The sequence below is a fragment of the Tursiops truncatus genome, chromosome 1 (assembly GCF_011762595.2).
Source record: "Tursiops truncatus isolate mTurTru1 chromosome 1, mTurTru1.mat.Y, whole genome shotgun sequence".
Lineage (NCBI taxonomy): Eukaryota > Metazoa > Chordata > Mammalia > Artiodactyla > Delphinidae > Tursiops > Tursiops truncatus.
The window spans coordinates 82,095,637-82,217,532 of record NC_047034.1 but is presented as its reverse complement, the minus strand read 5'-3'; the positions used below and the strand labels follow the sequence as shown (position 1 = coordinate 82,217,532).

General features: G+C 44.9%; 1 protein-coding gene across 1 annotated transcript; it reads right to left on the bottom strand.

The window, feature by feature from the left end:
• Nucleotides 1-3,215: 3,215 nt before the first annotated feature.
• CASQ2 (calsequestrin 2) lies at nt 3,216-65,073 on the bottom strand. The gene is made up of 11 exons (XM_019919223.3): nt 64,825-65,073; nt 43,887-43,971; nt 40,358-40,458; nt 38,783-38,894; nt 31,740-31,813; nt 25,487-25,617; nt 24,057-24,102; nt 17,282-17,336; nt 6,726-6,826; nt 4,499-4,573; nt 3,216-3,498 (listed from the first exon to the last, which is right to left on the bottom strand). Exons 1-11 carry the CDS (start codon nt 65,056-65,058, stop codon nt 3,289-3,291), a joined length of 1,224 nt encoding a protein of 407 aa, XP_019774782.1. The 5' UTR covers nt 65,059-65,073; the 3' UTR covers nt 3,216-3,288.
• Nucleotides 65,074-121,896: the final 56,823 nt, after the last annotated feature.

The following is a 121,896-nucleotide window of genomic DNA, read 5'->3' as shown; positions in this document are numbered from 1 at the left end:
AAAAATGGAGAGGGTCAGGCCCCAACTCTGGAGACGGTATATCAGTAAGTCTGGGCTGGTGACAGGAGTCTGTGTTTTCTAAAATAAGCTCAGACATGATTCTGACGCTCACTGAGCAGGGTTGAGGAGCCCTGGTGAGAGTGGGAAGTTTGAAGACAGGCCATAGGACCCACTCAAGGGATGTGTGTGTCTGGGTGTAGCAGGGATTATTGATCAAAAGCTATTCGATAATGACCTGTGACTGGTGACATCATTAACAGAAAGGGCTTCCTGGGCAATACAAACTAGGGCCTGGACAGTACACAACCTTGTTACAGAAGAGACAAGCTCATTTCAACTATGAGATGATGTTCTAAAGAAATATATTTAAATGATTGTGCATTCTTGATAACACAATGAGTTTTTGTTTTATTTTGTTTTCTAGCAGGATGGCCAGATCTCACAGTTCTAATTAGCCTACATTTCTAGTACTGTATAATTGATTACTTGCCTCCAGAATGAAAGGGGAAAGGGCATCTTGGCTTAAGCAGTGAAAAGGATTACGAGAAAGTCCCTTGAGTCCATTTTGGGACACCATCTGAAGAAAAGAAATGGAATCCTTTGATTGCTTAATTTAAGGAATTAAATATAGTTTAAATCCTTGGTTTAGCTATAAAAATGGGGTTATATTTACACTCCTTTAAAGTATTTGTGTGACCCTGGGAAAATTACTCGAGGCCTCTGTGCCTCCTTCAGTTACCTCATCTGTAAAATGGGGAAAATAACAAAACTCATCTCATAAGATCTTTGGAAGGATTAAACGAGACAATACATGCGAAGCATCTAGCATAGTGCACTGGGCACATACCAAACATTCAATAAATATCAGCTGAAAAAGTTTTAGACCAATAACTAAACAGCACTACTACTTACAGATAGTACTAGTTTAACACTCAGTGCTTCCAGCACAGGAGCAGCATAGCATGATTTAAACTTAATGCATATTACTCAGGCCTGTAAGAACCAGGGAATTTTCCTGGGCTGGGACATAGACCACGTTCATGACAGAGCACATTCCTTGGCTATTTGAAAGTTTAGCTTCAAAGATCACTTTGAAAACTCACCTCGCCAGGAACTTATTTGGGCCTGTCTGGATGGCAACATAGCCCCGCTTGGGAAGTGTCTGCCTTGTTTTGTGAGGCGAAGGGATAAAACTAAGGAGGCCTTGGAAGCACTGTGATCCAACAGTGCTGATCAAACAATTATTCACCCATCAGTTCAATAAATGAGTATCTACTTCATGCTGAGCAAAGTGCTAGGTGTTGGGGATACAACAGTAAATAAATTCCTTGTCTCCAAGGAGCCTGTGTTTTAGTGAAAGGACAGACATACAAATATGTGCTACCATTTAAATGACGAGTGCCAGGATTTGGGGTATACACAAAATGACAGGGGAGCAGAGGGGAAGGGGACCCCTTCGGACCACCCAGGCAATTGGACAGATGGTGATATTAATCATTTGAACTGGGGCTCCAAGAAGAGGAGGAGGAGACGTTTAGGGGAGAAGGTAATGAGTTTGGCTTTTGTGGTGTTGTCTGAAGCACTTGTGCAACGTCCAAACCAAGATGTCCAGAAGCAGTTGAATGAGTGAGTCTAAAGCTAAGGAGAGAGGTCAAGGTTAGAGACCCAGACTTGGAAGTTATTAGCTGATGGGCATGGATGATAAACTGTCTTGGAAGAATGTTAGAGCTGAGTGATCCTGTGGAAGACTAACATTTCAAGGGCAGGCAGAGGAAGAGGGGCCAGAAAGGAAAACGAAGAAAGAATAGAGAGGAAGAAGAGGCGCCCAGAGATAATGAGCAGAAACAAAACCTCAGGAGAGGATGTTCAAGATAGTCTCAGTATTTTCAAAATATAACTTTAATGACAGAGTTAGTTAGCTACTATTCCATAAAGGATTGCCCTATTTTCAAAGAATTTGCAGTGTCTTACACGTGTGTTAAAAGATTGAGAAAATAAATTAGAACATTATAATGCACACTTAACACTAAAACTACCGAGCACAATATAACTTTTAGATACTTCGGAAGGCACTGAGGGATTTTTTTCAGTGCCTCAGGGTATCATTATGAACTCTAATTATTATTGTTCTGTTCAACTGTGGGAGCACTGATAGATGGAGAGTTAATTGCCCTCTGGTTAAACCAACTTTGACTCTGAATGGGAAGGCTGACTAGGAGCAAAAGAGGGGATATGGGGGCTTCCCTGGTGGCGCAGTGGTTGAGAGTCCACCTGCCGATGCGGGGGACGCGGGTTCGTGCCCCGGTCCGGGAAGATCCCACATGCCGCGGAGCGGCTGGGCCCATGAGCCATGGCCGCTGAGCCTGCGCGTCCGGAGCCTGTGCTCCGCAACGGGAGAGGCCACAACAGTGAGAGGCCCGCGTACCACAAAAAAAAAAAAAAAAGAGGGGGTTTATCAGGATCCCAGCTCAGGCTAGGATGCCAGCTGACCCAATCAGAGACCTAAAGCCATCAGAAAGAATTAAAACAAACCCCTGTGTGTCTATGCAAGACGGTCACCTAGAGGGAAGTTCAGAGAGCAAATCAACCTCCCATCCCAGTATCCTAATATACTAGAAATGATGGTGACATCAGTACACATGTTTTTCAAGACCTGCCTCTCAATAGCCATCCAAAGGTTTGGATGTGAGTTCATAATGGTCTGACCTACACTTAAAATAAGTTTAACAGAAGCAAGAGAAGCTGATTTATAAACTTGTTTCCAAGCCTGAGGCTTCCCTAAGAGGGATCCTCTTGGCTTTAGGAGGGATCCTAACTGACGTTGTAGGCATGGGGGCTACGTGGATTGTGTGTCTTCCTCGGGCTCTGGGTATAAGGTCACACCACGCTTGTGAGTTAGCAAGCTGTGAATTCTGTTACCGCCATAGTCAAAGACAACAGGTAAATTTGAGTCAAGGTGTTTGGGGATTGCTCTCCCCAGACTGCCAGATTCGGGCACTGCCATGGCCACTGGTGATCTGGCAAAGAACGAGAGTTTTTTCATGACAATCAAGACCGTCGACATGGGAAAAATTCCCCACTGTTCTTGCTGAGTGGGATTGCTGGATTTAGAAAGGCATTTGCTGAGTTGCACATCTCCTGGTGAGAAGGAGGTGGGAAAAGAGATGTTGGAAAAGGGAAAGGAGCTGGCTGGACGTGGGCCAGGGCTGCTCGCGGCTACCTTGTGCTGTCTGCATGGGGGTGGGTAGCTGTGCTTCTGTTTTCATGAAAATCAGCTGGAGTTGGGGGCTAGTCCTCATCGTCATCACTGTCATCATCCTCTTCGTCAGAATTGTCATTGTCATCATCGTCGTCGTCATCCTCTTCATCCTCTTCATCTTCGCCGTCATCATCCTCAGTGTTTATCTTCCCAGAAAGCACATCCTCAATCCAGTCTTCCAGCTCCTCAGCTGTGGGCAGGTCATCACCATCTGGAATCTCCATCCAGACACTGTCAGCCTGCAGCCAGAGACAGAATGACTGAGTGAGTGAGTGCACAAAGGGTCAGCAAGGCCAGGGGGCTCCAAGCAGCTGTGCTGAGTGGGCTCCAGGTCACTTACACTTGTCAGGAGTATGTGCACACTGTTAAATGGAAACGCTTAGCTGCAGAATGGCGTGTGTAGTATCCTGTTTGTGCAACCTAAAAGGAAAGGTATATTCCATTGCATATATATATATTTTTTTCTATTGTATGTATGTATGGCCAGTTAGCAATGTCCTTTTATCCTGTTGGTAGATGTTCAGTCACCTGGGAAATTCTACATTTCTTTATCTTGTAAACTACTTTTAAGATTAATAATAATAATAAATAATAATAATTTAAAATTCTGCTTAAGTTAAAACATTTTAAAACAGAACAGTAGGATACAAGGTGAAAAGCAAAAGTATTTCTGGCTGCCCTGACCCCATCCCTAGTCTCATTGGTGGTAGTTTCATGGCTGTCCTACCAGAAGTTTCATATAGATCCTATATATCATATATATCCATATATTCATGAACATACACACACACACACACACACACACACACACACACACACACACACACACAATGGTGATTGTCTCCATGGGCTTCTGGGCCACAGCTTCCCCATCACCCATTGAGCAATAACAACTCCCGGTGTGGGTTCCCTTGTGCAAAGAGACCTTGTTGGGCTTTGGAAGAAAATATAGGAGAGTTTACTTGTGTGGAAAGTTCTAAATAGTCAGTGAACCAGGTTAGGCTGGCTCCCAAAGCAAGGAAATGTGCCCATGGAAGAGAACCATGGAACAATAGGCTGGGACTGGCTCAGACTAGGATTGGGCCACACTGGCAAGTCTCCTGAGCTTTGGCAAGGCCAAGGGTCCTGCTCATTTCACATGGGGCTAGGCTCCTATACGTGATCTCATAGTCTGGGCTGCATGGCAGAAACCAGGGCAGGCTGAGGGCATCCGAGCAAACTTTCACGAGGTATACTCACATCTGTAACATTCACCACTCCAATCTGGGGCTTGAATAGGTCAATCTTGAAAGTCTTTTCCCAATAGGCAACAAGCTGTATCCACAAAAAATAAAATTAGACAGCAGGCAGAAGGCATTCCCTGTTAAAGCCACTTTTTGTGGCTGGACCCACCTGCCATCCCATCACAGTAATTAGGTCACCATTGGTTACAGGTCTCCAAAACAGCTGTGGGCACTGAGGAAATTGAAGACTTGGCCCCAGCGTTCAGCACTTTAAATAAACACGAAAAAAAAAAAAGTCATAACACAAACTGTGAAAGCATGTAATACAAAAGCTTCTACAGCTGTAAGGAAGAATATTACAGAGATAGTCCAAAGCTGATTCCCACGTCACTTGTGGCTTTTTACAGTTTATGTGTGGTTGAATGAGCCATTTCCCTCCACCTCTCTTTCAATGTCTCACTTAAAAATCCCTTACCTTGCACCACTCTGCTCACGAGATGCCCGGGAAAGCAGTGGTGTGCTGTAAGTGGGCACACGAGTAAGAAGAGGGCTTCTTCATTCAGCCAGACTTGGGTTCCATGAGGACTAATCTCTGACTAGGGCAGGACTAAAAAAGTAAGGGGCCATGGGGCTAAGAAAATGGAGATATTCAGTGGTAGAAAGTCTCCCAAACATGGGACTTCCCTGGGGGTCCAGTGGTGAAGAATCCGCCTTCCAATGCAGAGGGCGCAGGTTCAATCCCTGGTCGGGGAACTAAGATCCCACATGCTGCAGGGCAACTGGGCCCTCGTGCCACAACTACTGAGCTCTCACGCCTCAACGAGAGAGCCCGCGTGCCGCAAAACTGCAGAGCCCTCGCGCTCTGGAGCCCGTGCGCCACAACTAGAGAGAGAAAAACCTGCACACCACAACTAGAGAGAAGCGCACTAGAGAAGAAGCCCGTGTGCCGCAACTGTAGAGAAGCCCACACACTGCAAGGAAAAGATCCCGCATGCCTCAGTGTAGATCCTGCATGCTGCAACTAAGACCCAACACAGCCAAAAAAAAAAAAAGAAAGAAAGAAAGAAAAAAAAGTCTCCCAAACAAATATATGGTCTCATGGGGACTGGAAGAGTATATCTACCACTTACAGCTTTAACCTCTCCAGCTGTCATTCTTTTCACCTGTAAGATAGGGATTATAGGGCTTCCCTGGTGGCACAGTGGTTGAGAGTCCACCTGCCGATGCAGGGGACACGGGTTCGTGCCCCGGTCCGGGAAGATCCCACATACCGCGGAGCGGGTGAGTCCGTGAGCCATGGCCGCTGAGCCTGGGCGTCCGGAGCCTGTGCTCCGCAACGGGAGAGGCCACAACAGTGAGAGGCCCGCGTACCGCAAAAAAAAAAAAAAAAAAAAGATAGGGATTATAATAGTCTGTACTTCACAGGGTTGTTTGGAGGATTGGATGAGATGATGCATGGAAAGAATTTACCATAGTTCTAGGCAGATAGTCTATTAGCCACCCTCACTATCATTACCACTGGGCTCATGTATTGTACAAATTCTGTTTATTCTCTTTAAAACAAAGCATAAGCAAGGCTTTCTGGCCATTGATCACTGACCCAGCAAGAGTTTGGGCTTTAAGGACCTGGGAGAACATGCTGAACGAGACAGGCAGGGTCTCTGCCCTCCCTGAGGGTTTTTTTTTTTTTTTCCTGGCTGCGAGGCTTGCGGGGTCTTAGTTCCCCCACCAGGGATTGAACCCGTGCACCCTGCAGAGGAAGTGCAGAGTCCTAACCGCTGGACTGCCAGGGAATTTCCAGCAGAGGTTGTTCTTAACTCTATGCAAAATGTTCATCTCTGCACATTTATTACTTAGTAACTCAGGTTGCCTCACAGCGATGGTCTCCACCCAGAAAATGAAAGAGGTTATAGTAAGGGGTGGTGTGGTGGTGGGGTGAAGGGCAGCTATGGAGCTGCTGGCAGAAGAATTTCACCCAACACCCTTGAGTGGGCCCTGCAGAAGGACTTCTGGCCTCTAGGGGGCGAGAACAATAAGTCTAACCATGTCGGGTAGGCACCAGGCCCTAAGTTCAATGTTGCCCCAGGGGCTAAGATCTCCCACAGCGGGTGGGGACAGCCACTGAGCTTCTGCAAGTGCCCCTCCTATTTCCCATCCTCCTTCGTGCATCCAGGTCTCACACTAAACACAAACATGAGGCTGTGAAGGTGGCCAAGGACAGGGCCCCAGTCTGAGCCACTCACCAGAGGAAAGTCATCTGGGTCGATCCACACGATGCTCAGGTCAGGGTTGTCCGTGTTGTCCCGAGCAACCTGCTTCAGGATCTCCAGGAACTCATAGCCATCTGAAGCGGGATTCAAGGAGGGTGAGTAAGCCCTGTGCATACATGGCTTCTAATGTGGAGAGCAGAGTGCCGTTATTCCACAAGTGTTTCTTAGGCCATTTGGTGCATACCCTCAATTATAGGATTATCCTATAAAATGAGTCAGATGAGAACTCCAGCCACAAAGCAGCTTCTTCAAAGGAAACAATAAACATTTTGAATAAAGAAATTGAAAGTTTCCCAGGGAAGTGTCTGGTTGTAACGGAAAGCGAAATTGCATATGAAAATTGACAGCCCTGTGTCAGAAAGTGCAACCCCAGAACAGAGAAACTTCTGTCTGGTCCTCAGTGCTCTGTGCCGTCTCTTAAAACTGATAATTTATTGATACTACCCCTGAGAGTTCCCCATAGCATTTGCTCTATGGAGCAAGAATGTTTAGCCTGGATCCTTAGTTTTCTACAACCTGGAGTTCCCACAACCTTCAGACTAAGTGGGCTTCTGACTGACAGGTGGTTTCAAAGCTTTGAGATAGTAAATAGGGTTCCCTCCCCTCGTCAGCATTTCCCTGCATGCTCTGCCTTCCCTTTATTCAATTCGAAGCATTCATTGCCCCCCAGGGGAGGGATGATTCATAAGAGAAGCAGAGACAAGACTCAAAGGACAAACTCATAGCTTCAAGAGCACAGAAAGCCTAAATCTTGAAGAAATGAGAAAGATGAACTTTATACCATAGACAAAAATTTTGGAAGAATGTCTAGTAAGAGAAAGGATAGCCTAAACCCTCGGCGTCTCTGCCCCACTCCCAGGGAGAAACAAAGAGTTTAGCTTCTGGCAAGTCCCTGAGAACAAGCTCTGTGCCTGTGTGTATGTGTTTGTGTGTACATGTGCACGTGCGCGAAAGCAAGCCCACGTAGAGAAACTCCACAGTTTCAGGGAGTCCCAGAGTATAGGGGATTCGTGCTTTGTTCTAAAACTCATGAAAATGGAAAGACCTCAGATTCTCTTGGCGAATCCTCTGGTGCAGGAAGACTAGGGCAGAGAAGAGTGTGAGGAGGCCCCACCGAGTTCTCTGTGGTTTTGAGGAACACGGACAAGGCTAGTGGAGGGGGCAGATCTGAAGAAGTCCAGCAGTTGGGATGAAGGGGACCAGTGGTGACCCTGGCATAAAGCTAGAGTCCAGACAGAATGACGGACTTCTCTGCAAATGCCAGCATGGATAGGTGATGATGATAACTCTGACCAGATGCACACTTCACACATCATACCTGAGAACCAGCAAGACGCCGGATCCCGAGGGACGGTGGGTGGGGGAGGGGAGACCATTCATTGTCAGACCCAGTTTCCACCATCCAGTGGTAAAATCTAGGTTCAGTTCTAGAAAATAAAGTTGTAGCTCTTGCATAGATGAATTTGTGGCCTGAAATTCACCTTCTGTATAAGCAACTAACTCACCCACTACTTAGAAATTCAGTACGGCCACTGCTCTTTCTTTGTGAAAGCTTCCTTCTTTTGCTGGGGGCCCCAGCCATTCTAAGCCCCTCTCTGTGGCCTCTGTTGAACACACCTCTCCTCTCTCCGGCACCCTAGCCTTTGTTTGGCTACCTGGGGCCTCTTGGGAAAGGTTTTTCTCTGCACTTCCTCATAGTTAACATATTCTAGGCAAAATGCACACTCTTCTTAGGAGCTCTGCTTTGAGTGGGTGTAGTCTCTTTAACTGTAGCTAGATCACACTAAAGATTCCGACTCGGCCCCCTCAGGCCTTGTTACCTGGAAGGCAGAGCTACCCTGCTAGTAGAGAAGAGGGTCGTTATGGCCCACAGCCCTCTCCAGCAGAGATCCGGGTGGCCGAGGTGATTTTTCCATCTATGCTCTGAACTATATGACAAATTAGATCGTATGACAGACACTTGGGATGGATGGGGCCTTGTGTTTCAGCGCTCATTATCTATTACTGTACGGGTTGGGGTGGAGATGGGGGTGGAGGTGGGGATACTCTTCTTGCTGCCTGATGTGTGGCCGAGAAAGTCAAATCCCTCCAGAGTGCCACTGGCTGCTGCTACTTGGACACTACAGATCTTCCTTCTCTGGGTGTGTCGCCGTGTCACAGGACGGGGACTATGGTGCCACCTGGGTTATCTGTGGATGTATAAGTATCATTATACACAGATTGCAACAGGGCATTTCTCCTCAACAGCTTCAGTGACTGCTTTCAGCAGCCGAGAAGAGATGAATGGCAATAAATAAGGTGATGCTGCCAGTACTCTGGAAGAGGAGAACCACAGGTGACAAATCAGAAATTCACAAAGAGGATGAAACTCAACCACACAGACCCGAACTCAGGTAGAAAGTAAACTTGAAGGGCAAAAGACTAACTCACATAAAGGGCAGGCAGAAACTGTCTAGGCACAGCGTTGTAGACGGAGAAGATCTGAACGGAAGCCGAACACACGAGATGGCACTGTGGTTTCCTGATGGAAAAACCCACACAATGGGATTTATGAATAAGAATGTACATACAGGGATCGTTTCTATGTTTTAGAGCAGGTTTGGAGATAAAAAGAGAAAGATTGAAGGAACGAAAACTGGGTCCTGCAAGAAAAATCAAATGGATTGGAGTTTTTACATAAACAAGAGAAGTCAAAATTGTGGCTTAATGCCTATGTTCAAGAATACAAAAAGTTTTTGTGAGGATGTTCTTTGTGTCTATGGAGGAGCAAAGTTCAAAAGACATGCCCAGAATAAATTAATAATTGTGAGTTGACAAAAGCTGGGGAAGTTTCTTCCGGAGTCAAGGGCAGCTTTTTGGGGTTCAGGATGATGGATTTTATAAAGGGCATCATCCTTCTGCATCCCTGAATATTTCCAAGAACAGAACAGGACCTGTTCTTTAGGGAGGGAGCCCAGCATGATGTTTCAACACAAAGGACACTTGGGGCAAACAGTCCAAATCCTGGGTCTGCCATTTAGAGTGTGACTTGGGGCAAGTTATTTAATGTCTTGGTTTCTCAACTGTAAAACGGGGATGATAATAAGAGTACCTATTTCATAGAATGACTGTTAGTTAAATGTGTTAGTGTCTCTATGGTACTTAGATGGTGCCTGGCACATAGTAAGGTTTAGCCATTATTCTTCTGAAATGCTCTGACAATCTTCTGCTTGAATACAAGGAACCTGGCCACTCATCTGTTCGTTCAATGCATATGTCTTAAGTGCAATGATCTGGGCACAAGGGGGCGGTTAGACACAGTCTCGGCCCCGTGTGTCAGAGAAGACATACTCCCAAGCAGTTACACCAGGAGGTGGTGTATCATGGAGCTATTCCTTCCGGGCCCTGTTGCTGACTCAGTGACTGAAGTCTGCAGGGGTGGCTGTACCAGGCGGTATGACTATGAGTACCTCGCCTCAGTACGTGGTTAAAGCACGGTTTAATTACTTTGTTTTAAAGTCATTAAGCTAATTTGGATATTCCTGATCCAAGGCTCACAAGCCCCATACCTTTCCCCCCATTATTCCCCCTTGAATATAGACCTGTTGGAATGGATTCTCATTCATCTGGGAAAGCGGAATTAAGGCAGTCACACTGGCCTCGCAGGGATTCAGTCGCTAACATTTTAAGTTAGAAGTTCAGTTTCCTCTTAGGGACAGTAACTATTTCTTTGTAAAACAGGTGAGCTGGAAAAGGGACGCGTCCACTGTGGACCCTCCCTTTTTGACCAGGAAGGCAGGTGTAGGAAGCCACATTTCGCTTTTGAAATTCAATGTGAAGCAGAAGACAGCTCACAGTTGCAATTATATGAATGAATGAATGAATGAGTTTGAAATTAATGACTGTTTCCTTTATCAGTGATATACCCAGCTAAGAGGCCTTTTAAGATTGTGGCCATGTAGCTCTCAAAAGGAGTAGCCCATAATTTTTTTCAGAGGTAGGTTAAGAAAAAAGAGGAAATATTATTTTGAAATTTGTAGGCTAGCGGTTATTTCACCATTGAAACCAGAGGACAATTCTCTGCGGTCATTAGTTAGAGAAGCAGCCATTTTCAAAGCCAGAAAGGACTCCCAAACATCCCGCAGATTCAGGCAGGTGTATAGCCCCACCCAGAACATTTGTCTGTCTTCTCTCTTGAATGTTTCCAGGGCTGAGCCCCTCGGACCTCCCTAGAGGTCCACTATAGAGTCAATAACCCAGACAGACAAGAGTCGTTTTCTTGCATCCAGCTGAAATCTCCTTTTTTCTCAAGAAGTTCGTCTCCCAACTTCTTCCTTTATGAACACAGGACATTGTTCTTTACATGCAGGAAGTCTGCCATCATGTAGCCCAACTTTGACTTTATGAGTATTTCTTGAGCATTTACTGGCTACTGAGTCCTTTTGTATTTAATCTTCACATCTAGTCCTGATGGAGGTTAGGAAGATGTTTTTATCTCCATTTTAAAGAGGATGAAGTTGAGACACAGGGAGAGTACCTGACTTGCCCAGCACGACATGCCAGCAAGTGGCAGAGCCAGGATTCTAACTCAGGTCTTTGGTCTGCAGGTCGAGAGCCGTTTCCACAATCCACCTGTGGTCTCCACATGCCTACCAAAACTGCCGCATCTTCTTGCTCGAATTTGTGCTTGAGAGCCCAGTGCCCAGTGTAAAAGCTTCAATGTGAGGGAAGCGAGGGCAGGGGCATGAGGAGACACCTGGGTGGAGAGGGGGCCTGGTGGCCGGCCCCTGCCCTCCCCCGGAGTAATCAGGGTTCCTTCCCCTCCTTCTAACCTGCCGCTAAGCCACACACTCCCCAGCTACAGCCTGTTTGGTTGGCTGTCTCAGCGATTTCCCTGAGTGCGCCTGGAATCTCAGAGGTGGCGCCAACTAAAGAGGGGCCCGGTGCTGTGAAAGCTGTGACTCTGTCCCTGCCACACAGGCCTGGACCCTGAGATCCCACGACCCGGGGTCGAGGGCTCAGGATGGGCCAGGTTTCCCACGGCGAGCCAGAGACCTCTGGGAATCACATCCTGTGGGAGGGGAAGCCGGTGATTATACTCTCCTCCTTTCCAGGCAGAGAGAGCCTGGTGGGAATGAGGCTGCACAGCCCTGGGGGACCAGTTCCAGGCCAGTCGCAGCCATGTCAGGAACCAAGGCCTGTCTGGCAGAGACACGTGTGTCTCAGACCAAGCAGTGGCCCCAAAGTAACAGGCCCAGGCCCTCAGCATGCTGCCCACCCGGCTCTCACACCATCCTCTGGACCCAACCTCGGGGACTGGCGGTGCTCATTCCATAAAGGCACTGAGAGACCCTCCCTGCCGCCACACCATGTGCAGTTATGGGACTCGGGGTCTCGCCCCTGGAGACAGGCCTAGGCTTCGGAAGCCGGGCTGTTTGGCCCAACCCTGTGGCTATTGCTTCTACAGCAGACGACACAGATAAGCAGGCATCACACAGCTTGGAGGTTGTGTCTGGAGTTTGAAGACCCTGCACAGGTCACTTAACCTCTCTGGGCTTCCATCTTATCGTCTGAAGATGGAGAAAACAGCTCCCTTATTACCTTGGGGGCTCACTGATAGTAATGATACCGCTGTTATCATGTGTGGCATTTGCAGAAGGAACTGCAAAGATTTTCTGTCTTTCTTTCCCACTCCATCAACATTTAATTCATTTCAAGTGTTCATGGGAGGGATTCACTTTTTCATCGGGCAGGTATGTTCTGAGTGCCCACATGTATTAGACCCAGGGCCAGGTGCTGGGACACACAGGTGTGGAGGGCAGTCACCTGAGAGGTCCCCTCGCAGAAAGGCCCACTCAGGAAGTGTGGAAGTCTCAGAAAGCTGCGGCAGGGCATCTGAAGCTGGGCCCTTTGGGAGCCTAGGGAGGACAAGGTTGAGAGCACCTCCCAGACAAGGCGAGTCGCCCAGTCACCTGTTAGAGTGAGACATCCGCTCAGAACCGGGGGACATCGTGTGGGCCCCATGGTTCCGAGATGGCACCTGCGACATCAGAACACCCTGACACTCCTTACTACAGCCCTCCTTCTCCGCTCTGTCTCCTAGCTCTCGGGGCCCAGCATTGGTGGAAAAGTCCAGCGGTACAGCTTTGCAATAGAGGAGCGTAGGTGGTAGTTACAGAGCTTGGGCTTGGGGCTGGACTGCCTGGGCTGGAATCCCAGTTCTACCGCTGATTAGTCACGTGACCTGGGGACGCTACTTAACTTCTCCATGCCTTTGTTTCCCTATCCGCATATGGGGAAGATGATAGCGACGGTACCTACTGCGTACAATAGGGCTGCTGTGAAGATTAAATGTGTTGATATTTAAGGGCCGGAACTACATTTAGCATTTAGCAAGAACCGAATTTTAAATTTGAAAAATCAAATTTAAATTTAGAAGCTCAGTTAAGCAGTTGCCTATTTGAGGCAACAGGTGTGAAAAACGAAACCGAGGCTGTTGAAACTCGGTTGGAACAAGGGCTTGGAGACTTTGATTCGGGGCCCCTCACTGGTTGTGCTCCGCAGGCGCAGACGGCAGCCGGTTCGCGCATTTCCAGCTTGTTAGTGCTAATCTTGCCAGTGCCCTTGGAGGATATCCATCCAGCATGCGCTCACGTAGAAACGCCGCTTTGTGAACCGTTCATCGACTGTTCTAAAGAAGATGTCAGCCTGATGCAGACACATCTGGGGGCGGCCGGGGAGACTAGTTCATTTTCAAACCTGTCACACAGTAGCTCTGGCGGCATTCTGAGCGCAGGAGCTGAGAGGAGGCTGTGAAAGAGGAAGCCGGGCCGCACCACAGGGCACCGGGCAAGACCAGAGAGCCGGAAATGTCCTTCCCAGCCAGGCCCGCCTGCAGGGGCAACGAGGATGAGAGCTCACCGCAGAAGAGACCTAGCGATTACGCTCGGGGCCGGAGAGCAGTCACTGCAATCCCTGAACACAAGCTCTCGGCTGCGAATGTCAGAACCGCTGTGAGAGTCCCTGGGAGACCCGGGTCACTCAGACCTTTGTTATTGCTGCTGCTGAAAAATCGTAGATTCCAAATTTGGAAACATCAGTAGGGAGGAAGTTTGACTTTTCTTCATTGATCGGGCCCTCAAGCTTCCAGATGGCATCGCTCGCTCTCCTCACTCCCTCTTCTTTCTCGTGCGCTCTCGGCTCCCTCCGCCCCCATTCCTTGCAGCGGCTTTGCGCATGCCCAGAGCCTGCAGCTGGCTGGGAAGTCCTGGAGACGGTAGTGTGGTCAGATGGACAGTGACCAGAGGAGCCAACCAGAAATCTAAGCTTCTGTGTCCGCTGTGCCTCTAACCGTGTGATCTCAAGCGCGTCGTTGAACGTCTCTGGGTCTTTCAAATGTTGCAGGTGCAGGGGGTGGTAAAGGACAGCAGAGAGGAAGGAGGGCGGGCTAAATGGTCACCCAGACGTCCTCAGGGGTAGTAACTCCGAAGGGCCGGCAGACACAAGGCAGGGCCTTGTGGTTTAGGGTGCGGCTGGGGAGCCAGACAGCGCTGAGCTTAATTCCCGCTCCACTGCTTCCCAGCAAGTCAGCTGCTCTGGGCCTCAGCTTCATCAGTTGTAAAGTGGGAATCAAAGTAGCACCTCCCACGTGGGGTTGCTCTGTCACCTAAGCATACAGTAAGTCACCACCATCATCACCTTCTTCCTCAGACTCAGAATGAATTCAGAGGTCAAGAAAGCCTAATAGAATTTGAATCTTGGCTTGGGTACATCGAGTGATCTGGGCAAGTCATTTAACCCTTAAGAATCTCTTTTCTCATCTGACGCTGGGACGATAATTATTATGCATATATCACAGGGTGGCTTTAGGGACCAAATAGGACCACCTCCATAAAGCTCACAGCACAGTTCCTCCAGACTGTGAGCTCTTTAAGGAGAGCTGTATTATTTTCCTGGATGTATGACCCATCTTCTTTGGCGAGGGGTTTGGTTGGCGCGGTGGGCCACATGTAGCTTGTTAGCAAAAGCAAGGTATATGAGGAAGTACTGTCTGGGTAGGAATGAAATTCCTAGTCCTGCAGCCAGGCCCCTCTGGCCCGGTTACACATCAGTGACCTGAGAGTAATGACTGACTAGTCGCAGACTCAGGGACTTTCACGGAAAAGCCTTTCCCTTTCCCAGCCCTGAGCAGGCCAGGCACCACCCCCGCCCCTGCCCCCCACCCCCACCAAGGAAAGATGCTGTGAGCTCCTCCCCCGCCCCCCACCCCCAGCACATTTCTTCCAGCTTCCCAGTAACAAGCCCCAGCTTGGGCTCCTTTGGGGCGAGACGCAGCTTCGGGCCCAGGGGTGTTTGTGCAGGGAGGAGGTGGAAGTAGTTTCTGGAGCCTGATTCATTACAGCGGCAATCTCGGTCAAACAGGTTCCTGCAACCTCGCGGAGGCCTCTTTGTTCCATTGTTCCCGAAAGCCAGACAGGCCTCCCTGTAATCCTGGGAGGGGGAGGGGAGGGGAGAGGGCGGGGGAGGAAGCCCCCTGGAGTCTGGCCAGCAGGCTGCTGCGGATGGCGATCTCATCTCTGTTCACACAACACCAGGGGATCCCATTCTGTTTGATTATAGCTTGTAAACCTTGGGCAACTGGCTTTCTTTGCTATTTTCTTCTCCAGGGGCTGAGGGGTGGCCAGAATCTGTGGAAAAAAGCTGGAAGCATAATGGTATATTTTTTTTTGGACGCAGGCTAGATTTTCTTGAAGAGTTTTTCCAAATCTGCAAGTCAATGATAGGAAAACTGGGATATCAATGGACATTCAAAAAAATTAATGGAAAAAAAAGGGGGAAGGAAGCTTTCAGATAATTTGCAGCATAAATTTGTTTTTCATACAATGGAATATTATTTGGCCCTAAAAAGGAATGAATTATTGACACATACTACATACAGATGAATACTGAAAACATTATGCTGAGTGAAAGATGCCAAGCACAAAAGGCCACATATTACATGGTTCCATTTATATAAAAGATCTAGAACAGTCAAATCCATAGCGACAGAAAGTACATTAAGTGGTTGCCAGGGGGTGGGTGAGAGGGAATAGGAAAGGCTGCTAATGGGTATGGGATTTTCCTGAGGTGATGAAAATGTTCTGGAATTAGAGAGTGGTGATGTTTGCACAATTTTCTGAACGTACTGAAACTGCTGAATTGCACGCTTTAAAAAGGTGAATCTTACGGTATGTGGATTATATCTCAATTTTAAAAATTGCGTGATAAAACATTTGGGTTTCAGCCTGTAAGAAACTATGGAGGCTGATAGTGTGTTATCAAAAATCAAAACAAAACCCAAAAAACTACTGGTCAGACAGTGAAGAATCGGGCTCAGTCTCAGTCAGTCATCTGCCTATCTAATCAACTGCCCACAGGCATTTATTGAGCACTTACTATGTGCCAAGGCATGGGCGAGAACCAGGTATATATTGATGAATGAGACAATCTGTCCCTCCTTCATGGCCTCCCTCTAGCTCATTGTGCCCTCTTGGGCAGTTTGTTGAACTTCTCTGACCCTCTGTTTCCTCATCTGTCCCTATGAATGTATAAGAGGCTGAGGTCCTAGGAAAATACGACACAATTGTATCTTACCTGGAACAGTGGTTCCCAACCCCACGGTGCATCAGCACTTGCCTCAGAGCCCCGTGAACTGACAGGTGTCTGAAGGTCCTGTTTCAGTCAGCCCCAGGTGGCTTTGTGGCACTATCAGGTTGGGAATCCCTGCCCAGGCACCTCATAGTCCAAAGCCTGACTGCTTAGCCATCCCAAAGGAAGTTCCCTGCCTTCTCTGGTTACATTCTGGATTGCCCCAGGTCTTCCAAAACACACTTCAGAATCACCACTGACACCTCCCTTTGGGGACCCTTTATTCACAGAGCACTGCTGAAGGGACCCGGCATTTTACCACCTGCAAAATTAATTTTTCCTGCACTTCGCTTTCCACTGGTGTTAAAAAGAGTGAAATCAGGAAAAAGTTCCAAAATAAAACAAAATTACATATCCATTTATAGGGTCATTTTGTACTTTAGAAATAAGCTGCTCGTTTTGCCCAGTTCTGATTATTTGGGGGAATATGTTCTATGAAGTCTCCTAAGCACAGACAATATTTTTCAGACCAAAGGGTACATGATTGTTATTTTAAGGTAGGATTGTGATTCACATAGGCTAGGTCACAACATTGGTAAATGAACTTTAAATGTGAACAGACGTTTACACACACACACACACACACACACACACACATCCTTAAAGCTAGGACGTTTTAATATCCTCAACTTCAGTACTTGGTGCTTCTTCCTAGTTGGACAGGTAGGCAGAATGAGGTTCAACGTTCTGTTAGCTGTGTGCACATTTAAAGGTGGAGTCGTCCCTAACAGGCGACCACCAGGGGGCGCCCGATACCTTGCGGTTGCGAAAACCCGGAAGTGACGGAAGAGAGGATGAGGGCTGACAAAGGTGAGAGGTCAGTCAGGCTTAAGGTGTACAGGAGCAGACAGGGGGCTTCCTACCTGGATCACTCCTCTCCGCAAAGGCCACAATGTGGATCCCGTTCAAATCATCTTCCTATGGGAGAAAAGAATCAAAGTAACTCTCCTGAGTAGAGAGGTACCAAGGACAGACTCAGAGACTGGAATGGAAATGGGAGGTGGTGGAGGGGAGTGGACGCAGGGGCACAGAACAGCCGAGCAGGGCATGCATTCAGGACAGGAATACTGATGAGCCCCTGGGAGGAATGTGTGGAGTACTGATGAGCCCCTGGGAGGAATGTGTGGAGTTTGATCAGTGGGTTTGCAAGACAGGAAAACACCAACTGCACACAGACATTAGCACTAAAGGGGCCTCACCCCGGTGGGCTGGTGGGTCCAGGAGAACAGCAGTAAAAGGCAAAATGAGGAAGAATGTGAGTCTGGTTTATCAGGAGCTCTGAGGGCAACAAGCATTCTGGACACAGCTCAGTGAGTGTGCACGTCCGTCTGTGTTCTCAAGAATTCACCTCCAGCAAATATAATCGGCGATATACCAGATTATGGAAACTTCCAAATGCTGCTGACAGATCCTGAAGCTGTCCCCAAACAGGCAGCAGACAGGACTGTATGCGGTAAATTAGGATGTGAGTCTGTTTTGGTCACACGAGGATCATATGCAAGTGTAGTGCTTCCCTGTTAAGACATCTCTTATTGAAGGAGCAGAACCTGTGTGGTCAGTAGGGGACGCCTTGCTGACTGTGACCTCCAGGCTGTTTCCTTGGGATCCTTTCTGCTCTGGAACCCAAGCTTGCCAAAGCAGGATAGGCCTCTAAAACATGTCATGAAAGTGGGAGGCTACAGGGAGAGTCTGGAATTTGGAGTTAGGGAAGGTTGAGGGTGTGACAGTAAAAGTGTGTGTGGATGTGAAGGCTGGGACGAGGTAAAGAATCTAGAGAGAGTATTTCAAATCCAGGGACAAGCAAGTGGCATTCCATGTTTCTATGTCCTGGGCAGAAAGGACCATATATATGTGCCTTGTGTCTCCTCTGCATTGATTATTCCTGCAGAAGGAGAAGCGAGAGCTTAGAGGGACCCCTCTTTGGGAAATGTGATCCTCAGAAGACCTGGAGAGGAAGTTGTGTGAGAACGAGGCACCGGGGACAAACCCAAGTGAATATGATTATCACTGACACCAGCAGAGGGATTCACTGGATGCCCTGAATGTGTCATATCAGAATCATCCTAGGGAAAAAAAAAAACTCCAGGCATCTCAACCCTCCCATGATCTCTGTTTCCATTTCAATTGATTTTAATGCGGGTGCAATCCTATCTAAATGCTAATTTTTCCCCTTTGAGTTTGGAATGGACAAAAACCTCCAAATAGTCTAAGAGAGATTAAATGGAAAATATTATTATTAAAAACAAGAGAGTAGGCACTGCCATGGTCAGACTCTCTGGGGAATTGAATTTTACAGATAACATGTGTGTGTGCGTGCGCGCGTGCATGAGTGCAGGTTTATTACACAAAACCGACAGCAACCAGAAGGGGAGTCTGAGGTTTCCCTATTTTACATTTGCTATTATCGCCAGACAGAATATCTTGATCAGTTCTCATTAGGCTGCCCCGTGTCTCTGTCTCCTGCCATCAGTTGGAAGTAAGCAGTGTTAATTCTGTTCATTTCTGTGTGCCCTTCTAGAATGCATTTGGAAATTGGTTTTAGAATTAAGAATCCATATTCGTTTGCTAAGAGGCTGCTTATAATACAGCTGTCACTCCCCACGCCTGAGGTGGTCCCTGGATGGAGAGCCATACGTAACCCAAAGAAAGAGCCTCTCTCTCTGTGGGTCTCAAAGATTCAGCCCACAAACCTGTATTGAACACCTGCAAAGAGGCAGGCGCTGCTTAGTGCCAGGTGTTTTCAGTATTTTCAGTAATAAACTCACAGAGCAAGAATCCACGGACAAGCCAGTAAGTCAGGGTTACTCGATGAGAATCCAACGTGCATGGGGGGAGGAAGAGCCGAGCTGACCATCCACGGGCCTGAGAATACCCCAGGGGCTTTCTCTGAACCCCACAGCCTTTGCTGCCCAGATCACCCATTTAGTCATCGCCTTGCCTTGGAAATAACCTTTTTGTGTGTGTGTGATACGCGGGCCTCTCACTGTTGTGGCCTCTCCCGTTGCAGAGCACAGGCTCCAAACGCGCAGGCTCAGCGGCCATCTTCCCGGACCGGGGCACGAACCCGTGTCCCCTGCATCGGCAGGCAGACTCTCAACCACTGCGCCACCAGGGAAGCCCAGAAATAACCTTTTTAATTGCACAAATCTCTTCTCAACCAGATGGCAAGCTCTCTGAGGGAAGGCATTATGGCTTAAAATGGTAATGATGATGAAAATGGAGACAATAATATTTGCCACCCTCTGTATCAGTACTCTGTAAATACATTGTTTCTAAATCTCAAATCAAAGTCTCATTCCTATTCAATGCTTCAAGAATTAAGTGACTTACCTTAAGGCATGAGATGGTACATGACATAACTGGGATTCAAGCCAGTTCTGTCTGGCCCCAAAGCCCATGCTCCTTCTCACTGAAGGGGTCCAGAATAAGCCACTGTGGCATAAAAACTATTTTGGCTGAAGGCATTTGAATTCCTGAAATCTTTTATCTGCCTAAAAGTAGAGCCTCCCCAAAGAACTTGTCATCACTCTAATTTTCTTTTCTCAGATAGACATTATCACAAAACTATCATATCTGCCATCTCTTCTCCTAAGGGCCCATTTATCTTTCCAAAAAGTCATTTCGTTCTCCCAGAAGTGCTCCTCTGCCCCTACCCTCCCATTCCCCATTAAGATGGTATATAAGCCCCTCCTTGAATCACGTTTGTGAACTCGCATGCATAAATAGCTAATTAAATCTTTTTTTTTTTTTTCTCTCTTGCCAATCTGTCTTTTGTCAGGTTAATTTGTAGGCCGTAAGAAATGAACCTAAGAGGGTAGAGGAAAGATTTTCCTCCCTGACATTATGAACAACAGCAGAATGGGCTCCTTAAATCTATTGTCTCTCCACGGGCTTTGCAGAAGATGTTGCAAACTCTGGTCAGTGGCTCTTACTTAAGTTGAAAGAGGCCAAGAAGGGGCTTTTATACAAAGTGGCTGAGCACCAGATCCCCCAAAGAAGTGGAAATTTGGGAGTTACTTTGGTGAATACCTTACTCTAGATTCCCTAGCACTTTGTATGTCCCTTTGTCTTGGCGGCAAGCATACTGCGCTGGTGTTGTATTATTGCAACTGTTTCATCTACTTAACCTCGAATTCCTAAGGACAGGACAGCAAGGCTTATTTTTATAACCTCCGTACTTAGCACAATGTAATAGGTTCTTCTTAATGTTTATTGACTTAAAAAAAAAAGAATATAGTGATAAAAATCTTACATACCGCTTGAAGAAAATTAGCAAATATTAGAGATACCAAGGAGAAATGAAACATCAATTACCCACCAATCAATTACCATTGTTCATATTTAACTCTGTTCCTTTCCAGTCTTGGTTGAATGTTTGCTCTCATGTTGAATGAAGAGATGCAAAGGAAAAAAAGAAGCAGTTAAAACTGTCAGACTCCCTAACTAAGGGGCAGTGAAGTGGTGCAGGGGCTCATCTGGAGGAGCTCTCTGGCCCCCTCTGGGAATTACTTGCCTATTGCAACCAAGGGAAGATTCTTTTAGAAAGAACTGCTGACTCCCATTTCTGTGGGCTTTTGCTAAGGACTCTGGCTGGCCACTTGCTAGGATGGAGAGCTGGTGGGAAGGTGGAGTCTCAAAGAGGAAGGACAGGTCAGCATTGGGTCTGGACCGCCCTGCTCTACCTCGACATTCTTTGAATATTCTAAATAAATAAATAAATAGCTGTCTGGGGCTTCCCTGGTGGCGCAGTGGTTGACAGTCCGCCTGCCGATGCAGGGGACACGGGTTCATGCCCCAGTCCGGGAAGATCCCACATGCCGCGGAGCGGCTGGGCCCGTGAGCCACGGCCGCTGAGCCTGCGCGTCCGGAGCCTGTGCTCTGCAACGGGAGAGGCCACAGCAGTGAGAGGCCCGCATACCGCAAAAAAAAAAAAAAAAAAATAGCTGTCTGATTTTCACACAGCAACTATTACTAGGCATAATGTTTTTAGGAATAATAAGTTATGTGTTTTCTATGATTTGCTGCTTTAAAAACCTGTAGAGTTTGGGAGAGAAGAAGCTCAATAGTTGCTTTAGCTCTACCTAGTTTTACTATTTTATTTAAATATCTTGCAGTGTCTAAGGAAGTGGGTATTGAAGATAAAGACTTTAAAGTTCATGAGCTGGTCACTTTCCCCAACATGTGGGGTTTAAGTTGCTATGGCCAAGTAGCCCAGGAAGATGCTGTTTTGGGGGTGGGCACATGTGGATGGGTTGGGGATAGGCAGAGGGGTTCCCCAAAGAGCCTTCTGACAGACTGATTTCTGCTCCTCCTTTTTCAGGATGTGAAGATAACCCTGGATGGCCGGTCTTGCCCTCCCTCCCTAGTTGGAGACTTGGATGAGGGGCTGACTAGGTCTGGCTAGGGCTTCTGGGGAATCACGTGGGTATTCCATGATGGGGTGTTGGAAAGCAGTAAACCAGTCTGGTTGCCCTTTTCTCTACCTGGTTAACTTCAATCCACAGCCCTTTCCCAACTAGAAGACAATTGAATATATAATAATGTGAGCCATCACTGTTATCTTATAGTATAGCAAAAGCTGTATCTTACTAAGTGAAAAGAAAGCAGAGGATGGGTTCCAGTGAAGCCAGGCAGTGAACTTTCTTTCTGAACATCTACCTCCGATATGGGAGAGAGAGCATTTCTTCAGGGCAGTGTGGAGGATTAGGGGTGTCTGTGAAGGAGCGGACAGGACCTCTCCCGCTATGATGTGGTGGTTCGGGATGTGATACTGCTATGTCCGTGAGGAAAGGCCTGAGAGAAGGGTTCTACAGTTTTGCAGTGTCTCCCTTCCAGGAGCCTAGAGACTTATCTCTTAAGAATGAACAAAGTAAGAAGAAGAAGTAAAGATAAAGGCATAGCAGAACGGAACAGTAATAATCACTCTCGATTTAAAATGGTACCTTGTGTCATGAGAGACAAAAACCAATGACCTCTTCCAGATTAAAGGCAACTGAAGTAACATAACAACCAAACATAAGCCTGTGATCCAGGATTGGATCCTGGGCCAGGAAAAAACAAATGTTTTCTCTTGCTATAAAGGATATTAGTGACAACTGGTCAATTTAAACGTGGAATTGTATTAGTATTAATTTCCTGATTTTGATAAGCATACTATGATTATATAAGAGAAAGTTCTTGTTTTTAGACAACTTCTGAAGTATATAAGAGCAAAGGGGAATTGGGTCTGCTACTTAGACAGTTCAGGAAAAAATCTGTATATCTATCAAGAGAGTGTGTGATAAAGCAAAAGGAGTAAAATGTTAACATTTGGGGAATCTGGGTAAAGGGATCATGGAATTCTTTGCACTATTTTTTATAAGTCTGAAATTGTTTTAGGTGAAAAGCAAAAATAATTTAAAAAGGAATCTTAGTTTCAAAGCACTGTTATATGCTTTTTGTTATTTTTAAATCTAATAATGAGACCTCCTAAAGGTTAAATTTTTGAAAGGTTTAAATGTTAGGAAAAGATGTTTCTATTGTGCTGTGTTGCTCTTCTATAGTTCTCTCCTCTGGACCAGATCATTTGCCTTCGGTGTGAAATGTTTGTTCTACCTTCAGACATCCAGAGAAGTTAAGTGCCAGTAAAACAGAGGGTGTCAAGTTACTCCACGGTTCTGTTCATCTGTCACTTTAGACTGAGTTAGAGAGTAAATATATGCTTCCATGTTAATCCCTTTCCGCCCCCTCCCCGCCAGAATGTTGCCTTATGGGGACGTGGCCCACTCTAGGGGGTATACCGGAGAAATGAGATTTGGCCCCAGGTGGTCTAAATTTAAGTCCCAAGATCTAATGCTTATTAGTTATGTATCCGTGAGTAATTAATCTAATCTGTATGATTGTCAGTTTCCCCAGGAAGCTAAAATAATACTTGTTCTATATCACTTTCTAGAACTGTTGAGAGATCCAAGTAAAAAGATGCATGAAATGCTTTGAAAAATGCTCCATAGATTTTGGTTGTTACTGTTTACAGAATTTTGTATAAAGCTGGGGGGTGGGGTGGGGGGAGTGTATCTCCAAGGCCCTCTTTCTAATGCAATTTGACCCACCTTACGTCTTGTCTGTGACACAGACCTAGGGGACAGTCTGACTCAGCATTTTCCAGTGCCTTGAGTTGATATTTACAAAAACAGCTACCATGCATGAATGGAGTGCCTCCTATGTCTGGGTTCTTCACACCTTTCATACTTACAAAAAGCCTGATTTTAGATACAGAAATTAAAGCTCAGAAAGACCACGTGCTTGATCTACGATGCAAAGCTACTAGGTGGCAGACTGTGGGCTTCAACTCAAGTCTGTATATAACTCATGGTCTGAGCTCCTTCTACCACGTGACCTTGGGTCTCTGGTGGCCAGTGAATGAAAGCCAGTAGAAACTCTAGGAAATGAACTCAGAGATAGAGTAATTTTGCCTACTGGCCAGCCCAGAAGAACTGGGTTGTAACTCAGTGTGATATTGTCCACATTTCAAATTCTCCACCATCCAGACATCCACTCCAGGCAAATAAGACTTGGTTTGAGTTTTGGAACTCCAAGGGGTATTCCTCCTGGGGAATATACCCATCTCTACAAAGCAGAAAGAGTTTGCCACTTTCTTACCCATGTTTCAAACATATCTTCTGGGCGCAAGCGACGTAGAGTGGGTCTGAAAAAAAAAAAGATGAGCTTTGTTGAGTAGGGATTACCTTGGCTGACTCCAAAGCCTCAGCACAGTGAAATGTAGAATGAGATGTTAGTCCATTTTCAAGAGTGTCTACGTACCTGTTGTCTCCCCTAAGGAGACAGAGCAGATTGACCCTGTTGTGTCACACACAGAGCTGGGCCTAAAGCTCTCAGCCTTTTCATGGGCTCATTTGATCCAAGGATTATAAAATCTATTACAAATAATAGGTCAGAGGGCACGGAGTCAGCTCACTCCCAGGCCAAGAAGCCATTTCCCTCCTCACATACAGCTGCCACTCCTGAGAACCCAGAGCAGGCCCAGAATGAGGAGACCCAGGAGAGGAAACAGCCCAGAACTACAGTTGTTTTATCACAGGATCATCCGTCAAAAGCCCTTTAGGGAGGAGCAGGTTGGGTCTATCTTTTGCTCATGGTTTCATTTGTTTTTGAATGTTGACAAATACTGTTAGACATGCTGATATTTGTTCCTCCAGGTGCTGCATCCCTGGAGGGACCAAGCTGACTGGGTGATGGAATCATGATGCTCCAGGTTCAACGAACCTATGTGAGCATGTGGAGGGGAGGGTGGGTGGGTGAGAGGATGAACCACCACCATATTCCATGTTCCAGTATTGTCCCTCCCTTAAGAGCTGGGGTCAGCAAACTACAGATGGTGGGTCAAATCCAGCCAATGGCTCCTGTTTTTATAAATAAACTCCCTTTGGGACACAGCCACACCCATTTGTTTACATATGGCCCGCAACTGCTTGCACACTATAACGGCAGAATTGAGTGTTTGCAACAGAGACCATCTGGCTCATAGAGCCTGAAATATTTATTATCTGGCCCTTTGTAGAAAAAGCTTGCTGATACATGCTAGAGCTGGTGGTATCAACGATTCCTCTCCCAGAAGTTCTAGGCATAAAGTGTTCATCCTTGACTAAGTTACTCAACTACCCTGAGCCCAATTCCTTGATCTGTAAAATTAGGATGATAATAATTACCCCATAATGTTGAAGAGTCGGTAATATAGTTTCCAAAAGCACCTAACATAGTACTTTAGGAGGCTGTCACTAAATCATTATCATTGTAGAATTTACTTACATCCTACTGTATGAGGTGATTTCCTCACTGCAGGGAGGTGATCTAACCTTGTTTGCAAGTGTAGACCCATATTCAGAAAATATAGCAACATCCCTGCCGCTGATCAATGACCAACAAAGCCACACTACGGAGTTCAGTTCTGCTCGGTTACTAACTCCAGGTTGTTGCCCTTGGGGGTCTGAAATGGTAGGACTAAGAGGCTTTTCTCCATCTCCCAGGCCTTGGATCCCCCCTGCCCCCACCCTGCATGCCATCTGGGACACCTTTGGTGCTCCTTCACAAACTCCACAAGCTCCTCTTCTGTGTAGGGTTTGTCAGGGATGGCAATGGGCTCGTCCATAAATGGCTCATAGAAGTCAACCTCATTCATCTTCAAGGACAATTTCTTTGCAACCTGTAACAGTTAGAAGTAAGACAATAGTTTCCTTGAACACTAGTCTAGAGTGGCAATGGGTTGTCCGGCTACAAGTGTGTGTGTTCTCTGCAAAAGACATGAAAGTGTATGCATGGTTTTTACTTAAACATTGAAATGATAGGAACTCATCACCTAACTCATCGGTCCATCTGGCTGGACCGATCTACTTTTGTGATCAAAGGACAGATAGAAAAAAACTTCCCTGGCAAATGAGATCCAATCAGGGCCAGAGAGCAGTCAGAATGAAAGGTGGGAAATTAGTTCCATTATCACCACCACTCTACTGTATTTGCCAGGGGCTGGAGGAGGAAGCAAATGTCAACAGATCATGTTCAGTGTCCTGGGATGTATGGATTTAATTGAATCAGTTTTGATAGAACAGGCAATTGACAGAAACCATTTAAAGCATACAGGTACTCAGAATCAGAGGCCAACTCAGGAACCTGTCCTCGATCAGCTCATAAACCCTAATTGCTATTTTGGTTGAAGCATTGGCCCAAGGGTTGTCTCTCAGTCCTGGGCTTGTTTTATGGTTTCTCAGGCTCTGGGAACTGCCTGGTTAGTTACCTGTCAGAAGGTGACCCACCATCCTGGTTTGTCCAGAGTGGAGGGGTTTCCCAGGATTCAGACTTTCAGTGCTAACACTGGGTTAGTACCCAGCAAGCTGGGATGAGTTGCTCACGCTGTACCAAATAAAAAGCATGGGGAGCCAGCCCATAGCCTGGGAGCCATCTGCGCTCTTCATTAACGTGGCCACGCGGTCTGGTCAGGGCAGAATGGTTGCTGTGTTCACCTGCAGAGCTGCTGAACTCTCATCTCCTTTTGTGAAATGATTTGAGAGGCCTGGAATGTGCAACGCTCTGTAGAAAAACCAAATGTCATTCTTTTCTAGTTCAAAGCTGTGGTCCAAGAAAGCACAGGGATGAACAGTGGTTCCCTTGAAAATAAAGAGGAATTGCCTAAGAGCTGACGCCCTGTGGTGGTAACCAACAGCGTGGAGGCCCAGGGCAGCCGTGACTAATTGGTGACGAGGAGGAACTGGGTATTACATAAGCTGTTACACAAGGAGGTCCATTCTGAGCACACACTGGTATCCCTATGGCTTTTGTCATCAATTGCTATTCATCCAGGTCACTCTATTCCAAAAGACATTTCTTAAGGACCTAAGGGAAAGAAATACCAACATCCTACTCAGAGCTAACGAAAACAAGCTGTGTTAAGAGCCGCAGTCAAAGAGATTTAATGATCATGCTGATTTGGTTTTAAAGGACAAGAAGGTTTTTTTCTTACTTTCTTCCCTCTTCAGTGGGGTGGGGGTGAGGAGTGTGGTTGGAGGAAGGGAGGAAAGAGCAACTCTGCAACCACTGTTTGGGTTTACGCACAGTTCTTCACAAAGCTGGGCCCATCATAGAATGGGCTTGAAAATGACATTGGATTCTGGTCTTCTGAGTTCACGTACTACATATTCTAGGAACCAGGAAACTGTGTTTATATGAAGTAGGAAGTGAGCAGATGAGCAAAAACTAATAATAGCAAACATATGGAGTGCTTACCATGTGCCAGGCACCGCTGCAGTGTTTTCAGTTGATTACTTTATGAATCCCCACTTTGACTGTATGAGGTAAGAACTATTATTATACTTATTTTACAAATGACAGACCTGAGGCACAATTTGAGTTCTCAAATTGTTCTCAACTAACAATTTGCCTCCATTCCAACTTTCCTCTCATCTGAAAATTACCTTCTTCTTGACACTGTACAGAAAGGAATTTATGTCCCTTTAAATATTGCCTTGACACTGCGCATGTCACAGTGAGAGGTTTCCTTCTACCTCTTGTAACATGCTCTCATCAGTTCATCCCTAGCACAGTCTGCTAGAACGAAGGCTTCCTAAAGGTGAAAAGGAGCTCATCAGGCCCTCCATTGAGGTAAGCAGTGGAGACCCACCTATGCACTTGAGTGTGCATGTGTTTATGTGTGTGTATGTTAGGGTCTGTAGTGTTAAGACTATGAATGTAAAGTTGGATTATGATGTTCGTAAGTTTAAGTCTTTGGAACCCCGAGCAAAATTTTCCAGAGACCTGTTCACTATATCCCCATCAATACCATAGATTTTCCTCCTTTTGAATCTCAGAGAATTCCATTCTTTTAATTGTATCTTGGATTGTAAAGACTGAAGGAGATTTGATTGATTGAGGCATTGATTCTTTCATTCCTTCAATAAATATTTAGTGGGGTCTACTATATCCAAGGTTCTGTTCTGGGAGGAGACCTGTTTCATGGATGGTAAGAATGGATTTTACTATTAAAAACTCAAGAGGTCCGTATAATGAATTCTTTTGTACTTAAAAAAAAATAGTTGGAATGGAGTATGCCAAAGACAAGAAAGTTACAAAGTACAATTTTTTTGACATTTGCATGTGTATGAATTTTGATAACAGATGTTTTTCTACAACTTAGCAAGCCATTTTGGTTGTTGCAGATGAAAACAACTCAATGAATTTAGGTTTTCTCAACATCTGTCTTGCCCATCAACTTTGTTTAGAGAATCACAGCTTCTTTTGGACCAATATGGTTCAAAAAATGATTTTGCTTCTCACTGTTCACTCCAAGAAAAGAACAGGCCAGTGGGAGATAGCATGAGATGATTAGAACTGACATTTTTCAGGCTGTGAGGTGCTACAGAGTGGACACCATCCTTAGCCCTCTCACTCTTGCTCCATTTGCTTCAGGGAGGTTAGGCCCTTGTGTGGCTTGATGTAGGATCAAGATCCAGAGATCAGTGCTGGTCCCAAACCTGTGTACCAGGTAAAATCTCTCAGGGAGCTTTTAGAAAAGTGCATATTTCTGGGCCTGGTCGCAATGCTAGAAAAATCCAAATTTCCAAGATGGGACTCAAGAATCCTTGCTTTTAAAAGCTCCTTGGGGCATACCAATATGGACAGTGGTTGGAAACTACTAAACTCCCAAATCTACATCAGCAGCCCTGATATCTCGTCCTCTTGACAGTTCTCCAACTCATATAATACATTTAATATAATATATTTATTGGGTTGTTTACTTACTTTCTGTCTTCCCGTCTTTTCCTTTCCCAGACCTTACCCACCAATCCCATATACTAAACTCTAAATTCTACAAGGATAGGAATCTGTTTTGCTCAATGTTGTGTCCCTGGCATCTGGAAGAGTGCCTGGCACATAACAGACACTCAATAAATGCTTGCCAAGTGAGTGAATGAATCAATAAATGAAAGATCCTTCCAGTTGAATGTCTTCCCAGCTTGTAGAGATTAGAGCTCATCACCCCATCTTATGTTCCTATATGTAGATTCTTCTTCCTAGATTTCCTAATGTTTTCAGTAGCTTTACAATCTTTGCTGTCTTGAAGCAGAGACTTGCGATCTTAAGTTACTGGTGTGTCTTCTCTCGTCTTTCTCTCCTTCATGTCAACAGAGGCCAGGTCCTCTAGTCATCTCAACCTCTGCCAGTTAGTTTTTCATCTTTGGGACTGTATTAGGGCTTCCCGGGCCCTTGCCTCTCCTGACTTCAAACGTCTAGAAAGCACCTCCCCTTCCCCAGGTCCCTCTGGGATTCCCTAGGATGTGTCTCACAACCAGGTCCTTCCACCCACCTCTTCTGCTCTAGCGCCCCCTGCTGGACACCACTGAGGCTTGGACTGGGGACAGCCATGGCTTCTGGACACCACCGTTTCCCCCACCCCGCAACTGATGAGTGCAAGTTCTCAAGTCCCAAAGGGCACGATCCGGTCCGCTCAGTGAAACAGCTCTTCCTTCTGTGTTCTCTATAGAGGTAGAGAGTGCAGCTTTCTCTTTATAAATGTTCTAAAATCCCACAAGTCTCTATGAACAAGGGCACTTATGACTCAGTGTCTTACAGAGTTTTTAGTGAAGAACCTTCTGAGTGTTTGATTATAGCCCGACCTCACCTTCTTCATGGTCCACAGATATGAAGCCATATGGTCGGGCCGGGAGGCACACCTAAAAACAGACACTACCCTGAACTCAGCATTGGAGCAGCCTTCTAAGAACTGAGGCTTTCTTGCTTGGCCTGGCTTGCCCACCTGACTCTCTCTTTCCTCAGATGAGTTCTTACCCAGAAGCCACCTTATTCACTCCTGGCCCATCGTAACCAAACGCCAGTGATGAATTTCCTTTAGGCTCCTCTGGACCTCCCCTTCTCTACTAATATCCCCTCCCAACCTCCATCCTCCTGGGCTTAGAGGACTGCCTCTTCTTAGCAATAGTACTGGCTAACATTTACCGAGTGCTTACTACGTGCCAGGCGGCAGCTAATCATTTGACACGTAGTGTTTCTCTCTCTGGGGTGCAGCAGTACAGAGCAGTTGACTTTGAAGTCAGCCTAACCTACTCACTGTGTGACCCTGAGCAAATCACAGATCACTTCATCTCTTGGAGCCTTGGTTTCAGCTTCTGTAGGCAGAGAATCCTAATCCCTCTTATACGGGGGTGTTGAGAGGATTAAATGAGAAAACCTGTGTAAAGCTCTTAGCACACAGCCTGATACATAAAAAGTACTTAATAAATGATAGTTATTATTCCCTTTGATACTCTTGTTCAAGCTCTCTCCCAACTCTAATCCAAACCATTAGGGTAAACGTTCTTCAAGTTTAGATTACATTACTTAGATTATAGAGCTCCCTTCTGGATTACAGGCTTGTAGACTGGGGTCAGATCCATAGAAGTGGTTATGTCTATATATTTAACGCAATCTCTTTTCACCATACTCCTTCCCTGCTCCAGCACCTACAGGCTGCCTCTTGTTTTTCACAGAAAACTTGAACTCCTCAAAGTAGCAAGGTCCATGAGCACTGTTCTTCAATGCCTTACTCCTCAGTAGGAGTAACTTTTACCTTTTTTACTTTCAACTTTTACCACTTGGATTTGATCAGGATTTAGTTTGTCCTAGATTTATTTGTTCTAGTAAACGTTGTGATTTAGGGCTTTAGTTGGAGTACGTATGTGTAGGAGGGCGTGGATGTAAGTTTGAATGTATGTGCACTGGGAGTGTTATATATGTGTGGGTGTGAGTGTGATTGTGTGAGGAGGTATGTGTTATGCTTGTATGTTGTGTGAGTGTGTGTACTGTCTGTGGTTATATGGGTGTTGTGTATGTGTGTTCTGTGTGTGTTGTGTGGATGTGAGTATGAATGTGGGTGTGTGGGTGTGCACCCTGAATCTCAAGGGCAGATACAGAGTTTTCTGCTTAATGGTGTGGTACAAAAGAAATGGCATGAGTTTCAGGTAAAGATTGTCCTAAATTGTGATCTCAGCACTACTACTAATTCGCTGGAGACCTTGGATACTACTTAACCTTTCTAAATCGTTTTTCTCATCTGGGAAACAGGGTATTTTACTTTTCAGAGTTGTTGTGGAGTTGTTTAAAGGATTAGAAATAGTATAGATGCAATATATCAAATTGTGCCCAACACACAGAAAATACTCAATAAGTAGCCATTTTAGTAGTAACTGGAGCCAGAATGGAGTACTGCAACCTTAGTAGACCCCAGATAAATTACCCATTGATTCAAGATCCCTCTATCTCTGCTGTTCTTTGGCTTAAAAAAGAACTTGCCACATCCAGAAAATATAGATCCATTGAATTACAGACAAGCACGTCAATAGCTTCTCCTGAGGATGAAAGTAACTTTCTGATGCACCAGGGCTTCAGATGGTCAATGCTCCTCTCCACTTCATCCCCCATCCTGACCCAGTAGAGGGGGAAGTATGCAACCCCAGGAAGGCAGAGGATGGCCCTAAACAAAAAGGAAGCAGTGACCAGTGTCCTGGCACACTCTGGGCTCACACACTTCCCATTCTTAGTGTTGAAGGTGATAAAGAGTGGTTCATCTCTCTTTATTGGATGCTTTCAGAAATACGCTTATAGAGATTCTGAATTAATCATCTTCATACTCATCTCTTATTCACTGCCATATTTACTGCCATATTTCTAACACTTCTGGAGAAAGTGTTAATGGATAGAGGATGGTTAATGTGGCCAAAAGAAAAGTGGTGGGAAGTTCAATCTTTAAAGCGGTTAAAGTGGGGTTTCATAGGTACTTACCCCTTTGTCGAAAGTAGCAAAAAATTTGATGTACGGCTGGAAATGTTCAGCTGCCTCTTCAAAAGCCTTGTAATCTAAGAGGAAGAAGATAAAACGGAGAGACATTTTCAAGATACACACTGCATCAGAAATTTTTCTTTTTAAATAACGTACAGAAAGTGGGAAACCAATTAATTCTGATTGGATAGTTATTTAGTAGCCATTAATTTAGATAGATAATTATTTGATACTATTTTAAACCCCAAGGAATTTGAACTGACTGGCATTCTATCACCCAAAAGAGGAACTCTTTATCACACTTTTCTGTGTTTTAGGAAATTGGGCGACAGAAAGGAGAAAACAGAAGAAACAAAGAGAGGACAAGGGAGAGAAAAACCAAAAGAAATTTTTTCACTCAAACTCACTGCTAGTTACGTGTGCTCTCTAAAGAGTACTGCTGTATAAGTGAGCACTGAGTAAGAAGAAAACCCACTTAGTATGCAAAGCAACTCAATCAAAAATGACATCACAGAAGAATTTTAAACTTCTTAACAGGAGTACTTCTTTGGGTAACTCCTAGTTTTTCTTTCCCTCTTTTTAAGTTTTCTTTTTTCATTCTGATCTCCTGAAGATGACTTAAAATTAACCAAGCCCAGGGACTTCCCTGGTGGTCCAGTGGTAAAGACTCCACATCGCAATGTAGGGGACACGGGTTCAATCCCTGTTCAGGGGACTAAGATCCCACATGACGCGGGGCAACTAAGCTCGCTCGCCACAACTACTGAGCTCGCACACCTCAGCTAGAGACCTCATGCCCCAAACTACAGATCCCACACACTCCGGAACCCACACACCGCAACTACAGAGCCCACATGCCCTGGAGCCTGCGTGCCACAACTAGAGAAGAAAAAACCTGCACGCCACAGCTAGAGAGAAACCCGTGTACCACAACGAAGAGCCCGAGTGCCACAACAAAGATCCCGCGTACCGCAACTAAGGTACGATGCAGACAAAAAAAAAAAAAAATTAACCAAGCCCTTGCTTGATTCTGGCCCCAAACTTGAATCTAAACTGGTCAAGATAGGCATGAGACCACATGAGTGTGGCCATGCTGTGCCTCACTACACCTAGATAGTTATTGTTTGGTAAAGACATTCATATTCCTGTCTGATATGTGAGGGTGATGGTAATGGTGTTGGTGTTGGTGGTTCTTCTGCATAAAGTCTATAATCCTGAGAGTCAATGATCCTATGATTCATTCTTAACAAGATTACCTTTTTTCCATTTCATGGAATTTCATATCTCTTAATCATCAGAGGCATAAACTTTAGCTAGAATCCCAGGAGCAGGCAGAATCTTCTAATATTCAATGAAAAACATTTCAAGAATCATGCTGACTCAGGGGACACCAAGACGAGTAAGACAAGGACACTGATCTCAAAGGCTCACAGCCAAGGAGGGTTATGGGCCCTTAAAGAACCACAATGCAAGTGATAGCTGCTAGAATGGAGGAAAGCACAATAAACACAGGCGAGACAGGGGTTGAAAAATTTACAAGAACAGCTGTACAAACTGATACACGTTTACACAAACTCATTCCTCATAAAAGTAGTTGTGTCATCAGAAAATATATCATAGGGCTTCCCTGGTGGCGCAGTGGTTGAGAGTCCGCCTGCCGATGCAGGGGACACGGGTTCGTGCCCCGGTCCGGGAAGGTCCCACACGCCGCGAAGCGGCTGGGCCCGTGAGTCATGGCCGCTGAGCCTGCGCGTCCGGAGCCTGTGTTCCACAACGGGAGAGGCCACAACGGTGAAAGGCCCGCATACCGCAAAAAAATATATATCTATATATCACAAAACCTGAGAGTTGGGATAGAGGATTAGGTGGAGGGGAAGAAGATGGGTGAGAGATGTGGAGAATGAATAGAGAGACAGTGGGAGAGTATAGAAAGTGGAGTGGTTATAGCTGTACCTCTTATTTACGTCTCTCTAAGGCAGCAGTGGGCTCCATGAGAATCCTCTGTCCCCTCTTCCCAGACCCCCTCTTCCGGGTGAACCTCTCCCCACCTCCATGACCCCCTATCGTCATAGAAAGAATGGCCCTGATCTGTGTCCAGAGATCTCTCTTCTTCACTTGAGGAGCCAATCTACATCCCTTTCAAGATGAAGAAGGGTAGAGAAAGGTAATTCTCCAAGTTGGTGCTTCAAACTGTGGTTGAGCCTTTAGCCTTGCCCGAACAACAGCTGTCTTCCAGGAAACCCGGTCTAGTCTTCTGCTCTATTGATCTCATGTGATTCCCTAGATTTTTCCTGCCCTCGTGTCCTGTTTTTGTTTGTTTGTTTCCTCATTCCCCTCTGGAATGGGCTCCTGAACATCCAGCCTTCAACCTCCAGCTTATTGCAGACGTGTCTTAGCATTTTCTCACCTTTCTTGCCCATCCCTCCGGGTTTTCCGTACTGGGTATTGACCCTTTAGCTCCACATTTCCCCCAGGTTGGCCTTCTTAACCATCAGCTGAGTTCCCCTAGGAAGTTCTTGTCACGCTCGCTCAACGCTAGCATCCACAGCTACACGCTCAAGCTGGAGATGGACTTTCATGCCCAACCCCCCTGGAAGATGTAGCCTCCCAGTTCTTCCAGGTCCTTTCTAATCCGGTACCAAATCTCTTAGGCATCCTTTTCTGTTAAGATTCTTCCAGTCTACTTATGTTTTAAATCCTTCCAGTTTCTCCACTGCCTCCATTGTTCTTGTTCTATAGAAAAGCTTGGGACCATTTGCAAAGCCAGTGCCTTCTGTTCCATTAAACTTTCCTGACCAATCACCCTCAAACTACAGCAGAAGTATAGGACTCTCAACATCTGCTTCCCTGGGTGCCTTATCCACTCCTAGCTTCCCCACCCACTGACCTTGGCCTCTTTTGAAAGGCAAGAAGAAACAGACAGAGAGATGGGAATGCCAAGTAGAACATCCTGATGCTTTCAGCCAGTGTGTGATGGCCACGGGGATGTTACAAGGAGCTTGATAGACATAAATTTTTTTGGTGATAAATCTTCCTAGATGTTTTCTACAGCCATTCAGACTTTACGGTAGTTAATATTATATTTGAAAACAATGGCTCCCTCTATAAATGTTCTGTTTCAATAACAATTATTTTATGCCTAAGACTAGCGAGCATCACAGCTAGAGAGAGGCTGCTCCCCCGTCTTCCCCACTGGATCTTCTCGGTGTGATTGTTACTTTAGTCCAAGTTTGTTTATCATCAGTGAAGTTTTTTGGTTTGTGAGACTCTAAAGTATTTAATTTTTTTCTTTTGATTTAATTTACTGTAATGTTCATATTTTTCTACTAACACCAATGGGAAAGCATGATTGCTATCTGTTTATTAGGTTAGTAATCATCGTAATCAGTATTATCAACAAAATATGGCATTAGGTATTCCTAAAGAGGACAAAACTGATTTTCTTAATTTTCTGAATTATTCAATTTATCCCTTCCTTCCTACCATCCTTTCTTCCTACCTTCCTTCTTTCTTTTCTCTAATGCCTGTAAATATTAACAATTAGCCAATCTAATTCTAGATGGAGTTTTCATAATGTATTATTGTTTGTCTTTGTAAATTAAAAATATTTCTTTCAAAAATAATAATTGGACATAATATAATTAATTGATTCATTAAAGAGGACTGTAGGCCTTTGGCTTCAGAACTGATGGTGAGGCTGTAATGACAAGAAGGTGTAAAGACTGTGTTGTCAAGTTCATTCTGAAAATCTTGATATTCAAGCAGTATTTATTCACAGAAATTCTTTGTTATATAAACTTTACCTGTTGGTCTGAATTCCACATATAAGATTGTTATTAAACAGGTGATCCTGGTAACATCCAAATCTTGATAGCCCCTTCTCTTCTTAGCTCTAGGTGAAGAAATGGGTTCAGAAGACCTGTCTCTGCTGTTTCACACTAAAGCAATCTAACTGTCCCAGGGGAATTTTACTAAGAGTTTATGAGCTAAGAGGTGAATTGAAAAAACTGAATTATGTTAAAAACTCTTCAAAGGATAAATTATTGGCTTCAAAACATGCCGGACCTTGCTGAGATCCTGAATGAAGTTAACTGAAAATTCCAAGGACCGTGTGAAATACACAGTGTACTGACAAAGTTTGTCAATTTAAAAGCAAAAATTTAACCTTAAAAAGGAGGTTAAAATGGCTCACTAGTAATTTTATTATTTAAATCTTAAGAAAAAGTGTAAGACCAGTAGAGCGATAATTGCATATTCCTAAGGAAATGCTTCATTATTATTTTGAAATATATAATATGAAAGAGCCGGGCTTCCCTGGTGACGCAGTGGTTGAGAGTCCGCCTGCCGATGCAGGGGACACAGGTTCGTGCCCTGGTCCGGGAAGATCCCACATGCCGCGGAGCGGCTGGGCCCGTGAGCCATGGCCGCTGAGCCTGCGCGTCCGGAGCCTGTGCTCCACAACGGGAGAGGCCACAACAGTGAGAGGCCCGCGTACCGCAAAAAAAAAAAAAAAAGAGCTCAGTTGGATTTGAAATCTATTCAAATGATCATAAGAAATATTAACACTACATTTGTCATTGAAAAGGAAAGTAATAGCTGTTAGATGGAAAGAATGCTCACATTCCTGAAGGACAATTTAGAGATTAGATTATCTAAATTCTGTTCAATGGCAAGAAAAGATGGTTCATCAATCAAAGAAAAAGCAGTGAATGTTGTCCTGTCATTTGCCACCATCCACATGTGCCAGCAAAGTCTCTGGTCAAGGGTGACTATCCAGAATTCAAAGAGATCATTTAAAACCTTGATCAGGGGCTTCCCTGGTGGCGCAGTGGTTGAGAGTCCGCCTGCTGATGCAGGGGACACGGGTTCGTGCCCCGGTCTGGGAAGATCCCACATGCCGTGGAGCGGCTGGGCCCGTGAGCCATGGCCGCTGAGCCTGCGCGTCTGGAGCCTGTGCTCCGCAATGGGAGAGGCCACAATAGTGAGAGGCCCGCATACCGCAAAAAAAAAAAAAAAAAAAAAAACACCTTGATCAGAAACGGTATGTTGCTATTTCAAGCATAAAACCTAATTTCAAAAGCTGTATTCTTAGAAACAAGCACAAGATTTTCATTCAAAATCTAAAAATATTTTACTTGGAAGTTTTATACAATGTAATATTTGATATCTTTCCTATTATTTTGTATATTATTATATTAAGAAGGTAAATTTTTTTTTTTTTTGCTAAGCCCAAGTAAATCTCTTCCAGTTTACCACTATGTGTCTTACAAACATGGTCACATTTCATGGGTGCCATGACCCGACAAAGCTGTGAAGTCTTGAAAGTGCAGCCCAGTGGTTCAGTGTATGAGCATTAAAGTCAGATGTCTGGGGTGTAAACCTTGGCTTTACCATTTATTTGCTAGCTGTGTGATGCTGGGTGAGTTCACCCAACCCTTCTGTTCCTTCATTTCCTCATCATTAAAATGCTGATAATGATGGTAACTGCCTTACAGGCTAGTTGTGAGAATGAAACTAAGGCGTCTACAGAAGGCTCCTTGCATGGGCCCTGGCATAGGATATACGTTAGTTAAATGGAGCTATTATTGTTATTCATTTAGGGTGGGGGAAGGTATAAACTGGAAGATGTGTTTTGTTTTGTTTTTTGCCACACTGTGCGGCCTGTGGGATCTTAGTTCCCACACCAGGGATCGAATCCTGGCCCTCGGCAGTGAGAGCGCAGAGTTCTAATCACTGAACCACCAGGGAATTCCCTGGAAGATGTGTTTCTTATCCCAATCTTGGCCTCGTCTCCCTCCCTATACGCTATCCTGAGCTTAATGGAGGAAGAGAGAGAAACAGAAGGATGGAAATGGATAGAAACAATTGAGGGGGTCGGGGAAGGCAGAAAAAGATTAAGGGAAATAGAAGGAAGTGAAATAAAGAGGAGAAGGTAGAAGGGGTCAGGAGAAGCACCCCGGAGTAGTCAGCATCTATATAGGAATGTGAACATTGAAATAAAGTCACCTAAAGAACTTGGTTGAAACTCCCTGGCTAGGCTCCTTCCCACAAACACACCCTTAAGGAGGGTGAATAGAGGCTTTTATGTAGTAAGTGAGAAGACAGCTGGGTCATGAGAGAGAGAAAATAGGTGGGTTGTTGATGAGATGACTAAGGATGCCAGTTGGCCGATGGGGTACAGAAACGGCTTTACAAATAATTTCAAAATATTTTGAAGTTTCCAGAAATAGTCACGAGCAGCCCTTATTTGCACCTCCCACACGTACGAATGCTACCAGATTCTCTTTCATAGTTATGCCCACTCCTTCTAACACTGTCCCTCTCTCCAAGGCTCAGACACCAGAAAAAGCCTTAAGTCATATAGGGCCCTTGTTGCCAAAACAGTTTAAAAAAGTGTCCTCAAGTAGTTGGCCTTCCTGGTTCCTTCTCTTCCTGACTCTTCCTGACTCCCACTCGCTACGCCGATCACCCCTGTGTGGGTTGTGGTGATGTCTGATATGTTCCTCTGCCCACCCCAAAGCTGGCCACAAAGCTTTCAAAGGGAGTGTACCAAAGGGCATGGCTGTGCCGTTGCAGGCAGCCTTGGTGGTCAAGGGGGGCTGGCCAGCAGTCTTCCACATTGTGCTGTAGCTCCCAAGCCCATCCCTACCCAGATTTTCCTCTAATGCTGTCCAAGTAACTGAGAAGCTCTCCAACTGCTGACCACAGGAGCTGCCGATGTCAGAGAGACAACCCACTCTCTGCCCCATCTGGGGTTGGTGGGCAGGTGGAAAAGGCGGAGGAAGGGCTTTTCTCTCTTCTGTCAAATACTCGGCCCCCTTCAAGGTCAGCAAACAAGACCCAACCTTAATGTTCTTTCAGCTCCCCTGCCTGTTTTGCATAATTTCTGCTCATTTGTCCCATTCCATAGGGTGCAAGGAAGATTCTCCCTCTATGCTACCTAGCACGTGATGTGCTAATGGCTCATCTTCTTTCTGGATAATCTAACACACCTTGTTGGGAAAAGAGCCTTTAGAGTGACAGGCTGGGGCTGACAGACAACTTACACTCTGAGTCCTCACTCTTGAAAAAGCCGATGAGTTTGATATGGTCCTCAATGCGCTCAAAGGCTTGGACTTCCAGTTTGCTGTTGATGATCTCCACGGGGTCTTCAATGAGCTGGAATGCCACACACACGACACAAAAGCTGTTCAAATAAGAGAACTTTTCCCTCCCCAGAGGGGAAATCAGGAACATGTATAGAGGGGCTTTGGAGGGAAGTTGTGGACTAGGTCCTGGTGCTTCAATGGCCACCCCACCTTCCCCCGTGAGCACAGTTCTTTTCTTAGAGGAACTGACCTTACCTCAAGGGGTAGGCTGATCGGTCTGGGGGCAACTCCATTTCTCTTGCCGGTTATTGATTCAGGAATGGCATGTGACCCAATCCTGGCCAATGAATCTCCAGGGTAGATAAGCCTGAAGGCCTGGGGAAAGTTCTACTATCCTTTTAAGAGAGCAACGGGAGGCCGGATTTCCCTCCCCCCCTCAGTGGATATGAATGAGGAAATGTGATATATCAGCTCCTGCTTCTGGCTATCTTATAACCAACTTGAGAATAGTCAGCCTGAGGACAAAGCCAACATGCCGAAAAGAGCATTATCTGTGATTTACAGAGAAAAACGGAGCTGCAGCCCTGACTGATCAAGCCTAAAATCTGCCCTCGTCCTGGTCTTCCATTTGTGTGGGTCAATGACGCTGCTTCTTCTTTAAGGTACTTGCATCTAAAAGCCCCCTCCTGGTTGACAGAGACAGAGCAGGGCCATGGGGCCCACAGTTATCCTGTTGCCTCCCTCAGCTTTTTTGAGGGCTTATAGGTATGGGTTAGCGAGGGGGCCAAGCAGAGCCTATGCGCAATTTTTTGTAGGAAGTAACCTCCAACTTACTTCCGACCCTCTCTCTGGGTTTCTGAGGCAGTGGGGAAAAGGCAATAGGCCACTGTATTCCAGCTGGTAGATAAGGAATCACCATTGTGGATGTTCTATATCTGCACAGGCACCTGTGTTCAAAAGAACTTGACTTCACAGCTGTTATTGAAAGTGTGAGTTTATCTATGGAAAAATATTTTTATAATGTTTGTTGCTCTGTTTGCCTGAGCACGTGGACCCCAGGGTGTTGGACCTCCATGGCTGAGAGGGAGTGTGATATTGGGTGTCTCATTAGCCCTGCCTCTTTTCATCCTGCCTGAGGGGTCACTCAGCAGACTGTTACCCCTCTCCCTACCCCATCTTCCAGGGACTATCCAACTCTCTCTCCTACACTTTTCTTCAGAAGCCCTGGAACAAAGCCAAGGGGATTCTGGGGATGTTTGTGTATAATTGCTAAGAGAATTAACATCTTACTACTACACAGTCCCGATCTGTGACCCTCCGGTCGCTAATAAAATAGTTTCTGAGGTGATGGAAGGGCCAGCTTCCCAGTAGACGTATTGCCGTGATATAGGCATGCTTTAGTTTTTTGTGAAGCTTGAGATATCTTTCTTAGACCAGGTTATTCACCTTCTCTGTTCTTACTTTGGGCTTTTACTTCCCCCTGTATTTGAACCCAAACAGTGCCATGCAAGGCCACTGTGCATAAATGCTTACGTCCAAGAGAAACTCCACCAAGACATCAGCTGCAAACTCGCCATCAAACTCAATTGTGCGATCACCCTTAAGAACATACAGACTTCCTTCTTCATCAAAACCTAAAAAAGAAACAAAGAGTTCCCCAAATAAAGTCATTCCAATGTAGGAAGAGCCATCCTATTGGCCACGGTCTGGCTCAGGGTCCCTGGGTGACATGGGGTCAGGCTCAGTGGAACTAGCATGAACCCTAGGATCAGTTCCCTTGCAGCCACACCTCTGAAGGGCTCCCAGAGTGGAAACTCAAAATGAACTAGTCAAGAACCAAAAATCTAATCTCCACTCCACCACTGCTTTAATTTTCCAAAAGTATTGCTGACCCCATTCTTCTTATCAAAAAGTTTTCGTGCCCACTGCCTACCTGGCTTTTTAGCCTGGCATTCAAGCCCTTCCACAACCTAGCGCCAGCCCTATCCTTTATATCCTCCCTTGGGTGGACCCGTGCTCCCTTGAGAACTGCACTCCTCATCCCTGTGCAACTCTCTTGGCTTTTTGCCCAAGAGCTGCTGTGAAAGGGGACATGAAGGAAAAATCACAGTGCATGATTCTCTGCACAGATGTTCTCCTTGGGCCTAGAGTGACCTTCACCACCACCACCGCCCCCTTGCCCATCTCGGTCAACTCCTTTGGGTCTCAGCTTATGACCCATTTTTCCAGAGAAGGCCGTTCCAATCTCCCTTGCCACTATGGATCTGCTCTCAGCTCCATTTAGAGGTATTCACTATAACAGCGAGCCCTCTATAAGGGTAGGGCTGCTGTCCTCTTGGGATCCCAGCGCCTTGAAAGGAGTCTGGACACACTGGGCTCCCCATAGATGTTTGCAGCCAGAATGAACAGCTTGCTTTTCTATTGTAACTGAATTCTGCACATCTTTTCCCAGTCTGCTGATAACGCTGCAAGGGCAGGTTCTGCATCTTCTTTCCTACCCTCCATCACTCTCAGCGTAATGCTGTGTACTTTCACAGATGCTTGCTGGAGAACTGCATTTCCCCCTGGGGATGCTAAATAGCTGAGGCTGGCCTTAAGTCCAACGGCATGGCATCCTTAATTCCTTAGATTAATTGCTTTCAAACTCTCGGATTAGCTGAAGGATGCCTTCTCCAGATGAACTCTTCTGCAGAACCTCTAGGAAAGGGAGGCTGCCCACCGTGTCCCAGGGCACACCACGGAGCACCGTTTGTAAACCTAAAGGAGCAATGGGCCAGGTATCCCTCAAGCAGGCAGTGACTGATCACAAAGGGTGCCATGGGGAACCTCAGCCAGTGTTCCGCTGTTAGATTTTTCTCTGAGTGAAACCAGTTAGGAGGTTGTTGCACCAGTCCAGAGACCAAACTCAGGCACATGGAAATGGGGATGGAGATCACGGAGCAGGTTCACAAAATACAACTGTCCTGTAAACTCCGAGGATCGAATAGTCAGAAAGAACCCGCCCCATTTCATTTAGAGGTTCATTTAGACATTTAAACCCCCATCACATCCTCCATGGGGAGGATATCCACCAGTCCATTCTTATGAATATTTACCCGGCTTGTCCTCCGTGAATTTTTAGATTTCTGGAACACCAGCGTTTTCCTCTAACTAAATTTACTGGAAATTCTCCCAAATTCAACTTCTCATTAAAACAGTGGGAAGGGAGGGCTTCCCTGGTGGCGCAGTGGTTAGAGTCCGCCTGCCGATGCAGGGGACACAGGTTTGTGCCCCGGTCTGGGAAGATCTCACATGCCGCGGAGCAGCTGGGCCCGTGAGCCATGACCGCTGAGCCTGCGTGTCCAGAGCCTGTGCTCCGCAACGGGAGAGACCACAACAGTGAGAGGCCCGCGTACCGCAAAAAAAAAAAAAAAAAAAAAAAAAACAGTGGGAAGGGAGAAGACTAGGGTATCAAGAGGCGCTGGACAGCTCATCAGCTTGCTTTTGACTAGGGAAAGAGTTGAACATGCTTTGTTCCCCTGCTCAAGGGAAAAAAACTTCTTAATTTATCTCCAGGGAAAGAGATACCCCAGGCATTCTTAATAATTCATTATTATTTTATAGTCATGAGTTCTTCCTTGTAGCTAACCCTAAATATTGTTTCTTTTTTTAAAAAATATTGTTTCTTACAATTTAAATCTTTCTTTAAAAAGCTATTCTTGAACATAAAATAGAAAACAATTGTTTGAAATTCTCTAAGATAATGCACTTTCGTGTGCCTGAAGGTATTTACTGAACCACCACTAATCTTTTTTATCCTGTGCTTACTGCTCCAAATCCAATTAACCTTTCTTCAAAGGTCCTGTTTTATAACCTCCTGCTCTCTTTTAATAGCCATCCTTCACTGGTCATGCAGAAAAAGTGAAATGGGCAATACACATCTGGGGGTGTTTCAACCCAGCGGAGTAACCTATATTCTCTCTCCTTGGGATTAGAGGTGTAAGAATCTTAAAGCGCACTTGCACTTAACCATGACATATTGACACAAGAGATTACAACTTGCGCTGTGCAGTCGCTTGCTTAACCATACCTCATCTAAATCCTCCCTTTCATCCTTGGTGACAATGCCCAGCTGGGCTTTGGACTTAAATTTAGAAACCACTGGGACCCTAGAGTCACTACTATTAATGACATTCTTTGTTGGCTGCTTCAGCCAAGAGGTCAGGAAATAATAGGTGTTGGAAAAAGAGATTTGATCTCCCTCAAAGAGATCACCGTGTCAGGGAGATAGAGAGGTTAGGCTTTTTTCTTTAATTGACGTATATTTGATTTACAATGTTGTGTTAGTTTCATATGTACAGCAAAGTGATTCAGTTATACATGCATATATATTTGGTTTTTTTAGACTCTTTTCCCATATAGGTTATTACAGAATATTGAGTATAGTTCCCTGTGCTATACAGTAGGTCCTTGTTGTTTATCTATTTTATTTATAGTAGTGTGTATATGTTACTTCCAAATTCCTAACTTATATTTCCCAACGCCATCGAGAAGCTAGCCTTTTAACATGATCTAGAAGCTGGAAATAAAGGTTTGAATCTTTTTTTTTTTTTTTTGCGGTTCGCGGGCCTCTCACTGCCGTGGCCTCTCCCGTTGCGGAGCACAAGCTCCGGACGCGCAGGCTCAGCGGCCATGGCTCACGGGCCTAGCCGCTCCGCGGCATGTGGGATCCTCCCGGACCGGGGCACGAACCCGTGTCCCCTGCATCGGCAGGCGGACTCTCAAGCACTCCGCCACCAGGGAAGCCCAAGGTTTGAATCTTTAGTGTCCATTTCTCCAGGAAGAAACCCTCTTGCTTGTACTGATACAAAGATATATTAGATGACTAATGTGAAATTATTTAATTCAGACCTGTATTTACTTTTGTGAGACTCTTCCCCAAGCCAAGACTAAGGTATGCAGGATCATTTTAAATCTATTCAAAAATAGTCTAGTAATCATGCAAGAAAAAATGACCGTACTTTTTTTTTTTGCAAGACACATTTGTTTCTTCATGATATATCTCAAAGAAAATCACACTTACCCAGTTTCTTGGCAAGCTTGGCTTCTTTCTTGGCATCCACCATCACAAAGCCTATATCTTTATGTTCCAGGACTTGGGCCACAAGCTGAAGGGAGAGACAAGTAGGAGAGTAAGTGAATCAAGATCAGAAAGACTGTAGAAAATACCATGGGATACTATGTTGATATGTTGACAAGAGGATTTTCCTCCATACTTCCTGTTACTCTGTGACCAGTTCAAGCAGCAATGTAGGGGTTCTATGCTTATGCCCTCAGGAGAAGGATGATTCAGTAGAATTCTGAGAAGGAAGGAGAGAAAAGTATAAGGACCAGATCTAAGATATAAGGTTTGGAAGACCTTGTCGCACACCCTTCTCTGCCCTCAGGGTAGATAAAATTTGAATTGGGAGACAGCAGGATCAGAAAGGAAGCAAAAAGTACTAGATACCCACCGATACCTAACATGGGGCCTGGAGCCCATCACAGCTACCAAATGAACCTTGGGTTTGGTGGGGTCTCAAAAGATGCCAGATAGGCTGAGGGACCTTAGGACAAAGGAGACCTGTGACCCCAGTACCCAAGATAATCCTCAAGTCCCTCCACCCCGTGGGCTTGAGGAGTAAGAATGCCCATTGAGTGTATCTGGTAAAAAGACCAGAGGCAGCCTCTGAAGTTTTCCTGCTTCCAGTTGAGAGGAAGAACTATCAGAGTACCTGGGTGGAAGTATAGCCCCGAAGGTGAAGAGGATACAACAGTGTCAGGTGGACAGATGGCTATAAACTACTCTGGGTGGACACCAGCCTAGATGATGACACCAAACACAAGACTGACATCATGTTAAGCTCCCTGAAACTTAGATATAAGGAAGTAGGGAGACCCTCAGTTGCCTGAGATCTAATTCCTGCCACCTGGCTGAATGGAAGCTTAAAATAGAATAGAGTGGAGAAGCTACCAAAAAGATCATGTAATACTAATATTACATTTCTTTATTTACAATTTAAAAAAAAATAATTGTAGATAAACATGCAGTTGTAAGAAATAATACAGAGAGATCCCTCGTACATTTTACCCAGTTTGCTCCAAAGTAACGTCTTGGAAAACTATAATACAATATCAAAACTGGATATTGGCATTTATATAGTAAAGAGGCAGAACATAACCAAGAGGATCCCTCATGTTGTCCTTTTATAGTCACATCCACTTGCTTCCACCTTCATCCCTTCCCTAACCCTTGGCAACCACACCTTCATCTCTTCCCTCACCTTTGGCAACCACTAATCTGTTCCCCATTTCTTTTCATTTCAAGAATGTTATATAAGTTGAATCATATAATATGTAACCTTTTGTGTTGGTCTTTTTTTACTCATCATATTGCTTTGGAGATTCATCCAGATTCTTGTGTATATTAATAGATCATTCTTTTGTATTACTGAGCAGTATTTCCGTGGTACGGAGGTACCACAGTTTCTTCAATTATTCACCCATTGGAGGACATCTGGGCTGTTTCAAGTTTTTGGCTATTATGCATAAAGCTGCTATAAACATTCATGTACAGTTTTTTGTGTGAAGGTTAGTCTTAATTTCTTTACGATAAATACTCAGGAGTGAAATTGCTGGGTTGTATCATAATTGCATAGTTTTTAAAGAAACTGCTGATTGTTTTCCTGAGTGGCTGTACCACTTTACATTCCCAACAGCAATGTAGTGATGAGAGATCCAGTTTTTCTGCATCCTTACCAACATTTGGTATTGTCACTAATTTTCATTTTAGCTGTTCTAATAGATGTGTGGTGATATCTCGTTACAGTTTTAATGCATTTCGCTAATGGCTAATGATGATGAACTTATTTGCCATCAGTAAACTGTCTTCCATGAAATACCTGTTCACATCTCGTCTATTTTCCAAATAGATTACTTTTGGTAGTTGAGTTTTGAGAGCTCTTTAAATATTAGTCCTTTGTTGGATATGTGGTTTACAAATATTTTCTCCGACTCTGTAGCTTATCTTTCCATCCTCCTAATAGGGTCTTTCACAGAACTAAAGTTTTTAATTTTGATGAAGTCATATTTATCAGTTTTTCCATTTACGGATTGTGCTTTTGGTGTTAAGTCTAAGAACTCTTTGCCTAATCCCGTATCCTGAAATTTTTTTCTAATTTTTTCCTAAAAGTTTTAGAGTTTTTTGTTTGTTTGTTTGTTTGTTTTGTTTTGTTTCCCATGGCTTTCAGGATCTTAGTTCCCTGACCAGGGATTGAACCTGGGCCATGACAGTGAAAGTGCTGAGTCCTAACCACTAGCCTTCCAGGGAACTCCTTAAAAGTTTTAGAGTTTTAAGTTCCTCTAAGGCTAAGGATATTGGGCGGAAGCGCAGACAGCTGCTCTGTGGAGTGCCTCTGGTGATGGGGGGTGGGCGGTGGACACGACACAGATAACAAATGACACCCGCACCCCTCAGGCGGTTTTCTCTTCTTTCTTAGATTTTGACTGAGACTAGGAAAGGCTCAGGATGAAAGACATCATCAGTGTTTAGATTATGACTCATCTTGAGCATCCCTGTAATGCCTAAACAGGTCTTTCTGCGAAGTCGCTTGGCTTTAGTCTATTGCATTCAATTTATTAGACAAGGTTATTTTTGAATGAGTTTTCTGGTTTTCAGTGTAAGCCACTCTGTCCTATTTAGTGCTGTCAAAACCTTAACTTAAATGCTCCCTCTCTATCATTAAAAATTAATGATGATGAGACCTGATGGCTTTGTGATATTAGTAAGTTTCCCAACTCCTAAAGCATGAGCCTCTAACGGTGGTTCTTAAACGTCTGTGTGCATAAGAATCACCTGGAGCACTGGTTAAAATGGGGCTTCCTGGGCTTCAGCACCGGAAAGTAGAGAATAGAGCTGGGGTGGAGCTCAAGTGTCTACATTTTCACAAACCACGCTACCAAGCCCCATGATTCTGACGCAGCAGATCCCGTACCACCCTCTGGAAAACTGCTATAAATGCTTGTCAGTTCATCCAAAAGTGCTTGGCATAATATTTTCCAGCTGTGACCCACGGGCCATGCTTAGCCCTGTTGGCCACTTCACCTTAAGTGTAGGAGAGAAATATTAATAATAGTAAGAATATTAGAGATTAACTGAGAATTAAACAGAGAATTTAACTCTGACCTCTCCTAGACATACGTCACCACATTTTATTGGTTTCTTAGGTAGATGCCAATGTGTGCCTTTCCTAGGCTTGTAAAGCGTGCCCTTCTCTTACCTTATTGGTATTTATATGTGACATTTGAAGATATATGAGTGGAAGGTGCTAGCTCAGGGAAACTCAGTTCTGTTTTTCTGCTTTTCTGTTTAAGCACAGCCAATTATCGTCCTAGGCACGGATGGATAGACAGAGCTGGCAGTCGCGGATGGCCCAGGAACCTGTGCTAGCTGACACCTGCCCACCTTCTCCTTGGTACCCTTACACACAATCCCTGCGGCGTCCTGTCACTCTCGCCTCCCACGGCGATTAGGCCCAAAGCCTGCCCACTTGAGCTCTGTCATCACTTCCATCAGCCCTAGCAAGCACCCTTCTTGGGCCTAGGTCAAGGGTGGCCAGGGCTGGCAGCCACCCAAGAGAGAGCAGTGAGATGGATGGGGGAGAAGGGCTGTGGCGAAAGACTGGGAACTTCTGGGCTGACTCCTAACATGACCATTCTCTCCAGGACCAAGAACCCCTGCTGGGCTGATGGGGCTGGCCAGACACTGTCTGCCTCTCCCACTTGGCTTCATCTCCACCTTTGCTCTGGTCCTAGATTTCCAGCTCCTAGTTTCCATTCTCTTGCACCACAATTCCACCGGGCTCACTCCAGTTGCTGCCAGCCTGGCCTTGACTGCAAAGCCCAGCTCCAGACTCATCTTTGAGTCCAGCCTCGTTTTTGTGAATTCCAATAGCCCATTACAGGGACACAGCACTCTGGCTCTTATTCTGCAATCACTAGGGTTCTGTATTGTGCATCTTTCCTCCCTAAGGAGAAAAAGCCCATTTTGTGCTTCTTCTGTATCTCATATAGTTCCTTAGAGACACTCAGCATACTTTGGATGAATGAATGGACTGGCCCAAGTACTTCAAAAGTTTAAGAGGCTTTTGAGCCAAAGGGCGAAGAGGAAATTGTTACCAATTACCGTGATTAAAATTTACAACCATGAGGAGGAGAAAAGATAGAGTCAATATGTTTCCTAAATTCCCAGAAAACTGGAATACTCTTTTCAGATCGGACTCCAGTTTTCTCCTGTTGACTTATAATCTTTCCCCTGCTGGTTTTGTCTGTTTGGTTGGTTGGTTGGTTGGTTGGTTACTTCTCGGATGGTCTTGCCTCTTGTCCATCCTAGAGAATGGGGTTGTCTCATCAGTCGGTACATGCAGCCGCTGGGCATTGGTGCAGTGCTCATTCTTTCCAAGAACATTAGGATTTGCTTTGACCATTGCTGATTCTTTTGAGTACAAAAATAACTTTATATAAAAAAGTTATATTAAATAATATGCATAACTCAGTAGTAAAAATGTGGATATTCATAGTATGTCCTTTCTCTTTTTTTTAATAAATTTATTGATTATTTTTTGGCTGTGTTGGGTCTTCTTTGTTGTGCATGGGCTTTCTCTAGTTGCAGCGAGCAGGGACTACTCTTTGCTGCGGCTCACAGGCTTCTCATTGTGGTGGCTTCTCTTGTTGTGGAGCACGGGCTCTAGGCACATGGGCTTCAGTAGTTGTGGCTCGCGGGCTGTAGAGTGCAGGCTCAGTAGTTGTGGCACCCGGGCTTAGCTGCTCCACGGCATGTAGGATCTTCCGGGACCAGGGCTCGAACCCGTGTCCCCTGCATTGGCAGGTGGATTCTCAACCACTGTGCCACCAGGGAAGCCCCCTGTCCTTTCTCTTTTTAAATTTTGCATTGTATAGGTATTTATTGTACCATTGTTACCTCTGTAATGATGTGGTAGAAATAGATCTCAGCTTTAAATGAATAAATGACCCAGGAATCCTAGTGGTTAAGAGTACACAGCTTGGCATCAGAGACCTGGATTCCTGACTTGGTCATAAGTACTCACTCTTCTGTAAAATATGGGCAATACCAATATCTATTTCATAAGGCTGTTTTGAAGAAGATTAAATGAGATAATGTGTAATTATCTTATTAATGTGTAATATATCTAATTATATTAATGTGATAATGTGTAAACTTGACACAGTTTTTGGCATGCAGTAAGTGCTTAATAAGTGTTATATTTTCTTCTTACTATTCTGACAGCTGGATAGGGTTCTGAACCTTGTACTAATTCAGAAATACCAAAGCCTAACATATTGGGATGGAAAAAGAACAATAATTATTAATTGAGGACCTACCGTGATCAAGGTTCCTTGCTAAACAAAAGTGTAAGACACATTCCAGAGTCAAGGACCTTGTGATTTCATTAGGGAGGAAGCTAATGAAAAATTAGCTGGTAAGTGTTAAAGGACTAGGACAGAAAATAAGGGCTATGGAGACAGAGCAAGAGAGCTCGTGGGCAGGGAGGTCAAATCCTACAGAGCTTCATAAGCTATGATAAGGAGTATAGATTTAATTTCTATGCACTCAAGATGAAATCCAAAATCCCTAACATAGCCAGCAATGCCCTGCACGGTTTGGCCTGCCTGCCTCTCCAGCCTCATTTGGGGCCACTCTGCCTCTTACTTAAACACACTCGTCTTCGGCTGCTCAAAACAGCAAATTCTTTCCTGAATCAGGAGGTCTTTGCACAGGATCACCTCGTTCAGCTCCTATGTCCTAGACCAAGACATGGGCCGCAGCTGCCCACAGGGATGCCTGGTTGTATTCACACAAAGACACTCAACATGCTCTGCTTCTGTGCATGCCCTTCCCTCTTCCTAAAAGATCTTTCCCTCCACTCTTTGCCAACTCCTATTTCTCCTTGAAGTCTGCACATAAAGTCAGTTGCTCAAAAGGCATTTCCTGACTCCCAGTCTGAATTGGGTGCCCTTTCTACACTTGTCCATAGTGCCCTGTGCTTCCCCTTCACAGCCCTTTCTCAGTTTGTAAGTACACGTGCACTTATACGATCATTTGTCTATCAACTATCCACGTGCGAGCCTGTAAGCTCCATGTCCCTGTCTGCTTTTCTCCATATACTATCTCCAGCACCCAGTACAGTACCTGAGCAGAGGAGAGCTCAAAAATATTAGTTTATTAAATAAATGAATGGAAGAAAGAGGGGAGACCAGCTAGACCTTGAAATAGGAGGAGTGTCTGGATAAGCAGAGGAGAGCAGCAAAGACATCCAAGGAAGAAAAAGCAGCAGAAATAGGTGAAGGTTTGGAGGGGCAGATGCACAGTGTGAGTGTAAGAGAAGAGGCTTCTGTCCTCGAGCAGAGGGCTTCTCAGGGGAGCTGAAAGGCGTCGTGTATTTAAGGCATGTTAGAAAAAGAGCACATAGGACTTGGAATATTAGGACTAGCGGTTCCGATTGGGAGATGTTTGAGTAGAAGAACAATATGGCTAATTTGAGTTCGGAGAGGGTTGATCTAAGGGCGTAGACCAGACAGATAGAAAGGAGAGTAGAATCGAAGGTGACCGGTTGGGAGACTGAGTGGGAGAAGACTGGTCTCCAGCTAAGGCAGCCCATGAAGTAACTTGTGAGGTAATGTTAGAGGTTGAGAATCATTCAGACCTGGTAACTATTTCATGACTTTGGAGAAGCTGCGGGGAACCAAGGAGAGAAGGAGGCAAGATGATTCCAGGGTCTCCAGCCAGGGAACAGAGTGAAGGGCAAACAGAGATGTCAGGAGGGCATGCCAGAACCACGAGCCAGCTTCTCAGCTTGGATTTAGATGCAATGAGTTGACGGGCATGGAAATCCAGCCAAGAGCTGGAGGTGCCAACCTGGAGCTTGGGGGAGAGCTCCTGAAGGCACTGTGCAAGTGAGGGGTGAAGGAGTGAGGAGAGTGTACGAGAAAACCACAGGGTCCAGGACTGGCCGCCTTGTAGGAGGTGAGAGAAGGAGGCTGTGTGGAGGCCGAGAGGTCTGTGGGAGAAGTAGGAGACCAAGGAACACAGTCTCGTGACTCCGAAGTCATGAGAAGCTTGAGAACGAGCAGGTGGTCAGATCAAGTGTTGCAGGGAGTCACAGAGATGGGACCACTGTGAGGTCTCTCCTTTCAGGATAGTAAGACATGGGTGACCTTTAGCGAGGAGCTGGGACAGAAGCCAAAGCAGTGAGAGTGTGGCCGACGAGTGGGTGGCAAGGACACATTAGAGCAGATGTGGATCACTTGGTCAAAAAGTTTGTCACGAAGGGAAGGGGATACTAACACAGCAGCGCCAGGGGACACGTTCCCTTTGGCCTCAGAGGACAGGACATGCAAGATGCCCTCTCTGTCTATGTGTGTCCCTCCAAGTCCAGTCCCTTTGTGGGACATCTCAGCCCTAAACCAAGGACGGACAGGAAGAAAGATACATTTGTACCACTTCCCAAGAATGGTCTTCCTGGAGGAGAAAGACTGGTTTGTTTCATGGTCAGAGGAAGCTAGGGAGGCACGCGGTAGCAGAGACAAGGGAGTGTTTACTTATTAAAGGGAGCTGATGGGGGGGGTTACTTTCTGCAGGGTCAAGAATCTGAGAAAAATCAAGGGCTGAGAAATTTGGGGGAAAATGTCACAGATCTTTGCTCCAAGTGAATGTCCCTCAGGCCAGTCATTAAAAATACCCTGGCTGCAACCCTGGTCTTTCCACGTAAGCCAAGAGCCAAACAGCTCTTTTCACCCACTGTCCCTGATACCATCTGGCCACACGTCAAGCAATTCAACTACTGTTTGTGTCCTCCCCTGAAACCGGAGAGCTGACGTTCATCTCTCGTAATCTGTCACTTTCCGCCGCCCTCAGATGAGGCCCGGGCTATGTATAGCTGGGGGGTTGGCACATGATGTGTCCATGCTAGAGGCAGGCAAGGGAATGGAACGGCTATTTTATGAGATTCAAGTGAACGTGGGGGCCTCTTGGGGCTGGACTGGGAGGCTTCTAAAAGAGCCTTGAGGGAAAGGGAGGCTGTTGATTGTTTTTATTAGCACTTTGGGGCTATCACCTTGGTCAAGGCCAAGGAAAAGACCCAGAGGTCATTGCTATGTGTTCTTTCCACTCCACCACATTGAGAAGCAGTATAACAACAACAATAAAAATGGCGTCTATTGAGTGCTTGCTATATGCCAGATACTGCTCCAACACCTTACATGAATTATCTTATCGAATCTTCACAAAACCCACATGAAGTAGAAGTTTGAGATGAGGAAATAGAGGCACAGAGAGGTTAACCAACTTGCCTGGGCACACAGCCACACAGCGTTTAAGTGACACAGCTGGGATTCCAACCCTGACACTCTGGCTCCAGGGCCCAAGCTTTCATCCATTACATTACATTCCCTTCATCTGGGCCTCAGAGGGACCTGGGCCCGAATCCTGGCTCTGCCACTTATCAGGTATGAGACTCTGGGCAGGTCACAACTTTTCTGATTTCAATTTTCTAATCTGAAAATGCGAGATCTAATTCTTGCAGGAGTAACATGTATGCAAGTGCTTATGAATGTTTGTTCCCTAGAAATTCACTATAGGGCAACCTCATTACCCAAGCCGGTGGTTCTTGAATCTGAGCCCGCGTCAGCATTACCTGGAGGGAAGCCTTGTAAAAACCCAGCTTGCTGGGTCCAACCCAGAACTCCTAATTCGGCAGGCCTGGGATGGGACCTACGAGTGTGCATGTCTGACTAGGTCTCAGGAGACGCTCATGCTGCGGGTCCTGGGTCCACACCCTGAGAACCACCGCCTTACAACTGTCTCTAACATATAAACACGATCTCCCTGGGTAGCATTTTGTCATGTCCAAAATGACTGACTGAGGGAGGCTGTTCCTGGAGTCCAGGGGTTTTTTTTGTTTTCTGTTTTTCATACTAAAAATATTATTGCAATGGGATTTGGTGGGGGGGGATGGATTTGACTGACATGGGGGTGAGGCCATGCCCTTTTCCAATTTTTTCTCAGCAGAGTTCTGTTCCCGAGAGCCTGTGAAAATGCAGTCTGGTAGCCCAAATGCCGACACCCCTTGGTAACCCCCTTCCTGGGAAGAGTCCCACACATTATCCACCGCGTTCCTGCAGCCAGAGAGAGACTCTCCCTTTTCTAACGAGACTTTCCATAGGTTGGTGCACTTCCTCAAAAAAATGTCTGACTAGTGCTTATTTTGATAACATCTGCTAATGACAAAAAACGCCACGTATAACTAACCTGAGAGTTAGTTTTCAATGTACTATTCGAGAATAGTCCTTTCCTGAGCACCAGATGTGGGCCGTTCACGTTACACACACCCCTCTTTTCTCTTCAGAGGAACCCTGGGACAAGGGGTTGGTGGTCTGTCTTTTACAAAGGAAGGGGCTCAGCCTTGAGCAACTCAGTGACCTGCCAACTGTCTGGACAGTGTAAGGACTCAGACCCACGGGGTCTCCCTCCTCAGTGTATGCTTCTTGCATTGCTGGGCCACGGTGCGGGGCTGATGTTCATGGGTTGTATTCACTCCTTCCTTTGGCTTCAGGAAATGCTCTCAGTTCCTTCACAGGGAAGCTGGGTGTGTGTGGCCAGGCTGAGGAATGGCTTGGGGTGCTGAGCCAGGGCAGTGTAAGGTAGAGGCAGGTGAGCGTGTGAAGGAGTATCTGCTGGCCCGTCTCCCTGCCCAGCACACGGCAGATGGTGAGGAGAGCTCTGCCTGGCTTGGGGCACCGGGCAGCAGGCGGGCGCTCCTGGAACAGGCTCCCTGGGCACTGAGAAGTGGCTCCGGCCTGCCCAGCCCATCACACGGCAAGATGGTGCTCTGGCCATGTTCCTGCATGTCTTTCCAAACAGAAAGGGCTTATCTGGATCAAACCACACTCAGTCTACAGAAGAGGGAACCTCAGAGGCTCCATTGGACAGATGCAGTACTTTGTGGGGACTGGCTTTTTTAATGGAACAAGTTATTATTTTTTTTTTTGCAATACATCCTATTTTTATTTTTTAAAATTGAAGTAGAATTGATTTACAGTGTTGTATTAGTTTCAGGTGTACAGCGAAGTGATTCAGTTGTACAGGTATATGATATATAATATATATAACATATATATATTATGTATATATATCATTTTTCAGATTCTTTGGAACAAGTCATTTTAGATGCTAAGGCTGAGCTGATAATTATGCAAAAATACTCCACACCAACCAGTGAAGCTCAAACCGCAATAGGGCTGCTGCTTTTAAAGAAAAATCTTGTGATTCTGAAACAGATTTTGTTTGTTTCTATTTTGCTACTTTACACTACAATTATCCTTATAATACTTTTATCACAGTGACTTTTTTGGTCTCTCATATCTCCATTTAGAAATGTATAACTTTGGGAGGAGGTCTGCCTCAAGGATACGATGACTAGATATCCTATTTGGGCTTGAATATTATCGAGGGCTTTTGCGGGGGGGAGGAGTGAGAAAAGAAGGTTCCAATGGTCTAAAAGCTTCTGGATCAACACTGTATTTGCCATTTTGTAAAATCTCTGTTTCCGTATTAATTCTGTGTATGGAAGAGAACATTTAACTGTAATCAACTCAATCCACACTCTTACCATAGCGCTTCTTGTCTTTTCACCATCTCACCCCAGGCTCTAGTTTTATTACTGAGAAGTGCAGAGCAAACACGCATCCAACAGTTCAGTGGCACGTGGACTCTAAGGAGAAGTGCAACTGAAGAGTGAGCCTGGGCGCTCATCTTCTGAGAGCGCTGGCTCTACGCGAGGATTTAGTCTCAAAGCCAAAACAAAATAAGCCTGACCTCATCTGAGTATTCCGAGTGCAGCAGGTGCGAGTTTGGAGAATCCCATCTTTGGGCAGTGAGCAGTTGGAAGAAATACCTGAATCCTGTGTGTGTTGTGATTCTCTGCCCAGTGTTCCCACATCATCCCATCTGTGGATTCACTTGCCTCCCAAAATTTCATTTTGTCTTCCTCTCTTGAGGTTTGGAAATGCAACCACTGGGACATTTTCCAGTGCTAAATAGGTTTGAAGACAGCATCAGCCTTAGAGAACCCAGAGGTTTCTGCCCATACTGTGTATGTATTTTGGACTGAGAGTCCCATGGTTAAAAAAAGAATCTGTTTTACCCATATTTCAGCAGGATTAAGCAGGGATGACAAACAGTTCCCTGAATCTGACAGATTCAGTTTAATTTTTCACATTTCCACTCAATTCTTTTTTAAAAACTGATTTAATTTTTTAAAGATATCAAGGAGAAATATATTTCCAATGTAGGCAATGAATCTGTAATTCCATTCTTTTTTCTTTTCTCTCCATCCATCCTTCTACCCACCCACCCAACATTTATTAAATACCAAGTAGGTGGTGCTAAGCATTAGTCCCTCTACTCACACCAGTCACTTCAGTTCCACACATAGTCCAGTTGTGAAATTAAACACTGCTTAAGTGTGGGTGAAAATCCAGAATTCAAACTAGAGACACTTGTCCCTTTGTAAGTTGGCCCTGTTTACAAACAGGAAGCGATCCAATTCAGCAGTCCCAGTTCCTTGGTGTAGTGGAAGGAACATGATGTTTGGAAACAAGTAGACGTGGGTTCAAATCCTGCTTCATGCTGTGCCATTCTGTAGCTTTGTGACTTTGGGCAATTTCTACTCAACTCTATGGAATCATTTCTTTGTACATAATGTGAGACTACGTTGTAAGAGTTCAACAGAATGACATATGCAAAGCACCCATATTGGACATGTTTCATGGTAAGTTCATAATAAGTGCCATTTCCATACCCCTCCATCCTCATCTGTTCATTTAACATTCATTCAGCAAACACCGTTGAGAGCCCGCTGTGAATCAGACACTGATCTAGGTGCTGGAGTACAGCAATGAAGAGAACAAAGTCCTTGTCTCTGTGGGTTTTACACTCTACAGCAGTGTAGCACGATATGCACTACGTCAGCCAAGGGCTATGGAGAAGAATAAAGTAAGGTTGAAGGGATAAGGGGGTGCTTGGACAGTGTGATTTATATAGGTGGTCAGGATGACTTCTTTCATGAGATGACACTTCAGCATAGACCTAAAGGAAGTGAGTTCTCATCATCAACAAAAGAAGACCAACTCCTTAGCTACCAGGGACCATGTCATCTGCATTTTCTAAGTAAGCAGTGCATGAATATTTGACAAATAAATGAAAGAATGAATATTTCTATTTGGGTGTTCACAAGTCTTAGTACCACGTTATAGAACACTCACCAGTTTTCTCTGAGCAGCTTCCCAATACTTTTCTGTTAAACATGCTAACATGTTAGTATCCCATATTCATATACCCCCAGGGTTCTCAGATTTTTGTCATCTCTTTTGGAGAAAAGGGAAGTGTGCCATGGCAACCAAATAGATGCTTTTCCTCCCTTTCTGAAGGTAAATCCTGGACCCTGATCTAAGATTCTTTAAGGCACCTTCTGATCTGGCCTTACAAACCCCTGTAATTCCACTGGAAACCTCTCAAGGAGGAGGAGGCTTCCCATGGGCCCAGATCTTCCCTTTCTTAGGAGGTCCAAAGTATTCATCACTGACTGTGTGAGCGAGGGGACCGTGGGAGAAGACTGGGAGACCTGGCAGAATCCCTAGAGCAGACCTGAATCCCTGCAGCCCCCAAACCAACTTCGTGTCTCAGCAGTTTTCCAAATCAGAGGAATGTTGACAGGTCCATTGTCATTCAGGAGAGTCAACAGACCAAAGGTCAAGCAGGTGCAACATGATTATGGTCATCTGGAAAATTTCTCCAACCCAACAGACCAGTATAGTGCTTTGCAAACTTTAACATGCCTACGAATCACCTGTGGATCCTGTTTAAATGGAACAAACACCCTGGTTATACCGTTGCCGCTGGTGTGGTTTGCCGTCCACATTTTGAGCATCAAGCCTCAAGTGGTCCCCAAACTTGGCTGCACGTTAGAATCACCCAGGGAGCTTTGAAAAACTGTAGCACCTGGATCTCATCCCTTCCCCTACGACCAGTTAAATCAGTGCTGGTGGGGGGCGGGGGGGGTGGGAAAGACCCAGGCATAGGTGTTTTTTAAAACGCCATAGGTGAGTCCCACGTGCAGCCAAGGTTGAGAACTACTGCAACTGGCCAAGAACAGGGGCTACCTTTCAAGTGACAGGTGAAGGGAATTAGCATTGGATAAGCACCAGCTGTATTTCAGGCACTCAGCAGGCTACCTAGTTCCTAAGTAGTAAACAACGTAACAAAGTAATGATACCTGACACTTGTCCAGCTTCTTATAATCTTATGAGAAATTTTGTTCGCTGAATTCTCTTAATTCACTGAGGTAGAAAGCACACAGTTGATGTTTTAGATGAATAAAATGCGATGCATATTTGTGACTTGACCAGGATCAAATAATAGATGAAAGAGAAATTCAGTTACTCTGACCCGCAGCTGTCTGTTTTGCCCAAGCACTGCGACCTCACCTGAAGTTGGATACACGAGGATGGCTGTGCACAAAAGTCATGTCGACGACACTGGGCATATGGCAGAACCTAAAGAGGCTGCAGTCACCCCACCAAAGATTTCTCACTGATATATAGATTGGTTAGGAAACTGAGACCTGAATATAGAAGGGAGCTCGGTCTGTTGTGGGCTTTGGCAGACTGAGAGCAGCGGCGTTAGGACACTTAGCAGAACCCAGAAGCCTGCATTGCACGGGATTCAGATTCTTGGTTCTGCCATAGATGATGGGACCAGCCTCCTCCTCCCCTGTAGGGCCTAATGGATGATCTGTTCTGGAATCATCATCTAAAAAGTATTGGGAAATAACCTGCTTACCAGCCCTGGACAATCAGTCATAACAATAACCCTCCCTGCTGGTGGACAGGCCATTTCCAATAATTTTTAGGGAGTGATCTTGCCATTTGATATCCAAGAGGGCTCGGGAGAGAGCCCCTGGGCAGGTCATGTGTGGGGATGGCAGTGGCTTTTTTGTGGTGAGCGAAGTGGGACCTCCTTAAGCAGGAAGAGCAGAAGGCCCTGCAGAGGGGATCCTCTGGGGAAGCATCAGAGGAGATGCAGAGGGGAAGCAGCCTCGGACCTCCCGAGAAACAACAGGTGCAGCTGGTCAACCTGGCAGGCAACTACCGGAGTGATGTGGCTATTTCTGTGCCAGGACCCCAGGTTGCCTGCCAATCCCAGGGACCAGTCACCCTAAACAAATGAAGTGATATTTACTGTTCACAGTGTGGAAAGCATTGCTTGTTCACCACCTATTCAGTGACTCATTCATTCATGCTATGATTCCTGAGAGTCCCACTAAGAGCAAAAGATATTTGACGAATGAATATTTCTATTCAAGGATTCACAGTACGTATTTTCATGTTCTGAAACACTCACCAACTTGCCTGAGAAAAATCCCCTGTAGTTTTTCCTAATCCTGTAAATGTATATTGGTTACAGGTTGGTGTGTTTAGTTGCTCCCATAGGACATACATACACAGTGCACAGCCTCAGCTCTGGAGATGAATGTGATCAGAGTGCCCAGCGGTTCCAACACTGAGGGCTCCTTTCTCCTTTCCCTCTAGAGATGCTTAAGTGGCCATGAAATCATTTCTCCGTACACATGAAGCTCACTAGGAAAAGTTTTCACCTTTTCCTTCCTTCTTTTTCAGGTTGGAATGCTGGTTTCCTAGAGGTGGAGTGGTGTAGAGGAAAGGAAATGGGCCTTGGACTGGGGGATAAGATCTGTGTGAAGGTAGGAGGGGAAGAGGAAGAAGTAAATGGTTCCCCAAACCTGGCCTAGGCATTTGGCAGGACCATGACACCGTTTCCAGCGAGCTCAGGAACTCACGACGTGGACACCATACTGCTGGGGTTCCTTCTGACATCAAGGCATCCTCTGTCACATGACCAGGTCATTCATTCAGTTGTGTTTTTGGTTCACAAGCAGTTTTTTTGTCCTTGTCCATAGGAACTTGATTCCATCTCTTTTTTTTTTTTAAACTTTCCCCCCTCACCAAGTTTGCTTTGAATTCAGTTGCCTTCAGGAAGCTTCCAATCAAGGGGAGAACTCCAACATATGTCTCCAAGGAGAGAAAGAGTGAGTTAGAAGGAGCCTGAAGGGAATGGAAGAACTTCTTAAATGCAAGGAGGCTGCAGTGTGACTGAAAATGTGGAAGGGGCCTAATTTAAGAACTGACGCTGATGATGTTGTGGAATCTATCAGACACAGGCTCCGTAAGCCTTGGCCATCAGAGGGAGAGGGTCTGTGATCAGGGAAAGTCACTCCACCTTTCTGGGTGTGGCTGGCTGTGAATAAGCAACATGGCATCACATCACCAGTCCTGAGCTCTCTGAAAGTGGCCTGGGGTCCTCAGTCTCTAAAGTGACGGGTTAGGCTGGGCTGTATCTAAAATCCCGACTGAAAGGGGGTGAGGGCTGAAAGGAGTCAGCATTTTTCCAGTACCTTCTGTGTGCCAGAAGCTGAGCTCTTGCCATCCTGCCTCACTGAATCCTCACGCCATCTCCGGCATCTCACATCACAAGTAAGGAACCTGAACACAGACAGACTTCCTTGGGAATTAAACCCAGGTCTGTCTGATTTGGAAGCCCACGTTAGAGCACATCACCTCTCAAGCATTTCAACCTGAGAGAGGTCAGTGATGTCGAATGTGGGAGGACTTTCTCTGGCAATATTTATAGAACATGATAGGCATAGCACTTGCACTGCAGTTTCAAGGCGAAGGTGGAAGCAGGCAACAAGGGAGCAAGGAAGAATCAAATTCAGTGCCCGTATCCTCCTCTTGTGTCTCTGAGTCTTGCGGTACTAACAGGATTCAGCCATTGTGGTATGACTACATTTGCTGACTTGGCCAAAGCTGAAGGAAATAGTATACAAAATTGCAACTCCCTTTATAAACTGAGTTGACACCTCAATAGAAAAAATGGGGAAAAGACATAGAAAAATAAGAAAAATGTAAATGGCAAATAATTTTATGAAAAATTCAGCCTAGCTAGAAATCAAAGAATGTCCATTAAAACAACAATAAAAATATAAATAGACAAAGGTTTTTAAAACCCTGAAAATTGTGTCAGTGTCCAAAAAGAGAGAAATTCTGTAATGGCCTATATGGGAAAAGAATCTAAAAAAGAGTGAGTATATGTATACGTATAACTGATTCACTATGCTGTACACCTGAAACTAACACAACATTGTAAATCAACTATACTCCAATAAAATTTTTTTAAAGAATTAAAAGGAAAAAAAAACAGAGAAATTATCTTAAAAATATGTATGATCATACAATGGAATACTGTGCCAGCATTAACATTATGTTTGTCAAGAATTTAAAGCTATTTAGTGACATAGGAACACTCACAATATACTGAAACAAAATAAGCAGGAAACAAAACTATAAAAATGGTATATGGGCTTCCCTGGTGGCGCGGTGGTTGAGAGTCCACCTGCCGATGCAGGAGACACGGGTTCGTGCCCTGGTCCGGGAAGACCCCACATGCCGCGGAGCGGCTGGGCCCGTGAGCCATGGCCGCTGAGCCTGTGCGTCCGGAGCCTGTGCTCCACAACGGGAGAGGCCACAACAGTGAGAGGCCCACGTACCGCAAAAAAAAAAAAAAAAAGGTATAAACCTAATTGGAAAACATGATTTTATGCATAGAAAAAAATACTGGAAAGAACTCTATCAGAACATTAACCATGTTTAGCTCTGGGTGGCAGTTCTTATTGCCTGCTTTGTCTTTTCCACATAGTCTAACATATTCTTACACTAGTGTGTTGTTACTTTGTGGATGAAATGCCCAACCAAGAATCAGGATTACCAGCTGTGTAAGTCACAACACTGGAAGGCCGCATGTATGACGTGAGAGGTTCAGAAAAATCTAGATGGTTCACAAGGTTCTTTTGAGCTCTAACACTTCACTCATTCATTCAACAAGCATTTACAGAACATCTGTATAGAGCTACGTACAATGCACCAACACTGGGGTCCCCCAGAATTAGACCCCAACCAAACGCAAAGCAAAGTTTGAATGTGATGCCTCCCGGTGCCATTTGACTTAGCCTTTTTCTGCCTAAGCTTTTAATAGCCTCATATTCTTCCCTTTCTCCTCTTCCCCTTATCAAACCCTGCTCTCACCATAAAACTCAAACTTGATCCGATGGAAGTGTAAATGGATAGCAATGTCTTAAAAGATGGCTTCTCCCAGAGGGGCTTGACTAAGTAGGGATAAAAATTTTACCTAAAGGAATGAGGCCCTCGTGGCCAAATTTTAGGAAAAAGCTGGTGGGGTGGAAAAAGATTTGGGAGCTATCAGAACCTTAGCTCTTGCGGTTCCCTCCCCGACCCTCACTTATTTGTCTGGTAAATTCTACTCATTTTCACACATCAATTCTTCCTTGTCATGCCTTCCACATCTCTCCCAGAGGGCGGGGTGCTCCCTCTTTCCTCTGCGCTCCCAGAGGGCCTTATGTTGCCCTACTGTCACAGTGACCCCGTTGCACTGTGGCCTTTCATTTGTATTGCACTATAATTTCCACATCAGGCTATGAGCCACCTGAGTGCCTCACGTTCCCGGTATCCACGGCGCGCACCCCAAGGCCCAACCTAGAGTAAGTGACAGATGTATGACTAAATGATCTGCATTTCAAGGCCCCAAGTCGGGCAGTGGCCTCCTTACCCTGTGGATGGGACTGTTTCTGGGTGTTTCAACGTCAGTCCTTACAGCAGCAGACAAAACATTGACCATAGTACCTTTGGATTTTTTTTATCAGAATGGGATGGCCTTTATGTGACGAGTTTTGAACTTCTAATTCCTAACTTTCTAACCCTTAGAAATTCCCTGGGTTTTCAACCTGAGGATGGCAACTCATCACCGGAGAGGGAAATCAATTTAATAGGTTGGGATTAGTATTTTTTTAATGAAATACAATAGAAGAATAGAAAATAACAATAAAATAGGAGACAAAAGTATTTTAAATCCAAGTATTCCCCAAATAATAATGTGTTGTCCTATGAAACTTTTGTTTCACCTGTGTATGTGTCTGTACACATTAGGTCATAGTGAGTTATGATAAAAAAACATGGACAGCCACCTTCCCCGGGGGGGTGGTGGTGGGATGAATTGGGAGATTGGGATTGACATATATATACACTAATATGTATAAAACAGATAACTAATAAGAACCAGCTGTATAAAAAGTAAATAAAATAAAATTCAAAAAGAAGAAAGACAGCCACCTTCCCAAACGATTGGGAGGGAAGGAGCCCGCCCCTTCCTGTGCTGTCTGCCCAGGGCTGAGATTTCACTGTCTCCTCCCTTCCTTCTATCCCAAACAGACACAGCTCTGGGATGGGCAGGATATTTTCCTTAGTGTAGGTTTGGAGTCCAGGGAATTAAGAGGACAAAATAGGATTTTCTGACCACAAAAAAAATTTAGAGGCTCACATCTACCCTCTCGTATCAGTCATGGGATTCCTGGAACCAGTCTTGTCCTGGATTCTGAGGAACAGCGGGCACCTGACAGGTATCTCAACAAAGGCCCACCCCTCCCCTCCCCGACCCGCGCGGAGGGAGCCCTACCTCCCCCAGGGTTTGGACATTTGCATGAGCAGCGCCTCTGGGGCTCCGTGCCTCTCAGCTGATACAGATGATACAGCTGGCATCACCAGGCCCGGGCTCACAGGCTGAGTACTCTATTTAAGGAAGACTCTTGAAATAATACTGAACAGGGTATCCACCAACTCCTTGTACATCGTCTCATCTGATTCCAGCAGTAACGCAGTACAGGGGCTAAAGCTGCCTTCACCCGCACGAGTAGAGTGATCTTGGGCAACTTAGCCTCTCTGTGCCTCAGTTTCCCCATCTGTAGAAGGGGGATAGTAACTGTATCTACATCAGAGAAGTACTGTAAAGATCAAACCAGCTACCACACACAATCCCTGCACGCAGGAAGCATTCAATAAATGTTGATTATTATTATTTAATCATCTCATAAGCCTGTATGATAGTTATTTTTTTCATTTATAGATAAGAAAATGAGGCTCAGAGAAATTAAGTAACCTGCCCTATGTCATGCGTCCAGTAGAGGCAAAGTCAGAATATAAATCAGGAACTCCTGACTCCAGGTTCTGTGGTCTCTTTCCCTTAGTGATTTAGGAGTCCGTGGGGCATCAGACTACCTCCTGTGCTCAACTTCCTCCTTGTCAGTCTCTGCCGGGCACTCTGGGATCAAAGGTGGCTGGAAGGATGGTAAGTCCAGGGCAAAGCTCCTTCTCAGGATTTTCCTTGGGAGTACAGAATTCATCTTTGGGAGAGACAGATTCTTGGGGGAGTTTGTGTGTGAGTGTGTGTGTGTGTGTGTGCATGTGTGTTAATATAACAGGGAATCAGAAATGGGGTCACTGCTTGCACTGGCATTCTTTTTGAGTTCTAGGCTAAGTGGATAGATACAAGCAGATATGGTAGAATCCTTATACCTTCAATTAACTTTTCATAAGTACGTCTCTATAATTGAGTAGGGCAGTTTGAGATGGAGACAATCATGTGAGTGAGGATTTCATGGGCTGAGCAGCAGCTGTGCTGTATGTCCTGGTTTTCTCCAGCCTGTAATTTTCCCTTATATATAGTACAAAGACCTAATAACGGTCCCTGCTTTTTCCTCACTCGTAACCCACAGAGGTTTCTTGTCCACCAGAGCTCCCTGTAATGACCACACTGCCGTATATAAATCCTCTGAAGATAGATATGTGTGTGGTGATCGGGAGACACAGGATTCTGCAATACTTTTTTAATTATCAAAGATATTTTGATGTGTTTGGGGTGGTTTTCCTGGCTTTTATTACAGCCACTTTTTCTTGAGAATTAAAATCCACGTGGGTTTTACATGGTACTTCTGTGCATCAGAGTCTTTGATTATAAAGTATGTCAGTTATGTCTCAATAACACTGGAAAACAAGAAAGAAAAAAAGGCATCTGATTGAGCTGAGCTTTCTGGCTGCGCCGGTTAATAAACTGCTGTAGTTCTCCAGGAGTCCTTTTCTCAGATTTGTGCCTGGGCTGAGCCCGACCTGGGGACTGATAAGGGATCTTGGTGCCTATTAGAATTCTTGGCGCTCACAGGTGTTCCTGAGTGTAAGCGATCTGAAACTGTCCAGGAGACACTGTGGGAGGAGTTCCTGGGGCACTCACACACGATTAGAGAACGGGTCCCAGCGCCAGGTTTACGGACAGGCCATGTAATGCAGATGAAATAAGAACTGACTTCAGCATCTTCCCTGAACTCACACCAAGAACTTTCTGAGAAAGAGAAATATTCCCATTAATGAACGCGCAGCTTAAATCTTCCCACATCTACACTGTGCAATGTTGACTGAAACCGAGTCACAGGAGAGGCTCATCGCTTAGTGATAGTCCCCATCTGACCCACGAGGACAGGCAAGGTCAAATGACTCCTGCTTCATCAGGATCATGGGGAGACTTAAGGGAACAAAGAGTAGGAAATTAGCACGCCGAATGAAACCTGCAAATAACCCTGAATTTCATTTCAGTCAGGCTTTTTAACAATCGCTTTAACATTCTCTGAGAAAAAGAGTAGCTGGAACTATTGCCCTTGAGAAATCAAGAGGACCATCAGATGACAGACTTTACATCTTTACAGACTATTATGCACCATGCAGCACGTTCAATTGTCCTGTCCTAAGAGTCTGGACCCACCCCTGTTTTTCACACATCCCAGCTTGGCAACAAGAATATCTTCAGATTTGCCTGAGACTGAAATGCGGCAAGACTTGAGGATATACTCTCAGCGACCTCATGTCCTCCCATGCCGACCACTGGCCACCTCCCCGCTCCCTTGGGCCACGTGGTCTGGTGGCCCCCCACTCACCTCCAGCACGATTTCTTTCAGTTGGAACTGTTTCTGCGCGACTTTATCTGAAGACACGGGCTCATGGTAGTAGAGACAGAGCAAGTCGTATTTCTTCAAAACCTGCTTGAAGTTCTTCTCGGTTAGACTGACCACGCGGTCCTTGCCGTCATAGGTGGGGAAGTTCAGCCCCTCCTCTGCCCTGCAGGAGGACAGCAGGTAGACCGCCACCACAAACAGGTGGGTTCTCTTCATCTGGGCGAAGTTCTGTTTTTCTTTCCCAGAGACACGGTGTGTAGGAAAGAGGCTGGTGCCTTAGAGGACTTGCTGGCAGCAGTGAGGAGCAGAGAGGCCGATCTCGTCTCTCTCCTTGGCCCTTACTGGGCCCGACAACCCCCTCTTCACCTTCTCCGGCTGCTGACTGTAATCATGGGCTTGGGACGAAGCGTGCAGAGACTCACACCCATGCATGTGTAGAACCAGAGCCAGGCTAGGCGGCCCAGCCCCAGATACCTCGCATAGCTCTGCCCAGCCCCTGTCTCATCAGGAACTCCATTTTTAGGATGCAGTTGTTTCAGGCTAAAAATAAATCATGCAATGAATTAAAAAGTTAGATATGGCACTGTTGAGGGATTCGCTGATACAGTTTGTCAGGCCGGTGGAGGAGGAGGTGGGAGGGAGACGGGGTGGGGGGGGGGAACGTGTGCACATGAAATAGGGAGGGCGGGAAGGTCAGAGGAGAGAAGTTCACTCAAGAGGGAGGAGGAGAAAAGGAGAGGAGAGAGACGTGGCACTTGGATGTGCACAGGGCCACTCAGACGCTGTTGAATCGGTCTATTACCCCAGGGAACTATTTCAGTCTGTTCCTTCCTGGCAGGCTGCTCATCCCCTATCTACTCACTGCTGACCTGGGGACCAGCCGGACCCCCAGGTGGACTTGACGTTCTGCACCTGCGTTTTCCCTGGCTGGCCATTGCGCCGTGTCCCCGTGGCTCTGCCGGTCACTGGGAGAGGAATGTAGGGTCACCCTTTCTCCACGGAAAGCGTGGAGTTTTCCAGGAGTCCAGCCCACCCGGGGTCACAGTTCCTCTCCTTCTGCCCCGGCTCACCGCTGAATGCTGCTGACACCAGGAGATCCTGCCCCATTATAAAATTAAATAAAATAAAAGTTCAACGGTCTTCCTCAGAAGCCCTCTTAGGCTTTTCGCTATCATCCCCATCATCTTTCTTTTTTAACATTAACCCCCAATGTATCATTTTTGCCCTTTTCCTCTTCATTAGAGACAGACTGCTGTAGAGAGTCCAGGAGCCAGACAGATCCGAGTTCAAAGCCGTGCTCTGCCTCTTAATGGCTGAATAGACTTTGGAGGGTCACTCACCCTCTCTGATTCTCAATCTCTCCCCCCCATCAGCACGCCCACCATGTAAAATGGGGATAATTACGACTATATTGTAAGGCTTGGAACACAGAGATGGGAAGGCATGGTACAAAACAGTTACCCAAACACGGCCGCTATTATAGTTACTTCATTCTTCCTGGAGATGGTGGAACGTAGGTTACTGTAATAATTACTTCTCAGTTTCTGATAGTAATGGTTTGTGAACCCTTTTCTCTCTGCCTTCTTGAATCCAGCAGGCAACTGGGGCAGATGTGATTAGGCTCATTGCGCAGGGGAGCTAACTGAGCTTCAGGGAGCTCAGCACCCTGTCAGAGATCGTGTCATCAACTGCCTGAGTGAGGGTTCAGCTCTGCCTTGGAGCCTGGTGCTCCTGGATACTTTCACCCTGATGGGGCAATTCCCCCACAGACACTTCTTTTCTTGAGTGGTTCCACCTTTTCTGGTCAAACAACAGTCCACCCCTGTCTTTCCGCTCTTTAGAGTAGTCTAATGGCTCTCATGATTTAGGCCAAATTTTTCTTCTGGTTGGAAAATCAGCTTTGGAAATAGCAAGGACTCTGTCCCCTACAAACTTTGCAGGGAACAGAAGGAGAAAAGAAGTTCAGTGGCCTACATGAGTGAAAGCAGGCCCCTCCACTGCAGCCAGAGGTCCTGATGCTGACAGTCAGGCTGATGGGAGTTGTCTTCAGGACAGGTTCATGTCCAGGAAGCCAGGACCTTGGGGAACCCCTCACTGAAACCCATGACAGCATTCAGTTCTTTCTGATGGTGAATTCTCTAGGCTTTTAAAGATAGAGCCAAGAGGGCTTCCCTGGTGGCGCAGTGGTTGAGAGTCCGCCTGCCGATCAGGGGACACGGGTTCGTGCCCCGGTCCGGGAAGATCCCACTTGCCGCGGAGCGGCTGGGCCCGTGAGTCACGGCCGCTGAGCCTGCGCGTCCGGAGCCTTGCTCCGCAACGGGAGAGGCCACAGCAGTGAGAGGCCCATGTACCGCAAAAAAAAAAAAAAAAGATAGAGCCAAGAATAGCTGTTCTAAGATGTGGTTAGCTTTTCAGGTCACTTGCAAGTGTGCAAGATCTCTGCTTTCTTTAGAAAATTTAAGGGGAAAATGATTTTTGAGTGAAACAATGTATGTCTTGTCTTTTCAAGGTCAGCTTCCCAAAACTGTTCCCAGTTGTCTCAATCTCGCTGGCTTATCTTTATTTAGAATTTGCTCCACTTCTCTTAATATATGCTTTTTTTTTAATGTTACCAAAAAACTGAGAGATGTTTAAAGTCAGAGTCTTTGAATTTCCCACTGACTTGCAACTGATGAAAAGTACCAGGGTAAAGGGATAATTTTTAAAAATTCAGTTTAGCCCTCAAGTCTGGCTTATGACCAACTGTGTATTAACAGAAAAAAAGCTCCAGTGTGGAAAGTTCCTGTCCCTAAATCCTGGCTCAGTTTGGGGCCTCAAAGCCCAGCCCTGAGGACGGCATGGCTACTCACACGTGTTGTGGTGATCGGGTTTCCCACTGTCCACCCACACCGAGACACGGGGGGTGAAATGCGTGTCCCCCTCTTAGGAAGGTTAGGTTTGCATGATCGACTTTTTATGTCCCAGCCATTTTTTTCTGACTGCTTTTTATTGTTTTTGTTTTTCCTTTGCTTTCTTGCCCACCAACCTTAATGTATTTATTTTTTATTATTTTTGTGTGTGTTAGTTTCTGCTTTATAACAAAGTGAATCAGTTATACATATACATATGTTCCCATATTTCTTCCCTCTTGCGTCTCCCTCCCTCCCAATGTATTTATTTTGTAAACAAGGGATGCTTCTGACATGTCTGAGTCAATGTGGCATCTAGCAAATCAGCTTTTCATTCCAGTTTTAGCAGCTACCCAGGTCAGGGTGTCACCTGCACATGCCTGGTTTATGTGACTTTGCTGAATTGTACGTGTGTCTTTATGTGCCATTAGCAGGTATTTTTTGTCTTTGTTTTTAAACAAGAAAGGATAAAACAAAGGAAGGAAATCAGTATAAATGTACGTTAACTATTGTCACGATATATGACATAGGCCCCTTGTTTTTGCTAACAATTTCCAGTCCCTCACTCCAGTGGCCACTCCCTAGAATCCCATATTCTAACCTCCCCCTTTCATTTGTTTACCCTTGACAGGTGGCAGGACCATTTTGCATATATTATTTAACTGGATCTTCACGATAACTCGTTTTACAGATGAATCAGTATTTGAAGCCATGATCTTTCATTTATTTGTTAATTAAATACATTTTTATGGGGCCCCTTCTATGTACCAGACACTCTACTGGGTACTGGGGTTGGACACATTATTCATCTGAACTCACTGAGTTTACATCCGAGAGGGGAGATGAGCAGTAAATAATCAATGTACTTAAGGGGTATATGTGTGTGCACCCGTGTAAAATAGGACTTCAAATAGAGGCACGTGCTCTAAAGAGCAGTTGAGAAGGACAGGGGAGAGCCTGCGACAGTGGGTGGGAGGTGGCCCTTTTGGACCGGGGGTGAAGGAAAGCATCTTCAAGGAGGGAACCTAGGAGCAGCAGGGAGGGCAGGGCTGAGGCAGAGAGCATGCTTCTTCCAGGGAGAAGAGGTAGGTGCCTCCGCACTGAGACCTACGGGGATTCCACCACTAGGGGGCGTTGCATCCACCTCCGATGGAAGCATCAGTTTTCTCTCTCAGACTTTTTTGTCTGTTAATAAGACATATGGGCTCACACCTACATGGGTGGGTCCACAGGGTAGGGAACCTATCTGAACGACTCGGAGGCAGCTCAGAGAGAGCTGTGACCCGGAAGCCAGGACACCTGGATCCTGGGCTGGTGTGACACAGCTCAACCCAGCTGTGTGACCTTGGTGAGTCTCCTCACCTCTCGGCCCTCACATTTCTAATTTGTGGAAAAGAGGGTCAGACTCACTGGTCTCCCATGGCCGCTTTCTGGCTCTAAACTTCTAGAATTTGTTCTGCCCATAGAATCTTTTCTTTCCCAGGATAGGCCCTGGCACAGGCCACAGGTTTGAGGAAGTTCGTTGACTGTTACCCGCGGAAGAGGGTTTCATGGGCGTGACTCTCACAAGTCCAAGCTTGCCTCTCCTCCAAGGCAGAGGTCTAGGACTTCACTGCCTCCAAAAGCCCCTTCTTTGGCTAAAATACTCCACCCAGTGGACAAAGTGGAGTATGGCATCTTTCTTTCTTTGAGCCCATTCCTCCCATTCCGCTGCGCCAAGGGCCAGGGGAGTCAGCATGCTGGCCTGGAAGAGAAAGTCCCAGAAATGCCTGAGTCTACAGCCGGGTGCCCGAGGCTTCCTCTGGTCAAATCAGAACAGTCCTGTCCGCAACCCCAGGGCCTTCCTTTTCCTCTTGACTCTGAATATCAGGCAGCCCCAGGAGCCTTCCCTGGTCCCCAGCACCAGAAAACCCCTAAATAGAGCCGAGCAGAGAAAGATCAATGCTAGGTTTAAAAAGAGCAAGGTTGGGGGCTTCCCTGGTGGTGCAGTGGTTGGGAGTCCGCCTGCCGATGCAGGTGACACGGGTTCGTGCCCCGCTCTGGGAGGATCCCACATGCCACTGAGTGGCTGGGCCCGTGAGCCATGGCCGCTGAGCCTGCGCGTCTGGAGCCTGTGCTCCGCAACGGGAGAGGCCACAACAGTGAGAGGCCCGCAGAAAAAAGAGCAAGGTTGTAAAACCGTCCAGATCTTAACGAATGTCACTTCCTCAGGGAGGCCCTCAGTGTAGACCAGGAGCTGACATTCACTCCCCTTAGGTACCAACCATACTTCTCCTTGGGAACATCCCTCCCATTGAGGATTCTTTTTTCCCCAGCTAGACTGAGCCTTATAGGAGCCAGCACTGCATCTGTTCAAAGTATTCCTTGAAACCAGCCTTGCCAATAGTAGTTCTCATTAAATATTTGTTAAATAAATGTGAAGCACTAACTTTGTACCAGGTCTTATTTTAAGTACTTTACAAAATTTAACTTATTCTTCTTTACCCAGGAGGTTGATAGTTTTAGTATTCCCAGATGGGTAAGCAGAGGTACAGAGAGGTTAACTAACTTGCACAGGGTCACGTGGCTAGTCATAGCAGAGCTGGGGTTTGAACCCAGAAGGTGGACTTTGTGCTTTGTTTCTGTTTTCTCTACCACTTGCAACCACAGCTAGATGCCTCTCACGGGGGGCTCATGAAGTCACTTGGACAAGCCAGAAATTGCTTCAGAACAATAGATGGCTGCCCACAATGTGAGACTGCTCATTTGTGGACATGTTCTGGGTTTTGGCCCTGTACTGAGTCACCTCCTGTGCTTTCTTGTGTGTATAAGAGGAAAAGCAAGAAGGGAACTAATGTTTTCAGTGCTTGCTATAAGTCGGTCATTGGGCTCATTACATTTTATACATCATCTCATTTAAAATTCAAAATCAAGCTAAGTATTATTCCTTCTATTTCACAGATGAGGAGACTGGGATTCAAGATCAAGTGCTCTACCAAATTAATACAGCTGATAAGTAGCAGAGACTGGATTTGGACCCTGTTCTTCTGTCTGGTTTGTCATGATCCCAGGCTATTCTGCATAAGGAGGGGGACCCTTCTCTGTCTCCTTCAGGAAGAAACAAAAATAGAAAAACTTAGAGAAAATTTAAAGGACAAGAAAATAAAAAGAAATCAGCTTTTTTTTTTTTTACAAGAGAGAAAAGAGGAACAATTGGAAAAAAGAGAAGAAAGAAAATGAGAAATTTAGTTCAGAAAAAAATGTACATGAGAGCAGATACAAGGAAGGCTTACGGTTTATTTGTCCTGGAACTACAAGGAAATATAGACTTCTCAGGGAAAGCAGTAAAAGAACAGAAAACCAAAACCAAAACCAAAACCCAAAATCACCTGGTTAGAGAGGTTACGTCAAAGTGTCCAAATGGAGATTGTGACGGGCAGAATACTGCCCCCTCGATCCACTCCCCAAGATGTCCAGTTCCTCACATTTCCATGTGAACTTCAGAATCAGGTCATCAAGTTAAAAAAAAAAAGTCCATTGAGATTCTGGTTGTGTTTAATATGTAAACCAATTTGGGGAGAATTGACATCTTCACAACACTGAGCTTTCTCAAACATCAAAAGGCATATACCTCTCCACAGATTTATGTCTTTTTTGATTTCTTCTGGCAGTTTTTTGTAGTTTTCAGTATCCAGGTTTCATAATATCTTTTGTCAGATTTATCTGATAGCATTTCATTTTTTTAAATTAATTAATTAATTGATTGATGGGTTGGTTGGTTGATTTTTGCTGTGTTGGGTCTCCGTTTCTGTGTGAGGACTTTCTCCAGTTGCAGCGAGCGGGGGCCACTCCTCATCGCGGTGCGCGGGCCTCTCACTATCGCGGCCTCTCTTGTTGCGGAGCACAGGCTCCAGACGCTCAGGCTCAGTAGTTGTGGCTCACGGGCTTAGTTGTTCCGCGGCATGTGGGATCTTCCCAGACCAGGGCTCCAACCCGTGTCCCCTGCATTGGCAGGCGGATTCTTAACCACTGCGCCACCAGGGAAGCCCCATTTCATATTTTTGATGGTATTAAAATGATAGGTTTTTTCATTTTTGATTTCCATTTGTTTGTTGATAGTGTATAGAGATACAACTGATTGTTATATGTTGATCTTGTATCCTGTAAACTTGCTAAATGCACTTATTCTAGAAGATTTTTGGAGATTCCACTGGATTTTCTGCCTAGGTAGCTATGTCATCTGCAAACAAAGATCGAAGGTTTTCTTTCTTCATTTGAAATTAGGACACCTTTCGTTTCTTTCGCTTGCCTTACTGCACTGACTAGGACCTGCTGCACATTGTTGATGGTCGTGGGAAGGGTGGACATCCTTGCCTTGTCTCTGATTTTAGGAGAGGATCCAGGCTTTCACTACGAGGTATGATAGTAGCTGTAGGTTTTTTATGGATACCCTTTATGAGGTTGAGGAAAGTTCACTTCCTTTCCTAGTTGGCTGAGAATTTTGATCAGAAATGGGTATTGAACTTACTTTTGAGAATGGGTGTTGAAAATACTTTTTCTACATCTATTGAGATGACCATATGGTTTCTCTTTTTACTTTGTTGATTTGGTGAATTACCAGATTGATTGGCTGATTGACTTTTCTTTTTCTTTTTTTTTTTTTTTTTTTTTGTGGTACGCGGGCCTCTCACTGTTGTGTCCTCTCCCGTTGTAGAGCACAGGCTCCGGACGCACAGGCTCCGGATGCACAGGCTCAGCGGCCATGGCTCACGGGCCCAGCCGCTCCTCGGCATGTGGGATCTTCCCGGACCGGGACACGAACCCATGTCCCCTGCATCGGCAGGCGAACTCTCAACCACTGCGCCACCAGGGAAGCCCCTGTTTGACTTTTGAAAGGTAATTCAACTTTGGATTTCTAAGATAAAGCCCATTTGGTCATGATATGTTATCCTTTTCATAAATTTTGGATTAAATTTACTAAAATTTTGTTTAAAATTTGTACCTTTGTTCATGAAAGATATTGGTCTGTAGTGCCTTGTGAAGCTCCAGATTGCCATCCGGTATTTTCCTTCCACCCAGAGGACTTGCTTTAACATTGCTTGTGGTGAAGGGCTGTTGACGATTCTTGTAGCTTTTGTTTGTCTTAAAATGTTTTCATTTTGCTTTTGTTTCTGAAAAATATTTTTACTGGATAAAAGTTCCAGGCTAACAGTTGTTTTTTTTTTTTTAAAGTCGTTGTTCTACTGTCATCTTGCTTGCATTGTTCCTTACAAGCAATTGCTGTCATCCTTATCTTTGTTGCATTGTATATAAATGTTCTTTTTCCCTGTGGTTGAATAAAAAAGATGTTCTTTTCATTCATAGATCTTTAGCAATCTGATTTTTAGCCTTGGTTTAGTGGCTTGGTTTTCTTCATGTTTCTTGTGCTTGGGGTTTGTTGTGCTCCTTGGAACTACGGGTTTATAGTTTTCATTCAATTTGTTAAATGTTTGACCATTATTTTTTCAAATGTTTCATCTGTCTCCTCTCCCTCTCAAGAACTCCAGCTACACATATAATGAGTCACTTGGGGTTGCCTCACAGCTCACTGATGCTCTTTTCATTTTCTAAAATTCTTTTTCCCTCTCTGTGTTTCATTTTGGATAGTTTCTATGGCTAAGTTTTCAGGTTCACTAGTTTTTTCTTCTTCAACATACAATCTTCTGTTAATCCCAGCCAGTGTATTTTTCATCTCAGACATTATAGTTTTCATCTCTAAAAGTCTGATTAGGTCTTCCTATATCTTCCTTGAGTTAAATTTTTGAAGATATGGAATAAAATTATAATAACTATCTTAACATCTTTGTCTGCTAATTCTAACATCTGTGTCGATTCTGGGTCAGTTTCAATTATTATTATTCTCGTCATTATGGGTTGTATTTTCTTGCTTCTTTGAATGCTTGATAATATTTGATTGGCTGCCAGACTTTGTGAATTATTTTTAAAATTTTTATAAATCTTCATTTATAAATAAAGTGCTTTATTTTTAAATTTCGTATAAGTCTTCTTCAACTTTGTTCTGTGATGAAGTTAATTTTTTGGAAACAGTTTAATCCATTCTGGTCTTAATTTTAAGTTTTGTGTTGTTTTTTTTTTTGGCAGGACCAGAGCAGCAATTAGCCTAAGACTAATTATTCTCCATGGCTGAGACAAGACTCTTCTGAGCAGTCTACCCAGTGTCCCATGAATTATGAGGTTTTTCAGTCCGGCTGGTGGAAACAGGCCCTCTTAGTGGCTCTATATGAGCAGAGAATCCCCTTGTTCAGCTCTCTACTCTGGTTCTATGGCCTGTGAACTTTAGCTTTTTGGTCTCCCTAGACCCTCAGCTCCTTCTGCTCAACACAGGGACTCTGTCTTGGTTAGCACTTTCTGTTCTACTACCTAGAGGCTCTCTCCAGGCAGTATGCTGGGGCAACTGTAGGGCTTAAATCCTTTGTTTCCTCTCTCTCAGGGATCATGCTCTTTTGCTGCCTAATGTGCAGTGTCTTAAAAACTGTTATTTCAAATGTTTTTCTAGGTTTTGTTTTGCTTGTTTCAGATGGGAGAGTATTGGCTAGAAGCAGAAATCTTCGAAAATTAAAATTTAGCTATGGATTATACAAGCAAAACTAGACAACAACTGCTTTTATTATAAAGACGTGGGTCATTCTTGTAGATTGCACTTATCTCAACAAATTCATGTTTATAATTTTTTTAGTTTATTTCTAAAGAATTATAAAAGCTAAAGGTATAGCAGTGAGATTATGCTAGGATGCAAGTAACAAAAAGCCCAGGCGAGCTGGCATAGCTTGTACCACTGGAGGCAGGGAAGGCTGTAGGGTTGGTTTGATTCCTCTGCTTGACGGTGTCATCAGAATCTTTTCTGGTTTCATCTCTCTGCTCTGCCTTCTCTTGTCTTAAATCCTCATCATATAATTGGCTGTGCCTGGTTGTTGTTAGCTGACTGCAAACCACTCTTGGGCTTCATGCTTTCTCTTCCACTTCCAGGAAGACAGTGTGGGTATTTTTCCCAGAAACCACCAGCAACCATCTTCTTTAGTCTCCTGAGCTAAGAGTAGGTCACAGGCCCACCTCTGAAAACTAGAGCCCGGGGGTTCGCTTACAGTGAAGCACTGGGACACGGGTGGGGTCAGCTTCCCTCAAAGCCCTGGGCTGCCAGGAAGGGGTGGGATACCCAAACAACACTCAGCGTCAGAGGGATGAGGGGAAGCCATCACAGTGTCCACCTGGGTAGGCGGCGGGCTATTTATAAGTACTCTGGAACAAATAATACAGCATAGGTATGAGTCGTCTATTCCTAATAAATAAAAACCCCAATTCGTTATACTTATGATAGTATTTTTTGGATTCCAACTTTAGAAATTTTGGATATGTAAATTAGGATTTGGGTCAGATAAATTAATGGGGAGTTATATATATAGATCACCTCCAGATGCATTCACAGAATTAATGAATACTTGTATGCTTCCTCTTAATGTGTGTTTCAGCACCAACGTCCCTTGTATTTCTTGCCTTTGTACAATAGTGCATTATAGGCACAAATTTGAAGGCGATGACTAAGAATAAAGATGACTGAAAGCTCTACAATCGCCAAGAGCACGGTGGCAGCTGAGGGATACTCTGAGTGCCTGAGTCAGGAGCTGGCTTGTCTGACCCCGCTAAGGGGCATGTACACTGATATGTAATTGGAGGCTCCCAAGCAGTTTTATTTTAGGTGGCAAGATTTTAATTTAGTATTTTAGGTACGTAAAAGAACAAAATTGAAAAAGCAGTCTTAATGCCATCATATCACGAGCACTTTGAAGAGTGTCATAGCCCCCAGCTGAGAAGCATAGGTCACCTCTAGGGCTCACCACATGCCAAGTACTGTGGGAGCACTTTACACGTAACTGCAAATACATAGTCTCAGATACCCTGTGAGGTTGTTCCTCTGGTTATCCACAGTTTACAGATAAAGAAACTGAGGCACAAAGCGATGAAAGTCCCTTGCCCAATGCCACCCAACAATAAGTGGTGAAGCTGGGATCGGAGCAGCTGGGATTCTTGCTGTAGAGTATGTATAATTAACCACTACACTGTAAGCCTCTGTGAAGTGTTTGGGGCAAATTTTTACACAAATAATGGCTGTTGGCTTCACAGCTATAAGTAAACCCACATAAGAGGTCCCTGTATTTCACACCAAGCTCTTGTCTCAGGAAATATTATTGCAAGCGCTAGCAGTTCTTCTGAGGCTTAAGTCCAGACGGCCCAATCAGTGATTCTCAGCCAAAGATGATTTGAAGACCCGGGAGACATTTGGCAATGCCAGGAAACATTTTCAGTTGTCGCTACTCTGGCGGAGGGCTTTGGGGTGTTCCTGGTACCTAGTGGCTAGAAGCCAGTGGTGCACTAAACTTTCAATGCACAAGACATCTCCTCACAGCAAGGAATTGTCTGATCCCCAAATGCCACTAGTGTTGGGGTGGAACCTGACATGGAGACCACGATGGGCTGGTTGACAGTCTCCTCTGCGGACCCTCCCTCGTGTTTTGATCTTTGTGACTTGTGTAGCAGTGATCTTAACCCTGCGCACAGGACCTGAAGAGGATGTGACACACTCATTCCTTGTTCGTGCAAGGGCAGTGGCTTTGCCTGCATCTCTAGCCCCGGCTGTAGAGCTTGTTGCTCTTCACAGCTCTGTCTCTTTGCCTCCTGGGCCACAGGATAGGTTTCGATTGGGAAGGACACTCTATTCTTAGCTGTTCCAAGATGAGTCATCACAGCCTACGTGATCCTTTTGCTCTTCCCAGGGTTATCCTTTAATATGGTCCTCTGATTACTCTTTCTGCCTGTCCTGTTTGCTGAGTCCTGTGATGGTAGCTACCCACTGCCTGCAACACCCTGATCGTCCATCCTCAGCACATGACCAGCCTGATGGAGTGGAGGTACTCAAGGTCCTGTGGGATTGTGTCCTGTGGCAGAGTTCTCAGGCCTAACGAGGCATGGACACACGACCAAACTAGGGCAGGGGCAGATCAGTGACACCCTGAGACATGGGGGCTTTACAGCAGGGATGATCCCCTCTAGACCATCACGTCAGCAATGTTCCAGGAATAGCTGCTCTATCTGGCAATGGGTGGTCTGGGTTTGTGACGTCCAGAAACATTCCTTTGTCACTCCTTCCAAGGGCAGAAGGACGGCTAATCCTCCCTCTGACTCATAACTAAAACCAGCTTCCAAACTGGTGAGGTTGTACAGCTTGACGGAGGGGCCCCCTGGCCACAAATAATCTCCTCCACCTGTTTGCTGCCCCAACACATTCCTACACATTCATTTAATGTTATCACTTACTCCAATTTTACAGATGAGAATCCTTAAACTTGGAGAAATTAAGTGGCTTTCCTGAGGTGACACAACTCATGAGCTAGATGATCCCTAGGTATATATTTCAGACTCCCTACTCTTCGCTAGGTTATTCCAAGGGGCCTCCTGGCTGGAGTGAAGGTTGTGTGCAGCCTTCATGAGCAATAATGCTGTGAACATACACGGGACCCAGACTGAGCAAAGCTGTGAATGTCAAGTGCAGTGGACGTCTGCTCTTTTTCTTGTCCCTTCCTCTTTCCCCCTTCTTCTCATAACAGTCTTCCATTGGACCCAGCCACGTGGCTCTAATGGATTCTGCCCACCACAGAGCATACTCTACTCTTCTGGCCACAGAAATAGGTCCCAAGGAGCACTGATAAACTTCACTTTCCTGGCTGGGCATGAAGACATGCCTGAAACCTGGTGCATAGAGCCCTGCCTTGGTGGTCAGAATGACTAGTGATACTTATGGAGGCTTGCCTTGCTGATGGCAAGTCAACTGGAAGCATCTTGGTCCAGGATATAAACACACTGTATCCAGCATGCTGGAGTCCGACACATCATGCACACTGCACGGACCTGTTTTCTTATAAAATCAAACCATAGAACCCTCCAAGGGGTAAGCAGAGAAGAAGGCTGGGGGGAGGGGCTGTGAACAAGAATTGTCAGAAACAGTTCCCCTGAGTTTCACCTCCCGCTTGGGATTTTCACCACAGGGGACATCAGTTTCCATTTAAACTCAGGCTCGAGGGTGGACAACATTGTTTCCCTTGCTTCTTCACAGCACAGCTGAGACAATCTGACATTTTCAAAAAGAACTTAACTAAATACTAAGGGAGAACAAAAAGGAAATAATAGCAGACAATACAAATAGCGAGTTTCCAGAGCACAAGTTTTCTAATGCTAAGGTAACCAAACACTGGCCTTAAGGATGGGGTAATCATTTGGATTATTGTTCAGAAAATATTCATTCCCTACACCCTCTCACTGTGGATGGAATATACATCCTGTCCCATTGATATTGACCTTGGCCATGTGGCTTTCTTTGACCACTGAAGTGTTAACAGGTGCAGCATGAACAGAGGCCTTAAATGTGCTGGCATGGGTGATTTTTGCATCCAGCGATCAGCTACAAGAAGAACATGCCTTGGGTAGCATTGCCTCTTCAGCCTGGACCCTAGAATGACACATGGAATAGACCTGAACCCCTCCTGAAGCCAGGAGCCCTGCCTAGCTGACCCACAGCAGAGCCTCTCAGGCAGCCCATTCTGGATCAGCCGAACTGCAGAAAAACTACAGACCATGAGCACAAGCATAAATTCGTGTCTGGTGACTCACTGAGTGCCGGACTGACTTGTTTTTCAGCAGCATCGTGACAAAAGCTGACTGATACAGACGATCCAATGTCACAGGCCCTGTCAAAATCCCTCCCTTAGAGCAAGTCCTGCCCATCGTACTGTCTGCTGCCCAAGAGCTGTAGCAGGACATCTTGACCTTGTTCCTGTTAGACAGACAACTGAGTGAAACACAGGACCTGCCTTCCACCCCCTGCAGAGGGGGAAGTTTACCATCTTACTCAGGAAGAACCCCTGCCTCATCACCTCACTTCTCAGTGGAAAGCAGCCTTGCCTTGCAGACAGCCTTGGCTGTATACCGTAGACCTATAGCATAAAATGTGTGAACCAGACAATAACTGATACAGTGAACACCTGCGATTGAAGAAGCTTTTTTGGCCCATGCTGCTCCAGCAGGAATGCTCACCCTTCCCTCCCTCAGGGAGTTAATGCCACTTGTCCTTCAGCTCTCAACTCAGTTGCCACTTTCTCAGTGGCCTTCACCAATGAGTCAAGTCCCCCACTAGCCACTCCCATAGCTCTTTGCTTCTTCAGAGCACTTAGAGGTGCAGTTTCACATTTGATTTGTTTAATGTCTGTTTGTCCCCCAGATTGTAAGCTTCATGAAGCCAAGTGTAGGCTTCTGGTTGTTTTCTTTTCCCCACTGCATGCTCCGTGCCCAGCATGTACCTGGCACGCAGAGCCTTAGTAAATATCAATTGAATAGAGCAGGCTCTTGTCTCTCCCAACCCTCAGAAGTGCCCCTTTCCTAGGTAATCATTTAATTTCCTGGGCTTTATTTCCTTTCTCTCGCACTTTTTTTTTTTTTTTTACGGTACGCAGGCCTCTCACTGCTGTGGCCTCTCCCGTTGCGGAGCATAGGCTCCGGACGCGCAGGCTCAGCAGCCATGGCTCACGGGCCCAGCCACTCCATGGCATGTGGGATCTTCCCGGCCCGGGGCACGAACCTGTGTTCCCTGCATCGGCAGGCAGACTCTCAAGCACTGCACCACCAGGGAAGCCCTCTCTCGCACTTCTTAATCCCACAGCTCATGAACTCGTATGGTTCTGACCGTAATTACAAGGTCCCTTCCGGTCCCTCAAGGTCACACATGCAGGAACAGAAATGGAATCTTTGCTCACAAAAAGGTCTCATCATCTGCATGGAAGTGAGGGCACCTGCCTCTCAGTTAATAAAGAGGGAAACTGAGGCACATTGTCCCAGTGACAATGTTGGCCAACATTGGCAAGCGTTAGAGCTGTTGACAGGAAATTGGTTCTGCCCTTTTGTTGTCACCGTGGTCATACATTGTTTTCCTCGTGTAATGACGACTTTGGCACCAAATACCTTTGGTCTGAAACGCCTGATCCTCGTTAAGCAGCCCCGGCTTTAGAGGGTCTGCAGGCAAGTAGGGACGGATTGGGAGCCGTCCACTGGCCAGGTGTTTGGTAGCAGCTGCCGCTTCCCTTCCTTTGTTTTTCCACCATCGCTGGTTTTAACCCTCATCAAGAAGGCCACTTGTCTGGGACAGGGAGGTAACTTCGTCTTGCGTCTGTTTGGCAGCTCCTTGATTACCAGCTGAGCCTGATTACACAGTCTGCGTGCCTGTCCCAGGACAGACATGCCACAGCCGCGCTGGAGGATGGAGGCAGCTCCAACTGTGAAATTGCATCTTGGAGTCTCACTTCCAACACCTCTCTGGGGCTAACCCAAACCCCGTTCCAGGGGACAAAGGGCTCCCCGGTTCCACAGTTAATTTCAAAGCTACCTGTGCTGGCTTTCTCTCTCCAGCAGGAGGTCCTAGTGGCTTAGACCAGGCTATCCTCTCTCTGCAGACCTCAGATCTGCCCCTTTGCTGGGCAATCCTTGGACTTCCGGTGGGGGGGGGGGGGGCAGTGTGTGTGTGTGTGTGTGTGTGTGTGTGTGTGTGTGTGTGTCTTACGTACTTTTGTGAGAACAGCCTCCCATTCGTGAATTTAACAAGCTTGACCACACTCACAAACGATGATTGAGGACTTCTGTGCGAGGAAGTGAAGGTGTAGGTTGAGTAAGACACGGTTCTGACCCCAGAATCTTTCACGGTGGAGATGCAGACAGATATGCAGTGTGGGGAGTTGTAGTCGTGGGAGCCCAGGAGAAGAGATTCCTTTTCTCAGAGAACGACAGAACAGAGTAGATCTGGGAAGGCTTCCTGGAAGATGTGCCATCTTGACTGGGCCTTAAAGAGTAACTGAGATTTTTTTTCCAAATAAGGAAGTGATGGAAGGACAGAGGGAACATTGTGAGTAACACAGAGGCATGAAAACTCGAGGTGTGTGAGGTGGGGAAACAGCATGGGTAGGTAACCCGACCGTGGTGAGTGGAGAAAGGGCAGCAATCGGATGTGCCTGGAAGACATACTAGGAGGGGCCTGGGGAAGGAGAAGGGCGAAAATAAGGCTGGAAAATAGGGCTGGGATCAGAGGTGAAGGATGTTATATGATAAGCTAGTCCACTGTGAGGAAGGCAGTCACCAACGTCAGCACCCGTTGGAACACGGAGCAGATCATCAAGCTTCTATAAGAAAATATCACTTTTATATGATAGATCAAATATTTGTCCTGGATGTATCAATTTCTGATAGATAAAGTACATGTCATAGATCAACCAAGGAAGATAACTTTTAATTTTTTTATAATTTTATTAAAGTATAGTTGATTTAGATAAACCAAAGAAGATAACTTTTAATTTTTTTATAATTTTATTGAAGTATAGTTGATTTACAACGTTGTGTTTAATTTCTGTTGTATAGCGAAGTGACTCAGTTATACATATATATATTCTTTTTCATATTCTTTTCCATTATGGTTGATCACAGGATACTCAATATAGTTCCCTGTGCTACACAGTAGGACCTTGTTGTTTATCCATCTTATGTATATAACAGCTTGCATCTGCCAATCCCAAACTCCCACTCCTCCCCTCCCCCACCTCCCTCCCCCTTGGCAACCACAAGTGTGTTCCCTGCATGTGCGAGTCTGTTTTTGTTTTGTAGATATGTTCATTTGTGTTGTATTTTAGATTCCACATATAAGTGATATCATATGGTGTTTGACTTTCTCTGTCTGGCTTACTTCACTCAGTATGACAATCTTTAGGTCCATCCATGTGGCTGCAAATGGCATTATTTTGTTCTTTTTAATGGCTGAATAATATTCCATTGTATATATGTACCACATCTTCTATCCAAGGAAGATAACTTTTAAAAGATCCTTTTATAAAATGGGATTAAGGCTGGATTGAGAATAATTGTCAAATGGAAATTGGGGCCTGGCATCACTGAGCACATATGACGCACCCGGCACGATGTACGCACTTGATGTACGTTTACCTCACCTAACCCTCAGAACGACACTACAAGGCAGATATTATTACCATCCCCATTTGGTAGCTGAAAATGCCGAAAACAATGGGCTTTCTGAATCATGTAATTTGAACCCAATCGGTCTGATTCCGGGGGTTGTGTGGTAACCTATACTCTATTTGGGAGATAGTCAGAATCCTAGGCCAATGAATGCCAATTTTCTCCAGGCAGTGGGGAGCCACAGAGGGTTCGAAGCAATAGGGAAGGCGTATCAGTGAATGATGACTTCTCTGTTGAGCGAATAAGGAAGGCCGAATAAATACTTGCAGAAGTTTCAGGGGCAGCTGTTCAAACTATGAGTGGGCCATTGGACAGGGGAGCCAGACTGGTGGGTAGGGCTCTTCCTGAGAAAGACTTTGTGCTATGCTAACTGTGCCCCTAAGGAGGCAAGCTGCACAGAGTGACGGGCTCTGAGGACAAGGGGCTGTCTCTGCACATCAAAGAATGGCACAGACTTGACTGCATACTGATCTTCTCGATCATCCATATGCCTTAAAACACCCCTCAGCGAGAGCACCTGCAGTTAAGAAGGCAGAGATCCTAACTGAAATTCCCTTTGTCTTCTTATGATTAAATCCAGCACTCTAAAGACAATCTCATAGACCTTTGCCTTGCCCGTCCAAACTCCTAAAATGATGGATATGTTCCCTGACAAGCAGGGGTTGCTTGTGTTAACGACTGTTGCCAGGACGCTTTCAGAATTCCTGCAGCCTGAGATGCCTTTCACCTACTGCCTTGGAGTTCCTGCCTCGGATTCACCATTTCACTGCTTTCCAGCCTTCTTTGTCCTTTTCTAACCACCTTTCCAAATGAACCTCTGAATTTCATCCCTGCTCTTCCTGGGGTCTGCAAATCCTCCGTAATGAGTAGCCATCTGCAGATTTCATTTTTATGCAGTCTCCCCTCCCCCTTCAGGTTGGTAATAAAAATATTAAACAGGACTAAACCCAGTGCTGACCCCTGCAGCGCCCTGCTAGACAACCCCCCTTGGGACTGACTGCCTTTTATCACTGGCCTTTTTTTCCTGCAGTTGTTTGGCCAATTTATAGTCATCTCCCTCTGTTCTCAGCCTAGTCAATTTAAACCGATTTTGAAAATAAAAATGCTGAAAGATATCCCAAAATTTTCTAAAGTCCAAATCTGTATTTTTTTCCTGTACAGCAGGAAATAATTATGGTATATAACAGAGTCCTTTTTCTCCTAACAAGATATTAAATATCAGCATATGTTGATGTGATCTAGAGAGTTGAGGAAATGTTTTATTTTCAACAGGTTCTTTGCAATCCTGTGTTCATGAGCTAACAATTGCTAATAAAGAGTAAAAGTTTCACTCAGTTTCTCACTCAGGCTTGGACCATTTTATGCTCCAGTTTTTTCCAGTATTAAAAAAAAGAAAACTGACAAATTTATGTTTATAACAAACTCCAAGGAAGTATTTAATAGACCTACAAAGGATTGTTTACCGCCTAGAAATGCTTTTGTCTTTTGACACAAATATTCCCCCATGTTTGGGGATCCCACCTAGAGAGATGCCATAGTGATCTTTTTTTTTTTTAAGTGATGGCTTTTATTTATTTTTTTCTTTTTTTAACATCTTTGTTAGAGTATAATTGCTTTACAATGGTGTGTCAGTTTCTGCTTTATAACAAAGTGAATCAGTTATACATATGTTCCCATATCTCTTCCCTCTTGCATCTCCCTCCCTCCCACCCTCCCTATCCCACCCCTCTAGGTGGTCACAAAGCACCGAGCTGATCTCCCTGTGCTATACGGCTGCTTCCACTAGCTATCTATTTTATGTTTGGTAGTGTATATATGTCCATGCCACTCTCTCACTTTGTCCCAGCTTAAGATCTATTTTTTTAAATAGACTTTTAAAATTCTTTTAAAAATAGACTTTATTTTTTAGAGCAGTTTGACGTTCACATCAAAATAGAGTGGAAGGTCCAGAGATTTCCCATGTATCCTCTGCCCTCCCCCTAACCTCCCCCCCCCATCAACATCCCCCACCAGAGAGGTACATTTCTTACAGTCCACGAACCTACACTGACACATCATTACCACCCAAACTCCATAGTTTACATCAGGGTTCACTCTTGGTGGTGTACCTTCTATGGGTTTTGACAAATGTATAATGACATGTATCCACCATTATGATATCACACAGAATAGTTTCACTGCCCTAAAAGTCCTCTGTGCTCTGCCTATTCATCTGTCCTTCCCCCTAATGCCCCAGCACCCACTTAGCCTTTTACAGTCTCCATAGTTTTATCCATTGCGTTTTTATTCTGCATATACCATGCTTTTAGAAGTCCTAGAAGAATAAAAGTAGCATCTCACTGCTCTGGGACTGCATTCTGAGTGTATAAATGTGCTATGAAATTTGAATTCATCTGTTCCTGGACAGAGTTTTTTTTTCCTTGCCCTCCCGAGACGTGGCGCTTATGGAGTCAGAAGCTCAGGTGGTAGCATCTGGCCATGAGAAGACATCTTTTCAGGCTCTGTTTATCTTTGCCTCAGTACCCTCATCATAGTAATGAGGATGGACGGAGATTTAAAAGCAAATATGATCTAACAAATAGGCCAGACCACTTCCTCATCCAGCATGCAGAACAAAAGATAGCACTTCTCAGAATTTGCTCACCAAGGGGGAAACAACCTCATCTAGTTCTGTTATGCCTTTCATTTTCCCTCTCTCTCTCTCTCTCTATATATATATATGTATATATATATGTGTGTGTAAAATGTATATATATATAAATATGCCTTATGTTTTTATAAGGACTCAAAGGGAGAGCCTTCAATATTTGGACCATATTTTTTGTGACATTTTTCTTAGCCAGGAGTGCTTTAACAAACAAAACCATCCAAACTGGAAACCTTAATAATATTTTTTACATTACAACTGAACAAACAGCATGAAATAGTAAGAACCCCCCATTCTCAATATATTTTAACTCTATTGTATAGAGAGAAGATATGACAAAAGGGAAAAGAATTTTATAGTTCACAGAATACCTTTATCTATCAACACAAATGTTATTTGTATTCTTAAGATGTCATTATACATGATAAAGGGATTTATGAAAATAATATATTCTATATAGCATACCTAGTAAATTGATTTATTCTGTACACATAATATTTGCTTGTGTTATATATTACATAGGCGCATTTTTTTGCAAATGTATTTATAAAAACATATATAAATGTAATTTCACTGGTGAGCTGTCTCTCATTGAAATGGTGATGTGGTCCTGGCCTGGCTTTCTTTGTATTACACTACATCAGGTCTCAATGGCAATGGAGTGGGAGCTGTCCCGTTTCTGAGTCCCAGAAGGCCAGGTTTGTGTTTGTGTATGGGGAGAGTTAATGAGAACAGAATGGCTTTCTTTCCCTTGCTTCCCCAATCCCATCTGTTCAAACAAAAGGCTGAAAGGGAAAGAGAACTGAGACCCTGCTGGTCAAGGGGGGAGGAATAATAACACATATCCTTGGGCAACATTTCAGCACATGCAACCCTTTTATACTGTGCTAGAGCTTTTATTCAGACAAAAGGAAGTCAGACCAATGTAGGTTCCATTAAAAAAATCATTATTAAAAAAAAAATACATTAGGCCCAAAGGCTAGTATTTTGGTTTTTTCCAATGACTGCATTTGTAAGTCTAGATTAAAAACTGGAAAACATGTAAGGGGATAAAAGCAATTTGGCTGTAGTGAAATCTGCTGAGTAACCCACCTGTGCAGGGAGTTGTAGAAGAACGGTTTTCACTTACTTTGCATCAAGTTCAAGGTCCTAGTCATTAATATGATCACAAAAGGAGTGAAAGAAGGCACTTCCCACTCTTCCTAAAGAGAGTCTATGAAAATATTGGAATTTCCGGTGGTGGACAAGAAAACAAATTTGCCCTCTGCCCTTCAGATCAATAGCTTGTCAACAGAAGCCTGGAAAGCATCTCTCCGGAAGGTCTAAGAACTTTCCCCAGAACAGTTCATTGAGGTTGACTGGCTCCTAGAGATGGCTCCTTGAATACCAATGGGACATCCTCAAGGGATTATCCTACAAGGTTTCCTGATGCTCTGATACATCAGAAAGACTTACTGGATATTGCTCCACTAACTCCAGGCCTGAGCTTTTGGATGTTCTTAACCACAGTGGGGAAAGTGAATTTGTCATCAAACAATTAATTTTCTTTTATCGGTATTACTAATCTTATGTTTTAATAAATGATTCATCACAAGAGCCGTGTTGCCATCATGTACAGACAGCCTGATCATTCTTTTGAAATTGTGTAAAATGAAGTCTGTCTTCTCCTCTTGAGTGAACTCTGATGCTTTCACTCCTGTGACAAGGAAAATAAGAAAGTGAGGGAGAGAGTCACAGAGATCACCAAGGCTGTTTAGGTCACTATATATTTAAGAAAGAAAGGAGACCACATCTTCAAACTATTTTCCAAAGGATGAAAAAGAGAAAGGAAGTGGAAATTAAAAAGAAAATGTGAGTGTTAAGAAATGTCATTTTAGAATCTCCTGGGAATTGTGAATGTCTGAGGAAACTTCAAAAGGAAATGCTATTAGAGATCCCTAGAGGGGCTTGCCTGGTGGCGCAGTGGTTGAGAGTCTGCCTACCAATGCAGGGGACACGGGTTCGTGCTCCGGCCCGGGAGGATCCCACATGCCGCGGAGTGGCTGGGCCCGTGAGCCATGGCCACTGAGCCTGTGCGTCCGGAGCCTGTGCTCCGCAATGGGAGAGGCCACAACAGTGAGAGGCCCGCGTACCGCAAAAAAAAAAAAACATTACCCTTGAGATCCCTAGGACACACAGAGATGTGGAGAGCTAATTCACCCCCTAGAAGGTCCATCAGCATGAAAGGCAAATCAGACCTAAAATCTAAGGAGGTACAGACTGAAAACAAGAGACATTTCCTGAGAGGGGAGCCTTGAAGTTTAGTAAGGCACAAGTTTTACAAATCTTGATCATCTTGGTAGCAATATTTTCTCATAAGTGTTCCTTTTCATCACGTAGTCAACATTCAATTATTCATGTAAATAGAAAGGAAAGCAGGGAAAAGACAGTCCAGAGTGGTGATTGATCAAAACTGTAGTATCTGCCTTTCACCTACATCATATTGTTCTTTTTTACAATGCATTTTCTTTCCTCATTATTTATTTTCACTTGGGCTAATTTTAAAATGAGTTTTTATTCCCTAGGTACCTCGGTCAGTGTTGGCCCAGAATAAAAAACACACCCCTTATAATCCACAGAGAATGTAATCCACAACATTAATAACTGGTGAGCTGGATGCATTTGCCTACTCCATCTCCCTCCTCTATCCCTAAAGGAAAAGAGGAATATAATTATACCTACTTTACAGAATAGATGAGTTCGGAAAGGCTTGGCTACAAATGTAAATTTTGGGTGAACAGAATTCTGTTTTGCCATGGTTTTCTATCTGAAAACTAAAGTTCTGCACCAGATGAAAAGCCTTGCTCTGGGGGATAATAGAAACCATACTTAAAAGATAATAAAGCTGTTAAGTTGATCAAGGATAATTGTTGGGTGACTATCATTATACTGTCCCTACTAAGTCACAAGAGACAAGTATACTATGCTAGTTATGACAAGAGATCCCCTGCCCCAGCTCCCAACCATAAAATTTCAGACACCTTTAAGGAATGTTTTGTTGGTTTTTGCCACTGTTTTGTGTAAGAAAGTAGTCATACAAGTAAATTGGATCCCTTCTCTCTGCCATCATTGGCAAGATGTTTATACGTTTGCAAGAGTTGCTGTCTTCTGACCATTTGACTTAAATGCCCGTGTATCAATACATTCCATAATCGTTCATTGTGAGAGACTGAACAGAGGCTGCAGGTGATTTGGAAAGGCTGGTACCCAGTTGCAAGTGCGGGAGTGGAGGCTGTGGTCTGCCAGGTTTGGGGCTTGGGTATTTATCCTGAGGGTGACGAGGAGGTGCTGGATGTGGGAAACAGGGAGGACCAGAGCGGATCACTGCGACAGTAGTGCTTATAGTCTGTATCTGATTTAACCAAACTCTTCGTCACTAGATGAATGAGTGGCATTAAGAGATTCCTGCGTAGAAACAGCAGACCAAAGCAGACAGGAGAAGGGCAAGGTCACTCCTCTACTCTTGAACTTTCTGTCAGCCTCATTATGGGGTGAAAGCAAAAACAACATCATTAGCTCGAACAAAAAGCCCCCAAATTAGAAATTATCAAGACTCTTGAAAGAGCAAATTTGTAACACTAACCACAGGGTACAATTATGGTGTATATTGTCTGTTCAGAAAGTGAGGTGTCATTTCAGCCATGTCTTCCACGAAAATCTAGAGGGAAGTCAAAAGGTATGAACTTCCAGTTATAGAATAAGTCAGTCCTGGGTATGTGATGTGCTGCATGGTGACTATCGTTAATAATACTGTATTGTATACTTGAAAGTTGCTAAGAGAATAGATCTTAAAATGTCTCATCACAAGAGAAAAAATATTGTAACTGTGTGTGGTGATGGATGTTAACTAGACTTATTGTGGTGATCTTTTTGCAATATATACAAATATCAAATTATCATGTTGTACACCTGAAACTAATATACTGTTATATGTCAACTGCATCTCAATAAAAAAAATCTAGTGGGAAAATAAACTGGGCATAGAACCATGTTTTGAATCACTGCATTGTAAAATGTTAAACCAAGTTTGTTTGATTTTTAACAAAGTGTATCCAACTATATTGCTCTCACTAAAAATATTATGAATTATAACATTAAAAGACTCTAAGAGGTTTTTGTACCGTTAATAAAGTAAAATAATTTTAGAAATATTTTTCACTTCATCTTTCTCATTTTCTAGAACAAATCATCCCAAAACTTTGTGGCTTAGCACACAACAATACTGATTTTGCTTACTGTTTCACAATTTGGGCTCAGCTTAGCAGGGAAAGCTTTTCTCTGCTCCACATGGTGTCACCTGGGTCCGTTCTAAGGCTGGGACCTGAATCATTTGAAGTCAGGAAGTTAATTAATCAAACTGGCCAAGTGGAGCTGACTGTCAGCTCCTTTCCACGTGGGCCAACTACTCTTATATATTGGCTCAGGGCCCCCAAGGCACACATCCCACGAGAAAAAGAGCCAAGCAAAGCAGTATCTCCTCTTATGACCTAGTCTAGCTGGGTGGTCACGAAGTTCTGTCCAGGTCCCAGGGCAGGGAACACAGACATCACTCTTCAATCAAGGAGTGTCAATGTCATGTTGCAAAAGAGTAGATCATATTGATATGCCATTTTTGGAAAATACAATCTTCCAAATTTTTCATCTTTATTATCTTACTCTATTTTATGTATTTTGCACAATATATCAGTACATGTTCACATTTTATCCATAACTAAATATGTATATGTGACATTGTCAATACGTTTCAAAAATTAGGGTACATAATCAAAATTTAAAACTTCTTGTAACTTCTCACTCTGTGCATCCACACTTTTCCCAAGTTCTTGGATCATCTTTACAATCATTACTCTGAACTCCTTCTCAGGTAGAGTGCTTATCTCCATATCACCTAGTTATTCTTCTGGGGTTTTATCTTGTTCCTTCCTCTGGAACATATTCCTCTGCCATCTCTTTTTGTCTAAATTCTTATTTGTATTTTTATGTATGTGGAAGTTTCATTCATTTCTTGGTCTTGGAGAAGTGGCCCTCTATAGGGGATGTCCTATGTGTCCCAGCAGTATGCTTCCCTCTTGTCACCCACGGCCCAGAGACCAGCTAGCCCCAGGGTAGTTTGACCTATGTTTGCAGACTCTGTTCTACAGGCTGCAGGACTGTAGTTTTCTTGCTTCTGGTGTCTGGCCCCTGGTGGGTGGGGCTGGTCTAGAGGCCTGTGCAGGCTTCTTAGTGGGAGGGACTGGTGCCTGCCCACTCATGGGTGGGGCTGGGTCTTGGCCCTCTGGTGGGCAGGGCCATGTCAAGGGGCATGTCTAGAGGTGGCTGTAGGCTCAGGAATTCTTTAAGCAGCCTGTCTACTGATGGGTGGGGCTGTGTTCCCCACCCCTGTTGGTAGTTTGGCCTGAGGTACCTCAGCACTGGACCCTACTGGCTGTTGGGTGGGGTCAGATCTCGGTGCAAAGGACCCAAGCAAGAGGTCTGCTCCAGCCAGAGTTCAAGTACATGAACACTCTGCTATATTTCTGCCACCAGCATTTATGACCCCAGAGAGAACCACAGCTGCCCCCTGCCTCCCCAGGAGACCCTCCAAGACCAGCAGGTAGGTCTGGCCCAGGCTCCTTTTGTTGCTTTTGTCCTGGATCTTGGTGTGCAGGACAACTTGTGTGTGCCCTCCAAGAATGGAGTCTCTATTTTCTCCAGTCTTGTGGGGCTCCTGCAATCAAGCCCCACTGGCCTCCAAAGCCAAATGCTCTGGGAGATCCTCCTCCCGATGCCAGACTGCCAGGCTGGGTAGTCTGCCGTGGGGCTCAGAACTCTCCTGTGGGAGAACTTCTATGATCTCCGGTTTGTGGGTCACCCACCCCAGAGGGTATGGGATTTGATTATATTGCGAGTGCACCCATCCTACCCTCTCTTTGTGGTTTCTTCTTTGTCTTTGGATGTAGAATCTACATAATCAAAATTGTTTGAAAACCTCTAATTTAGGAGATTGAAGGTAAATAAAACAACCTGTGCTTGCATATCATGGCCGGCACTCAACATATTTTAGTTTCTTGATCCTTCCTCGTTGGTCTGCAGATTAGCAGATGGGTAACTACCTTGTAAAAGCAGTGTTACACTAGGACTCCTCACCTTAATTCATCTTGTTCCTCTATATTTTGATAATATATTATGCCTTTGGTACCACATTTCCCACATGTTTTTCGCATTCAAGTTATATACGTAGATGTCATATAAGACCTACTCAGCTCTGTACACTCAGCAGCTAGCAGGATGCTTTGTACCTAGTGGGTACCCCCTTCCCCAAATATTGAATGGAATGGACTTGCCAAAGTATTAGGACCTTTCCTCCAGGGGTAGAAGGTGGTGGTAGGAGAGCTCACTGAGGAGGAGGGGAAGGGAGAAAGAGCATACTATTCCTCATACCAACAGCTCTCCCTAGCATGTTCTGTTCATCTTCCAAGCCAACTGGGAGGGCCATAACAGTAAGTGAGGAAGGTGACTAGGCCCTTAATCCAAAGGACTGTAAATATCTACCTCCCACCTTTGACACAGGTACCAATGTGTCTGATCCCATGTCTCATGGTGAACGGAAATAGCTCCACACTGGCAGTCATGATGTGGTCAGTCACTGGTGAATATAATCTTTGGCCAACTAACTCTTGCTTTCCTCATGTAAAAGGGGTAGAGTTGTTCCAGTAAGGTCTTAGGTGCCCTGCAGTTCAGAAAGGTTGTGATTCTCAAAACCCCTGAGATATGGTTCTGTGTGGGTCATCATGATGGAGAAGCAAAGGTAGTGGTCCTGATTAATGGTCTGGATATGGCACTGTCTTCCGGGCTTGTGGTTTAATGAAAACCATGGAATATATAGATTATTCCCCAATGCCTAGCATAGTATCTGGCCCAGCATAAGTGCTCAGAATATTTGTTGAGTACAATATAATAAAGAATACAGCTGGCCTTTATTTTTGGTTCCTGGCCCAGAGTTGCAAAACTTCTTGGAATTTCCTGAGTGATAGTAATGTATTTTATTAGCATAAGAGCCCCTTTTGACCATACCTGAATTTATGCTAATGAGGTGACTTTTGATGGGACCTTAAATAGTTTAAAGGCAGAGACTGGTCATGTAAGAAAAGCCAACCATGTGATTATAATGAGAGGGTTAGAACTTTCAACCCCACCCCCCAATCTCTGGGAAGGGGAGGGGAGCTGTAGATTGAGTTCAGTCATGTAGCCAATGATTCTTTTAAAATTTTATTGAAGTATAGTTGATTTACCATGTTGTGTACAGCAAAGTGACTCAGTCATATATATAAATATATATATATATATATATGACTTTTCCATTATGGTTTATTACAGGATACTGAATACAGTTCCCTGTGCTATACAGTAGGACCTTGTTGTTTATCCTATATATAATAGTTTGCATCTGCTAATCCCCAATTCCCAGTCCTTCCCTCCCCCAACCCCTCGCTTGGCAACGAAAAGTCTGTTCTCTATGTCTGTGAGTCTGTTTTTGTTTTGTAAATATGTTCAGTTGTGTCATATTTTAGATTCCACACATAAGTGATATCATATGGTATTTGTCTTTCTCTTCCTGACTTACCTGGCTTAGTATGATAATTTCTAATTCCATCCATGTTGCTGCAAATGGCATTATTTCATTCTTTTTAATGGCTGAGTAATATCCCATTGTATATATATTGTATGTACCACATCTTCTTTATCCACATGGCCAATGATTTAATCAGTCATGCCCATATAAGGAAACCCAGCAATCAGGAGAGCTTCCTGGTTGGTGAAGAAATTGATGTGCTGGGAGGGTGACACACCAGAGAAGGCAAGGAACCTCTGTGCCTTTCTCCCCAAGAGTTTGCCCTACGTGTCTCTTCTATTAGGCAGTTCCTGAGTTGTAGCCTTTAGTCACTCTAGTGAATTATCAAACCTGAAGGAGGGTCATGGAAACCCCCTAATTTGTAGCCAAGTCAGACAGAAGTGCAGGTATCCTGAGAAAACCACTTGCAACTGGCGTCTGAAGTAAGGGCAGTCTTGGGAACCTTGCCCCTTATCTTGTGGGATCTGACACTGACTTCAGGGTCCTTAACTTGTGGGGTCTGTGCTTACTCTGGGTAGTTAGTATCAGAATTGAATTGAACTATAGGACACCTAGTTGGTGTCAGAGAATTGGTGTTGGAACATAGTAAGTACTTGCGTAGGTAAAAATAAATAACATTAACGAACCCTTGCTCTGTTCCAGGCACTGTTCTGAGAGCTCATCTAATCCTCACAACAAAACTGTGAGGTAGAAGTCATTATCATCCCCACTTTATATGCAGGAAACTGAGGCGTAGAGAGGCTAAGTAATTTCAACATTACACATCTGGTAAATAGCAAAATTGGGATTTAAACCCAAGCAATGTGGCTTCAGAACCCACATCCTAAACCACTGCCTCCATGCAGTCCCGCTGTTCAGCTCTGTCTCTCTGACCCCAGGGCAGCTGAAGCAACACTAAAAGAGTCAGACTTGAAGATGTTGGGCGAACCTGATGGCAAACATTCAGAAATATGGAAAGGATTTCTTTTAAGACACTTCCTAAAAGAGGCTATGATATGGTTGCCAGTTCCTGGAGAACTGAAAGGATGCCACGTGCCTCATCTCAACTCGGGTATTAAGTGTGAAATTCCTCAGACCCTATTAACCAAAGCAATCTCTAGAATCAATATTCATTAAACAGCCATGTGCATGAACAAAAGTTAATCACAAAGAAGACGTAGATGCTGCTCCCAGGTTGACTCTGTCCAAAAGGATAGATAACACTAATGGAGATAAACCTTTCTTCCTGTCTTGGGAAAAGAGAGGGTAGAAGAGAGTCCCACTTATCTGAATGGATTTGAAGCACTCCACAGCTGCCCCTGTGCCCTGCTCATATCTCTTCATATGTAAAGTATTTTCTATTTGAAGGACAGAGCAAGACTAGATTAATAGCTGGACTGGTGACCCTTATCTGTAAAGGGCCTTGGCCTCTCATAAAAATACTTAATAGAGTTCTTTCCCTTTAATTGCATGCCACAATCTTTGGGGGCCCATCCATCTCTATGGATCCTCCAGGCACTAGCCTCCTTTTATAGTGTGACTCTGCCTGAGTGTGGAATCAGCTGATGAGGCCAGGGGTCTCAAGGCAGTACACCATCTGGTCAAGGTCATGGGTGGCACATTACCAATTAGAAAGCATGGCAGGGAGGATGTGTGTGGCTGGGGGCCAGGAATAGATGGTGGATCAGCCATTAGTAAAGGAACCAGTGTAGGTGTTGCAACAGATTAATACACAAATCTTTGCTCTCAGGGGATCCTGCATGAACTCTTAGATTTGGTCACTCGGAGCCTTCGGAGTGGATAATGAAGCAACTTCATTAAAAAACGAGCATGCACTTAGAGCAGTGGGTCTCAAACTTCAACATTCATTTGAGTCACCTGGGGATCTTGTTAAGAGGCTCTTTCTGATTCAGTGGGTCGGAAGTGGGCCTGAGATTTTGCATTTACAATAACCCAGAAGATGCTAATGCCGCTGGGTAATGGACCACTCTTTCAAGAGCAAGGTCTCAGAACATATCCTACCTGAATTCTCTGCTTCCCCTCCAGAAGAATTCCCTGCAATTTTCTACATCGTTGGAATCTGGTTCCTATAGTCAGGCCTTCTACTCAACACCTTAATTAAATGAGGTTTCTCTTGTATGTTAATAGTGAACAAGAAAGACCTGTCTCTAAACTTTCTTTTTTCTTTTCACTTACCTTTTAATTGTGCAAGTCATTCTATTTTGGACAACTTAAATATCATATCATTTCATCTGTGAGCTCTTCCTTGTCTATCTCTAACATAAGGACTCTTAAGAGTAACATAACCACAATACCATTATTATTCTCAAAAACTTTAATAATTCTTTAATATCATATAATATCTAGTTCATGTTCAATTTCAGATAATTATCCCCAAGATGTCTTTTCATAGTTGGTTTGTTTGAATCAAGATCTAAGTCAGGGGCTACCCTGGTGGCACAGTGATTGAGAGTCCGCCTGCTGATGCAGGGGACACGGGTTAGTGCCCCGGTCCGGGAAGATCCCACATGCCGCGGAGCAGCTGGGCCCGTGAGCCATGGCTGCTGAGCCTGTGAGTCCGGAGCCTGTGCTCCGCAACGGGAGAGGCCACAACGATGAGAGGCCCGCATATCGCAAGAAAAAAAAGAAAAATGATCTAGATCTAAGTCAGGTCTACAAATTACATTTGGTTGGTTTGTGTCTTAATGTGTTAAATCTCTTTTAATCTCTAACAGCTCTTCTTTTTTTGTTTGTTTTTTTGGTTTTGTTTTTTACTATTTCATTCCAATTATTTGTTTAAGAAACTAGGTTATCTGTTCTGTAGAATTTCCCTCATTCTGAATTTGTCTGATTGCATCCTCTTGGTGTCATTTACCATGTTTCTGTAACCTCTATATTCCCTGTAAATAGGTAGTTAAATCCAGAGACTTGACTAGATTCAGTACCCTTTTTTTTGTTTGTTAAGTAATAATCCTTAAGTGGTGCTATGTACTTCCTAGTCTCTCACATTGGGAGGAACATAGGACTGGCTGTTTCACCTTTAGAGATATTAGGATTCATCCTTGTGTTCAGATGATGTTAACCTGAGCCACCTATTACAAAGCCCTTCGTCATCCTTTGGTTTCCAGTTTTAGCCATCATTGATAATCCCTGTTGGCACTCTTGAAAGTGTTCCTGCAGCACTCTGTGCTTCCCTATCCCACCACTTTGTTCATCAATTTTCCCTATGTTATGGTGAATTTCCTCAAGGCAGGATCACGCCTCTCTTTAGCACCTAAGCCAGTACCCGGCATAAAGTTAATACCCAGTAAATAGTTATTGAATGAGTGAATTCTGCTGCTAACATCTCCTGAGATGAGTGGATGTCCGCCAGGGATTTGTTCTTCGGTCACATTCTTCATGGAGGTGTCCAGGACTTTTAAAGGCCTGGCAATATAGAAGGAATTCCTTCTAGAAATTCAACCACTGTTAGGCTTGGCGCCACCTCAGAGACAGGTATTTAAGACACGACTGGGGTTCCCAGGCCCCATGGTGCCACAGAGGAGGTAAGGAGAGAAAAAGGAAGAGCCTTTCTCAGTCTCTGAGTCAAGGAACAGATCTCTCGGGGTCAGATACATGGTCACAGGCAGAGAATTACTGAGGGGACAGAAGTTCCTGCTTTGGAGGGAAGCAAGGAATACTCCAGGCAACAATTTCCTATATGCCTCTTTGCCTCCTTTGAACCCCAATAACCTATTTCTGAGTGGAGGGATCACTGACGTTTGCACTGAACTTTGTTCCCCTTCTTCCAGGATGTCTTTGAATTTAACAGCCCTCGTGTGGAACAGTGCTTCCAAACTGCTCCACTTGTGGGATGGTAGATGACCTTTGAGCTTCTTCAGTGTATTTGTGACAGGAAATAAAATTGGTGGGTTGCTTCAATATCCCAGCTCAAGGGGCAAGATCTTAGTTTTGGGGAGACTGAAGGATTAATAACAACATGTCCAGTAGGGGGAGCCCTTACCAATGAAGATGCCGATGGTATTTTGGAATAACGAGGAAAGGCTAAACGAAGGACTTGCTGAGGTTCTGAAGAAACCCCTTAAAAGAAATGTGTAAAATTAAAGGGGAACTGCTAAATTTCCAGGTTCCAAATGCTAACAACCTCATTCTCTCCCCTACTCCCTCTGCTAATGTGAGTTTACACACGGACACGCAGTGTTCGTTAAAACACTGGTTCAACTGGGGATGATTTTGTGCCCAGGAGACATTTATCAATGTCTGGAGATATTTTTGGTGATCAAGACTGTGGAACGGCTACTTGTATCTAACGACTCCAGGCTAGGGAAGCCAGTAACCATTCTACAATGCACAGGACAGTCCCCACATCAAAGAATTGTCTGGCCGAAAATGTCAATTGGGCTGAGGTTAAAAAACCCTACCTTCAAACAATCTTTTGTCCCTTCACCAGTTATAGTCACATTCAATTGCACAAACTCTGAGACACATCAGTTTAATGTCTTCCACCTGAATTCCTAAAATCCACTCTCACGTTCCTTGGACTCTCCCTTCAGGTTTATCCAAGGAACAGTTCTGTAATACTCTTCAAAATCAGAGGTCCCAAATGCATTTCTCTTTTACTAGCCAAATCTCTGCCATTTCCCCATTCAAGTACCCTATTCCATTTATGTGTGTGTTGTTTTTTAAGCTTTGATTTTCATACCTCATATTGTTTTAGGAAAGATAATACAGAAATATATAGAACAACCAATGAAACAAACGAAAACATCTCTGGTTAAAATATTTATTTTTCCTGAATACTCCCTACACTCCCTATTTAGGAGCTAAGGAAGGTCCCCCCCATCAAGATCCAATTAACCAGGGCACTTTTGGGGGCAACTGCAATCAAAATTAAGAGATTGATGCTTGACAGAAAAGGCTAGGAGGTTTTAACCTTTGCTGAGTTTGAAAATGGAAAGCTATGGCATCTCTGCCATCAGTGAGTTTCCTTAAATATTTTGATGAAGGTGGTAGAAAACCCAAATGATAGAGTTGGAGAGTTACAGAAACTCTCAAGTCCTAGCTCTTTTCCTGTAAAATAAAGGGTTGTCTCCAGGACCCCTTCCAACTGCAGACTTAGAGTCAGTGCCCACTCGTAGGAACAAGGGGCTAGATTGAAAGTCTTTCTGGAACTAGTCAGAGGAGCTAGAAGTTAAGTGGGTAAGGCAAGCTGGGCTGCAAAGAGGAAGATGTTTCAGTGAAGCTGTCTCATCCCCTCATACATTTTCCTGGGAGTATTATGATCTCCTTAAATCATCATATCCTCTTCAGCATCCTCACCATCACCATAAGCCAAGTGCTAATGCTTTACCTGCTAATCCGCAATCCTCAAAATAATTTTCTAAAGACCATAGAATATAAGCGATTTTCTCAAGGATGGGAAGGATGTATACATATTTGTATCTGAGGAAGGGAGTTTGGGAGAGAGGACTTCTGAAGGAGCAAAACCTGGTCTCAAGTTCTTGAGTGCCCAACGAGACAGACCAGCCATCACTCACCGAAGACTGACAAGCTCAGCCTCACCGTCTGATGAGGTCCATATTAGTAAATGCCACGTGGTGAGTTCCCAGCCTTTTGTATTTCTTCCCTGTCCCCTCTTAGAACTGTAAGCGGTCTAGATTGCCAGCTTTCTCAATCTGTGGATGAAAGTAAAATTACATTACTGGGCTTTCCTGGTGGTGCAGTGGTTGAGAGTCCGCCTGCCGATGCAGGGGACACGGGTTCGTGCCCCGGTCCGGGAAGGTCCCACATGCCGCAGAGCGGCTGGGCCCGTGAGCCATGGCCGCTGAGCCTGCGCGTCCGGAGCCTGTGCTCCGCAACGGGAGAGGCCGCAACAGTGAGAGGCCCGCGTACCGAAAAAAAAAAAAAAATTAACAACCAGTAGAAGCTTTTATTTTTGTCCCCACTAACACCCACCTGCCTCACCTCTTCAATTCCTTCTCTCCCCTACCCCCATATTTTCGATAGTCCCAGAAGAGGTGCCACTCATGAGTTCACAAACCACTACACGGTACCTGTCATCTTCTTCCTCTTGAAGAATCATGAAGCTTCAAGGAATGGCAATTTTGACACTTTAGAGGATGTCCTCCCTTTTTTAGGAAGGCAGGATCCATTCCAGGATGCTCCTAGTCACCACCAGTCCTTAAAGTGGCAGAGCTGTGCTGAATTTTATGGAAAAGTGGGGGGAAAGTCTTTTCCTCATCTCTGTGTGGATCTGTGCAGCTGCCCCTCAAAGCTTTGCCCAGAACTCAATAAAAGACGTTCAGGAAAACAGCCTCTGCTTCAGAGGCTACTAATTGGCCGAGAACACACATGCGCACACACGTGCACACACACAGGCTCACATTAGCAACAGAAGAGCTGAAATCTCTGTTTAGAAATTTTTTTTTTCCAAAATAAGTAGGGTCTGCAGAGAGGCAACTTTGCCTAAAACCGAGATAACGTTCGTCCAATAACGTACAATTGTTTTCTCCCAGCTGTGGTGTCTCAAGCATCCCACTCCACAACTATGGGCCCTGCTTTTTACTTACATATTTAAATTTCTATGCCAAGAGTTTTCCCAGATTAAAAGAATAGTACCTCTACCTCTTACAAGACAGAAATCTCTTGCAACTTTTGAATCATAGTTTTAAAAGCTATGTACCCTTCCCATGAAGGTCCCCAAATGATTAGGGCAAAGCTTCAGTCAGAATTCAGGTTCAAATGTCTTTGGGTTTCTTCTTGCTTCAGCACGTGACCTGGAAATCACTTCTTCCAGGAAATGGCAGTGGGAGAGGAGATGGTAGCAGAAGGCATAGTTTCCTCTTCTATACTCTTTTCTAGAGATATAGATCCCTTCCCTGCTCAGGGATCCTGGTCATATGTGGAATGTTAGACTTGAAGGGACTTTAACGGCCTGCAGTAGATGCAGCAAATTGCCTGACTCAGCTTCCATCCTCACCTCCTAGTATGCTTCCTGCAGGTGCTGGAAGTTCAGCATTTCGTTTCCCAAGCTTTCCTTGCAACTAGGGTCTTGCATGCAATTTAGGTTCTGCCACTTACATGCATAAGCAGGGTTCAAATCATGGAAGTGAGCCAGGGGCTGTCTTCTTGCTCCACTGGCTGTTGCTGCTGCAGAGCAAGGTCAAGGACATAGGTGTGTCCTGCACAGCGTCAGTTTCTAGTTTCCTGGTGCCTAGAGGCAGTTGTGGTGGAGGTGGCAGAGGCCATGGATGCTTGGTTAGCAGGCACGACAGTGTGGACTTGAGCTCAACGGTTCCAGGGCTGACTTTCTGGAGCCCAGTCTAGAATCCACTCCCCTGGCTCTTCCAATAACTTTGCCCTACCGCATTTCCTGTATTAAGTTCGTTTCTGCTTAAAACACCAGATTTCTGTTTCCTGCTTTGAGCCCTGCCTCATACAAAGTCGTAAACAGATGAAGAAACTCTGTCTTGCTTTCCACTGATCTAAGCACAGAAGTGAGGGCCCCAGTGTAACAAAGAGTGGGAAATAATAAACAGGAAACTAAGCCAGGGTGTGTCAGGGCCTGGGGAGACCTCAGGGCTGCTTTACAAAGATGTACTAGAATATGTTCTTGAAGCTCATTAGTTTAACTGAACTATTACAAGAAGTTTCTAGTTCCTAGGCTTGGAGTTGAAGACAGGGATGAGCTCGAACTGCAAATTAAGCAGAAATACCTGTTAATCTAAAAGTCCTTTTCCAGATAAATGTGAAGAGGAGGTGGGTACTGTTCATTAATTCCCTCTCATGTTCTATAAATAAACTGACGAAGTGGTAAAAGTTGTGCACACAAAGCTTGTATTCACACGAAATCACACCTCACATTTCCTGGTTGTAGCTCATATACCCATTGCTGAGAAGTTTAATTTCCCTGTTGTGTTACATCACGTTGTTCGAATAACCTATACGTTTACAGCCCAGCGATGTATTGAGTTTCTAGGGCATACTGTAGATGCTCATATCTGTTGTTCAGGGTAGATAATGTTTTACAGGATCTGGAAATTGCCTACAGTTATGGGTCCAATTTTGCTACAACTATCTGGCAAAAGAAACAAACTGGAAGGGTGGAGGGAGGACATTAGGCTTTTTGAAAAAGCTGAAAATGAAAGGGTAACGTGCTCTGTTGGATAATAGAGGTCAGAATCAAAGCAGGACCAAGAGGCCACTGGGAGAACAGCAGAGTGACCTTGGATTTGGGATAAACTGGAAAATAGCCTCTGGTGTTCTGGGCACTCCTGCCCACCTGTTCTGTGCAGCACACACAGTGTTCCACTTAGGTCGTTTGCACAGGACTTGACCCTCATGATGCCTCACTCTGGGCTGAAATTCCACGTTTGGGCTGAGTGCTTTCCCAGCTGTCCCAGCTGCTGTCCCCCTAGGGTGGAGTGTGTCAGAGGTCCACCAAGACCACCCTCAGGCTGGATGATTCATTAGAAGAACTCACGGGACTCAGGAAAGCTTTTATACCCACGGTTAGAGTTTATGACAGCAAAAGGTTACAGATTAAAATCAGCAAAGGGAAAAAGCACATGGGGCAAAGTCCAGGAGAAACCAGATGCAAGCTTCCAGCTGTCCCCTCCCAGCAGAGTGATGGGGACGTGCTGAATTCTCCTGGTAGCAGTGTGTGAGAACACATACAATGTATTGCCAACGGAGGAAGCTCACCCAAGCCTTGCTGTCCAGGGTTTTTATTGAGGGGTCTGTCACCTAGTCGTGCTGTGCTGTGTGGCTGACCTCAGCTACCCGGACTCCAGCCCCCAGAGCAAAACAGGTGTTCACCACGAATGACACTGTTTGCATAAACTATCTGATCAAACTGGTAACACCTGGCCCAAGGCCTCAGCCCTACAAAAACACTTTTATTAGGCAGAGTATTCCAGGCCCTCAGAGCTCATCACCCAGGGGCTGGCCAAGGGCCATTCCTGAAGTCAGGTTTTTTTCTTGGAAATGTGCAGGGTTTGAGAAACCCAGACCTTCTGAGCTACCCCTTTCCTGCATGGGGAGGGCACACCCTTCTTGGTCAGTGACTGCAGGACTGAAGCCTTGCTCCATGGAGTCTCAGCGCCCCCAGTAGCTGTGCTTGGTAACCACAGGCGTCCAGTCAGGCCGCCTGCACTGGGCATAAGGATGGATGAGCATGCAAATGAGCCGTGCAGAGCTGGGGAGTGTGGGAAACCTGCTGAAAGGTGGAGCTGAGGCCATGAGTCATCCTCAGGGAGGCTTGGCCCTTTGTTTCCACCCAGGACCCGCCCACTTTACCCTTAAACATTTCTCGGATCTCCCCTGTCCTCTGCATCTCTGTCCTCCCTCACCTGGACCATCGCAGCAGCAGTCTCCCTCATCTCCTGGCCTCCTGTCTCTTCCCCACTGTAGCTCGAGTGAGCTTTATTGAAAGTAAGTTGGCCCTTCAGTAGCTCCACATGGCCTGCAGGGTGAAATTCAGGCTCAGGGACTCTGAATGGAACATCCTCTTGCCCCTCCTCCAGCCTCCAGCCTCCTCTGCCTTTCCTCCTTGCCTTTGGTTCTCGGCACAGAGCTCGTTGTTGTTTCTCATCTGGGCTGTGCGTTTGCACCAGCACTGTTTTCTGGTTCACGGATCTCTTCTGACTTCCCCACCTCAGTGTAACCACCCTCTACTCCTTCTGGATTGAGCCCGGGTATCACCTCGAAAAGTCTTCTCCAGTTTCCTCTTCACCCCACAAGCCAGGTTAGCTGCCTGCTCTCTGTGTGTTATAATTAGCTGTTCACTTGTCTGCCTCCACGCTGAAACTGTACCTCAGATGGGACTCAAACACACAGTCTTCCAACGGAAACAGTACAACTCATCTCAGGACTTAATGAAGCTCCGGTTCTTTATATCTCAGTGCAGAAGGAATTAAGCAAGAGGCAAAATGATAGGTAAGAAACAGAGTTATTAATAATCTTTTAAGAGGTTGCAGGAAAACGGGGCACCGGAGGACAGTCATGTCCCAGGTCTCGGATGAGTCCCTGGGACGGGCTGCCAAGTGAGGGTCCTTGGCTTCATGCAGGAGAGAATGCAAGGGTGAGCCATAGGAAAGTGAAAGTAGAGATACACATTCCATGGACAGAATGCAACCCACCTCAGAAGGCAAGTGCTGCCCTGAAATATGGGGGTGGTTAGCTTTTATAGGCTGGGTAATTCCATAGGCCAATGAGTGGGAGGATTATTGCAACTATTTTGGGGAAAGGGAGGGGATTTCCAGGAATTGGGCCACCGCCCACCTTTTGGCCTTTTATGGTCCCCTCGAAACTGTCATGGCACCTGTGAATGTGTCATGTAGCACGTGCTAATTTATTGCAATGAGTGTTATAATGACGCTCAAGGTCTACTGGAAGTTGAATCTTCCGCTACCTCGGGCCTCATCAGTTCTAACTAGTTTATGTCATATCCTCAGTGGCCATGTCATTCTTTCAAAGGTTGTCCTTTGCCCCCTTCCCTCCTGTCTCCACGTCTAGACTGTTCTCATTAAGGGCAGAGATGATCTCTTATTAGTTTTTTATCTTAAATACCTAGCACAGTGCCAACCATATTATATTGTAGGTGCTCGGTAATTGCTTAGTGTTTGAACAAATTCATGAATTCATGAATTCATTTGTTAATGAGTAAATTAATCCATGTATGAATAGGTGTGACAATGAGCCCAACCTGAGTCAGACTTGTCTTGCTTTTTTTTTGAGAAGTCTATCTTCCCCTCTGCAGTTTCATGCACCAGTCAGAAGCACAGACTCTGTGTGTCTCAGTTCCTCCCCTTAGTAGCTATGTGAGCTCAGAGCAGCGACCTGATGTCTCTGAATCTCAGGTTCCTTATAATAAATCAGGGACCATCACAGGGTTGATATTAACATTAAATGACATGAGATCTATGAAGCGCCTGGCACAGGGCCTGCCACCTAGTGCTTCGTGTAGGGAAGCGCTTTCATTGCTCCTGATCTATTCGCCTCTGCATCCTACCTGGTGTTCCAGCCGGACAACTGGAAAAACCCTCATGGCTGTGACTCCCCTGAATCTCCAATGCTTACAGTCAGCGGATGGCAGAATGCCCCATCCTCCTGAGATTGGCGTTCGGCTGGGAAGGAGGGGACCTAAATGCCAAGCCGGGGGTCTGCTGTTTACTTGGAGCCTTTCCTTCTCCATCTCCTAGGCACTTGCCCTCCTTGATTCCAGGAGTAAATTGGCCACCAGGTCTTCTGATTCTACCCTCTCAGAATTCTAACTCCAGTTGTCATGTTACTGCTAGCAGACTCTACCCTTATCCCTGGACCCTAAGCCGCTGAAGTTACGTCCTCTCCTACTCTCTCTCCCCTAACCATCTGCCTCTGGTCCATCCTCAAACTACTGTGTGAGTTCACCATGCTCAGGGGTCATTATGAAGGTTAAGTGAGTGAATGCCTGTGAAGTGCTTAGCACAAAGCCTGGATCGCAGTGAGGACTCACTCCATAAACGGTCCATACTGTCAGATTTGATGATGTCATTCCTCTACTTAGAAACTTTCACTTGGTTCCTCACGGTTTACAGAATGAAGTTCAAATTTCTGAGCACTGCATTCAAGACCCTCAATGGTCAGAACTCCATGGACCCTGAACTTTTTCACTTTGTCCTTGTCCTATGGCATTCCTCCCCCTTGGAATGCATTTTTCCATTCTGCCTGTTGCAACCTGCCCACTGAGGCCCAGTGCATATACAATGTCCATGAAGCATTTCCTGATTCACTTAGTTGTAATTAATCACCTTTTCTCTTGGGCTCCCATAGGGTTTAATTTATATTTCTACCCTACCCACTTTTGCCCTATGTTTGTGTTAGTAAATTCTGTTATCAGACTTCTTTCAACTAGAGAATGAACCTGAAGTCCAAAAACATGTTTGAATTGTTGAATACAGGAGATGTTGGCAACAAGTGATAGAAACTATGTGGGTGAGGCAGACCCAGCCTGCGAAACAGAACTGCAAGAAAGGCTGTTGGAGTTGAATTTGATGGAGAAGGCGTGCGAGGACAGTAGGCCAAGGGAAGCTTATCCATGTCGGGGCAGCCAAGCTGGGCTTCCAGGCACCAGAGAGATCTGGTATCAGTGGTCCAGGGAAGATGTCTGCTCTTCAGAGAGGATGTGGACTTTATCTGAGTGGAGACTGATTGAAGATTAACTGTCTCCACAGCCTCAGGGGCCAAGCTGCCTGAGAGACACCAGAAAACGGAGGTAGTTTATAACTGCAGCTCCATCCCTCACCAGTAATGAGATGAGCACAGGCTCCAACTCTATGCATTGTCCCAAGTCAGGCAAAGGAGAGGGTTAGAGAGAGGAGACCCCTAACTATGAACCCAGTGTGAGAGGAAATGTGATCCCTCCTGCACGTGGCTTTGAGGGGAGCCCAGTCCTTTGAGCCTGTGATGGACAAGAGAGGGTGGGCCTTGGGGCAAAGGAAAACATGTTCCCCAACTCATATTCTGTCACAACTCCTTCCCAGACACAAAACTGCCCTACTTTTCCTTCATTCCTGCTGGCCTTTTCCCTCCCTTTCTCTTGTCAATTCTTTTTCTCTTCTTCATTCCTGCCCATATCGGAGTCACCTTGGGTCACCTTGTCCTTGGTAACTGTGTCAATGCCCAGACCATCAGCTTCCTTGTTTCAGGCTAATGTTTACAAACACTTTATTTTCCTAGTGTAAGTATGTGATGATCCCCAATGAAAAGTATCAGGAAAGTCACATAAGATGGGGCGTTTTCCATCACACGGGATTTGGGAATGAAGGATTTGGGACTTGACTGTCCTTGTGCCGACCCTGTCTATACTCTCCCATCATGGTTGGGCTGGACATGCAAAATGTACCATCATATAACTTTGGCTTTGAACAAACACCATAGTAAATTATCATTCTGTTTTATTTAATTAGGCTTTGGTGGACAACTTTCCTGGAAAGCTAACACCTAAGGTGCTCCGTGAGGCCCAGAGGTAAGAGGTTGGAGACAACGAGGGGGGGTTGTCATTGCCAAGTTTTTCTCTGCTCTTGGTAGAGGGTTGTCCTGCAGCCCCTTCCAGCTTTCATTGCTTTTATTCCATGATCACCAAGGACTCTTTCGGATCATAATTCCCTTGGCCTTGTAGGCTCACCATAGAAAGACGATGTGGTGGGCAGCAGCCTTGGGAATACAGTCTGCTAATAATCATACTTCTCATGGTAAAGTTAACACTTGGGATGTGACCTGGGAAAGAAGGGGGGAAATGATATAAGACTGGAGACAGCACTACATACTCTGTCTTGTGTTCCCTGGCTCCCACTCTCTCCCCACCAGTCCATGTGTTTTTATCTAATAATTGAATAAATGGACAGCACTAAAAGGTAAAAGTACCAGAGGGGAGCAGCTGGGAGAGGGGAGAAGCTTGGCTGCAGAGTCACGGAAGGACGTAGGGGTTGGTTGTGTGGTTGAACCTGGGGCTTTTCAAAGCCCTGACTGAGGGAGCCTTGTCCTTTTACTCCATCATTTACTTTCCCAAATTACTGCCTGTGATTGTAGACTGAACTCAGCAAACTCACTTCAGTAATTTACAGCCTACTTACTTTTCCCTAGTATGCATGAGGAATCAGATCAACTCCTGGAACTTAATAAAAAGAAAAGAAGTCCCTCTTGGGGCACAGGGATCAGATGGGAAAGACAGAAAGATAGCTATCATCTAGTTCTTATTTCCCAATCCCTGGTCCTGGCGTGCTCCCCCTAAGGTTGGGAATTATCTCACATGAATTGGTGAGCAATTTCCCATCTCTGCTGGTCAGGAGGAAAACCTCCAAAATAAGGTTGGATCTATAGTTAGACACCTATAGATCCAACTGATGTAAAGAAGGCAACCTAAGTGTTACCAACCCAAGTTTGAGAACAGGGCCCAAATCTTTAAGGGTGTCCTACTTTCCGAAACCGTCCATTACATAACCATATTCCCATGGTCTGACTCCCCCAAGGCCATTATATCAGAAGTGTGAGGCTGATCTTTCATTAGCTATTGTCTGCTAATATCCGGGCAGAAGTCTAATTACCATTGCCTCAACTACTTTCTCCTACTTAGGGAAATGTTCATAAATCACAATATTTTATTTCCAGTCGATCAATATAAAGCTATCTTTTAATTTGTGTCACATGAAAATTAGTTTTAAAAATTTACCTAAGCAAATAGTTACGAAAGTAAATGGTCCAAAAGTGAAACGCCACAAGTCTTTGCCCCTCTGCCCAAGTCTGCTTTCCACAGGCAACCACTTTTTTTTTTTTTTTTTTTTTTTTGCGGTACGCGGGCCTCTCACTGCTGTGGCCTCTCCCGTTGTGGAGCACAGGCTCCGGACGCGCAGGCTCAGCGGCCATGGCTCACGGGCCCAGCCGCTCCGCGGCATGTGAGATCTTCCCGGGCCGGGGCACGAACCCGTGTCCCCTGTATCGGCAGGCGGACTCTCAACCACTGCGCCACCAGGGAAGCCCGAGGCAACCACTTTTAATGGTAATTGTTTTTAATTCTTATGGTGGTTCCTTCCGTACCTCTAAATCATCAGATTATCAGTTAGACATTCCCTGTTAACTCCATTTAAGGTGGGCAATACTTTATACACCTTTCTCTGCCCTTCTTCATTCCCACAGCATAGTAAAATAACTATTTTTTAATTTCTCTAACTTCAGCAAAAATATGTAAACCCCTCTTTCTTGTTTTATCAACTCTGATTTCTTAATCTGTAAGTTAAGGATAGTAAACGCCCTACACTTCTTCCCACCTCCCCTTCTCTCCTGCAAGTACGATCAGCTGTGCTCTTTCTTTTGCATTTCCAAGGTTGATAACATCTATTGTGTAAGCATTATTAAGCCTGCCATAATTTGTCTATAGCTTTATTCTATAATTTAAAGATCAATAAAAAAAAGAGATTTGAATCAATGAAAACATACACTTTCTTTTTTTTAAATTCCATCTGTTTATTTTTATATTTTTTAATCTGGCTACTAGAGAATTTAAAATTACATATGTGGCTCATACTTGTGGTCTGTTATATTTTTTTTTGAATTTTATTTTATTTATTTTTCTATACAGCAGGTTCTTATTAGTTATCTATTTTATACACATTAGTGTATACATGTCAGTCCCAATCTCCCAATTCATCCCACCACCACCCCCAGCCCCCTTCCTCCCTTGGTGTCCATACGTTTGTTCTCTACATCTGTGCCTCTATTTCTGCCCTGCAAACGTGTTCATCTGTACCATTTTTCTAGGTTCCACATACATGCGTTAATATACGATATTTGGTTTTCTCTTTCTGACTTACTGACTTACTTCACTCTGTATAACAGTCTCTAGATCCACCCATGTCTCTACAAATGACCCAATTTCATTCCTTTTTATGGCTGAGTAATATTCCATTGTATATATGTACCACATCTTCTTTATCCATTCATCTGTCGATGGGCATCTAGGTTGCTTCCATGACCTGGCTATTCTAAATAGTTCTGCAATGAACATTGGGGTGTGTGTGTCTTTTTGAATCATGGTTTTCTCTGGGTATATGCCCAGTAGTGGGACTGTTGGGTCATACGGTAATTCTAAAATAACCCTTTCCTGAATAGGAAGATTCAACATAAAAAAAGGTCTTGTCTTCCTAAATTAGTCTACAAATTTAATGTAATACAATAAAAATACTATCGGACCTTTTTTTCTGGGCTAGATAAGTTGATTATAAAGTCCATTCAGAAAACAAAAAACAAGCAAGAATAGCTAGAAAAACTCTGAGAAGAAGAGCAGTGGGGCTGGGTTGAGGGCCGAGATCTACCAGGTATTAAAAGAACCTTACAAAGTTTTGTAAACCATAATGAAAACAAGATGGTATTTGTCCATGAATAGACAGAACAATGGAAAAAGATCTTATAAAATCCCGAAATACTCAACTGCATATGGAAATTTAGTATAGGATTAAGGAGAAATTCTGTTATTAGGTGGATGCACATTTAGGGTCATGTCTTCTTGGTAAATTGACCTTATCATATGAAGTACCCTCTTTACCTCTGGTAATACTTCTTGTCTTAAATTCTACTTTGTCTGTTATTAATATAGCCACATCAGATTTCTTATTATTACTATTTGCATAGTATACCTTTTTCCATCCTTGTGCTTTTAAACTATTGGAACTTTGAATTTAAAGTGAATCTCTCTTTGATCTTGTCATGATTTGCCCTAGGAGAATGTTGGGATAGACTGTAATTTCAGATACTTTTGGTTCACGTTTGGATTCTACTCTGATAAGTTTCCAGAATCCAATCACTATGAGAATGCATATAACGAAATGATATCTCTGCTTACTAGCCCCTCGTCCACTGGAAAAACTTGGGTAAAAATCCCACTTCCAGGCATCTGCCCTTCACATACACTGGCAAAAACATCAAGGACAGATGCTCAAGATTATATATTGCAGTGCTATTTATAATAGTAAAAGACTAAAAACAACCCTAATGTTCATCAATAGGGAACTGGTACCTCTACACAACAGAGTATAGTGTGGCTACAAAAAAGGAAATACCTAGGAGTGGAATGATTGGGTTGTAATATAAGTGTATGTTGCACTTTTGAAGAAATCCACAAAATATGTTCACACGAATACTGGCACATGAATGTTCATAGCAGCTTTATGGGGAATAGCTCCAACCTGAAGGTAACCCAAATATCCACAAGTAGGTGAATGAGTAAATATTGTGGTTTATCCACTTAATGGAACACTACTCAGCAGATAAAAAGGAACAGACTACTGACACATGCAACAACATGGATGAATCTTAAAATTATTGTGCAGAGTGAAGGAAGCCGGAGAAAAAGGAATACAGATGATATGATTACATTTGTGTAAAATTCTAGAAGGTAAACTTGAATCTATAGTGACAGAAAAATTGGAAATGGGCTGGGGACAAGGGTGGATGGAGGAATGAATTAGAAAGAGACACAAGGAAACTTCTGGGAGTAGTAGATGTGTTTGTTGCCTTGGTTGTGGTGTACACACATGTCAAAATGGATAAAATTTTACACTTTAAACATTTGTAGTTTATTATCTTTCCATTACACCCTTAAAATATTTTTTAAAGACATGTGACTATGTCTACATGTTCTTATAGAGTGATTTCCAGGATATATTAAATGAAAACACAATATGAAAAGAAGTACATATAACATGCCACTGTTTAAGAAATTGAAAGATATGATATCTCTTTATCCATATTTTGCTTATATATATATTTTTTTCTTATATAAAAAAGAGAAGCATAAACCATAAAAACGAGTTTTCTGTAGGGAGAGGGAGGAAATATAGTAGAGGCAATGATGGGAATATAAAGCTGATTCTTTAAATATACCTAATTCTGGGCTTCCCTGGTGGCGCAGTGGTTAAGAATCCACCTGCCAATGCAGGAGACGTGGGTTCGATCCCTGATCCGGGAAGATCCCATATGCCACAGAGCAACTGGGCCCATTGTGCCACAACTACTGAGCCCACATGCCACAGCTACTGAAGCCCGCGTGCTTAGAGCCCATGCTCAGCAACAAGAGAAGCCACTGAAATGAGAAGCCCGCACACCACAACGAAGAGTAGCCCCCGCTCACCACAGCTAGAGAAAACCCGCGTGCTGCAACGAAGACCCAACGCAGCCAAAAGTAAATAAATAAAATAAATAAATTTATTTAAAAAATATATATATACACCTAATTCTATAGATATGCTTTTTGAAACATGTAAATAGTCTGCATAATTCTAAAACAAAATTAAATTTAAAGAAGCAATTCTGGAAAATTGAAAGCACAATGAAATAAATGATTCCCAACTATAAATCCAGTTGGTGGTGTTACCATCCAGAGAGAAACTATTTCAAGTAATTTTAAAATACAATAAATATGACTATGTATCTCTAGTGGTATATAACCTAAGACAAAAAGAATTACCAGAGGGGAATCTTTGAAACCATCTTTGCAGTTATCTATTCGCTTTCTGAATCCTCCTCTTTACCCATTTAATGACTTTCATATGTAAGAGGCTAAAACATCCCCGTGCCCCGATCCCTTTAATTTTATGCAGGAACGCCACATATATTGGAGACACATTCTGGTTTCTCCTGGCTGCACCGTTCACTCTGGTATGGGTCAGAAAGATGAGCAGCAGGTTTGGAAGCCTGGTGGATCCCCACTCAAACCTCACCTCCTGCTCTGGGAAGAGAGTAGAACTCCAGGCAGCATTGTTAGATCTACAGTTCAGATCACCATACTTTGCCTCTTAATCTTCTTGAAACTGATTCTCTTTGACCTTTCTTTAATCTTTCCCGATTTGGATCCCAGGATGTGGCTTCCTCCTTTTTTTTGTTCACACTGTGGGCTGGGCCAGGCTGCACTTCTCTTCATGTTTATCAACAGCTGAGAATATCATCACCTGTGCTTATACAGTCGATACCGGTACTAATGGGCAAGGCTTCTGGACTAGTGTTTGTATTGCAGCGGGAGGGGAGGGGAGAGGGCCACGAAGACACTAAGTGGCTGCACACTGCTGCGTTTGGGTAAGAAAGGCTGGGTGGGGTGGGGCAAGTGGTGGAAGAGAAGGGTTTCCAAACAGCAGCCTGTTACATACGCCACCTTGAGATTATTTCCTCCTTTTAAAATCATAATTATTATGTGAATGTTTTCACGTGTTAACTGTGCCTTTCCTCCAAGGAGCTGGAGACTGGCCCCTTCTGCAAAACCCATTGTGCTTTGCTTCCAGAGGCCATCTCCTATAGCGTCACCACCTCTTTGAGGGGCACACCTCCAAGAGATACAGATCGTCCAATAGAAGAGAAAACCTGATAAAAATTCCCCTGTCCTTTGTACTAGAAAATAATTTTAGCATCACACTCTGTCCATCTGGACATCATTAATATTGTCAACCACTCCCTTCAGTAGCTTTTAATGTCTAAATAATTACTCCCTGTGGCCAGAATCCGACATGATGTCACTCCCCTCCTGATTTGCATTTCATAGATAACAGACAGCTTGGGAATTACAGGAGGCTTTGTGAGCTGTTCTGAAACCCTAACACTCCCACCATCACCTCAATCACATCATGTCCCCTCCTCTAAATCTGTCACCCAACGGTGCCACCTTCCCCCAGTCAATTACCCTTTTCCTTCCGTTACACCATCACTGGTTCTGTCTATACCAAGCTCATCATCCTGATTGATAACTGGAAACAGAGTTGACTAATCGGGACATTTCAATGCTTTGCTTGATGCGGGGCATCCTTGACAGGAATTTTGCCTTTTCATTCCTGTGTGTGAGAACACCTCCTCCCAATACATTCATCACTTTTTCACTTGGTAGTTGCACCTCTTTTCAGACACACAGCTGCCCACCCAGGGAGAGCCTAATGTCTGGGCACAAGCTCCTCTAGTCTCCTCCTGGGTGTCTTCCAGGTCATCCTTTTGTCCCCTTTTCCCTCACCCAGATGCGGACAAGCAGAAATGCTTCTCAGGAAGCCAGGTAAGAGTGAGGCCAGGAGGTGGGCTGTCAGGAAACAGAAAGTTGTTCTCTTTTTGAATATTTACTTGTTTTCCTTTTTACCTCTTTTCACATTTTTGCCCTTTAATTTCTCCTTTTCTTCCTCCATCTCTTGGCCTCCCTCTTCCCAGTTAGTTATTTTCCTCCTCCACGTCTAGGTTCGGCCTTTGTCTACACAATAGCAAGCATCTGGGTGTACGGTGCGAACATGCTGTCAAATACGCAGATGTTTCCAAACATCTGGGCAGTTTGGCACCCCGCAGCAACAACAGCTGGATACTGGAATTAATTTCTTACTTTTCAGTCATCACCTGACATCGGATGGACAGGGTCTTACCAGCCACAACCTGAGCACAGCCCATTATCTGCGAGCAATTCTTTTCTCCTCTCGGGGAATTATCTCTGTCAATCATTTCATTGTTGAAGAAAAGGGGAAGAAACGTGTCTCTTCTTGGGCCTGCAGTACATCATCACTCTATGCCTCAGTTCTTTTCTTATTGAAAGAGCTAGTGGGAGCTGACAATCGCTTTGACCTTTCCCACCCCAGAGGCAGGAAGAAGAAAGGGTAAGACATGGGAAACATGGCTTTCTCCACACAAGTCTGGAGAATTTGACAAGAACTTGTTTCTTATCAGAACCACTCTATCTGGTTTGAGGTTTCCCCCGCTCCCCCCATTCTCTCTTGTATTCTTGGTACCACTCTATGAGAGAAAGCAAAATGATGACACTTTATTATTCCTGTCCACGGTGTTTCATGAAAGGCCCACATTATCTGTTTGCGTTTTTCTCAGGCAGCTTAGAAAAACATTGCTCTGCCACACTGGGGCCTTCAGGAGAAGGCCCTAGAGTCTCTAGCGGCTGCCTCAGACAGCAGAGTGTTCACATTATCTCTGCTTATCTCTGGCGTCCTCAAAGTAACTTCCAAATGTTAATGAAGCTGCAGGACGTCACCAGGGTAGAATCAGCATTATCTCTCTCTACCACTGCCCCCTCTGGCTCTCTCACTGCAGGACAAATCCCTGCAGAGGTGCAGTAGCTGTGCCCACCCAGGGCTACAATCACAGAGGTGCATCTGTGTCTACACCTGCAAATTGGTGTGGCTTAATTAGAGAGAGAGAGAGTGTGTGTGTCTCTTTTCAGGAGATTTCGTGGAATAGAGACTCAGCCCCCAAATCAGTGCAGTCAGAAAATATATCAGTCAATTTAGTGAAAACCAGTTCCAGCCTGAGTGTTGGCCGGAGCCGCGTAGACGCGGCCAAAGTGGCCGCAGAGCGCAGCAGATCAGTGAAGAGCCTGGATCACGCCGCATCCCCAGGGTGGCAATGTCTCCCTGCTCCACATCCCCAGCGCTGGCCAGGCTCCTCAGGAGGCAAGCAGAGTGTCCTCTCCCCTCCCCCGCCTCCCCCTTCCTCCCTCCCTCCCATCACCCGTCCTCTCCCTCCCTCCACCTTCTCCCAGAGGAGGTGACAGACGGGCCTGTAATTTGGTTCCATTCGCTCGACTGGAGCAACACCTGCCCCCCTCCCCTGGGATGCGAGGGTCTCATCCCAAACCATGCAAGCAGCCAAAGACAAATCTGGGCCCACATGCAAATACGACAGCACAGGGGCAGCAGCGCGGCCTGCAGCTCAGCCACTCGCCGCATTCTGCCCACAGACCAAGAACATCAAAGCCCGCTTGAGGTTCCAGCCACTAAAAATCATTAGTTTTAAAAAAGTAATCATTAGCGATTGTAGTAAGTCATATCTCCTCCCGCTCACACAAGACACTAAAACGAAGTGGCTGCCACTGGAGGTCCTGATAGCTAAGGTCCGAAATAGAGGGACAGGGGAATTGAGATACGTAGATGTGACAGCCCTAGACCCCTGGCGGTCTGTCACACCCACGACACAGTAGATGTTCCATTCCTGGATGGGCTCATTTTCTTCGTGTAAGTGTTCAGTGCCCACACACAGCCTCCCTAGTAAGAACACTCATTTCTTTTTTCCATTTATTTAGAATTGGACCAGGACGCTAACCACTAGGCTTTTCTGAACATTTTCCAAAGTCTAAAGTGTTGTCAGGATGGTCCCGCTAGAGTGACTCGTTCTGGCTTGTCCTGAGTCTTGATGCAGACCAATAAGATGCGGCGCTGTCAGTCCCCAATCCTCTACAGCCACACTCAGAACATGCCCTGCCTGTATGCCTTGACACCTGATCCCCATCTTTGCCACACTGAGGTCTCTCAACAGGAGAGGACAAGTCCAGGGGCCCAGGCCAATGTCTAGTCCAGGGCCAAGGCTGCTTCGCAGAGAAAATTTGCTCTTTCAATTGCTGTAGTTTTTTATTTTATGATTTTCACAAAAGAGAAACTTTTGTATTTTTTCCTTCTTTTCGAAGTATAAGCTTTTGAATTTTACTGCCCTTCAGCCTTATTTTCCCATGCAAGTCCTTACTAGCAGCATGACCTTGGCCATGTTACTTGACTTCTCTGTGTCCTGGGGTCTTGTCTGTAACTTAGGAATAATAAGAGCCCCTGTCTCACTGAGCTGTCGGAGGGTTAAGTGAGTTAATGGGAAGGCGTAGGGTGAGTGCTAAGTGTTTGCAGTTGTTTTTGATGATATTATTATTAGTCACCGGGCTACTAACTACACGCCAGGGCAGACAGCGTGAGGTCGGTGTGGAGAACGAGCACGAGATTGGTGTCAAAGGCTTCTAGGCGGTTCTGGCGCTGAGAGGGTGTGAGACTGGGTGAGTCACTTAACCCCTCAGAGTGTTGGTCGTACCCCGGTGCCAGGCCTGAGGGACTCACAGAGACAGCATGTGTGACAGATTTGTGACCTGAAAGGACGTGCTAGGGGAGCTTGTTACTGTTGTTAGTGATCCTCAGGCCTTCATAGGTGCTGCTGTCCAGGGGGTCTGGCAGGTCCTCACTCCCCCAGAATGCTTTCTATGCCACGTCACCCCCTCACCCCAGTTCCTCATCCACAGCTAAAAGAATCCATCTGACTTTTTGTTTTTACATCTTTAAAATCAGCCTAAGTTGTGCTCTGGCCATGTGTCCACTCTGTCGTGTTCTAGCGATCCCTTCTCCATCACCCTGAGCTGTAGCTAGCCAGCCACCAGCCACCAGCTACCCCAGCACGGCCCACACAGCAGCCGTGAGTGTGGAATGGCTTTCTGTGCCGAAGTGGCCAGTTACGTCCATCCATGATGGGGCAGGGGGAGGGTGGCCAGAGGGGCACTCTTGTCCGATATGTGAGTAAGAGAACATGCCAAAATTAAGGAGGACAGGGGATGGATTTTTAAAATAGAAGGAAGACTACCGGAGAGACAATTCAACTGGCTGGTGAAAAAAGATAATCAGGAAACATGGGTTAGACCAGCTGTGAAATTCCCCTCAAAAATGTAGGTGCTCACTGACAGTATTCAGGAAATACTATTCATTTTTTTCACTGTAATAATGGCATTTCAGTTTTGTTAAAATAATAAAAGAAAAAGAGTCCCTTAACTTTTAGAGATACTTACTGGTGTATTTATGAATGAAATTGTGTGATATTTGGGATTTGCTTCAAATCGCCCAAAATGGTAATGAGGAAGCATGGGTAAGTGTACAAAGAAATGTCAGTTACATTAGAAACCAGTGTACTATCCCCTTAGCTTTGGTAGATGTTCTTAAATCATCCATAAGAGTGTTTTTTGTTTGTTTGTTTATTTTGGTTTTGTTTTTAATGTAGTTGCTCAGAAAGTTCATGCAGATTGATTTTTACTCACCAGGCCCCACTTGACTCGCACCTGCACTAAGGTAACCTCCCCCCTCATCCTCACCTCCCCCTCCAGTGCAGCTCACCTCCCGCTGCTCAGGGGATAAGCCCCAGCCCTCATACTGCTCCACAGAATCGCCTCTCGAGGATTTTCTTTCCTCTCTTGCCCTTCCATCAGTCTGACCCTCTCAGGCAGGCAGACCCCAATGTCCTTTTCCTCCTACTTCTCCCATCCTGATTCCAGGTGATCCTAGGGAGTCTGCCCCTTCTCCTCCATCCACCAAATCTTACCACTTTTCCTGTGATTCAAGAAGCTCATGAAATCTTCCCTACTTTTTCTTTCTTTTTTTTTTAAATTGAAGTATAGTTGATTTACAATGTTGTGTTAGTTTCAGGTGTACAGCAAAACGATTCAGATTTATATATATATATTTTATTCTTTTTCATATTCTTTTCCATTTTAGGTTATTATAAGATATTGAATATAGTTCTCTGTGCTATACAGTAGGTCCTTGTTGTTTGTTTTGTATATAGTAGTGTATATCTGCTAATCCCAAACTTCTAATTTATCCCTCCCTACCTGACCCCCTTTCCGCTTTGGTAACCATAAGTTTGTTTTCTGTCTATGAGTCTATTTCTGTTGTGTAAATAAGTTCATTTGTATCATTTCTTCAGATTCCACATATAAGTGATGTCATATGGTATTTGTCTTTCTCTGTCTGACTTCACTTAGTATTATAATCTCTAGGTCCATCCACGATGATCCAAATGGCATTATGAACTCTTCCCTACTCTTGGTATATTTCTGGAATGATTAGCAAGGAGATGAGGAACCTCCCTCCTGACCCAGAAATACTTAGCAAGATTCATTAGGAAATTTCAACAATTTCTCTCTTCATTACCTCAAAAAGAATTTAACTATTTAACTTTTGAAAAAGTTATCTGCCATAAGAGCTAATACAGAAAATGCTATTGAGATCTGAAGGTGCACTGGATATGTTCTAAGTGATTTATGTGAATTAACTTAATTAATCCTCCTAATAAAGCTACAGGGTAGCTACTACTATCACCCCCCCCCCCATTTTACAGGTGAGAAACCTGAGGCACAGAATTAAGTAATTTTTCAAGGCCACAGCTAGTTAGTAGGAGATCCGGAGTTCACAGCATTAAGTGCGATGGGAAAAACCAAGATGATAAAAGAAAAGGCATTGGCCGGGCCTCCCACATGGAGTGGAGTGGGATTCTCAGACCTGTACATAACTTTAGATGCGTATGTTTATGGTCTATTCTGTGGATTCCTATTTACTTACCTATGATGTTTTCTGTTTTATAGGACAGGGATTATCACTGTCTGACTTTCTGTAGAGTTAATCATGTGTCATATGCAGATGAATACAGTTGGTAGAGACCACAAATCATGAATACATAAATGAATTATGAATGGATTATTATTTTTAGCTTCTCTCATACAGCTTCCTATGCATACTATAAATACAAAGTTAATAATAATCGTTCACATTTATCAAGCACTTACTATGTTCTTCCTGCTCTGGAAACACTCTGCCTTATCCCATGGAAGCCTCACAGCAGCATTTGAGAAAGGTGCATGCATTGTCCCATCCCACACATTTGAAAAGGAAGGAAATACAGTCACACGTTCAACATCATACTTTTTTTTTTTTTTTTTTTGGCGGTACGCGGGCCTCTCACTGTTGTGGCCTCTCCCATTGCGGAACACAGGCTCCGGACGCGCAGGCTCAGCGGCCATGGCTCACGGGCCCAGCCGCTCCGTGGCATGTGGGATCCTCCCGGACCGGGGCACGAACCCGTGTCCTCTGCATCGGCAGGAGGACTCTCAACCACTGCGCCACCAGGGAAGCCCCACATCATACATTTAGAGTAAGTTGGAGCCAGGGTCTGAACCTGGCCCCAGAGTTTTAGGTCTCAAACACAGGGATGGGAGAAAGACAAATTCTGGCATAATGACGACTGTACCTGGGATTCAGAGAGCAGAGCAGCTCACGCTGCCCAAAGAAATTGAGGAGAGTTTTGTAAAGTGGTTACACTTGAGTTGGGTGACAATGGCATCGTTGGAATTTTCTGGGCAAAAATAAAGTTGGAGGAGAGCATTCTAGGCAGAGAGAAAACAAGTAGAGGTTATAAAGGACAGGCATCTCCAGGGAAGTGAGGAAATCTGAATTTGGCAGGAACACTTAACTTCAGGGAAAGCGGCTGAAGGTGATGCTAGAGAGGATCTGAAACAAGGTTGTGAAAGATTTCTGTGCCCAGAGAAAGAATTGGAGTTTTATTTTTTTATAGGCATTGAAGAGTCAAGAAAAATGTCCAGGCAAGGGATGGTGTGCAGTGTGAGGATGGGCCTTGATGTGCAGAGGCGTGTGGATGGGGGAGGCTGAGGAGTCAGGCTCACCCGTGTGGTGGTGAAGAGCAGTACCATGGACAGTGTCAGCGCCAGACTCCTGCAGGAGGGGCTGATTCAGGACTGCCACTAGCCCGCAGTGTCTTCCCAAGAGTTTAGCCCCAAGTCAGGGCACATGCTTGACCCGGCAAGCGGAACAGAGGCTCAGTCTTAGCCTCCACGTGGCCCCTTGGTTTGGTAGCTGGTGCGTGCACTGCAGATCCTGCACTCCTTTGGTATGTCTGATCTGAAGCTTCCCCTGATCACATGGGTGGAGAGATGGGGTACGGGAGCTAAGGGTGGGGGTATGTGCATGGCCCCGCCGTCCCTCTGGCAAAGGAAAGCCATGGAGTATGATGGGTAAGAGCAGGGGTTTTGATGAACTGACAAACATGACTTTGTGACCCTGGGCAAGTAATTTTATTTCTCTAAGCCTCAAGCTCCTCATATGTTAAATGGAGACAAAAGTACCTACTGCATTGGGTTGTTGTGAGTTAAATGAGATCATGCCTGCAAAGCACTTAACTCGGTAAGCACATAGTATACACTCAATACATGTTAGCTATTAATATTTCTACCGCTACCAGTACTGAATGAGATAGCCCTTCTAAGCCCAGAAAAAGTGTATCAGCTGTGCACACGTTCACATTAGCTGTCCCCACTCCCCTAACTCCTGCTGCCCTGAACCTCCTTGGGAGGAAGACAGGCATCCAGAGACAGACAGCAGCGATGGGAACTGGATTAATCCCAGTGTTACAGAGGTCGGCTCTGTCTACTAACCTCATCATAGCATCAGGTGATGCTTGTTCAAGGGGCAGGGCCACTGGAGGAAGCCCCAGGAACAGGGTTCATGTGGGAAGCAGGCATTCCCGGCCCCAGCCCTCCACCTCCACTCAGCCTCATTTCTTTCTGTACCCATTTCCCCTGACCTCAGCCTGCTCTTCCTTTCCCGTTGCATCCCACCACCCACACCCTCTGCCGCTGCTCCTCCCGTTCTCTTCCCCGTGCAAGGGAAGGGTTTTTTGTTTGGGGTTTTTTTGCCCAGAGCTTTTTTTTTTTTTTTTTGCAGTACACGGGCCTCTCACTGTTGTGGCCTCTCCCGTTGCGGAGCACAGGCTCCAGACACGCAGGCTCAGCGGCCATGGCTCACGGGCCCAGCCGCTCCGCGGCATGTGGGATCTTCCCGGACCGAGACACGAACGAACCCGCGTCCCCTGGATCGGCAGGCGGACTCTCAACCACTGCGCCACCAGGAAAGCCCTTGCCCAGAGCCTTTGCCCCTTTTCTCTGGATGTCTCCGAACAGTGGCAGATGTGAGGGGACATTTGGGCATAGAAATATGCAGCCCAGATGTCCTTATCAGCTGGGCCAGGTGGGGCTGAGTTTTCTGGGGAGCAGCAATGCCCTGGTGAGTTGCTGGGCAGTGGGGACAGAGAGCAAAAGGGGTGAGGAGTAGTTGGAGGAACTGTGGTCCCAGGTCTGCCTACAGAGGGAGCAAGCTGGGGGTGAAGGGTGAGGCTGCTGCCAGTGGGGAATGGCGAGTGATCCCCAAGAGCTGTGTTGGTGGCCTGAGCACAGGTCAGGTTAACAGGATGCTAGAAGAAAGGGCACGAGGGGCAGCAATTGTGGAGGCTGCTGGTTAGGCAGAGCTAGGTGGCTACTCAGAGCTTTCCTCCTCAGAGAGGCCTTTCCTGACAGCTCTATCTAAAATAATACCCTCCACCAGCACCCTCAGCTGCCATTCTCTATTTCCTTACCTTGCTTTATTTTTCTTCATAGCCTTGAGCAATACCTGAAGTTAACTATTATTTATTGTCGTCAGTGTACTGCTCTTCTCCAGTAGACTTTGTCTCATCTGTTGCTCTATTTTCAGCACCTAGAACAATGCCTGGTACACAGTAGGTCCTCAATAACTATTTGCTGAATGTCAGACTGAGTGATCGCCATCATCATTATTCGGAGAAGACTCTACTCCCTTACGTATGGCTGAGTACTCAGAGTCCCTGCCACGTGCTAGGGAGCAGCCAGTCACCCTCTGGTCCAGCAGAGCGCCACAGTGTTGCCCTTCTTTTGGGGGGCTGCTCACAGGCCTCGGATTTGAAGTGACATTGCAAAGATCCTCTCCTGAGATCCCGTGGGCTGTGTACCTGGGAAGGGATGTTGCCCTTTGTCCACGTCTGCCCTACGTCCAACTCCAAGGGCAAGGGACTTAGTCTAGAGAGGGGAGTTAATAGGCTCCTCCTAGGTGTCAGAGGGAGGACTGTGTTGGTCAGTTGGAAGTTGGGCTCATAAACCAGAAAATGGAGGCTAGATGTTGACTTCGTTTCCTTGGCAAAGGAGCAGGGCCGATTTCTCTGCCCTACAACAGAGAAGTGCTATTAGGACGCGGAGTAGCTACCTCACCACACTCCTTGAGGTGGGAAGGGAGACCTGCAAACACTCAGTCCAAAGGTAGTGTGTGTGCAGGCCAAGCAACTAACCACTGCTGCAGGGACCACAACTGGGTCCAGATACAAGGCCAAAGAAGCCACCATTATTTTTCATGTCCTAGGAAGTGCTCTCCTCAGCTGAAGAAGAGAATGAAGTCTCCCTGATCAGGTATCTGTGAACCTGACTACAAGAAAAAGTGAAAAATTCTCAGAATCCCAGATATTTTATAGCTATAAAACCAAGCATCCACACAGTTGCGTTTTTTACTTTGCAACCAGAGATGTGGTGTGATATGGACTCACAGTTGATAATATTCTCTCTATGTGTGTGTACATATACACATATAGATAGTCTTTAAGTTATTCGTGTCTTCTGCTTATAGACAGAGTACTCCACATTTTTATATTAAGTATAGGCTTTTGTAGATAACATTCTTCATATCTCCAGGTTGGTCCAGGGTTTAGTTGTCTTTTCTTGCTCGCAGATATCATGTCCAAAATCTATGTCCTGATGAGATGTCCGAGTGCTATAGTACAATAGTGAAACGCACCTTGTTCTTAATAAGTGCCATGAGGACTTAGAGTCATCATCTTGGGGTCTTCTCATTTTCATTAAGTAGCCATGGGACTTAGTGCAGGGCATATAAACTCTTTGGACCCCAGTTTCCCAACTCTAATTTGAAGAGATTGGGTTAGTTACTGAATTTGCTTTTAAAGCAAAAGAATCTATGATTCAAGCAATGTTTTTATATAAACACTGATAATCTTTTTTCTTCATTGAGAGAAACACGATTTCTGTCACCATCATATGTGGGGCATCTATTTATAGACTGATCAGCGTCCAACTTTAGGAAGAGCATCAAATATCTCAGTACATGTCAAGATTTGGTTTTGTTTTTGCTGTTTTCTAATTTTAGCTCCTTTCTGAGGAATTGAGTCCATTAAGATATTTCTTGCTCAGCCAGTATGTTCATTATTTTTAGACAGTATGCTTAAAATAAAGGAGATGACTTTATTTGATACCTTTATTTATATGCAAAACAGCGCACCATTCATGAGATATGAAAAACTCGTCAGATAGAAACCAGATTATATCTATTTTCACTACAAAATATTGCATTATATAAAGCAACAGAGACACAAAAAAACCCTGAAAAAGACTAAATTCTTTGGATAGCAGATGTGGTTTTTTTTTTTCCCTTGTCTCTAAAATACACTCCTTGTTTTAAGAGTTTCACAGCTGAGAACATGAAACATTTTCAGGTTATAGACTTTTCTTTTTGGTTGTCACAGAGGAAAGTAGTTCTGAATTCTTTTTTTTTTTTTTAGGAAAATAACTTAATTTCCTAAAATCATCCCACACACAAACATCACACACACACAAAGAAGCTACTCTCCTTATAAACGGTTTGCAAAGTACTTTTCAGACATAACTACAGATAAGGATAACAACACTTACTTTTTTTAAAAAACTATAACAGTGAAGTGCTAGTGTTGCTGATCTCACAACAAAAGAACCTTTCAGGAACAAACATCTTAATATATAAAATATGCTTAGAAACAGGGAGATGTGGGAAATTTGTTATACAAGTGCAATATAATTAGAGCAAAAAGAAAGACCACAG

Coding starts and splice junctions, on each gene's coding strand:
- CASQ2 (XM_019919223.3), bottom strand. CDS start 65,058: ATGAAGAGAACCCACCTGTTTGTGGTGGCGGTCTACCTGCTGTCCTCC. Junction 40,459..43,886: donor CAAGCTTGCCAAGAAACTGG/GTAAGTGTGATT, acceptor TTTCTTTTTTAG/GTTTTGATGAAGAAGGAAGT. Junction 3,499..4,498: donor GAGTGGTGAATGTTACAGAT/GTGAGTATACCT, acceptor CTCTGGCTGCAG/GCTGACAGTGTCTGGATGGA.